The 139,146-nt window shown below is 45.3% G+C and overlaps 9 protein-coding genes, 2 long non-coding RNA genes and 1 other non-coding gene across 22 annotated transcripts in view; 8 read left to right on the top strand and 4 right to left on the bottom strand.

Annotated features, from left to right (window-relative positions):
- Positions 1-19,759: 19,759 nt before the first annotated feature.
- Sephs2 (selenophosphate synthetase 2) lies at positions 19,760-22,029 on the top strand. Its single transcript, XM_005343003.5, has one exon. It carries the CDS (start codon positions 19,940-19,942, stop codon positions 21,290-21,292), a length of 1,353 nt encoding a protein of 450 aa, XP_005343060.2. The 5' UTR covers positions 19,760-19,939; the 3' UTR covers positions 21,293-22,029.
- A 6,688-nt stretch (positions 22,030-28,717) lies between these two features.
- Positions 28,718-31,676, top strand: Dctpp1 (dCTP pyrophosphatase 1). The gene is made up of 3 exons (XM_005323854.5): positions 28,718-28,887; positions 29,518-29,628; positions 31,181-31,676. The coding sequence occupies exons 1-3, from the start codon at positions 28,784-28,786 to the stop codon at positions 31,479-31,481; spliced, it is 516 nt and encodes a 171-aa protein (XP_005323911.1). The 5' UTR covers positions 28,718-28,783; the 3' UTR covers positions 31,482-31,676.
- A 2,755-nt stretch (positions 31,677-34,431) lies between these two features.
- Znf771 (zinc finger protein 771) lies at positions 34,432-44,070 on the bottom strand. Of its 5 annotated transcripts, XM_078024054.1 has the most exons (4): positions 43,885-44,070; positions 43,383-43,532; positions 42,941-42,974; positions 34,432-35,531 (listed from the first exon to the last, which is right to left on the bottom strand). In XM_078024054.1, the coding sequence occupies exons 1-4, from the start codon at positions 44,053-44,055 to the stop codon at positions 34,462-34,464; spliced, it is 1,425 nt and encodes a 474-aa protein (XP_077880180.1). In that variant the 5' UTR covers positions 44,056-44,070; the 3' UTR covers positions 34,432-34,461. The 5 variants fall into 5 exon arrangements, with proteins under 5 accessions (XP_077880180.1, XP_013213439.1, XP_040133150.1 ...); XM_013357985.4 differs by lacking the exon at positions 42,941-42,974 and having other exon boundaries at positions 34,488-35,531; XM_040277216.2 differs by lacking the exons at positions 42,941-42,974; positions 43,383-43,532 and having other exon boundaries at positions 34,488-35,531.
- A 5,087-nt stretch (positions 44,071-49,157) lies between these two features.
- On the bottom strand, positions 49,158-53,428 carry Znf48 (zinc finger protein 48). The gene is made up of 3 exons (XM_013357980.4): positions 53,199-53,428; positions 52,915-53,008; positions 49,158-51,760 (listed from the first exon to the last, which is right to left on the bottom strand). The coding sequence occupies exons 2-3, from the start codon at positions 52,991-52,993 to the stop codon at positions 49,971-49,973; spliced, it is 1,869 nt and encodes a 622-aa protein (XP_013213434.1). The 5' UTR covers positions 52,994-53,008; positions 53,199-53,428; the 3' UTR covers positions 49,158-49,970.
- A 1,780-nt stretch (positions 53,429-55,208) lies between these two features.
- On the top strand, positions 55,209-58,187 carry LOC144367497 (uncharacterized). The gene is made up of 2 exons (XR_013426936.1): positions 55,209-57,317; positions 57,877-58,187. It is a non-coding gene; the product is annotated as an uncharacterized LOC144367497 (long non-coding RNA).
- A 1,845-nt stretch (positions 58,188-60,032) lies between these two features.
- On the top strand, positions 60,033-65,801 carry Septin1 (septin 1). 2 transcript variants are annotated; one of them, XM_021725510.3, is made up of 11 exons: positions 60,033-60,174; positions 62,244-62,334; positions 62,429-62,515; positions 62,720-62,843; positions 63,147-63,281; positions 63,377-63,494; positions 64,248-64,349; positions 64,459-64,558; positions 64,779-64,944; positions 65,201-65,291; positions 65,396-65,801. In XM_021725510.3, exons 1-11 carry the CDS (start codon positions 60,133-60,135, stop codon positions 65,480-65,482), a joined length of 1,143 nt encoding a protein of 380 aa, XP_021581185.1. In that variant the 5' UTR covers positions 60,033-60,132; the 3' UTR covers positions 65,483-65,801. The 2 variants fall into 2 exon arrangements, with proteins under 2 accessions (XP_021581185.1, XP_077880183.1); XM_078024057.1 differs by lacking the exon at positions 60,033-60,174 and adding an exon at positions 62,030-62,069.
- Positions 65,802-65,962: 161 nt separating this feature from the next.
- On the bottom strand, positions 65,963-71,703 carry Myl11 (myosin light chain 11). 3 transcript variants are annotated; one of them, XM_005323853.4, is made up of 8 exons: positions 71,565-71,703; positions 68,201-68,239; positions 67,300-67,392; positions 66,984-67,059; positions 66,683-66,787; positions 66,514-66,592; positions 66,252-66,300; positions 65,963-66,159 (listed from the first exon to the last, which is right to left on the bottom strand). In XM_005323853.4, the coding sequence occupies exons 2-8, from the start codon at positions 68,201-68,203 to the stop codon at positions 66,055-66,057; spliced, it is 510 nt and encodes a 169-aa protein (XP_005323910.1). In that variant the 5' UTR covers positions 68,204-68,239; positions 71,565-71,703; the 3' UTR covers positions 65,963-66,054. The 3 variants fall into 3 exon arrangements, with proteins under 3 accessions (XP_005323910.1, XP_040133154.1, XP_040133157.1); XM_040277220.2 differs by lacking the exon at positions 71,565-71,703 and adding an exon at positions 71,054-71,147; XM_040277223.2 differs by lacking the exon at positions 71,565-71,703 and adding an exon at positions 68,837-68,903.
- Positions 71,704-71,845: 142 nt separating this feature from the next.
- Positions 71,846-82,647, top strand: Tbc1d10b (TBC1 domain family member 10B). 2 transcript variants are annotated; one of them, XM_005323850.5, is made up of 9 exons: positions 71,849-73,015; positions 75,786-75,885; positions 76,194-76,301; positions 76,394-76,500; positions 79,834-79,948; positions 80,069-80,134; positions 80,343-80,532; positions 80,867-81,021; positions 81,107-82,647. In XM_005323850.5, the coding sequence occupies exons 1-9, from the start codon at positions 72,090-72,092 to the stop codon at positions 81,791-81,793; spliced, it is 2,454 nt and encodes an 817-aa protein (XP_005323907.2). In that variant the 5' UTR covers positions 71,849-72,089; the 3' UTR covers positions 81,794-82,647. The 2 variants fall into 2 exon arrangements, with proteins under 2 accessions (XP_021581184.2, XP_005323907.2); XM_021725509.3 differs by lacking the exons at positions 75,786-75,885; positions 76,194-76,301; positions 76,394-76,500 and having other exon boundaries at positions 71,846-73,015.
- LOC101959044 (uncharacterized) lies at positions 75,154-84,184 on the bottom strand. The gene is made up of 3 exons (XR_013426935.1): positions 83,844-84,184; positions 80,252-83,420; positions 75,154-75,282 (listed from the first exon to the last, which is right to left on the bottom strand). It is a non-coding gene; the product is annotated as an uncharacterized LOC101959044 (transcript).
- A 308-nt stretch (positions 84,185-84,492) lies between these two features.
- Cd2bp2 (CD2 cytoplasmic tail binding protein 2) lies at positions 84,493-89,173 on the top strand. 3 transcript variants are annotated; one of them, XM_005323849.4, is made up of 7 exons: positions 84,493-84,634; positions 85,187-85,290; positions 85,512-85,647; positions 85,790-85,947; positions 86,044-86,479; positions 86,562-86,668; positions 86,755-89,173. In XM_005323849.4, exons 2-7 carry the CDS (start codon positions 85,213-85,215, stop codon positions 86,863-86,865), a joined length of 1,026 nt encoding a protein of 341 aa, XP_005323906.1. In that variant the 5' UTR covers positions 84,493-84,634; positions 85,187-85,212; the 3' UTR covers positions 86,866-89,173. The 3 variants fall into 3 exon arrangements, with proteins under 3 accessions (XP_005323906.1, XP_040133152.1, XP_013213411.1); XM_040277218.2 differs by having other exon boundaries at positions 84,624-84,648; XM_013357957.4 differs by lacking the exon at positions 84,493-84,634 and adding an exon at positions 84,726-85,035.
- An 18,201-nt stretch (positions 89,174-107,374) lies between these two features.
- Positions 107,375-113,130, top strand: LOC144367065 (uncharacterized). Its single transcript, XR_013426271.1, has 2 exons — positions 107,375-107,521; positions 112,864-113,130. It is a non-coding gene; the product is annotated as an uncharacterized LOC144367065 (long non-coding RNA).
- Positions 113,131-137,099: 23,969 nt separating this feature from the next.
- Positions 137,100-139,146, top strand: part of Spn (sialophorin) — a 2,254-nt gene continuing 207 nt past the window's right edge. Inside the window, exon 1 of the mRNA XM_021725508.3 lies at positions 137,100-139,146. This exon is cut by the window's right edge and continues 207 nt beyond it. Within this exon, the coding sequence (XP_021581183.2) occupies positions 137,100-138,410 (1,311 nt within the window). The 3' untranslated portion in view covers positions 138,411-139,146.

Raw genomic sequence — 139,146 nt, forward strand, 5'->3', positions numbered from 1 at the left:
GTCTTGCTAAGTTGCTTAGGGCCTGGCTGAATTGCTTAGGCTGGCTTTAAACTTGCAATCCTCCTGCCTCAATCTCCCAAGCCACTGGTATTACAGGTGAGTGCCACCATGCCCAGTCACTAATCCCATTTATGAGGGTAGATCCCTCATGCCCTAGTCACCTTCCAAATTTCTCCTGTATGTGTTTGTGTGTGTGTGTGTGTGTGTGTGTGTGTGTGTGCATGTCCATGCACACTGGGGATTGGGCCTTATGCATGCTAAACATGTGTTTTTGCCTAGGCCTCACCTTTTACTACCATTACCTTGGTGTTTAAGTTCCAATGTATAAATTTTGGAGGATCATATAATTCAAACAACAGCAAATACCTCTTCTTTCTTTCTTTCTTTCTTTCTTTCTTTTTCTTTTTTTATTTTTTTTTCCTATTTGAGAACTTCACGGCTAAGGAAGTTATGAGATTCAAGTAAGCCTAAGGATTAAAGGAAGTCAGGATCTTAAATGTGTGACAATAAGTAATTCCCCTGAGGAACTGGGCTGCAAAGATCTCAGGCTGGGATCACGGGGGAAGTCCCGAGGCAGGATGTCTCTCTCTCACACCCACCCACACACAGAAATTCTCCTTAGTCACTGGCCTTGATGTCTCTTAACTCAGATTGTCAGTTCTCAGGAGTCTCTCAATTCCATTCCTTCTGAGTGAACTTCCGCCACGTCTCACCGGAAGTATTCGTTGTCACTGCAGCTCATCCCTTGCTCACTCTTCTCCCCAACGGGTACTGCCAGATTACCCTTGAGAAGAAACCTGAGCATGTCTCTCTCAAGAGACAGATTTCTCTTGAAATTTCAAGATTTCTCTTGAGCTGGACACCATGGTGCATGCCTGTCATCCCAGCTGCTCAGGAGGCTGAGGCAGGAAGATCACAAGTTCAAAGCCAGCCTCAGCAATGGCAAGGCACTAAGCAACTCAGTGAGATGCTGTCTCTAAATAAAATACAAAATAGAGCTGTGGAGATGTGGCTCAGTGGTCAAGGGCCCCTGAGTTCAATCCCTGGTTTCCAAAAACAGAAAAACAAAACAAAACAAAACAAAAAAACAGATTTCTCTTGAAATCCTCTGATGATTTCTCTTTTATGCACATAAGATCAAGTCCAAACTCCTTGGTGTGGCTTTCAGGGCCTTCAGTCATTATTTCTCTGAACTCTCCATGTAGCTCTACCACACATCTCATCAGTGTTCAAATAGGCCACGTGTCCTGGAGAACAGTCCAGTCCAGTCGGAGCATTGGCCATACTGTCCTCTTTCTGCAGAGCCCAGTAGGAGATTTTCTGTATGACATCATCTTGCCTGCTGCAAATGAATAGTCTGAAACTCACCTGCTGGCGTGGCTGCATGGTTGTGGATCACAGAACCCAGCTCAGTGTCTGAGGCAAAAGGAGCCACACATAGTCTGAACCTGACAAATGTTAGTTCTCTTCAGAATGGCTTCCTTGCTTTGCTTAATATGAGTGGTGACATATAGGATCATGAACATGGGCCCAATCATATGGTGTCACAGGGGGAATGAATGACAAGTGATATCCTTGACTGGGAAGTTTGAAGATTTAGAGAATCTGTGCATCTAGGATGGAGCCCGCATCCTGGCTGTTCAAATCCTCTGTGTCCTCTGAGTGAGGTAAAATGATCTTAATTTTGTCTCCATGTCCTGAAAATACTTAGAGGGGATTTTCTTCTGTCCCACTCAAGAGAGCACACAACACTTTATGTCCAGCTACTTCTCAACTTCACTTGTGATCCCTGATTCAAGCCACCATCATTTTTTTGCCTGGATTTTGTGATAGTCTCTTAAGAGGTTTCCCTGCTTCCAACCTTAACCCTGCTCCAACCAGCAGTCAGAGAGATTTTTTTTTTAAATATACAAGTCTAGTTGGGTGCAGTGGTGCACACCTGTAGTCCCAGAGGCTCAGAGGCTGAGACAGGAGGATCACAATTTCAAAGCCAACCTCAACAAAAATGAGGTTCTAAGCAACTCAGTGAGATCTTGTCTCTAAATGAAAAATACAAAATAGGACTGGCCATGTGTCTCAGTGTTTGAGTGCCACTGAGTTCAAACCCCAGTACTAAAAAAAAAAAAAAAAAAAAAAATCCAATTCAGCAAGTCTTAGATGAAGTCTTAGGATATTCTTTCCTAACAAGTTCTCAGGTGCTGCTGCTGCTGGGCCAAACTTTAAGAATGCTTGATCAGGTGGCACATGCCATAATCCCAGCAACTCGGGAGTCTGAGGCAGGAGTACTGCAAGTTCAAAGCCAGCCTCAACAACTGAGTGAGGCCCTAAGAAACTTAGTGAGACTTTGTCTCAAAAAAAAAAAAAATTTAAAAAGAGGGACCAGGTACAGCACACCTTTAATCCCAGGGGCTCAAGAGGCTGAGGCAGGAGGATTAAGAGTTCAAAACCAGCCTCAGCAATTTAGCAAGGCTCTAAGCAACTCAGTGAGACCCTGTCTCTAAATAAATTACAAAAGAGGACTGGGGATGTGGCTAAGTAGTTAAACTCCCCTGATACCCTGGTACCAAAAAGGGAGGGGCTGGGGATGTGACTCAGTGATAAAGCCCCTTGGATTCAATTCCTGGTGCCAAAAAAGGAAAAAAAAAAAAAAAAAGCCCAATCTAGACAATGAAGTTAATTATACCTGTGTTTAAATCCTAACCCTGAGCTGGACCTGTGTCACACACTTGTAGTCCCAGTTTACACCCAGAGTCTGAAGCAGGAGGACCCCTTGAGCCCAGGAGTTTGAGGCCAGCCGGAGCAACATAGCAAGACCTTCCTATAATCCCAGCAGCTCAGGAGGCTGAGGCAGGAGGATCATGAGATCAAATCCAGCCTCTGCAAAAAGCCAGCTACTAAGCAGCTCAGTGAGACCCTGTCTCTAAATAAAATACAAAATAGGGCTAGGGATGTGGCTCAGTGGTCAAGTGTCCCTGAGTTCAATCCATGGTATTCCCTCCCCCCCAAAAAAAAGCCATAGCAAGACCTTGTCTCAAAACAAAAACAAACAAAACCCCAAAAACCTCACTTTGCCACTTGGTAGCTGTGTGACAGTGAGTGATTAGTTGCAGAGCAGACTGAACAAATGTTAGCTGCAGGGTGAGCTGAACACTCCACCCCATCTGTCTGGTTCCTTATCGCTTGTTTGCCTCAAGGCTGAACACTCAACCCCACTCAAGGTTGAACACTGGACCCCCACCCATCTGATGCAAAGGAAACCCATATCTAGCCCCTGCCTGGTCTCCCTAAAGACAGAAGATGACACCCTTAGCAACTGCTGTATGATCCAATCACTGTACACCCAGAGACCCCATTAGATTTTGGTTATAAAAACTCTTCCCTCTCCGCCCCCGCTCTTTCTTCTCTTACTCTCTCTCTCTGTCCGTGTACTTTGCTCTCCTCTCTCTCTCTCTCTCTCTCTCTCTCTCTCTCTCTCTCTCTCTCTCTCTCTCTCTCTCTCTCCTCTCCTCTCCTCTCCCCACCCCCTTCCTTCCCTGTTAATCTGACACCGCAGCAATAAAGATCTCTTGGTCCCTCTCCAAGTGTCGGGGTCACTTCCCTTTCAGGTGAGTTCAATAAAGAGGCTGAGCCTCACTTTCTTTATCTGCAAAAAGGAACGATAACTGTCTCAAACTTCAGTTCAAAGGATTAAATGACATCATGAACTAGAAGCTCCTGACGGGACAGTGGGGCTCAGGGGACATTGTTCTTCACTGACTGTCTAGTTCCACGAACAAAACACTCAGGGCCACTCTAGGTGAACTGGCACTAAATAATCACACAGAGACAGAAAAATGTCTTTTTCTTTGGGTCCTGTGACAGCTCCTCTGACCTTAAGGATCTATGGAAAGAGAGAGGAGAATGTGCTGACCCCTTATATTGGGGAGAACCCATTTAAATGAGGCAAGGGGTAGGATTACAAAGGAACAGGTGAGTGTAGCTCAACTCCCTCCGGGTGCCACCTACTCCTAGGGCCACACCTTGTTATTTGATCGAGGGAAAAGCCCAGGTCACCACAGTGATCTTTCATATCCCTGTGGTGTATCAGGACTTCAAGGTGCGTGCATTTCGAGTGGCCCCCCACAACTGACCACCTTTGTACAGTCATTTAGATGGTCCTTGAGTCAAAAGGAAGATCCATGAAAGTTTAACAAATAGATTAGAATGGATACTGCCAGGTGATCACCACCCACTCAGAGTAGGGTCCTTCTGGAACTTTCCTTTTGGACTGAGGTTGTAGCTTGGTGGTATATTGCCTGCCTAGCATGTTACAAGACCCTGGATTTGATATCCCCATCACTGGGACAATAAATAAATAAATAAATAGGGATAAAGATCCCTTCAGCAGAGATTTCTGGGATTCAGGCCCAGCTACTGGGAACATTGCTGATGAGATTCAAATGTCTTTTAGGGATACTTAAGGGGGGGCTTGAGAGCTCATTAAGAGAGAATGTCAGGGCTGGGGTTGTGGCTCAGCGGTAGAGCGCTCTCCTCGCATGTGTGAGACCTCTGGGTTCGATCCTTAGCACCATATAAAAATAAACAAACAAAATAAAAATATGGTGTCCATGTATAACTAAAAAAATATCTATTTTTTTAAAAAAGAGGGGATGGTCATAGGGAGAGCAGCCTGGCACCCAGGAAATGCCTCCTATACCCATCCCCTCTCTCCAGCACCACCCTTCACCTTGATCCATGTCCTCATCGATTTTCCCCTGTTGTTACAACTCCCCTACAGTTGGAGCTCATCAGCTCCAACTCTTTTTATCTATTTCCACAATCCTTTTCCCAAAGCAAAGAACAATCATGTTAAGGCCTGGACTCTGGCACCTGACTAATCCCACCACTGCAAAGGCATCTCATGAATGACTCTGGGAAGTTCTCCAAACCATCTCATTCTCTCTTTCCTTCTCTGTAAAATGGGAATCTGAATGCCTTAACCCCTTCGGTATAAACATAGTGGGCACTTAATCATACCCATGTCCTTTGTCCTCCATGTAAGCACAGATCACATAGAGATCGCATATTCCTCCTACTCAAAGCCCTTCAATAGCTCCCCACTGCCTAGTTGTTTTAGTCTGTTTTACATGGCTATAACAGAATACCACAGACTGGGTAAATTAAAATCAACAGAGGTTTATTTAGCTCGTGGTTCTGCAGGCTGGGAAGTTCAAGATGGAAGAACTGTACCTGGTAAGGGTCTTCTTGCTGGTTTACAACGTGGTGGAAAGAATCACATAGTGAGAGAGGGTGAGAGGACTTGGGAAGAAAGGGGCTGAGTTTATTTTTAACCAGGAGCCAACTCTCTTGGTAACTAACTCACTCCCTCAATAAGGGCATTAATCCATTCATGAGGGTACAGGGCTCATGGCCTAATCACCTCTTTTAAGTCCCACCTCTTATTGGGCGCATACCTGTAATCCCAGAGGCTCAGGAGGCCAAGGCAGGAGGATGGCAAGCTCAAGGCCAGCCTCAGAAACCTAATGATGCCCTAAACCTCACTTAGAAAGACCCTGTCTCAAATTCAAAACTAAAAAGTGCTGGGGATGTGGCTCATTGTTAAAATACCCCTGGGCTCAATCCCTGGTACTAAAAACTAAATTTAAAAAAAGGTGAGAAGAGAACAGTGCAGACATGGAGAGAAATAGATGTTGAGATGTTCCAAAAACTTAACCAGGAGATCCATCAATGGGAAGAGTAATAACTTGTAGAGTAGCCTCCATTCCTAATGGTCTCTCCAGCCCCAGTCTGATACTGAACTTTTCTTAGGGCTCTTAGATCTTGAGTGAGCAAGGGGTGTGGCAGAAGGGAGTTTCTTGTTCTGCTTGGGGACCAGTGGGCCTCTGACTAGTGTATGGCAGAAAAGATCTGTTCAGAAAAGCAGGCAGGAACTTCCCATTGCCCCACACACCACCAGGTCTGATGGCCAAAGGCCAGGGACAAATTTGGGCTAAAGGTCTCTCCCCAGATGCACCCAAAAAGATGAGCTAGTACAGAAAGAACTTGACATCCTGGCCCAGGCTCCCTACCCACCACTTCCTCCTGGGCGTGGTGACACAGGCACATTGGTCAGGATGGATAGAGATAGAAGTATGTGGGTCACAACAGTGCTCCTTCCCCTTATTCCGCCTCCCCCCCCCCCCCCGCCAAGAGGTTAGAAGGAGGCTGTACCTCACGGGAGAGGAAGTCACAAAAGGCCAGGGGACATCATAGTGGTTGGGGCTTGGAGGCCACCATCCTATTCCAAGACCCTTGTGATCTCAGGTGGGCCTGAGCATTCCAAAGTTCTAGAAACTCACTCTGGATTTTCTGTGGGAGGGCTGAGCTGAGCACACTCCAGGTAGGGATTTTCTAAGGGTGGCATCTCTTGGGCATTGTGGGGTCTTATGGCCATTGTGTGCTCTCACTCTAGGGCTGTGTATCCAAGACTGTAGCGTGAGGCTGATCTTGTGGGTGGTTTTGGCCAAAAGAACATACAATTCAGGAACAGATCATGGGTAATACCCTTACTGTGATGTCTTCCCCCTCTCTGACGGTTGATGCCATCCTCCACATACAGCACAGACTTCTATAGGGATCACCAATCTGTGAGCTCAAATTGTATCATATTAACCTTCATGCTCCTTGTTATTGCCTTATTACCCCCGCACCTGCCAGTACAAGATCTCTAGTTCTTGCAAATCCCCTGTGCTATTGTGGAAAGTCTCCAGTGATATTTTACTTGTGCTTCATGTCCTGGTGAGTAATCTACCCAGGGGTTATACCTTGGCTGCGATTCTTTTCTTTCTTTCTTTCTTTTTCACACTAGGGGATTGAATCCAAGGGTGCTTTACCACTGAGCTACATCCCCGTCCTTTACATTTTTTTTATTTTGTGACAGGGTCTCACTAAGTTGCTGAATCTGGCCTTGAACTTGCCATCCTCCTGCCTCAGCCTCTAGAGCTGCTGAAATTATAGGCATGTGCCACCTCTCCTAGTTTGGCTTCAGTTCTAAGCCAAGACTTTAGAGAGAACCATGCTTCTTACTGTTGACCCTGAATCCTGGAAATGCCAGATTGTTGGGGGAGATCAGCTCTCTCTGCTTTGATTAATTACATCATAGTAAAGTTGTCCCAAATCTACTGCTTGAGTTTCTGCATGTACAGGCTAGTGATGCAGATCTTTTGGTTTTTATTGCTCTCTCTCTTTTTCCCTCCCTCCCTCCCTCTCTTGAACCCAAATTAATGTTGAGAGGCTGAGCCAGACACATATTTGGTTAATAACTATCATACCATAAGAAGGATCACTATTCCCCTCTGACAATTAAGACTTTGCTCCTAGGTCAAGGCTCATTGTAGTTTTGTTTTGTGTTGTTTTCCCTAGCCTCCAGCTTTACTTACTTTTGGTAGGACTGAAACAAGTGTACATCCTAAGTTTATGAAAGAATTTATTTTTCCTTTTAAATGTCCATGTAGGACTGTGCTTTTAGGCTGTACTCTCCTGCCAGATATTCAAGGCCATGTTGGTCAAAACTGACTTTGTTCCTATTTATTTTTAAGAGTCAACAGAGTTTCCTCAGAAATCACTCTTAGGGACCTGTGCAAAGCCTTCTGGTTTCTTTAGCTTTCCTATACCAGTGGTGCCACTTGCCAGAATGGGTCAGGGTCTGGTTGACCCCAGGACAAGCATCAGGGACATTTCTGTCTCCAATGATGACCCTCTTTGAAAAACGTGCACTGGTTGGCTTCCTGTTCTTCAGGGTCCTCTTAATCTCCCTGACCAACAGATAGGGTGACTCACCAGAGTTGAGGGCCCAGAGAGGGGTCCTGTCATTCTCTGGGTCCAAGCTCATTATAGTTTTTCTGCTTTCTCTCAAAAAGGTCTTCTGCAAGGTCACCTCTTTTGTTTTCCAAACATGCTCAGGCATCCTGGAACTTTCAAAATAACCCAAACTTAAATTTGGCCTGCTCTGCACACTGGAGTATGGGAAAACCCTGCCTATTTTATCTCATCACATCAAGGACAGTGAGCTGTCCACCACCACTCTCTCTCAATGGGAAAAAAAGAAATGCATTTTTCATCTTCCAACCATGCAGCTTGATCCTATCTAGAAAACAAAGGAAGTTGGGCATGGTAGCCCATGCCTGTTATCCCAGCAGCTTAGAGAGGCTAAGGCAGGATGATTGAGAGTTCAAAGCCAGCCTCAGCAACTTAGCCAGGCCCTAAGCAACATAGTGAGACTTTGTCTCTAAATAAAATATAAAAAGGGCTGGGGATATGGCTCAGTGGTTAAGCACCCTTGGCTTCAATTCCTGGTGCTTAAAAAAAAAATCAAGAAGAACCTAGCAGATTTGTTACTATTGTAACCATGGTCCACTTTATGCTTTGAATATAGCCCTTGCAGCTCTGCCACTGCAACTTATTTTAAAAATAGACATGTTTCTTTATCTTCCTCTCTCCCCCTCTCTAATCTCAGGGGAAACACGATTACCTTTCTTCTCCATCTCAGGCAGATTTATCTGTTCTTGAGCATACACCCAACCGTAGGAACGAAGTTATTAATTCAGACTTTGGGGATTGTACCAGAAGATCTCAGAAATGACTATCTCCCAAATTAGCAAGAGAATTCCCACTCCAACAAAGAACTCGTGGACTGTAGCCTTTGAGTCACCTCTTTAAAAGCCCTCTGTTCCTGTTGGTGGGCAGAATCACAGCCTCTAGGACAAGAGCCCCCATATTTCTCCTTTGCTAGTGAAATAATATACCTTCTTTTTCCTTTTTCTCAAAACCATGTTCTCATTATTGGATTGGCATTGGGGACAAGGACCAAGGTTTCACTGTCAAGAGGTGGAAAGCTGTGGAGAGGCACACAGCCTCTTTCCAATAGCCAAATGAATAGGAAGACCTCCTGCCTGTTCTCGCCACCTACTGGACTCTTTCTGCCACATCTCCTCCTGCTGAACATTCCCGAAGCTCCTTCAGGAGCTGTGACAGTTCCTTTCAAAGCCTTGTAGGACTTTCTATTACTTTAAAGGGTATTGGCCAAAGCTCATATTGTGGAACTCTATAGGAACCCATTTGTGCTGTCCAAAACCAAAAGAATAAATTTGTTTAAAGGACATTATGGAACCCTTAGAAGAATCCAAACACAATGTGACCTCCTAGGTGGCTGGAAGAGGGCACTGCATCTTCTCCATCCTTCTCTCTCTCTCCTCAGGCCATCTTTCTCCATCTCTTCAACAAAGGGGGAAGATGGTGGTCCTTCCTAACTTCATTCATACTTCATTGATAAGATCCTGGAGGCCAAGGCCTCAGCTTCCACCCTTAAGAGGGAAAATCTGACTGATTCAGATAGAGATAAATGTCCACTTTATGGGAATCTGCTATGGCCAAAAGAACAGGGTCCCATGATTATACAAATCCGGTGTCTGGACACTTCACCTGAGTGGAGAAGTTGTTCCTAAGTAGAAGTTAGAGGGCTAGGGGCTGAGGATGTGGCTCAAGCGGTAACGCACTCGCCTGGCATGTGCCGGGCGCTGGGTTCGATCCTCAGCACCACATAAAATAAAGATGTTGTGTCCACCGAAAACTGAAAAATAAATATTAAAAAAAAAATTCTCTCTCTCTCTCTTCTCTCTCTCTTAAAAAAAAAAAAGTTATAGGGCTAGCAGACACATCAAACTTGTCACCTGAGGTAAAACACAATGATACTCCATTTTCCAATCTTATTCTGAAATGTCTCAAAAAGGCAAAGTGGTCCCCAGCCTGTGGCACTATTAGGAGGTAGTGGAACTTTCAAGAGGTGTGGCCTAGTGGAAGGAAGTTAGGTCATCTGGGACATGTCCTTGAAGGGAATATTGGGACTGTAGCTCCTTACTATCTCTGCACTCTGGTGGTCATAAGGTAAACAGATCTCCTCTGCCATGTGCTCGTATCATGAAATACTGTGCTGCTACAGGCTCAAAGCAACAGGGCCAAGGCACCATGGAAAGAAAAACCTCTGAAATTCTGAGCCAAAACAAACCTCTTCTCCTTTTAAGTTGATTATCTCAGGTATTTTGTTACAGTGATGGAAAGCTGACTAATAACTCCATAACTTGACCCAAATTTTTCATTAGCCTTATGTCCACTTTCCTTCCTCAATGTCTCTGATCATTCTGTCTCCTTAATCTATAATGTGTATTTCCTAACACCACTTGCTAAAAAATCCCAAAGCCTCTAAAATATCATGACAACTTCACTGTGCAATATTTTTTAAAATTTTTTAGTTGTAGATGAACACAATACCTTTTAATTATTTTTTAATTTTTTTTTCAGTTGTAGATGGACACAAAATCTTTATTTTATTTATTTATTTTTATGTGGTGCTGAGGATTGAACCCAGTACCTCACATGGGCTAGGCAAGTGCTCCACCACTGAGCTACCACCCTATTCCCCACTGTGCAATCTTGTATATACTTTGGCCTAATAACATATTATCAGAGTTGAGCTGGGTGCAGTGGCAGACATCTGTAATGCCAGTGACTTGGGAGGCTAAGATAGAAGAATCACAAGTTTGAGACCAGCCTCAACAACTTAGTGGGATCCTTAGAAACTTAACAAGACCCTATTTCAAATAAAAAATAAAAAGGACTTGGGAATAAAGCTCAGTGACAAAGCACCTCTGGGTTCAACTCCCAGTACCAAAAAAAAAAAAAAAAAAAAATACAAAACAAAGACAGAATATCAAGTTGAAAGGATTTCCAAATATCACCTAATTCCACCCTCCTCTACTTCACACGAGTTCTTCCAAATACAAGTTCAACCAACCCCTGCTTATACACCTTCAGAGACAGGATGCTCACGAGTTTCCAAGCAGGTCTATTGCATCTCTTGCACCTCTGAAATCTCGACAGCCCCTGCAGAAATCTTGCCAAAGCTCATGTCACCCTTAGTCTTCTCTCTTCCTGGCTGAACATCCTCTGTTAATTTCTAGTAAGACCAATTCTCAAGTCCTCTGGCCACCCTAGGAGGAACAACTGTTTCATTTTCCCTCCTAAAATCTACTGCCTCAAAATTCATGCAACAAGAAGGCTCAAGAAACTATTTTGATACAGAAAGGAAGAAGAAAAAGGGCTGAAGATATAGTTCAGTTGGTAGAGTGCTTGCCTTGCATCTCTAATGCACAAGGCCCTGGGTTAATCCCCAGCACCACAAAAAAAAAAAAAAAAAAAAAAAGAAAGAAAGAAAGAAAGAAAAAGAAAATCAATCTAGAAAGAATAAGCTGATAGAGGCTGGGGATGTGGCTCAGTGGCAGAGCACTTGCCTAGCATGTGCAAGGTTCTGGATTTCATCCCCAGACTGGGGAAAAAAAAAATATTGGTTAAAGCAATGAAATATGTCTATTTTCTAGAATACTGTTCAATCTTGAACAAAATTTGTTAGACTTACATATAATAGCATAGAAAGATTGTCATGATAATGTAAGCAGGAAAAAACAAGTTGCCGTGGGTATTACATTGTCTACTAGGCAGGAAGTCTGTCTCAACCTCCTAGTCCCATATCTCTCTTCTCTCTCTCTCTCTCTCTCTCTCTCTCTCTCTCTTTTATTTTGATAAAACTTGCTAAGTTACTTAGGGCCTCACTGAGTTGCTGAAGCTGGCCTTGAACTTGCAATCCTCCTGCCTCAGCCTCCCTAGTCGCTGGGTTTACAGGTGTGTGCCACCATGCCCAGCCTTTATTGTACACATTAAAAGAGGAGGCTATTTACTGAACTCTAAATAAATGTTATTTGTAGATTCTAGAGATGTCTTGAGTTATCTCTAAAGTAGAAAAAATGAGGTTTGGGGAAACTTCTGTGTGAGATATATATATATAATTTTTATTCTTTTATTTAAATTTTTTAATTACATGTAATTTTTAAATAAAGAGCACATAGTAATTTTATAATAAAAAAAGAATGATAAAGAAATCACAGTTCCAAATATCAGAATGTTGCTCTCTCCTTACCCACATTCTTTCTTTTATTCATTCAACAAACACTAAGATGTTCTTTGCACCAGACCCCAGGCTGGGCCTTGTGTGAAGTATAGTTATAGCTATGAAGAGCTCACAGGCGTCAGAGGAAGCCTAGCATGGTAAATGCTAAAACAAAAGAAAGCTCAGAGCTTTGGGATCCCAGAGGAAGGACTTTCTGGAACTTTGAAGACCATAGTGTTTGTTGGGCACAGAAACAGTCATGGACTTTCAGGTGACAGAGCAGCTTATGTTGCCTTCTGTCCACTTCCTCTACCCCTACCAAACTCGCTCCAGCCATCCCAATCTCCGCTGCAGCCTGTTCTTCCTGTCTACTCTCACCCAGCAGCCTGAGTGACCTTTCAAAACCAGGAATCAACCATGCCACACCCCTGCTTAAAGCCTTTCTGTACCTTTCTCTTGCATAAAAAATTTAAAAATCCTTCCCATAACCCACCAGACTTCACATCCAATCTACCCAGAAATTCTGTTGGCTCTCCCTTCAAAATATATCCAGTCTGACCCCCTCTCATCATCTCCAGGGTGACCACCCTTGGACAAGCCCAGGACACTGCCCAGGACATCTGCAGGAGCGACCTCACTGTCTCTCTGCTTCCATGTCTCCACCCCACGACCCCACTCACAGCCAGAGGGCTCTTGGTCATTCTTCTAGTCTAAACCCTCCTATCTTATCCAGAGTCAAGACCAGAGGTATCCCCTGCCCTGCAGGTCTCTCTGACACCACCTCCTATCTTCTCTCTGGCTTCCTCATCACCTGCCACACAGGCCTACGTTGGTCCTCCCACATGTCAGGTCTGCTCCCACTGGGGCTTCACCATGGCTGTGTCTCACCCCAAATGCTCCTCCCCCAGATTATTTCACAACTCCTTCCTCACCTCCCTCAAATCCCTCCTCACTTCCCTCAAAGCCACCCTCTCCTTCTCAATATGTGTATCCTCTGTTCCCTGAGTGTCCATCTGCATTGCTTTGAGTTCTTTCATCCCTTTTCTCTTTCTTCTGTTCTCATGGAAGGAGATGACTGGCGAGAGCTTCTCGCATTAGCCCCAGAAACCAAACTGAAGCTTTCTGTTGCTTAAGTTGGTGGAAGATTGGTGAGGGTGTGAAGGCCACGGTCCTGGGTGTCAACCCTAAGTCCCCTTGAGGCATAGCCTGTTGCTGGAAGTCACATGGGCAAACACAGGGGAGGAGGGGATTGGAAACAGACTGTGTTGAGTCAGGCCCAGGTCAGGGACCAACAATGGGGACACTCATCTGGATGCTGGAGATCAGGTCAGGGGGGTTCAGGCTGGTGGGAAAAGCACCTTAGAAGTGTTTAACTCCGGAGTTTGACTGCAAATTAAAATCTCTAACAAGGGGGAATGAGGATGTAGCTCAGTGGTAGACATCTTGCCTGATATGCATGAGGCCCTAGGTTGTTTAATCCCAGAACCAGGAAAAAATAATCTGTAACAATCCCAGAGCAGTGGCGCACGCAAGTGGCTCAGGAGACTTCAAAGCCAACCTCAGCAATTTAGAGAGGCCCTGAGCAAATTAGCAAGATTCTGTCTATAAATAAAATATAAAAAGGGCTGGGGATGTGGCTCAGGGGCCAAGTGCCCCTGAGTTCAATCCCCAGCACTTAAAAAAAAAAAAAATTTGTAACAAAGTCAGACCAATTGTGTTATATTTCCAGTGTTTATCACAACACCTGGCACAGAGGAAATCTTCAGAAAAAAATTTTGAATGAATTCAGTAGGACTGTAGAGAACATGCTAGATTATTTTTGGCCATTATTTTATTTCTTATTATTTCTTACTACAAGTTGATCATCCTTTTTTTTTTTTATTGGAGTGGGTGTGTACCAGGGATTGAACTCAGAGGCACTCAACAATGAGCCACATGTCCAGCCCCATTTTGTATTTTATTAGACATAGGGTCTGACTAAATTGCTTGGTACCTCTCAGTTGCTGAGGCTGGCTTTGAACTCTCTATCCTCCTGCCTAAGTCTCCTGAGCTGCTGGGATTCCAGGGGAGCGCCACTGTGTAGGGTAGGTTGATCATCTTTAATATAAAAAAATCTAGGCTGGGTGCAGTGGTGCAGGCTTATTATCCTGGCAGCTCAGGAGGCTGAGGCAGGAGGATCACGAGTTCAAAATCAGCCTCAGCAACAGTGAGGCATAAGCAACTCAGTGAGACTCTGTCTCTAAATAAAATGCAAAATAAGGCTGTGCATGTGGCTCAGTGGTTGAGTGCCCCTGAGTTCAATCTCCGGTACAAAAAAATAAAATAAAATCCAAAATCTGAAACTTTTTGAGCATTGGCAATAACCACAAGTAGAACATTCCACCTTATGTATAAGGTATATCTTAAACATAAATGAATGCCCTGTTTAAACATGGGTCCCATTCCTAAGATATCTCATTATGCATATGCAAATATTCTAAAAATCCAGAAAAACCTGAAATCTGAAACAATTCTACTCCCAAGCATTTAGGTAAAAGATTCTCAAACTATAGAAATAAATGAGATAGCCAGGCATGGTGGTAGATACCTATAATCCCAGCAGCTCAAGGGGCTGAGACAGGAGGATGGCAAGTTCAAAGCCAGCCTCAGCAATTTAGCAAAGCCCTAAGCAGGTTCAAGAAACACTGTCTCAAAACAAAAAATAAAAAAGGGGCTGAAGCTGTGGCTCAGTGGTTAAATGTCCCTGGGATTTTTTGTACCAAGGATACAAAAAAGAAAGAAAGAAAGAAAGGAGGGGAGGGAGAAAGAAAAATACAAAGATACTATTTTTGCTACAAAAGAAGTGTGCATATAAATACAGAGCATACAGGGCGCCCCCTGGAGCTCAGTGTGAGGAGGTGCCTATGTCAACATACATGAAGGAAAATATCTAAAATACTATCCACTAATAATATGTCTCTCTGCCAAGTGGAATTTCAGGTTATTTTAACTTTCCCTTTTTTACTAAGATGTGTGTGTCTATAAAAACACCAGGATTATTTTATAGTAGGAAAAAAATTGTCATTAAAAGTGTACTGAGGGGCTGGGATTGTGCCTCAGCGGTAGAGTGCTTGCCTCGCACATCTGAGGCCCTGGGTTCAATCCTCAGCACCACATAAAAATAAATAAAATAAGGGCACTGTGTCCAACTACAACTTAAAAAAAAGAAAAAAAGAAATATCCTTAAAAAAAAAAAAGTGTACTGAGAAGCTGGGTGTGGTGGCATATGCCTGTAATCCCAGCACCTGGGGAGGATGAGGCAGGAGGATGGCAAATTCGAGTCCAGCCTCAGAAATTTAGCGAGGGCCTAAGCAACTTAGCAAGATCCTGTCTCACAATTGGAAAAAAAAAAAAAAGAGCTGGGCATAAAGGTGCATGCCTGTAGTCCCAGCAGCTTGGGAGGCTGAGGCAGAAGGAGTTCAAAGCCAGCCTCAGCAAGAGCAAATGCTAAGCAACTTAGTGAGACCCTGTCTCTAAATACAATAAAAAATAGGTCTGGGGATGGGGCTCAGTGGTCAAGTGCCCCTGAGTTCAATCCCTGGTACCACCAAAAAAAAAAAAAACTGGGGAGGAATGGGCTGGGAATGTGGCTTAGTGAAAGAACACTTGCCTAGCATGTGTAAAGCACCGGTTTTGATCCCCAGCACCATGACAAAAAATATATATATTTGGTTTGGACATGCAGCTCAGTGGTACAGCATATGTTTAGCATTTGCAGAGGTTGGATTCAATCCTCAGCACAAACAAAAATGAAAGCAAAAAAAGTACACTGAAGTTATATATATTTTGCCACAGTAAAAAAAATTAGTGTACTGAATCTTAAAATCTAAGTGTTATGACTCCATATTGTTATCATAATTAGTCATACGCTTTATTAGCTAGGAAGCTGGCTTTGAACTCAAATGCTTTTTTTTTTTTCTCAGTACTGGGACATTTTACCACTGAGCTACTTCCCTCTCCTTCTTTTCATTTTTTATTTTGAGAAAGAGTCTTGCTAAATTTGCAGAGGAGCTCCCTAAATTGCCAAGGCTGGTCACAAACTTGTGATCCTCCTGCCTCAGTTTCCTGAGCCGTTGGCATTACAGGTGTGTGCCACTGCACAGAGACCAAATGCTTTTTTTTGTGGGTGAAAAACAAATGCGGGGCTGAGTCTCAGATCATTTTATTCTTGAAAACTCCTTTGTCTTCCTGGACACCCTCACCCTCAGATTTAACTTTGCAATCTCTGACCCACATGCTTTACGCCAAATGAGAAACATAGTTCAAAGGAGCTCTCAGTGCAAAACAAACAAAAGAATAAAATGGATGCTTTCCAGTGCTCATGATGTACAGTCACAAACATCACTCTTGGGACATGCATAGGGATCACTTGCACAAGGACACATGAACTTGTTTTTCTGAATTCAGTAGATTTGTCAGTGGCCATGGCAGATCTGACACTTTCTTTGCACTGGTCTGTGTGAACACTGCTCCCATGTAGCAATGCCCTGTCCATCAGGGAACTAGATGGATGAGACCTTGCCTACGAAGACCCTGCTTGCTTGAGGGGTGTGATGTGGGGATTGTTAGAATTACTACCAAGGCCCTGAGCACGGGAGGTAGAGCAGGAGTCTGTAGGTCTGTCAGACTCGGGTTTGTAATCTCACTATGTTGCTTCTCACAATACTTTTATTTTATTTATTTATTTTGATGTGTTGCTGAGGATCCAACCCAGTGGCCTACTGGTGGTAGGCAAGTGCTCCACCACTGAGCTCCAACCCCAGCCCATGCTTCCCAGCTTTTAACCCTATCTGGGACTCTTCATTTTCAAGGGCCCTCAGTTCTCTTCTCTGTAAAATGGAACGAATAATGCCAATTTTCTGGGGCTGCTATGGAGGTGAAATGGAAAGATCAACCAATGCATAATGTTTAGCACCATGGCTTATCCAATGTGCTCAGCAAAGCACATAAAATGATAAAATGATTGATTTTTTCATGCGCATAAAATGCGTAAAATGATTGATTCATTCAGCAAATGTTATTTCACCATATAAAATGATAGGGAAAACAAAGCAGCTTCTGCTGTGTGGAGCTTCTAAACTAGTGGGGAAGACATAATCATGACATTGTCACCTGAGTAAATAATTACACATCACAATCGAGAGGGAAAAGTCCAAAAAACTGAGAGCAAACAACCAGCAGGACCTTAGTCATTTTTTAACTCAGGAAATTACACACATTATATAATGTGTTCCTTTTTCCCTTAGTCATATGAGCAATATTTCATCAGTACAATATGATGAACATATTTGTCAAGGTCATGTCTTTTTAAAATTTTTTTTAACTTATATTTTTCAGTTGTAATTTGGACACCATACCTTTATTTATTTATTTTCATGTGGTGCTGAGGATTGAAGCCAGTGCCTCATACATGCTAGGCAAGTGCTCTACCGCTGAGCCATAATCACAGCCCTGCAAAGGTCTTTTCACAGCTGAAGTTTTCATAAGGTTCTCATGCCAGGTCCTAAGCAGAGATTATGATCCTCATTTTACAGAATTGAAAACTAAGTGCAGAGAGAAATAACTTTTTCAAGGTTAACAGCCTGATTATCAAGCAATACAGACATGGAGTTGAGTTGAGGTTATAGCTTTCCTTAACATGCATGAGACCCTAGGTTCAATAGCATCACAACCCATAAAAGTGTCTGGACTGTGGAGTCCTAAATTTCAGTCCTAGTTTTTCCAACACTAAAAAAAAAGAAAAAAGAAAAGAAAAAGAAAAAGAAAATTTTAAAGGTCTTTTAGCAAAAAGACATTTATTTTTTTTTCACTACATCATTTTTTTTTTTAATTCTGAAATACAGCACACTTTCGGTATTCAAAAGTTAATTACAAGCTGGGTATGGTGATCCATATCTATAATCCCAATGATTTGGGAGGCTGAGGCAAGAGGATCACAAGTTTGAGGCCAGCCTGGATCATTTAGTAAAACCTTGTTTCAAATTTTTCAAAAAATAAAATGGGTTGGTGGTGCAGCTCAGTGGTATAGCAGTTGTAATAACCTCGAAAAAGAAAAAGAAAGAAAGAGATTATAGAAAGTATAAAAAGCATGGTTTTCATTTTTTTGGCACTGGAGATCAAACCCAGGGCCTCATACATCCTAGCACGCACCCATCACTGAGCCACATCTGTAGCCCTGTATAATTTAAAGATCACACATATGCCGGTGATGGCATATGCCTGTAATCTTAGTGGCTAGGAAAACTGAGACTGGAGGATCATGAGTTCAAAGCCAGTCTCAACAAAAAGAGAGGCACTAAGCAACTCAGTGAGACCCTGTCTGTAAATAAAATATAAAATAGGGCTGGGGATGTGGCTCAGTGGTTGACTGCCCCTGAGTTCAATCCTCTACACTCTCCCCCCACCAAAAAAAAAAAAAAAAAAAATGTACACACCACTAGCCCAGAAAACAGAATTTAATGTAGATCAGAAGCTTCCCACGTACTCTTTCCCAGAAATAACCCCCATGCTAAATTTTATATTAATTATCTTGCCTCTTAAAGGGTTTTTTATAACTTACATATCTATCTTTTATGTTATTGTTTTGACTAGTTTTGAACTTTATTTAAATGATACCTTATTTTATGTATTTTTCTGCAACTTGCTTTTTTATTCCCAACATTTTGTTTTTAAGGTTATTCATATTGATGCTGCTTATAGCTGTAAATATCTTCACAAATAAATAATATTCATTGTGTGACTATACCACAATTTATTTTATTTTTTCATAATTTATTTATTTTTAAATATTTATTTAGTTGTAGATGAACATACAGTATCTTTATTTATTTTTATGTCGTGCTGAGGATGGAACCCAGTGCCTCACATTTTCGAGGCAAGCACTTTACCACTGAGCTATAGCCCCAGCCCCTCATAATTTATTTAAATCATAGTTGATAAGCATCTAAACTGTTTCCAGCACGTTGATATTGCAAATGGCACAGTAATAAACAAGATAAACTTTCCCACACTGGTGAGTATTGTTAGATAAAATTCTAGACTTCGAACTGATGGATCAAAAGTATTTAGATACAGTTGTAATTTTAATAGACTTTGGCAAATTGCCCTTCATATATATACCACAGATTCTCACAAATATTAACTTAGAGAGATAAAGACGTTTTAGAAGGCCCAGGTGAGCTGTTCTATTGCAGAGATGAATCAACCTGACACCAAAAGTGATGACATTGTGACCCTAATAGCATCACAACCCATAAAGGTGTCTGAACTGTGAGTCCTAAATTTCATTAAAGTCCATATTAACATTTCATAATATCAATGTTGCAGCTTGCTCAATTACTGGCAGTAACTTAATTTCTAATTTCTCATTTTCCCCGCTTTTTCCCTTGAGCTATTTTGCTATCCTGGATCTTATACGCTGTCAAGTGACCCTAGGACTATTCTGACCTCCACGAGGTTTGTCGAGTCACCGATCTTCTTTAGCCTGCAAGAATTCTAGTCTTTGGTAAAATGATTTCAGGGACGCAGTGTTCCTCCAACCACTTACGAAAGATTTTTTTTTTTTTTTTTTAATACTAGGAGCGGAGCATACTAAAGCACGTGACGTTTCATAACCTCTCTGGGATCAGTTTGAAAGCGGGTGGCCAATTTGTAATGCACCTTTTGGAGTAAAGGAAGCACGCCTCTCAGAGGCAAGTTTTCATTGGATGGCGGGGCTGTCAATCACTAGACCTATAAATAAGAGAGGCCGGCCGCTTCTCACTCGGAAGCCGGGAAGGCAGCGTGTGCAGTGAGTTTTGCGGCGCGAGAGAAGCTCTTCCGGTAATATCTGACTGTTACTTAAAATTAAGCTTGAGTAGAAAATAAAAGGACCTTCTTCTCTTTCCCCCGCCCATCCTCCCCTCTCCCTGCTCGGTCGGCGCGATGGGGGAGACCGCGGTGGGAGCCTGCGGAGAAGCGATGGCGGCGTTGGTGACCGCGGAAGGCGCCTCGGGCCCGGCGGGCATGTCTCTCGGCCGGGGCTTCTCGAGCTACCGGCCCTTCGATCCCCAGACGTTGGGCTTCAGCCCGAGCTGGCGGCTGACCGGTTTCTCCGGCATGAAGGGCTGAGGCTGCAAGGTCCCCCAGGAGACGCTGCTCAAACTCCTGGCGGGACTGTCACGGCCGGACGTGCGGCCCCAGCCGGGCCCAGGCCTGGTTGGAGGCCAGGAAGAGGCGGCCCAGGAAGCTGGCCTGACCTCTGGGACAGGCCCCAGCCCAACTTTTCCATTCTTGAGTATTGGGATGGACTCCTGCGTCATCCCCCTGAGGCACGGAGGCCTATCACTGGTGCAGACCACGGACTTTTTCTACCCCTTGGTGGAAGATCCGTACATGATGGGGCGTATAGCTTGCGCAAATGTGCTGAGTGACCTCTACGCCATGGGCATTACTGAATGTGACAACATGTTAATGTTACTCAGTGTCAGCCAGAGTATGAATGAGGAGGAACGAGAAAAGGTAACACCACTCATGGTTAAAGGCTTTCGGGATGCTGCTGAGGAGGGAGGCACTGCAGTGACAGGTGGACAAACAGTGGTCAACCCTTGGATTATCATCGGGGGAGTTGCCACTGTGGTATGTCAACCAAATGAATTCATAATGCCTGACAATGCAGTTGTAGGGGATGTGCTCGTGTTAACCAAACCCTTAGGCACTCAAGTCGCCGCTAATGCTCACCAATGGCTGGATAATCCTGAAAGATGGAATAAGATAAAAATGGTGGTCTCCAGAGAAGAGGTAGAGCTGGCTTATCAGGAAGCTATGTTCAATATGGCTACCCTAAATAGAACTGCTGCCGGATTAATGCACACCTTTAATGCCCATGCAGCCACCGATATCACAGGCTTTGGCATTTTAGGACACTCTCAGAACCTCGCAAAACAACAAAGAAATGAGGTGTCCTTTGTCATTCATAATCTGCCGATCATTGCCAAGATGGCTGCCATCAGCAAGGCCAGTGGGCGATTTGGACTACTTCAAGGAACTTCGGCTGAAACCTCTGGGGGATTACTAATTTGTCTGCCAAGAGAACAGGCAGCTCGATTTTGCTCAGAAATAAAATCTTCCAAGTACGGAGAGGGTCACCAAGCATGGATCGTAGGCATCGTGGAAAAGGGAAACCGAACAGCCCGTATCATCGACAAGCCTCGAGTTATTGAGGTTCTACCTCGTGGGGCCACTGCTGCTGCTCTTGCTCCTGATAATTCCAACGCCTCCTCAGAGCCTAGCTCCTGAAATGGAATTGCAGAAGTTGTTAGGAACTTAAAGCCTTTATATAAATTCATGGAGGATTCTCAAGAGTGGATATTAACAAACTTCCAAAGAAGGCTGCCTGCATAGTGGTTCCAGCTGCTTTCTCGGTGATTTGAATCAGCTAATCAGTAGCTACCTTTATGTACATTCCAAGGCCAGAAATAACATTTTGGACTTTGGGGGGGACATGTGTTTATCTCTTGGGTGGAGGAAGAGCAGAAAAACCTTTCCAAAGCAAGATGAGGCTGTTCCAGTCTAAGGGATTTTTCTTTGCACTGGTTTAATTCATTTCTGCACAAGGAATGAGATACTAAAATTACATACTCAAAAAGTAAATTGCAAAATGAAAAAAAAATAGAAGCAATGAGTTTGGACCAAAACTGTTGATAAATCTAAATTGTTAAGAGAGATCTTATAATACAATGTCAAATTCTTTATTAGATTTTTATGAGGAACTGGCTCTTTCCTTCTCTGGACAAGAATTGAGCAGCTTGTCCAGTAACTGGGAAAGGAGAACCTGCAACCATCTGACTTGGTCTCTGTTAATGATGTCTTTCCTTCTAAATTCCACTAAGGATTGGGAAAGGTAGAGCAAGCCCTAGAGACCAGGATGTGGTGGTCATTAATATGTTAAATTTTGTGCTAAAAATTCCTTGTGATTTAATTAATAAAGAGTAATTTCTTATAGTTAAATAAATAAGAGTAACTTTGTTGGAAAACTCTTCTGGCTAAAGTTTGGTTCTTTGGGATTCTAATTTTTTACAGTCATAAAATGCCATTGCTAAAAAAAACAACAAACAAACAAAACAACCATTGCTACATTTAGTATCTGGCAAAGTGAGAGTGTTTTTCCTTATCCTAGATGAAGGAATTTAACACAAAAATTTGTCCCTGAGATGACAGGGAAAGATTCAATGGGTATAAACTCCACAAATTTAAGGGTAGGAGAGAAAATAGCAAAAGAAAGGTGTCAACAATTCTTGGAAGATGAAAAGGAAGAAGAAAGATTTAGCAGAAGAAGCTGCCAAAGTCGGGGAATACCAACAAGAAGCAAGGAGATATGATACATAGGACAGTGGGGGCAAGAGGTGGCAAAAAAAAAAAACCTTGAAAGTTTATATACAAAGCTGGGCACAGTGCTGCATGCCTACAATCCCAACTACTTGGGAGGCCAATACAGGAAATTCATAAGTTTGAGGCCAGCCTGGGAATTTAGGGAGACCCTGTTCAAAAAGAAAAATTTTAAAGCTGGGCTTGGTAGCCCACGCCTAAGTTGTAATCCTAATGACAGGGAGGCTAACACAGGAGGATCACAAATTCAAGGTCTGCCTCATCAATTTAGCGAGGTCTTAAGCAACTTACTGAGACCCTGTCTCAAAATTAAAAATAAAAGTCTGGGGATATAGCTCAATAATAGAGCACTTGTTTAGCATGCACAAGTCCTCAGTTTAATCCTCAGTACCATTTAAAAAAAAAAAAGTTTACACATGGGGAAATTATATTTTTATGCTCCTCAAATCCATCCATTTCACAGTAAGTGAGTTACCTCTCACTCCTGCAGGGAAAGGGTCAGTCAGGAACTTTAGGCACAGCAGAGGACAAGGAGTGTGACTGAAAACAGAAGAATAAAAACTTTAAAATGATACAATCCCAATCCCCTTTCCAAGCTTAGTTGTTAAACTGGTCAAGGGACTGGTAGTATAGCTCTGAAGTAGAGCATGTGCTTAGCATATAGGCAAGGCCCTGGATTCCATCTCTAGTATCAATAAACAAGCAACCCTAGCCAAGAAGCTTAAACCATTTCTTGTCTGGCACAGGTGAAATACTGGAGAATACTCCAGAGAAAATGAACGTGCCCAGAAAAACAGATGTAAACATTTAGGATGCTCCCTGTGAAAATCACTGTATTGTGACACCTCCTGGTTGAAAGGCTTCACTTGGTATTTTAAGCTTTTTAATGCCTCCTTAAATATGAGCAGTCAAGGATCACTAGACATTGAAGGCAAGCTTCCAACTTGAAAACAAGTAAACAGAATGAAACAGCTGGGTAAGGTGGCATACAACTATAACCCCAGCTACTTGGGAAGCTGAGGCAGGAGGAAAGCAAACTCAAGGACAGCCTGCACAATTTAGCAAGAACCTATCTCAAAAAGGGCTGGAGATGTAGGTCAGTAGCAGAGTGCTTCTCTAGCACCTACAAGTCTCTAGGTTCAATCTCTAGTAACCAAAACAAATAACAAAAATGCTTTAAGAGAACAACACACTTAGAATATAGAAAAACTAAATTTAAAAAAATTCAGGGCTGGGGTTGTGGCTCAGTGGCAGAGCACTTGCCTAGCATGTGTGAGGCACTGGGTTCGATTCTCAGCACTGCACATAAATAGATAAAATAAAAGTCCAGGGACTGGGGTTGTGGCTCAGTGGTAGCCTGCTTACCTTGCATGCATGGAGTGCTGGGTTAGATTATCAGCACCATGTAAATAAATGAAGTAATAAAATAAAGGTATTATGTCCATCTATAACTTAATTTTTTTAAAAAATCATAAAAGTCCATTGACAACTAAAAAAATTTTTTTTAAATTCAAGGCTGGGGTTGCAGCTTAGGGGCAGAGCGCTTGCCTAGCACATGTGAGGCACTGGGTTCGATCCTCAGCACCAAATAAAAATAAATAAAATAAAGGCATGATGTCCAACTGCAACTAAAAAAAAAAAAATTTAGCAAGAGTCAGAAAAATATAAAGTTAACTCTGGAAGCAGAATAAGAAGACAAAAAGATACACAAGAGAGGGGAAAATGTATGGAAATTAGAGGTGAGCTAGGAGGTTTAGCCTTGAAGAGGAGTTTCCGGAAGAGGTAAAAAAGAAAATGGAAGAAACCCTATGTGGTGGCCCACACCTGTAATCCTAGAGGCTCAGGAGGCTGAGATAGGAGAGTTCAAAGCTGGCCTCAGCAAAGGCGAGTCAAGGCACTAAGCAACTCAGACCCTGTCTCTAAATAAAATACTAAATAGGGCAGGGGATGTGGCTCAGTGGTCAAGTGCCTCATTCAATCCCTGATACAAAAAAAAAAAAAAAAAGGAAGAAATTAATTTATCAAAGAATAATACATGTTTCCTAAAACTTAAAAGCTTTAAGTCACCCATTTCTTGAATTCCCAGAGCAGTGAATTTTAGAACATATGCAAATTTCATTAAAGTACAAATGCCCTATTAACAATAATACTGTTTTTTCCTTTCTCTGTCTATGCTGTCTATGAAGAGATGTGCCTTTGTCAACTCTGACAAACTTTCATGTGTATCTCTGGAAAAAAAAAATAGCAAATGATTAAACAGTATATACTTTGCACCAGGCAGTATTATGTCCTTAATAGATTTTAACTCAATCTTCCAACAACCCCACTGTGCACATGAGAAAGCTGACACACAGGGAGATTAAGAAATCTGTCCAAGGCTGGGGATGTGGCTCAAGCGGTAGTGCGCTTGCCTGGCATGCGTGCAGCCCGGGTTCAATCCTCAGCACCACATACAAACAAAGATGTGGTGTCCGCCGAAAACTAAAAATAAATAAATAAATAAAAATTCTCTCCAAGGAAAAAAAAAATCTGTCCAGTATCAGACAGGCAATCTGACTTCAGAACCCATGCTTCTAAATCACCACAATAATACACAAAAGTTTGAGATATCAGACTTCTCAAAATTCAATTGGAAGCTAAAAGTAGTATCTTCACAATTTTGAGGGCAAATGATTTTGTAATGCAGAATTCTATGCCAAGCTACATTTTAAAAATTTTTTAGTCACTGATGAACCTTTATTTAATTTATTTATTTGTATGTGGTGCTGAGAATTGAACCCAGGGCCTCACACGTACCAGGCAAGCACTTTACCTCTGAGCCACCATCATAGCCCCTCAAAGCTACATTTTTTAAACAAGTAGAATAAAAATATTTTTAGTATATACAAAGTGTAAAACTGGTTTCATCCCATACGCTTTCAGGAAACAACTGGAAGGCTGTGACTAACCTCAATAGTAGAGTACCTGCCTAGTATACATGAGGCTCTGGGTTCTATCCCTGCACCTCCAAACAAAACCAACCAACCAACAAAAATCAAAAACAGCTGGAAAATATGCTCCAACAAAAAAAAGGGGGGGGGAGCAAACTGAGAAAGAGTAAAACATGGGAGCCAGGAAATGGAACCCAGCAGAGAAGTGAAGGCAAAGCTGAATGGCTGGCTTAGAGAGCAATCAGTCCACACTGGACCTAAAGATCTCTGGGAAAAGAGAAAAATGGAACTGATAGAACATTGGTACATTAAATTGTTGAAAATTTATTTTGAAATAATAATGGACAATGTAAAAAGAATTAGTGGTACATGCCTGGGTATGGTGGTGATGCATGCCTGTAATCCCAGCTACTTGGGAAACTGAGGTAGGAGAATCCCAAACTCCAAACTGGACTGGGCAACTTAATGAAACTCTTTCTCAAAATAAAAAATCAAATTGGCTGGGGATGTAGCTCAGTGGCAGAGCAGAAACCTTAGGTTTGATCTCTAGCACCAAGAACCAAAACAACCAAGGAAAAACTCCCCAAAAAGTCATCTCTGACCTCCCAGCCAACACCCAGCTACTCTCAATTTATCACCCTATTTGCTTCACAGCTCTTATCCTAATCTGTAATTATCTTGAGAATGTATTGATGTGCTTTAAAATTATCCCCTGCTATGTAAGCTCCAAGATGGCAGGGATGTTCAGTATTCCTAGCACCTACAACACTGTCTGATCCAGAGTTAATGATCAGAATATATTGAATGAATAAAAGAATGAATGAATGAGCAAATGAAGTAGACCTTTGGGACCTTAACACCCTTTCTTTTCCCACTTTTCTAGTTCTTGGTGTCTCATAGTGGTGGAAGCTGGCATCATCATCAATCCATTGACAAATCTGGCTAGGCACAGAGGCACACTAATCCCAGCAACTCAGGGTGCTCAGTAATTTAATGAGACCCTGCTTCAAAATAAAAAATGATAGGCTGAGGATATAGCTCAGTGGTAGAGCACTTGTCCAGCATGGGTGAGGCCCTGGGTTCAATCCCCAGAACCACCAAAAAGAAAGAAAACTGCTAGGAATGAACATGTCTTAAATCTCAATTAATTATATTCCTTCCCACCCAACTCCCAGGTCTTCTATGTCTTCATTTCAGCAAATACCCAAACTACCCATCTAGTTACTCAAGCCAGAGCTATCCAATACCTCTCTTTTTTTGTTGTCTGTTATATCCAATCTGTGTTGCCTAATCCAGTGGCTAATTCAGCACTCTCATTTTGCTCATCAGTTTAGCAGCACACAAATCAAATGCCCATTTATTTTGAAACACTTTCTCTGTATGTGTGTGAGAGTGTGTGTATGCTCTGCGTGTGTGTGTGTGTGTGTGTGTGTGTGTATGTGTGTATGCACATGGAGGAGGGCAAAAAGTAGGTTAACCAATAGTGCTTATCACCTCTTTCCTGAACCACACAATCTGCAGATGCCCCTAATCACTTTTCATAAGTGTTATTTTTTGGGGGGGTATGGACAATGTTGAAGATCAAACTCAGGATCTCATGCATGCTGTCACATCCTCTTCACAGTGTTTTTTTTGGAGGGGTGGGGTGGGGTGGGGGGAGGAGGGTAATAGGGATTTAACCCAGGGCACTGTATTTCTGAGCTATATCCCTAGCTCTGTTTTGTTTTATTTTGGGACAGGATCTCACTAAATTGACAAGAACTTGCACTCCTGTTGTCTCAGCCTCCTGAGTCATTGGGCTTACAGGGTTGCACCACTGCTACTGGCTTGCTTTATTTTTATCTAAAAATATTCTAAAACACTTTTTGTGGTATTGGGGATTGAACCCAGGACCTCATGCATGATAAGCAAGAGCTCTACATCCCCAGCTCTTTTAATTTTATTTTGAAACAGGGTTTCACTAAATTGCCCAGATTGACCTTGAATTTTTGATCCTGTTGCTTCAGCCTCCAGATCACAGGGATTACAGGTATGTACCACTCTCCCCAGATTTACAGTGTTTTAACTATGGTAACATTTAATTTTTACCTTAATATTTATCACAATTTCAAGTATTATAACATAGGTGCTAATAAAACTTGTGCCTAGTGGTGGAATTGCCGTACTTTTGGGACTTATTTTTGTTTATTTATTTTTTGGCACTGGAGATGCTAAGCATACACTCTATTGCAGAACTACATCCTCAGTTCCTCTGCCCCTTTGGAATATTAATTTCTAAAATCTGTCTTTTCTTCCACTTTCTTAGTCTTTCACTTCCAATAAACTGTATGCCTCATTGAACTCCTGGAGAACAGACAGTAGTTATTTATTTTCACATAATAGGTATGTGAAAATAAATAATTCTCTATAAAGCTTGGATTTGACAAAATTCAAGTTCCTGTGTTTCACAAAGATCTCTTTTCTCTGCGTGCAGTGGCGAACGCCTGTAATCTCAGCAACTGGCAGGAAGATCGCCAATTCGAGGCGGACTGACAATGTAGTCAGAGCCAGTCTCAAAGAATAAAAAGGGGTAGGGATGTAGCTCAAGGGTAGAGTGCTCTTGGGTTCAATCCCCAGTGCCGAGAGAGAGAAAACAAACAAACAAACAAACAAACAAAAAACCTCTTCCCTTGGTCATATATATAACAACTCAGCGGGTCTCAGCCAAAGTAACAATTCCATGATCACCTCATAAATTCCCCAGCAAGCGTGGTGGTTTTGTGTGTGGTATGGCTGCGATAGAGACACATGGGTCTGGAGAGGTGGCAGAGGCCAGTCTGTAATGGGTCACATATTTCAATGTCACGTAATCTACGTTGCGGGTAGGGAGGAGGACCGACTGGTTCCTTGAGACAGAAATGGGGGTTAACTCCTTCCAACCACAGCAATCAGCCGGGGCTGGGAGAAGTGGGACAAAAGACCTAGGTCGTGGTCCCGACTTTGTTCCATTCTTTCCCTTCGATCGCATCCAGATAGTGTGGAGGTTGGTCTAGAGGATCTTCAGAGTCCCTAAACCCTGACGAATTTAATGCAGGCGGAGGATACATTCACTTATGGAATTTCCCGCCAAACACACCCTCGGCCTCCTAACCTACCATTTTGCTTTGGCGCCCTCTGGCGCCCACAAAGGAGTAAAACGGCTACGCCCTCTCCTCCCGCTTCTCTGTCCTTTCCTCCGTGTCAAGTTGGTACCGCGGCCTTCTTAGGCGGAAGAATTCTTCGGAGTAAGGGACTACAGGATTAAAGCTCCTCAGATTGGTCCAGTCCTGATACGGGGCGGGCTGTAGCAAACTCCACACAGGTGATTGGTTTTTCCGCCGGCACTACTCGGTGAAGCAATTGAGCTCGCCCGTGATTGGTTAGGGGCCCTGGAGGCGGGCTCCAAGCGTGGCGCGGAGTTCTGTGCAGTGGCGTCTGTAGTGGGTTGTGCAGCATGTCTAGTGCCGGAGGTGATACCCAGAGGGACGCTGGGAGAAAGGATACTGCTGCTGCCGCCGGCTCATTCAGCTTCAGCCCGGAACCCACGCTGGAGGATATGTAAGCAATCCACGACCAGGTTCGGGTGGAAAGATTGACCCCTTCCTCTATGCCATGGGACGGGTCCTCCCACGTGGTAGGGAAAAATGACTAGCAGTAGTACTGGCTGACCCCTGGTGAGCCTCTAAACCTCTCAAGCAAAGTGGGCTCAGCAGTTCACAACTAAAGCGGGGAAATTGCCCCAGGAGTCTATACTGCCTCCGCCCTTCCGGAGTGGGTGTACCACCCAACAGGGGCAGATGAAGTGCGGAGAGGTAGGAAACATTAATTTTTGCTGGAGGAAATCAAGAAAAGCTTCTTAGGGAAAGTGTAAAATACGCAGGACTTAGATGTGCAAAGATAGGGATATTCCAAGTGGAGGAAATTTCAGAATTAGCAATGGAATAATAAAGTATTGTTAGGTACTGCTAGAGGTTAAAGTGTCTGCAGGGGCACGCTGAATTTCAGATGCGAAAACCAAGTCTCATAAAGAGGAAATTACTTATTTAAGACCATCCACGGATTTAGTTGCAGAGTCCTCTGACTCCAAGCCCCCTTTACGTATCACTGGGGTACCTGCCTGGGCCCTGCAGCTCCTCCCCCAACCACTAACCCTGGGAATTGGACTTCTACTCCTTTATCTTATTCCAGCCGGCGTCTCCATGCAGAGTTTGCTGCAGAGCGGGACTGGGACCAGTTCCACCAGCCTCGGAACCTCCTACTGGCCTTGGTTGGGGAAGTGGGAGAGCTGGCAGAACTCTTGTGAGTAGATGGGAAGCTTTCTGGAACAATCTGTTGTGGGGGATGGGAGAAACTGGATTCATGGATTCAGTTTCCCTCCTCACTGCTGGTCTTTGTGCCTGGTGCTGGGGTTGAGATGACTCCCAGGTACCAACCCTCTGGGAGCACCCAGTCTCCAGGGAAAGAAAGTGTGAAAATAGCAAGATAGACCCGGATAGTAAGGAGGAGTTGTGGTAATAGCCCTTTACCTTTGTCTCTGGGGCTGAAAACAAGGTTTTCTCTAGAACACATATGTATAGTATTCCAGACAGGAGTTTGCAATGGTAGTGAGGCCAGAAAAGGCAAGTTAAACTTGGAGAGAATCTCATCCTCCTCCAGTATCATCTTCCCAAGAAAGATAAGGGATTTTGTATCTATTTTGTTCTCGGGTGTGTCCATTTGCCTGGCACATCATAGCCATTTGGTAGTTATCCAGATGATGAGTGATAGAGCTGTGCAAAAGCAGGGCTGGAGATGAACCCAGAAAGGTAGGATTGGGGCTTGAGAGTGATGAAGTTTGGACAGAAGACCTGACCACATTTGAGTAGTAGAAAGATAACTGTACCTGCAGGATGAATTAAATCACTGAGAGAATGAGACAGGGAGACCATTAAAGAGGCTAATTAGTATCAACCAGTCAATTAAAATCAAGACATGAGCTGGGTGCAGTGGCACATGCCTGTAATCCCAGCAGTTTGGGAAGCTAAGGCAGGAGTTCAAAAGCCAGCCTCAGCAATATAGCAAGGCGTCCTACCTAAGCAACTTAGTAAGACCCTGGCTCAAAAGATAAAAAGGGGGCCTGGGGTTGTGGCTAAGCGGCAGAGCACTTGCCTCGCACATGTAAGGCACTGGGTTCCATCCATAAATAAAAATATCTTTATTTTGTTCATTTATTTTTATAAACAAGTTTTGTTTATAAAAATAAATGAACAAAATAAAGGTATTAGCCAGACGTGGTGGCGCACACCTGTAATCCCTGTGGCTTGGGAGGCTAAGGCAGGAGGATCGCAAGTTCAAAGCCACCTTCAGCAATGGTGAGGCACTAAGCAACTTAGTGAGACCCTGTCTCTAAATAATATAAAAAGTTGGGCTGGGGATGCGGCTCAGTGGTTGAGTGCCCCAGAGTTGAACCCCTGGTACCAAAAAAGAAAAAAGAAAATAAAGATATTGTGTCCATGTATAACTTTATATACATGTATGTGGGGGGGTGTGTAAGTAGGGCTGGTTCAATAGTTAAGGTTCAAAAACAGAATCAAGATATATGACCTTGAACAAAGCAGACAACCTTCACAGTGGAAGGAGACTGATGATGATGATAAATTAACTAATTTTAAAAGATCTAGAATTGTGACATCTTTTTTTTTTTTTTTTTTTTTTTTTGGTACCAGGGTTGAACCCAATTCTGGGTTATCCTTGGAGGAACTTTCTGGGAGATGGGAGTTCATTGCTGCAGGGACTGAAAGTGCTCCTTAGGGAGATAGAGCCCATTGTCCTCGCTAGAAGCTATATGTGATTGTCTTTGTTTTGCCCCCAGTCAGTGGAAGTCTGATGCAGAACCTGGCCCCAAAGCCTGGCCCCTAAGGGAACGGGCAGCCCTTCAAGAAGAGCTTAGTGATGTCCTCATCTATCTGGTGGCATTAGCAGCCCGTTGCCATGTGGATCTGCCCCAAGCAGTGCTCTCCAAAATGGATACCAACCGGCGACGTTACCCCGTTCATCTGTCACGTGGCTCAGCCCGCAAGTATACAGACTTGTCCCATGGGGCCATCTCTGAAGACCAGACTATGGGTCCTGCAGACCTTGCCCATGAGTCCTCAAGCCAGACCTCAACATAGAAACATGGGATCAGAACCTGCAACTCAGCATGGCATCTGAGAAGCAGAGGGTGGCCTGGCTACAGAACTTATTATAGTCCTTTCCTAACAAATCAGGGCTTAAGGGTCCCATTTCCCAGTTTTCAAGGCCCAAGAGCCTCCAGAAGATAGCCTTCTGGTGTTTTCTCCCCCAATAAAATGGTTTTAACTTCTCGATTCTTCTGAGGTGGCTAGGTAGGCTATCAGTAGCATTGCAGAAGGGCACCAGGAGTGTCTCTGAGCCCTGATACTTACAGTTCTCTATTTTACCTTCTATCTACAGGGCAGTGATCCAGTTGTTAGTAAATTCCTACAGGAATTTCATGCAAGTCTTCCCACTTCTGGACCTATAGAGGACATCAGAGGCTATATACAGTGTTGGTTAACAGTTATATTCAGGACCAGGTTCTCTGGGTTCAGATACTTAGGGGCTGGATGACAGTCATCATTTTACTTCATCTCTTGTAAAATGAAAATAATAGCCTAGTACACAGTTTAAATAACTGTTAGTTTGTAGTTCTATTTTGCCTTTTCAACTCAAAGCTTTCAGGGGTCCATCAGAGACACAAATCAGGGCCAGATCTCTGATGTAGAGCAGAAGGGAGCTGCTGCTTCTCATGGCCACCTTCATAAAATTGAAGACCACATATCAATTAGGTCAATTTCTTGTTCTTCCTCTCCAAGTAAATTACAGTGTTGAATTTGTACAGTTTATCTGTTGTGTAATCTTTGCACATCACTTTCCTATCTGAAATACCTATGGCCTGCATCTCACAGAGCAGGGTAATACAAAGAAAAGCACCTTTAACTACTTTTTGTGGCTAGGGTTATACTAAAGTGTACAGTACTTGCCTGGCATGTGCAAGGCCCTGGGTTCAACCCCCAGTATTGCCATTAAAGAAATTTTTTTTTTGAGATTTAACAATGGTCACTGACTTGCTATCCCTCTCATACTAAGGCCCCACTCTCCTGTCCTCTTATCCAGTGAATCCTTCCCAAGTAAAACAGAATCCATCAGATTGGAACTGCTTCAGCTCTAGGTCTCTGAGCCTACCCTTCCTGTCTCTATCCAATGATAAGAGAAATCTTATTAATAGTTTCCAATTTTATTCCCTCTTCTTTGGTTGGTGCCAGGGATTGAACTTGGGCACTCAACCACTGAGCCACATCCCCAGCCCTATTTTGTGTTTATTAGAGACAGTCTCACTGAGTTGCTTAGCACCACGTTTTTGGGGCTTTGAACTCACAGTTCTGCCTCGGCCTCCAGAGCCACTGGGATTACAGGAGTGCGCCACCGTGCCCAGCTTATTCCTTCTTTATTATCTCTTTCCCTTTTATGTAATCAACTTTTGGGAAGAGGGAGTACTGGAGGTTGAACCCAGGAGCTCTTCACCACTGAACTACATCTCCAGTCCTTTTTTTGAGACCGTATCACCAATTGCTTGGGATGGCCTTGAACTTGTGATCTTGTGGCTCAGCCTTCCAAGTTGCTGGGTTTATAAGCATGTGCCACAGTTCTCAGCTGTCTTTTTTTAAGAGATGGGTCACATTGTATTGCCCAGGTAGGTCTTAAACTCCTGGGTTCAAGTGTTCCTCCTGCCTCAGCTTTTTGAGCAGCTGAGACAATAGGTGCCTACCCTTTTACCCAGCTTTTTTTTTTTCATTAGCCTGCCCCAATAGTACATAGAGCATATTTGAATCTTCCCCTTTTGACAAAACTAAATCATCAAACCTTCAGCTACTTTTCCTGTAGCTTGTACAACAGACCTTCCAGATGAGTTATCTACACTCACCTGCACTACTTCATTCTCCCACAGACATCACACACAAGATGAATGCACTTGATATCACAGCAGCATCTAGCATCTGACCACTCCCTCCTTCATGAAACTTCACCTCTTCATCTCCCAGACAAAACTTCCTTTTGGGAGATGGACATGGTGTCAAGGCCACCTAATCTGGTGTCTTTATTTTCAATGACCTCCCTGACCCTTCCACATTTACTTCATACTTAACATGTCCTGACTGGGGTGTCACAAATGTCCCCACTCCAGTTTCTATCCTGCCCTTCATCCCAATGTCCCTTCTCAGGGACACAGCCATGTGGTCACACAGCTAATAGTCCCATCTCTCCTTTCCCTCATACCTAGGACCACCCTTTGTCCTGAATTATAGGTCTTTGTTTTGGATGTTTTTTGTTTGTTTGTTTGTTTTTTTATCAAACCCAGAGCTTCATGCATACTAGGCAAGTGCTCCACCACTGAGCTACCCCTGCAGCCCTGAACTTATGGCTTCTCAGGGATGTCAAGTTCATCCTTTCCTGATCTCTCCAAGCTTCTTTTCTGCCTTAGATCCTTTAACCTGGTTTCCCTCAGTCCATCTCCCACCAACCTCCTTGCTTTTTGTTCCTAACATTCTAACCCAGGGGATGTTTGCAAACTGTAATGAGTGTTGCATGCAGTTTTAGGGGCTCTCTCCATGTTCCCCAGTCCTAATTTTTTCTTGACCTTTAAGACCCAGCTTTAACATTTCCAACCACGAACCTCTAAACTGCATCAAACTTCAGTTGAAACCAAACCACAACTGTTGAACCAGCCTGGCAACTTGTCCCTGCTCTGCCATTTGCTCCCTATATCTGCAAAAATGGAGACAAAAGGATGTTTTAAGGGTGAAAGTGAGCTAACACAAAATACTAAAAATTTTAACGGCTATACTTTTTCTTCCCTCCCCATACGCCAAGGTCATGCCTTGCTTACCAAAGCTTTGCAGAACGCAATACTATTTGTCTGGAACTTGCTCTATGCATCTTTTCAGATCTGAGGTTATGAGAACATGACAACCAAAGGCCAAGTGTGGATGATTCCCACCCCAGCCCAATTCCAGGAAGCATCTTTAGCCTTACAGCCCCACTTAGTTCCACAACAACCAGGAATGGAAAACACTCCAATCTTCCACCTCTCCCCTACCCACTCCACTCACAGGCACGGGTGGAGTGAAGATATAATACTTTATTCACTAATACGGGCCAAGGGGATGTAGTGAGGGGGAGGTGGGCACCATTTCCAGGGACCCTGGTAGGGTACTTTCCTTGTCTCCCAGACCCGGCTGCCGAGGAGGAGCCATCCAGGTTAACACAGCCAGGCTGAAGTTCCAACGTGGCCCTCCCCACTCGGACGCTTCCAACCCCACGCTGGCTCAGCTGCCCTCGCACTCTGGGCAGCGCTCGGTGGCATTGGCGGCAGTGGCGCCTGCGGGTAGCTTGAAGTCCCGGCCACAGCCGGCACAGATAAACAGGCGGCGCCGCATGTGCGCGCGACGGTGGCGGATGAAATGCGAGCTGAGGCGGAAGCGGCGGCCGCACTCCGTGCACGGATAGGGCCTCTCGCCTGTGTGCGTGCGCGCATGCTCTGCCAGATTGGAGCGATGGCCGAAGCGCCGTCCGCACACTGCACAGCGGTGCGGCTTCTCGCCAGTGTGCACGCGCCGGTGCTTGGCCAGTGCTGAACTCTGCGCAAAGCGCGTGCCGCAGTCGGCGCATGCGTAAGGCCGCTCGCCCGTGTGCGTGCGTCGGTGGCGCGCCAGGCACGAACTTCCGCCAAAAGCTCGTCCGCAGTCCGGGCACGCGTACGGCTTCTCGCCCGTGTGCACGCGCAGATGCTGTGCATAGTTGGAACTCTGCGCGAAACGACGGCCGCAGTGTGCGCATGCGTACGGCTTCTCGCCAGTATGACGCCGTCGGTGCTGCCGCAGGTTCGAGGCGGCGGAGAAGCGCTTGTCGCATTCTGGGCATTCGTAAGGCCGCTCGCCTGTGTGAGTGCGGCCGTGTTTGGTCAGCGCTGACTTCTGTGAGAAACGCCGGCCGCACTCGGTGCACGCAAAGGGCCGCTCGCCCGTGTGCGTGCGAGCGTGCTTGGCCAGCGTGGAGCGGCGCGCAAAGGCGCGGCCGCAATCCGGGCACGCGTGGGGGCGCGCCGGGTCGGCAGATGGCGCTGGAACTGGCACTGGCACTGGCACTTGCACCTCGCTGGGAACCTGCAGGGAGAGGGGGTACAGATCAGCCCTGATGAGCAAGCCTCCAAGCCAGAGACCTGGTCTCCTCTCACTACCTCTTTCTCAGCCTCTGTTCCCCATCTGTGAAATAGAAAACGCAAAAGTGCCTTCCTCAGAGTATGGTTGTGTGCCTTAGATGAAATAGTATACATAACTCACATATCACAATGCCCAGTGGCATTCCAGTTATTTTTATTAACTTAGCCAATATTCCCTGGGCACGTGCAATGTGCTAGACTATTCTAAACACTGGGAATTCAGCATTAACTAAAAATAAGTCATTAAAAAAAAAATCTCTGCTTTCAGAAAGAATAAATAAGGACTGCCCATGTTGGAGAGATGTTGCAAATTTAAATAGAAATGTCAAGATACCTTACTGACTTACAGGCTGGGGTTGGATGTTTGCAATTCAGCCACCAAAAGAGCTAAGGGTGTAGTTCAGTGATAAAAGCGTCCCTGGGTTCAATCCCCAGAAGCAGGGCAGGGGTGACAACACCTTACTGATACTGTAACTTGAGAGGGAGAAAAATGGATGGAATTGTAATAGTGGAGGGGATCTCTTAATTAGGGCCCAAGGCCCAGTTAGCACTTTGGTTTTTAATATTTTAATGTGAGATGTGGAACCACTAGAACAGTGGTTAAAAGCAAGTAAGCGACCTGATCACACATTTTAAAAAGGTTCCCTCATGCTGCTGGGGTTGAGAACCCAGTGAAGGAGAGGAAGGAGGGAAGAGGGCAGAAGCAGGAGCCCAGTGAGGATACTACTGTCATCTGGCAAGAGAAGATTGTGTCTTAGATCCAGGAAACAACTGAAAAGTAGAGGTGGTGAGAAGTGATCTGCCTCTGGACATATTTATCAATTTGAGACAAAAGATTTAATTACAGATTAGATATGGAATATAAAGAAAGAGGAATCAAAACGACTTAAAGGTTTGGGGGCTTAGAGATTGCAAAGGTGGAGTGGCCATTACATGCTCACTGAGTGAGGAAGGTGGAAGGAGCAAATTGAGAGGTGAGATCTGTTTGGGGCTAAATGGAGAATTCTTGACACATCTGGAGCTCAGAGGCAAGGCCTGAGCTGGAGATATTAATAGAAAACTGTCAACCTACAGACTGTTTTTCAAGCGTTAAGACTGAAAGGCGTTCACCCAGAGAATGGGCAGAGACAAACAGAAGAGGAGCAACCAGATGCAGTTAGAGAAGGAGGCAAGGCAGCTGGGCCAGGACCAGGTCCAGGATCTTTAATAAACTTTTAAGAGCAAGCACCTATCTTTTTTTGCTTTTTTTTTTTTTTAAAGCTGTGAAGAAAAAGCAAAACAAAAACAAAAATGCTATTTTGAGCCCTAAGTGGAAAAAAAAAATTGAAAATGAGCCTGTTTCATGAAGTCTTAGAGGAAAGAATGCTTTGTAAGAGACAGGTGAAGGGAAAACATTTTGTACTAATAGAGTGAAGAGTAATATTGAGGGCACGTTGCTCCCTTCTTAGCAAAGAGAGTGCTCACCCCAGCAAAGCTGATGTTGAATATCTACTGTAGGCCAAACAATAAAGAACATTAATTCAGCAGGTGTGGCGGTACACCTCTGTATTTCCAAGTTACTCTGGAGTATGAGGCAGGATGACTGCAAGTTTAAGGCCAATCTGGCAACATAACAAAATAAAGGGCTGAGGATGTAGCTAAGTGTAGAACACTCCTGGGTTCAATCCCCAGTACCATAAAAAAAAAAAAAAACACTATCAAAAGAAATACCTGGTACATTTAAGAACAAGACAGTGTTAGCTTCTCCTGTAATCATGTAATCAATCTATCACTATTCCCATTTTAAATAATCTATATTGAGATACAGATTAAGACAGGGTAAAAGTGACAGTAAGAGAATAGTGGGGCCTTCTCTCTCTGAAGCTGCACAAGGGCAACTTCAAGGCCTTCCAAATCCTTTGTCAAAAGAGAACAGCTTTGCCAGGCAGTGGCACTTGCCTGTAATTCCAATAACTTGAGAGGCTGAGGCAAGAGGATTGCAAGTTTGAGGTCAGCCTCAGCAACTCAGCAAGACGCTGTCTCAAAATTTAAAAAAAAAAAAAAATTAAAACAAAAAAAGGTCTGATGATGCAGTTCAGTGGTAAAGTACCTCCAAGTTCAAACCCCAGTACCTCCACTTCCCAAAAAAAGAACATCTTTGAATTCAAGCTGAAAAACAGGATAACTTGGGAAATTTAGCAACAGCCATAGGAACTCTGGACAATATATTGTTATAATTGTTCTATTTTATTATTGTCGTTAATCTCTTATGGTGCTTAAACTTCATGTATGTATCTGAAAAAAACAGAATATTCAGTACTGTCCAAGGTTTCATGCATCCACGGTGGGATTGAGGGGTGTCTTCCCCAAGATAAGAGGGACTATTGTAATCAACATCATAATGTTAAGCTTTGACAACAGTACTGTATATACATTATTGTATTAAATCTTCCTGTCACCCCCTTAATCAAATGTGACTTAACAGAGAACACTGAGACACAGGGAAACTAAATTCACAGGCCAACAGTGGGCGGGACAGACTGAAGTGCTTACTCTCCACCAGGAGGCTGCTCTCTGCCCTGAATTCACACAGCCAAGACATGACAGAGGCTGGACTCCAAGTCCCTGGCTTTCCCCAAGAGAAATTCAAGGTTAAAATACAACTTGATACTTAAATCAAGAAACTCCCCACAGCAGGTCTGGCACAGTCTGGAGGCAAGGTCACATATTCCAATTTTGCTCTGGTTTTGATGTCTCTTGGGTTTATTTCAACGTGTCAGCCATGGTGGAGACTGCATTTTTCATTATAGCTACATTTTTTCTGGACCTTTTTTCCTTGGCAACCCACCCCTCTGTTTTTAAATTTTTTTGTACTCAAGATTGAACCAACCCCCCCAATTTTTAAAAATTTTTTGTACTCGAGATCAAACCCAGGCCTTGAGCATGACAGACAAGTACTCTTGACACCAAGCTAAAATCCCCAGCCCTTGGCACCTTTCTTTAAGGTGACTTTGGCCAGCCCAAGGACTTGCTATACTGGCTTCACCAAATTCTTCACACAAGCATCCTGGCTATATACAATCGAGGAGGGGAGGCTTTGAGCATCTGCCATCTGAAGATTTTTTTTTTTTTTTTTTTTGGCACTAGGGAGTGAATCCAGAGGCACTTAACCACTGAGCCACAACCTCAGTCCTTTTTAATTTTATTTAGAGACAGAGTCTCACTGAGTTACTTAGGGCCTCACTAAGTTGCTGAAGCTGGCTTTGAACTCACAATCCTCCTGCCTCAGGCTCCTGAGCCACTGGGATTACAAGTGTGCGCCACCACCACCACGCCCAGCTTGAAGAAGAATCTTTTGAAGCAGCTGAGTCTAACTCATTAAGAACCCGGGTAATGGGGCTGGGGATGTGGCTCAAGCGGTAGCGTGCTCGCCTGGCATGCGTGCAGCCCAGGTTCGATCCTCAGCACCACTTACAAAGATGTTGTGTCCGCCGAAAACTAAAAAATAAATATTAAAATTCTCTCTCTCTTTTTTAAAAAAAAAAAAAGAACCTGGGTAAGTCACTCTCTTTCCCTGCCTCACCATCCCAAGAAGGCTAGGTAGGCTGAGTAAGATCAAACCTTCCCACTGGGTCTGGGATTCCGGCTCAGTGGTAGAGTGCTTGCCTCAAATGTGTGAGGTACTGGGTTCAAGTCTCAGCACCATACATAAACAAAAAACAAAAGTCCATTGACAACTAAAATGAATGAATTAAAAAAAAAATTCCCAACTTGAGGCATGCACAGCATAAGACACAAGAGTATTCTAAGTGGTATGTGGGCAAATTTTTACCTTATTATACTCATTATGTGTTTTCTGTATAAACATTAGAAAAATAATATATCACATGAAACCCATAAGTTCATAAATATTATTGTTTAGATAAGGCAAATTTATTTCAAAAATATTGTGAATCTGTTTTTAAAAAGTATTACTAAATAACGTGAATACAACATGTATGTGATATACATGTGACTGGAACTTGGCAAATACCAGACTAGGCAATCATGAAAGGCCTATGCAGTTCTCAAATTCTACAACTATTGTATTAAAAATTAAAATAAATAATACTTGCCCTGTAATAAGAGGAACTATGGAGATACAATATAGTATAATGTAATAATGCAGGCATTTGAAATTAATTATTAGGACAATTCCATGCCTAATTTTTTTTTTTTTCCAGTGCTTGGGATTGAACCCAGAGCCTCCCTCACACATGCTAGGCAAGTGCTCTACCAGTCAGTCATATTTCAACCCCTTAAATATTTTTTTAATTTTTTTTAAGTTGTAGATGGACACAATACCTTTATTTTATTTATTTTTTATGTGATGCTGAGGATTGAACCACTCAGTGCTTCACACATACTAGGCAAGTACTCTACCACTGAGCCCTAACCCAAGTGCCCCTTAAGTATTTTTTAACCAAGGCAAATATCCCAGTTTCCTCCTTAGTCACTACTTTTCTAATTATTAATAATAACAATATCACTTATTGAATATTCACTATATGCTAGGAATTCTTACCCATGTTCTCATTTTTTTAAAGCACTTTATAAACTCTCTCTCTATATATATCTATGTAGTTTTTTTTGTTTTTTTTGTTTTTTTTTTTTTAACAGTAGTGGGGATGGAACTCAGGGCCTTGTGCATACCAGGCAAACCATCTACCACTGAGTTACACCCCCAGTACTCCATGTTCTCATTTTAAATTCTCACAATCACTACAAAAAAAAAAAAATTGTTTTAACAAGATCCCTAGGTGATTTGTATGCATGTTAAAAATTAAGTAATCTGCCAGGTGTTGTGGTACACACCTGTTAATCCCAGCTATTGGGAGGCAGAGGCAGAAAGATCAGAAGTGTGACCAAGGCCAGCCTGGGCAATGTAACATGACTCCATCTCAAAAAAAGGAAAAATAAATTAAGCAATTTGATATGGAAGAGAAAAGAGCTACTCGTGGAGAAAGGAGATAGAAAGATGAAGAGGGTTTTATAGGCTGAAATCATATGGGTAAGACCTCATAGGTGAGAAACGGTTATGTCAGTTTAAAGCTGCACATGGGATGAGTGTTGAAGAGTTAGAGAAGCCAGAATGACATGAGATCACATGGTGAGGAGCTTTGAATGCCAGCCTTAGAAACAGAGACTTCATCCTAGGGAAACAGAAAACCCTCCAGGGTTCAAGCCAGGGCAAGACAGCCATAGATGTGTAAAGAGGCCTGAAAAAATCTTTTCTACTCCTTAAAGACAGATTAGATTTAGATAGGCAGAACGAACACTCTTGGGCTGGGTTTGTGGCTTAGTGGTAGAGTGCTCGCTTAGCACGGGCAAGGCCCTGGGTTCAATCCTCAGCACCACATAAAAATAAAGATTAAAAAAAAAAGAATACATTAGTCCCTTTAAGGTCTGTTCTGGTCGGTGATTGGTCATGGGTCTGAGTGATAGCTAAGAGTCACAGCATTGGAAAGCTTTTTTTTTTTGATATTATGCATTGAACCCAGGAGTACTTTACAATTGAGCTACACCCCGGACCCTTTTATTTTATTCTGAGACAGGGTCTCACTAAATTGCTGAGGCTGGCCTTGAACTTACAATCCTCCTGCCTCAGCCGCCTAAATCACTGGGATTACAGGTATGCACCATTGCACCCAGCCTGGAAGGCAATTTTGAAATCACTAACATACAAAAACGAGACTCTGGGAGGTCACACAGCAAACCACTAAGCTATCTTGTGAGCAGAGTGCTAAATGTTCATGGGATATGTATACTCTGGCATTCAAAGATCTTATATAATTATCCCATTTTACAGATGAGAAAGCTGAAGCAAATTTAATAAATGGTAGACTTATTGATACCACTTACAATCTGGCCCAACATACCTTTGTGACTTTCACACCAAATCCTCCCTATACCCCTCAGCTCCAGCCAAAACTAGTTGAGGTTTCCAAATATCCCTTTCTCTCCTTCACTGCCACTACTACTTTAGAGCAAGTCACTAGCCTTACCTGGCCTGGTGTTCCCATAGCAGCCAATCATTCTTCTGAATAGAAATCCAGTCATGTCCCTTCCCTGATTTAAGGCTTCCAATGGCATCACTTAACCTAACACATAACCTGCAGGTGGCTACCCTGGCTTGTTTCAATGCCTTTTATGCTGTGGCCCCACCTACCTTTTTAGTCTCAACACCTCTGAAGTTTATCTTTTGTAGTTTCCTCTTCCTGGAGTGCTCTTCCTCCTCCTCCATTTGTTAAACACCCACTAAGCCTAAAGGTCCCCATCAAACATTATCTCTGTGAAGTCTTCCCCACTGCCTGGGTTGTCTGCCTTCAGTCCTCCATCTAGGCCTCCATGTTGGTTGCTCTGTTCATCCCCAGTCCTCAGGGTTCAGCCCAGAAAGACCTTTGATTAAAAATGAATTGGAAAATCTCCTAAAGGACAACTGAGCCCAAGGTACTGAACTTCAGGGAAGAGACCAATTAATAATAATAACTACTTAAATAATGTTTATTATGTGCCAGACAGTTTTAATTCTATACACATATTCATTCAATCCTCACAACTTCAAGAAGTAAATGCTATTATGGCTTCCCTTTTACAAATGAGGAAACTGAGGCATAAAAAAGTTACGAAACTTATCCAAGGTCACATGACTGGTAAAGTGATGGAGTTGGAAATCCACCTTAAGTTTAGGACTCTGTACTTACAGGCAAAAGGAGGAGATCAGGGATTCACAGGGCAAGAGAAAGCAGGCTGAGCTAGGATGATGGGCCTGAAAAGCCCAAGAAAATAGAACTAGATAGTTATTTAAACTGGAGACCCAGGGAGCCAGTCCCCCTCCCCTTAGGATCCACCATGCCCACTAGGGGGCAGCAGAACTTCCTTTCCCTGATAACTGGGCCCTGAGAGTGGCAGTACAGAAGGAGCCTTCCAGCTAGATTGAGTGATACTCAGACTTGGGGTAGCCAGAGTACTGTGCACCTCTGGAAAGTGAAAACATACCTGATGGCAGCTAGTGTCTTCAATGGGAAACTCAGTTCACTCTGTTGTTTTTAAAAACCTTCATATAGCCTCAGGATAAAACTTGGACTCCCTTTGTGGCCTGACAACCAACCTACTCTTATCCATGCTACAATTTGATGGAACTACCTGCCCTCATTGCTCAGAGTCCGGCTCCTTTCTCTGCTTCCCTAATAGAGCCAGTCCCTCTGCCTAGGGATAGTGACCCAATTTCAGCCCTCAGCCTCTTACTGGTCTCAGATAAGCCATCCCTTTTCTAAATTTGAGACCTTGGCAAGTTGCCAAACTGTCTCCCCTGTAAAACAGAATAAATACTACCTGTATCATCAAATGGAGGTGCTTGGAATTGTGTCTGGCAGAAAGTAAATTGAATAGTTAGCCATTGTTACTGTTGCCTAACCTGACTCCCCCTCCAACCCCAAGTCTGAATTAAGTTCCCACCTTGGGCTTCATCATCCCCTGTGCTTGCACCCATCATACAAGATTGTGACTACATGGTTACTTGTTGGTCTAACCTTGCCAGACACCAAGTTCTACGGGAATCCTACAGTAGAGTTTACTGTCCAGTACCCAGTATGGAGCCTGGCATACACAAGGAGCTAGATAGACATCTATATGATGGCAGATGGCCAACCCTGAGACTTTGGGTTTGAGAGTCAAGGGAGATTAGGGCAGGATCCCTGATTGCTGCCTGGGGAGGTTGAACCTGGACTAGATTTGGGGGCTGTGGCCCCAGGGTGTGTGTGTGTGTGACACGTACCTCCTTGTTGTCCATGGGGATCTTGAGTTTCACCACCTCATACTTCTCCTCACCCTCCTCCTCCTCACCCTTCACCAGCAGCACCATCTCCTCCTGCATCTCTTCCTCCTCCTCCTCCTCTGCCTGCTGTTCGCCAGGCATCTTGGTGTCCTGAGGCAGGGAGCTGGATCAGAGGCTCAGGACCCGCCCCCCCAACATGGCCCTGGCCCAGGCAAGGCGGTGCAGCCGTGGCTTCCCCCGCCCTGCCCTGGTCTCCGAGTATGGCCCTCTCCCATTCACCCCTGCCCAGCCCACGATCCAGCACTGTCCAGTGACCAACCCCGGAGACACCCACTCATCCCGGCATTCAAGGCCCAGAGCAGTTCGAATCTCCAAGCCCCCGCGAGTCGCCACCCTCCTCGCGCTGAGTCACTCCCCAGAGCCTGGGTCGGCGACCTGGAGCGCTAGGGCAAGGGCTGGAGGCGGGATTGGGCGGAGACCCTAGGGAGAGGTGCGCACTCACCAGCGGGAGGTTCGGCGCTCGCGCTGCCCCAGGCCTAGGCGCGGGGCGGTTGGGCACTCTGCGAGGCCGCGGCTCCGGGGGCGGGGCGGGGGCGGGGCCCCAGAAACAGTCGTTTATTGGTCCGAACTCAGAGCCCCGCCTCCAGGGGAGGAGCCCAGAGAACCTAGGCATCCGGCCCAAACCGCCAAGGGAGGGCGGCGAGCTGGGACCTGGATCCCTCCCTAGAATCCTAACTGTTAAGGACCCGGAGCCACCTAAGCCCAGCGTTCAGGGTCCTCGCCACCGCTACCTATCCTCAAGGCTAGTCTCCGGGCCTGGCTCGTTAGTTTTCTCTACGCCAAATGTGTCTGCACCGCCCGAAATAGGCCACGTGCGCTCCCACCCCGGCCTGGGCCTCTCGCTGGCACCCCGCCTGGAGGGCGGACCCTGTTGCCTCCTCACCTCTTCCCTCTTTCTTTCCTTTGCCCTTTTTTCCTTTCCCCACATCTCCTTTCCTTATCCCCTGGCCTACGGGATACCTTACTTCTTGAATACATACTACCCGAAGCAACAACCATGCAAGTTACCGCTGCCATTTATTGAGTTCTGTGACTACTATGCTCCAGTTATGCTAAGAAGTTTTACACGCTTGATTTCCTTTGATCTTCACAGTAAGGATCATGGCCCGTTTTACAGATGAGCTAAATGAAGTTCTGGGAGGTAAATTGCTTTGCCTAAGTTATACGGTAGGAGTGTCATAGCATTCCTGATAATTGGTAGCCCAGAGGGAAAATTAGAAGCTCTCAGGATATTTTTCTTTCTTTTTTTTTTTTCTTTGTGTGTGTGTGTGCGCTGAGGATTGAATCCACAGGCAAGTTACCACTGAGCTACATCCCCAGCCCTTTTGATTTTTTATTTTGACACAGGGTCGCACTAAGTTGTTTAGAGCCTCCCTAAAATTGCTGAGGCTGGTCTTGAATTCACGATTCTCCTATTTTAGCCTCTGAACAGCTGGGATTATAGGCCATGCTACCACACCTGGCAACTTTTAAAAATTAGTTTTGTGAGCGTGGTGGCCCAGGCCTATACCCCAGAGACTCTTGAGGCTGAGGCAGGAGTATCTCAAGTTCAAGGCCATCATGGGTAACTTAGTGAGACACTGTCTCAAAATATAAAAAGGGCTCTGGATGTAGCTCAGTGGTAGAAGATCTTTGGATTCAAACCCCAGTATCTATCTATCTCTATCTCTCTCTCTCTCTCTCTCACACACACACACACACACACACACACACAAAGTTAGTTTCAAAACAGAAGAGAGATCTTTTACAAATTTTAACTTACAACATTTAATATGTTGGGGATATGGGGGCTGAGATTGTGGCTCAGAGAGGGCTCGCCTACCATGCATGAGACACTGGGTTCTATCCTCAGCATCACATAAAATAATATACTGTGTCCACTTATAACCAAAAAAAAAAAAAGTGGGATAAGGGAGCGTAGCTCAGTGGTAGAGCATTTGCATAGCATGACTAGGTTCAATCCGCAGCAGTAAAAAAAGAAAAAGTTGGAATATTACATATAGAAATTTCCCACTTCTCTTGAACAAGCCAGCACGTACCTAATTCTCCCAATTTATGAATGGGGCATCTAAGATTCAGAATGGAAGAAAAGAAATAACATGCAGTAAGTATTTACAATGTTGTTTCTTTACAATAGTCCTATGGGGATCAATATCTCCATTTGACCAAGGAAAAACTCAGCCCTAAGTAATTTGCTCAAAGTCTCACATCTCGTAAGCAGCAGAGTCCAAGCTTGTTATTCTATTGCACTAAATTCTATCTTGGTAATGAAATTACACCAAGGAAATTCGTGGCAGATTCAGGACTCAACTGGATCATCCATCTGCAAAGCCTGGGGCATAATTTGGAGTTCTTCCACAGTACATGTACAATTTTAGTTCTTCCACAGAGCTGAGAGAAGAGGGAAAAATGTCCAAATATCACATGCGAGAGAAGAGGGAAAAATGTCCAAATATCACATGCGAGATTCCTCCAAAACTACTTTGTGTTTTTTTCCTTTTTTTTTTTTTTTTTTTGGTACTGGGGATTGAACCCAGAGGCACTTTACCACTGAACCACATCTCCAAGCCCTTTTATTTGTTTGTTTTCAGGCAGTGTCTCAATAAGTTGCTTAAGGCCTTGCTAAATTGCTGAGGCTGGCCTTGAACTTGCTATCACCCTGCCTCAGCCTCCCGAGTTGCTGGGTTTACAGGCCTATACCACCACGCCCAGCCTTGTGTTCATTTTCTATTCAAGTATTTAATGAGTTCTACTGTGTGCCTGAAACCATTCTAGGCATAGTGAATAAAACAAAGAAACTGGTTTATGTGGCATTTAAAAAGGTGTAAAAATTATAAACATGTGACGTGACAGGGAGTGTAGCTCAGTCATGCAGTACTCACCTAGCAGGTGTAAGGCTCTGGATTCCACCATGAAAAAAAAAAGTGAATAAGCAAATAAATATGATAATTTATGAAAAAATAAGGGCAAGATGATCCAATAGGGAGTGGCTATGGTTGGAGGGTTTCTTTAATGTGGCATCTCTGAAGAAATAATATGAACCTGGAATGATTAGAAAGGTTAACCATTTGAAAATCTGGAGGAATGTTTGAGACAGAACTGCAGAGGCCTTGAAGCATAAAATTGGCATGTTTAAGTCAGGTACTGAGTTATGCACCTATAGTCCCCATCCACTCAGGAAGCTAAGGCAGAAGGATTGATTGAACACAGGAGTTCAAGGCCAACATAGGCAACATAGCAAGACCTGTCTCAAAACAGAGAAAGGAGGAGCTGGGGCTATATCTCAGTTGGTAGAGTGCCTGCCTTGCATGCACAAGGCCCTAGGTTTAATCCCCAGCACCACCAAAAGAAAGAAAAGGAACTCTACATGCCTCAGAAATAGAAGATTTGTGTTACTGGATCTGAGTGTACTAGCAAGGGTAAATGTAGTAGACAAGATGCAGTAAGTAGGGATCAGATTATAGCTTCATCTCCAACAAAGGCAGAGAGAATCATTGAGGAGACTCAGCAAGTGAAAGGAGGCACCTACTGTGACTAACACAAGGAAAAGGGGCTCCATCCAATTGCTCTGCAAACATGTACAGTTATCTGTTTGCAATCACATGTGGTTTCTGCTCTTGAGAGTCTCATACTCAATAGAGTAGAAGATTGTGATAGGGCTGTAGCTGTAGCTCAGTGACAGAGTTCTTTTCTAGTGAGACCCTGGGTTCAATCCCCAGTAACTAAAACACACACACAGTCACATAGATTGTGCTAAAAATGCTTAGCATGTGCAAGGCCCTGAGTTTGATCTCCAGCACTGATTAAAAAATTGATATAATTATGAATCATCTGTGAACACACAAAAAGGACAGTAGGCAAAAGGACAATAGGTCTTTGGCAGAAGAGTAGTGGAATGAGTGAACAACTCCCTGAGAGGAACAGGCATTGGGTGCAGGCCTCTCTGAGATAAATGCCAAGGGGATAAATGTGAAGGGCCTTCAAAGAGGGAGTGCAACAGATGGCAAGGAGTTTGTGGGATTGTAAACTCTTATGAAGAGCAGATCATGTTTCAGGGATACCCTTCACAAAAGCATTTAGTGAAGTCTATAGATGCTAGGTCCTTCCTAGGACTAGGAGTAGAAAATTGAATTTGGAACTTGACTTCATTCTTTTATTATTATTTTTTTAATTGTCAATGGACCTTTATTTTATTTATATGTGGTGCTGAGGATCAAACCCAGGGTCTTACAAATGCCAGACACCTGCTCTACCACTGAGCCACAACCCCAGCCCTTGACTTCATCTTGAATCCCTGAGGATTTCGTGCGTTCTTTTTATTCTGCATAAAACAAATCATCTCCCATAGTTTTGTTTTTCTTATTATTTGATTTTTTTTTTCCTTTGAGAGATGGGGTTTTGCTTTGTTGCATAGGCTGACTTCAAACACCTTCAAACACGTAGGTAAAAGAGAACATCCTGTCTACAGGCACCGCCAACGCACCTAGCCTACCACTGAGCCACATCCCCCAACAAAGGAAACAAAATTTAAAAGGCATAGAGCTGAAACCACACAAATGTTAAGCCGTGAATGCCAATCAAGTGTTAAGCTTTACAGAGAGGGAATGGGAAGATAGGGCAAATGTTTTCCATGGCGGGGGCGGGGGATGTAACTTGGCCAGATGTAGTTTTACCAAGTTCACTGAAATTAGCTTGGAAGCCGAACTGATAGAGTAAAAAGACAGGGAAAACAGCAAGGATGATCTTCCAAAACCTCCGAAAAGACTCCATTCAGGCCAATGGATACCGGTGCACCTTTAGCCGGAAGTTGCTTAGAATCCCCGCCCTGGACGCAAAGTTCTGGGTATTCAGCGAGTGCACTTTGGCAGGGGTGGAAGGATCGGTAGGGCCCTTCTTATAGTAAGCTTTCACTGGTTTCTAGGGCAGCGTGTCGGGTGGCTAAAATCTCGCGTGAACTTCCATCCAGGACTATTCCCGCTCGACCATTAGCAGAGAACCGGACTGGAGAATTTGCAAAGCAATCAAATATTGCTTAGAAGGATGAAGGGGCGTAATGTTTTTAGTTCCCAGCCAATCAGGGGAGTTCCTCTATTTCCTTCCTCCCTATTGGCGTTCTCCTTGGAACAAGTCAGGAATCGGAGCCCTGCTCCTGAGGATGTGATGGGTGCTGGTAAATTCGGTTGTCCTTTGCAAGGGATTAGAAAGCAACCTGTTTAACCCTCCCTTTGGACTTTGCAACCAAATGATGTTTCTTGATACATAAAAGGGCCCCAGGGAAGCAGAGTTTCCCAGTGTCCCCATAGGTCGTGCATCTGTGTTGGGACTTTCTGGGCTACATGGGTCTGCAACACTTAGGCAAGCTAACAGCCACTTCTCACCTATTCCCCGTAGCTTGCCCTCCCTCCCTCCCTCAGCGTCGCACAATTTTCCTTTTAAATATCATATTCCAGGCTGGTGCCTATGGGCTGTTAGACCTTAGGCCTCTGGCATTTGTTGACGAATCTGAATCTGGTAGCCCTTTTAAAACCCACTGTGAAAGGCAGAAAGTGGCTGACCCTGCCAGGATAACCTATTTAATGGGACAAAGAGCACAAGGGACCTGCACAAGTTTACAAATCCTTTGAGGGCTTTGCCTGTGGTGTCACATTTATACTCTTTCAACCCTTGTCCTGCATGTACGTACACGTGTATACACAACCACACACCCCTACAGAGTCCAAGCCTCAGACAAGAAACAGTTTATTAGTAAGGAGACACATGAAAATGTGGCTGTCAGGCCTTGCAGCATCCCTAGCCTCTGGGGCTTCTCCTCTCTCTAGTCCTGCCCTTGCCCAATCAGCTGGTTTCTGCTGATGGCCACCAGAACCCAGATGTAGCATTCAGGCTGGATGCCATGAACATTCCTCCTGCTATTTCACCAGTGACCAGGTGTCAGGGTGGGTCCAGGTCCTCAAGGGACATAGATCTAGGTTCTATCCAAGAGTGCTCTTCCTGGCTAAGACCATGTCCAGTGACCCAAGGTTAGGAGTTGATCTACCTACCATACAGCAATACTGTCCCCATCATGATGATCAAGATGCCCTGCCTCATTTGACACCATAAATTCCAGATTTCCCTTTGCTGCACCTCATAGGGTCAAACAAACTGATTCAGGGTGTTGGTCTCCCACGGCAAGTTTGGGAGGAGTAGTTCTTATCAGTCAAGCAGCAGGAATTTGGAGTTCTTTAAAGAGTTTTCAGGCTAAGGCCAGTTTCTAAATTTCAAATTAGTATTTACTGAGTGCTTACTGCGTGCTAGGCAGTGTTCTAGAATTTGAGGGTGTAGCCCATACTGGCAAGGTCCTAACACCAAGCCAGGACAGTTTCCTGAGCATCAATGTTATGGTCTCCAATTTCTATCTATTCATTCCTTTCTCCCATTTCTTCCCCTTCGTTTCCCTCCCACCACCTCCCAGGCCCTTTCTACTCTGCTTCAGCAGCAGATAACCCTCCCTTTGGTTTCCTGGGCTTCCACCTTCCCTGGACCCTATCATTCTAGTCCCACTGGTGGTTCCTCTTTGAGAGGCCTTGCCCGACCATCCCCTATCCCAAAGGGCCTCAGAACCAGGTGCCCTCGCTGGTGCTTGATACGGGCAGAACTGTCACCAAAACCCTTGCCACACTCTGCACACTTGTATGGCTTCTCCCCAGTATGTGTGCGCCTATGTTTGACCAGATCTGAGCTCCGGGGGAATTCCTTCCCACAGAAGCCACACACGTGGGGCTGGCTGGGTCCAGAGGGCTGGGCCCGGACTCGAGGTCGAGGAGCCGTGGGTGCTGGGCCAGGTGGGTTATGTGGCCGTAGGAGAGTAGATGGTGGTGGTGGCCGGGCACGTTCACCACGGTGGGTTCGGAGGTGCTTGACTCTGGCCGAGCTGTCAGCAAAACCCTTGCCGCATTCAGGACAGAGGTAGGGTTTCTCCCCAGTGTGTACTCGATGGTGTTTCACCAGGTCAGAGCTTCGGCGGAAGCCCTTGCCACACTCGGGACATTTGTGAGGCTTGTCACCAGCCAGTGGTGGGGGTGGCTCCCCAGCCTGTGGGCCTCCAGGCTCAGACTCCAAGCCAGGCAGGCCAAAAGGCCCATCGCCAGGGTGTGAAGGGCTTCGAGGTGTCAGTGGGGGGCTGGTGCCAAGAGGAGGTGGAGGTGGGCTGGGGATCAAAGGGGCTACAGGGTAAGCAGGAAAGCTGAAGTCCTGGGGCTCCATGTGAGTGAGGCGGTGGCGAAGAAGTGTGGAACTGAGGCTGAAGGTGCGGTCACATTCTGGGCAGGCATGAGGTCTCTCGCCACTGTGTGTGCGGAGGTGCTTAACCCGGGCAGAGCTGTCAGCAAAGCCCTTGCCACATTCAGGGCACAAGTAGGGCTTCTCTCCTGTGTGCACCCGCAGGTGTTTCACCAGATCGGAGCCCCGGGCAAACTCCTTTCCGCACACATCACAGCCAAAGGGTTTGGGACCCAGGTGACTGCGTTGGTGGCTCAGGAGGCTGCAACTTAGAACAAACCGTTTGCCACAATCAGTGCAAATATATGGCTTGTCCTGGGCCTTGGGTCCCTGTGCAGTTGTTGTGGCTGCTCGAGATGGCTGCCGGCGGGGCACCACTGGCCGGGGGGCTTGCTCCCCGCGGTGTGTCCGCTGGTGCTTTATGCGGGCAGAACTGTCACCAAAGCCCTTGCCACAGATGGCACACTTGTAGGGCTTCTCACCAGTGTGCGTTCGCTGGTGTTTCACCAGATCAGAACTCTGCCGGAAACTCTTGCCACATTCACCACAGATAGTGGGGCGCTCACCAGCAGGTATCCGAGGCCGGGGAATCTTTGGGGGACCCTGGGCTGGTGGCCGGGCCCTATAGGGTTTCTCACCACTGTGAGTTCGCTGATGTTTAATGCGGGCTGAGCTATCTCCAAAGCCCTTGCCACAGACCCCGCACTTGTAAGGTTTCTCCCCTGTGTGAGTCCGCTGGTGTTTTACCAGATCTGACATCTGCCGGAAGCTCTTGCCACACTCACCGCACACCGCAGTTCGATCACTACTAGCCTGGCCCCAGCGTGGTTCTCCCAGGACCCGGGGGCCTCGATTCCGAGGCTGAGGCTTTCCTAGTCCCTCTCTCTGAACCCATAAGTCATCCCAGGTCTGGATACCTTCAGGTTTGAGAGAATCATTTCCTACTTCATGACCTGAGGCCAAATCTTCTTCTTCCTTGAACCCCAAGTCATCCTCCTCTGGTGGGGTGTGTTCAAACACATCTGACTGAGAAATCACCACATTCTCACTCCCTAGACCTAGGAAAAGAAAAAGGAATTGTAGCTCTCACCTTTTGACTTAGCCTCTTTGGTGTGTGGTGCGGGGAGGGGGGAGTGCTGGGAATGAAACCCAGGGCCTTCAGCAATCCTTCTACAGCACTGAGCTACACACCCCACCACCTCTCCAGGAAGACTTCCTTGACAATGGATCTCTTTCTCCTCTGAACTTTTGAAGCACTTATTGTCTGTGCCTTTCAATAACAATGGTAATGACTTCCTTTTACTATGTCCTAAATATATGTCAATATATTTAACTATATGCAAATATATATAACTAAGTAATACTGTATCCTTGCAAACAATCCTAGAAGGTAATACTATTATGTTACTATCCCCATTTTACAATCATGGAAATGCAGAGAATATAAGTGATTTGTTCTAAGTTAGAAAGTAGCCAAGCCAGTTTTTAACACAGATCTGTCTGAACCCAACCATGTTTTATTGCCTTTATATGGAAAACTTGGTATATGCTCTTTCTATTGTACTTTGTTATATTAGCCTATACTGTAATTTATTACTTCAGTCTTCCTGTGTCTTCTCACATACATCTCTCAAGATGCTTAGGGGTGGTGGGAGAGATAAAGTATCAGTAATTATAACTGTGGGTTCAGAACAATTATAGGGCTTCTACAATTGCTGTGCGATGTCACAGCAGAAGAAACAAGGAGACAGAGAATGGCATTCACAGCAAAGAGAAAATCATGGAGAGGAATGGAAGATAAAGCTAGAAACGGTTGTTGGGACTAGTTTGAGCATGCAAGATTTGGATTGAACGCTAGGCTAAGTATAAGGCTTTAATTAGTAGCCAGGGGGGAGCTAGGAAGGTTTTTGAGTAGAAAGACAGGATTAGAACTGGAATTGGATCAATTTGCCTGCAGAGTGCATCACTGGAGAGAAAAGGGCAGAGGTGAAGACCGTGGGGGAGGGGAGGAGTCCTTGAGAAGATGCCCATAAAGGCCTGGCACACAGTAGGTACTCAGAAACGTTGGCTCCTTCCTTTGGTTTTTGCTCCCCTCCCCCTCTCTCCTTGGAGACACAGCTTACGTCCAATTTTTCTCGGTGGGGCAGAGCCCAGCACTGGAGTCCCCACCCAGCTATTACCTGTCTGTGCAGCGCACGGCCGCGACTCTCACCTGTGCGGGCGCTTCTTAACCGCTCCCTCTCCTCTGGGCCACGGAGATCCGAACCCCAGGGTTCTACGGCGCGTTCCATCGCCAGTACGCCGCCCTGGGCAAGGGGACAGACACATAATCCTGTGGTCACCACAACCATGTGCGGTCCGCGGACCTTGCCGCTGCCCTCTGTCGGCCGGCGCGGGCACCCGACACCGGGCGCGGTTCCCGGTAACTCCCGCCGGCGCCACCGGCCACCCCTGCACCTGCTGCTCCTCCTCCCAGCACACAGCCGTCCCTCTCACCTCGTCAGCCGCCTCCAGCTCAGCCACCCGGTGCCCTCCCAAGTTCCTCTGCAGGGTGCGGGTACCCGAGCTACCGGCGGCTCCGAGATGCGGGATCCGCGCCAACACGGGAGGGGGCCCGGTCCCAGGCGTCCCGGGGGCGGCCGCCGGGGGCGGGGACGGGAAGCGGAAGCGCTGGGGCGTACAGAGCCGCTCTAGGATCTGGGAGGAGCTGCACGCCAGTTAGGGATGCCGGTGTTGGCGGGAGCTCTGTGGCCCGCGGGTGGCTGCGTGCAGCCTGGTGGGCTACTCTAAGCCGAAGATAGTGGCCCGAACTCGGTGGTATTAACCGTGTGCCTCCTGGGCTGCAGCTGGGTGATAAGGGCTGAAGACTCTTCCTAAATGTCGCTGTGTCTCTGGCCACCGGCGCAGACCTCGGGGGCTGGCGGGCAGCGCCAGCCACCCTAGCCTGGGAGAGACAAAGAAAGAGGAATCCGGAGACGGACCCAGGGAAAGGATTGGGGGAGAGACCAAGGCAGACAAAGGGCGGCGGAGACCCCAGACGGGGCGGGGCGGGGCCCTGAGACACGGGAAACAAAGCCCGGCTGGTCCGAGAGGCCGAGTACCGCGGTGGGGGCTGGGCTAGGGGAGACCGAGGCAGGAGCAGGGACTAGAGGGGAACGTCTGGTAAATGCTGCTAGGGAGAGGGGGCAGATGCAATCAGACCTGCAGCTCCCAAATAGACCCTGAACCAGATTCACACAGTCTTAATGTAAAAGCCCTGAATCAAAAAGGGCTCGGCTGATCAAAAATACAGGGGCAAAAGATTTGCCATCAGAAACAAGAGATGTAGAAAGATATAAGAGATAGCTATAAAGGCATTGAAGCAGTCTTAGGAGCCATAAGAAAAAGAAGCAAGCAGCGTGGAGGGAATCAGACCCAGAGTCAGAGAAACAAAGGACAGCAGTCAGTGAAAACAGGCAGAGACAAAGACAGAGACACAAAGAAAGAAGCTGCTAGAAAGACTGGGGACAGGCTGACAACCCTGCAAAAGCTAAGCCCAGAAAGAGGCTGAAGAAATAAATCCTTTTTCCATCCTGGTGGGGCCCTGGCTAGGGCTATGTTCTAGTTAGGGGACCCAGGACCCTGGAAACATGCTTCCAGGATCTGCTTTTGTGGGGAGAGAGACTGAAAGATGTCTTCAGCCCCTTTGCCAATGATGAGGAGGGATAACCACTTTTTTTTTTTTTTTTAAATTCTTCACAGGAGCCTTAGTGCTCAACTGGATGATTGGCATAAGCAGTTGACAAATTCCAGATCTGACCTTGGAGTACTATCAGTTTAAATAGGCAAGCACACAAATCTTTAAAAATAGAGTTTCTTAGCATGCAATCAGATTGGATCCCCAGGACAGGGGGGTGGGGGGGTGTTAGAGAACTGTAAGGGTGACAGTTATACCAACCTGTTCAAGATAGTGTAGGAGAGCTGGAAAAGTTCTAATACATGGGTCTTTGTCTGATAAACATGGAGGCTCTATATTGATCATAATCCCCAAAGACAACAACCACCCCCATATTTCTGATTGTTGAAGTCACAAAAGATCAAAATCCCTAAAGTCTAAAATCCTAAAAATCAGGGCTGGGGATGTAGCTTAGTGGTAAACTGTGTGCCTGGCATGCATGAAGCCCTGGGTTCCATCCCCATCAATGCAAAAATAAATAAATAAACAAAAATAAAAAAATCTGAAAATCACAATCCTAAAAGATTAAAATCCAAGGTATTGAAATCATGAAAGAAAGTGGAAATCGTGAAAACTGCAATGCCAATTTAAAAAAGAGCCAGACCTGGTGGCAGACACCTGTAATCCCAGCAGACTGGAGCAGCAGGATCGCAAATTCGAGGCTAGCCTGACAATTTTGTGAGATCCTGTTTCAAGATATACGTAAACACTTAGTTGATAGAGCAGTTACATCGAATGCACAAGGCCATGGGCTCAGTCCTCAGCACCAAAAAAAAAAAAAAAAAAAAAAAAAAAAAACCAGGATAAAGTGCCCCTGGGTTCAATCCCTAGGACTGCATTAAAAAAAAAAAAAAAAAAAAAAAAGCAGTAAAATACTGAATTCTGGGAAGGAATTAGTGTGTTGTTTTTTTTTTCCTAAGAGACCAAGTTTCAGTGTGTTATACAGGCTGGCCCCAAACTTGGCTCCAAGGAACTTATCTTCCTCATCATTCTACTGGGTAGGTAGAACTATAGACATTCACCATTGCACCCAGTTTTAGGTTATAAGCAGGATAGCTGCATCATGTTGAGCAGAAGAAACACCTAGAAACTTAGTAAAGCATTATTTTGGGTGTGTCTCTGAGGATGTTTCCAAAGATAAATGTGTGAACCCAAGTGGACTAAGTGGGGAAGATCTGCCCTCAAACATGGGCAGGCCTCATTCCATACATAGGCTGGAGGCCTAGAGAAACAAATACAGAAGGTAAGTGATCTCTCTCAGAGCTGGGATAGAGTTTTTTTCTTCTATCTAGACACTAGAAGTCCAGACTGGCTGACCTTTGGACCCTAGGACTTAACACCAGCACTTCAGGCATTCTTCAGGTGTTCAGCCTCAGAAGAGTTCAGGTGGTTAGCCTCCAATTGGGAGTCAGTGTCTCTGGTTCCAAGATGAAGCCTCTGGCCTTAGACTGAACCATGCCAATGGAATCCTAGGGTCTCTAGACAGCCTGTGGTGGGACTTCTCAGCCACCACAATCATGTGAGCCAATTCAATTTAAATCCCAAACCATAATGACAGATTTGGAATTAGGTGGGATCAAGCATTCTAAAAGTGAATTTCAAGATGTTACCAATAACGTTCATTTTTTCCATTCATACCAATGCAGAAAAGTCAGATGGGTAGATTGATAGGCCATGTAATATGGCAAAGAAGGAAAATTTGGTTTAAAAATCATTTGTCTATATTGGCATTCCTTCCAGCTGATGAAATTCCATGAGTTCTCTCTCTCTCTCTCTCTTTTTCTTTCCTTCCTTCCTTCCTTCCTTCCTTCCTTCCTTCCTTCCTTCCTTCCTTCCTTCCTTCCTTCCTTCCTTCCTTCCTTCCTTTCTTTCTTTCTTTCTTTCTTTCTTTCTTTCTTTCTTTCTTTCTTTCTTTCTCCAGGGATTGAACCAGGGGCACAATCACATCCCCAACCCTTTTACTTTGAGGTGGGATCTCACTGTGTTGCTTAGGACCTCACTAAGTTGCTGAGGCTGGCTTTGAAATTGTGATCCTCCTGCCTCAGCCTCAGAGCCACTAGGATTTCAAGTGTGTACCACCATGCCTAGCCCGAGGAGCTCCTAATGAATTAAAGTTGTATTTGCTTGAAGAAGCTAGTTAAGTTTTACACTGATGTGTTTGAAAATAATTATAAGAGCTAGGGGTACAGTTCAATGGTACAGTACTTGCTTGCCACACATGAGACCCTAGGTTTGATCCCTAATACCACAAAGACAAACACAAAATTATGTTTAAAGCAGGATAAGAAGTATGGGTGTTGCTGTTCACTCACCAGTATTGTTTCTGCCAAATTTGTGGTCTGCTATGAATACATTCAGAATGGATTTCTGCATACCCAAAACAACACAGAAGCAACACATGGGAAAATTTAGTAGATAATGACTGTGTTGGTGTCTATGAAATCATAGAATGATTTCAAAAAGATCAGTGCTACATAGAAAATGAATGTGAAGTAGCTGTGCGACGGGGTGCATGCCTGTAATCCCAGTGACTCAAGAGGCGAAAGCAGGAGGATCAAAAGTTGAAAGCCAGCCTCAGCAATTTAGCGAGGCACTAAGCAACTTAGCAAGATCCCGTCTCAAAATAAAAAATAAAAAGGGCTCAGTGCTCAGTGCTATGTGGCTCAGTGTTTAAGCAATCCTGTGTTCAATCCCTGGTATCCCCCAACCCCGCCACCCGAAAATAGCACAGAACATACATACAAAGTGGCAAAAACGGGTCTTCTATTTTTTTCTGGGTACTGGGCACTTTTCCAAGCTATATCCCCAGTCCTTTTTTATTTTGACACAGGGTCTTGCTAAGTTGATGAGGTTGGCCACAAACTTCCAATCCTTGTGCCTCAACCTCCTGAGTTAAACAGGTATGTGCCATCATGTGTGGCTTGCATGCTATTTAAAGGCTGTTCAGTAATTCTGGGAAGGGTTGGGGATGTGGCTCAAGCAGTAGCACGCTTGCCTGGCATGTGCGGGGCGCTGGGTTCCATCCTCAGAACCACATTAAAATAAAGATGGGTCCACCGAAAACTAAAAATTAATTTAAAAAATAATAATAATTCTGGGAAGATCAGAGTCTGAACCCAGGGCAGGAGTTGGAAGCTATGGAGAAAAGGAGACCAATTTTTTTGATGGAAATCAACTGGATATACTTGTGGAGGGTGAGGATGAGAGGAGTTCAGAGTGATGTAGGGTTTTTTTGTTTTGTTTTGTTTTGTGGTGCTGGGGGTGGAACTCAGGGCCTCCCAGATGCTAGGCAAATGTTATACCACTGAATATATTCCTAACCTCCCAGAGTTTTAACTAAGACATTGGGGCTGCTCAGTCTGATGAGAAATGGAGGAGGAGGGGCTGTGGTAGAGTGGGAAAGATATAATCATCTCTTCCCTTTATATCTAAATACTGTTTCTCTTCTGGCACTTTTAGCATGAATGCTGTGAGTCACACCTACTTGTGGCTGTCTCTCTCCCCAGAGGACTGAAATGCTGACTTAATTCACCCTGTCTGGATCCTTGGCAACTAATCCACAAGAGCAGTCACTGGATATTAGCTGGCAGAACTACTATATCGCTCAGCTCATGTAATAATAATAACTAGCATTTGCATGAGCTCATCTCATATGCCAAAGCACTATTCTAAGAGTTTTGTGTATTAATCCGTATTAACCCATGTGCCGTAGTATGTCTTTTCTTTTTTTTGCAGTACTTGGGATTAAATTTAGAGCACTTTACCACTGATCTACATTCCCAGCGGCTTTTTTTTTTTTTATAGAGTCTTGCTAATTTTTCAAGACCAGCCTTGAACTTGGGATTCTCTTGCCTCAGTCTCCCAAGTCACTGGGTTTACAAGCCTGTACCACCAACGTCCGGCTTGCTGTAATCTTGGTTATGTCCCAGGAGGGAAATTATTTGTTTATTTATTTAGATACTGGGGATCAAACCCAGGTGTTTTACCACTGAGATACATCCCCAGACCTTTTTAGGGGAGTACCGAGGATTGAACTCAGGGGTACCTAAACACTGAGGAACATCCCCAGCCCGTTTTGTATTTTTTTTAGAGACAGGGTGTCTCACTGAGTTTCTGAGGGCCTCCCTAAATTGCTGAGGCTGGCTTTGAACTCTTAATCCTCCTGCCTCATCCTCCTGAGCTGCAGGAATTACAGGAATGTACCACTGCACCCAGACAGACCTTTTTCTTTATTGGTACTAGAGATTGAATTTAGGAGTACTCAACCACTGAGCCACATCCCCAGCCAATTTTGTATTTTATTTAGAGACAGAGTTCCATTGAATTGCTTAGCACCTCACCATTGCTGAGGCTGGCTTTGAACTCTTGATTCTCCTGTCTCAGCTTCCTGAACCGCTGGGATTACAGGAGTGCACCATCAGCCTGGCTTCCAGCCAGATCTTTTTTTTTTTTCTTCTTTTTTTTAGTTATAGGGAGACACAATATCTTTATTTTTATTTTTATGTGGTGTTGAGGATCAAACCCAGTGCCTCAAGCATGGTAGGTGAGTGCTCTACCTCTGAGTCACAACCCAGCCCCCATCCAGACTTTTTAAATTTTATATTTTGAGACAGGGTCTTGCTAATTTGTGAGGGTAGCCTTGAACTTACAATCTTCCTGCCTCAGCCTCCCAAATGAGCTTCTGTGAATACAGACATGCACCACTGAGCCCAGCTTAAGGGAGAATTATTAATGGTACTGTTGTACAGATGAAGAAACTGAGTCACCAAGAAGTTAAAGTAAGACATCCAAGGTCACATAGCTAGTAAGGTCACACAATTCTAAATAACTGCATGTCTCTATAGTCATATGTACCTTGAAAAACCTACAAGGAAGTTCCTGTGAGAGAAAGACCCAGAGAGGCAATTTTTTTTTTTTTCTTTTTGGTGGTGCAAGAGATTGAACCTAGGACCTAGCAATGCTAGGCAAGCATTCTACCAGAGTACATCCCCAAACCGAGAAGCAACTTTTCTATGGTTACATAAGGGAAACAGTGTTAGAAATGAACTTTAAGTAAGGATAAAGTAAACACATGGCAGCTGGGGATGTGGTTCAGTGCTTGCCTAGCATGTGGAACTCTGAGTCTGAGCTTCAGGACCATTAAAAAAAGAGAGATAAAAAAATATATACATGAAGATCTGGGTGAATCTTTTTTTTTTTTTTTTTTTTTTGTACCAGGGATTGAACTCAGGGGCACTCAACCACTGAGCCACATCCCCAGCACTATTTTGTTTTTTACTTAGAGATAGGGTCTCACTGAGTTGCTTAGCACCTCACTTTTGCTTAGGCTGGCTTTGAACTAAAGATCCTGATCCTCCTACCTCAGCTTCCCAAGCTACTGGGATTACAGGCATGTGCCACCTCTCCCAACACCCCCAGCACCCACAGGCATTCTGATAGCAAAACTTAAATATGTGTAATTCATTTTACACAAGGAAACTGGAGTTCAGAGAAGTTAAGTAACTTGCCCAAGTTTGTACACCAAGTAAATATTAGGCATTGGGGTTTGGGGAGTTCTTTCTGACTTCCAGGTGAGGTGCCTTTTACGTGTCCTGCAGTCTCCCAGCCTTTGCCTCTGACGACCTTCGTTTATTCATTCTTTCAAGAATCCATGCATCTAGTATATCATTCATCAGTATCTTTAAAGACACTGGGGAATACAGAAACTGGGAAGACATGATCTCTGCCCTCAGAGAGCTCAGTTGGGAGCAGAGACAGGTAAGCACAGGTGGTTTTTTTTAAAAAAATTAAAAAAATAGTTGTAGATAGACAGTATGCCTTTATTTTATTTTATTTTTTAATGTGGTGCTAAGGATAGAACCCAGTGCCCCACACATGCTAGGCAAACACTCTGCCACTGAGCTACAGCCCTAGCTTTTACATGTGGGTTTTTAGGGGCCTCTGAAAGGTGCTGGGGAGTCTAAAGGAGGGAAAGGACTCTGTCTGGAGTATCTGGGGCAGATTTTGTACAGGAGGCAGAGCCCCTTGAAAGAGGAAAAGGTGTTTCCCTGGTACAGAAAATGTGGGCAGGGCCAGTATGTTTGGGCCACTGAGATGGAGTGATGAGGACTGGTGGCAGAAACTGTCTGCCAGGCCAGAGCTCCAATTTGATTCTGAGGTCACTGGGGAGTCTCTGAAGGGTTTGATCAATGGGTTCTTTGGCCAAAATTCTGAAGTAAGTTTTCTCTGACAGTGGTGTCCAAAGACCTGGAGTGTTTTTTAAAGTTTTTTTAAAAATATTTTTTAAGTTATTGATAGACCTTAATTTAATTTATTTATTTATATGTGGTGCTGAGAATCGAACCCAGTGCTTCACACATGCCAGGCAAGTGTGTACTGCTGAGCCCCAGCCCCAGTCCTTAAGAATGTTATTAAGGGGGCTGGGGTTGTAGCTCAGTGGTACAGCACTTGCCTAGCATGTGTGAGGCACTGGGTTTGATTCTCAGCACCACATATAAATAAATATATTAAATAAAAGGTACATCAACAACTAAGAAGAAAATCTATTAGGGGAATGAGGTAGAGCTCAATGTTTAGCACTGAATTTGATCCACAGCACCAAAAACATCAAAAAGTCCATGGGTTCTAGCTCAGTGGAAGAGTACTTGCCTAGTGTGTGAGGTCCTGGGTTCAATCTCCAGCTTTGCAGGAGGAGAAAAAGTCTAATACATGAGCCAAAAAATTGATGGCCCCTTACTTTCAATATTGTTTGTTTTATGGTGCTGGGGCCCCTTTGTAATTTTTCCTCCTTTTTCATTGGGTATTAAATATGGGAGTGCTTTACCACTGATCTATATTCACAGGAATTTTTATCTTAAATTTTACATATATGTGTGTATAATATATATATAATTTATTTATTTTGGTGGTCTTGGGGATCAAACACAGGGCTTCAAGCATGCTAGACAAGTGCTCTTCCCGAGCCCTTATTTTATATTTTAAAATATTTTTAGTTGTATCCCAGCACCACACACAAAAATATTTTCAGTTGTAGATGAACACAATCCCTTTATTTATTTATTTTTATGTGGTGCTGAGGATCAAACCCAGTGCCTCATACATGCCAGGCAATCGCTCTACCACTGAGCCACAACCATAGCCCTATTTTTTATTTTTGAGACAGGGTCTCACTAAGTTGCTGAGGGTCTTGCTAAATTGCAAGACTGGCCTTGAACTTGCTACCTACCCTTCTGCCTCAGTCTTTGAGTCGCTGGGATTACAGGTGTGCACCATTGTCTGATAGCCCCTTCTACTTCTAATCCCATTATGGGTTTTGGTCCATCAGAAACCCTAGGAACATTTTTGTTATCTTGATTCAAGACTTTGTCACACCTGCTAAAGAGAGCAGCCTGCTTCCTTCCTCCCTGCCCATACCTCACCTGGCACCCTGGTGACAAAGGGGCTTGGTATAAAGGCATGTAGAGAACGGAGGGGTTGAAGCTGCGGGTCTAGGTATTCCTGGATTTGGCTTTCCCCACCTCTCTGGTCTGGGCTGGTTTGAGCATCTCAGCTTCCTACAACTGCCCGCCCCCTTGTTTGCTGCATTCAACTTCCTGCCCTACCAGAGGAAGTGGGGAGTGATAGCAGGTGCAGAGACAGCTAGCGGAGCCATGGTGAGTCCTTGTGCCCAGGAAGCTAGGCATCCCCAGCCTAACCCCCTTCCCCCACATAGTCCCCAGACCCGGGTTGTCCCATAATAGGCTGACTTTTCCAAGTCTTTGGGTTCAGGTGATACTGAGGTCCTGCCTGCCACTCTCAGGAGTCTTATTCACCCCCACCCCCAACAGGACAAGGAGTATGTGGGTTTTGCTGCGCTCCCCAACCAGCTGCACCGCAAGTCCGTCAAGAAGGGGTTTGACTTCACACTCATGGTGGCAGGTCTGGAGGCTCTAGAGAGAGACTTGGGGTGGAGGTGTCTTCAGAAGACCCTGGCTGTCCCCTCATCTCATCAATTGGCCTGTCCTGTCCACAGGGGAGTCAGGTCTGGGGAAATCCACCCTTATCAACAGCCTGTTCCTCACCAACCTCTATGAGGATCGGCAAGTGCCAGAGGCTAGCGGTAAGATCCTGCTGCCATCTCCAGGCAGTGCCCTTGACCCCTTTCCCTAGGTTGCATTCTTCCTTCAAGTTCACTCAGTGCCCACTGCTTTTCTGAGACTGTTTCCTCCCTTGAAAAGGGGATGGGGCAACTGTAACACTGGGAAAGGAAATTAGTCTTGCTTTGAGCCCTATGCTATCCTCTGTCCTCTCCTTGCCCCCACAGCTCGCTTGACACAAACATTGACCATTGAGCGCAGGGGTGTGGAGATTGAAGAAGGGGGTGTCAAGGTGAAGCTGACCTTGGTGGACACACCTGGCTTTGGGGATTCTGTGGACTGCTCAGACTGGTGAGGAGGAGGGAAAGGGACAGGGGCTGAGCCTCTCAAAGCAGCAACTGTGTGGAGGCCCAGGGGACAGTTGCAGGGCTGGTCTGACCTGGTTCCCTGACTCAAAATGAGGCACCTGTTTCTGGAAGCCATCTGGCCCAAAGTATGCTTCTTAACTTCACACCAACACCCCCACCAGTTTCCCTTGATATATGGATGGAGCCAAAGGAACTACTTCTTATCCCCATAACCTCGGCAAGCCTTGTCTCCTTGCCTGTCCTGTGGCTTCTGATCTTTGACACATCTCCTCTCTCCATACCCCAGCTGGCTGCCTGTGGTGCGCTTCATTGAGGAGCAATTTGAGCAGTATCTCAGGGACGAGAGTGGTTTGAACCGGAAGAACATCCAGGATTCCCGGGTCCACTGCTGTCTCTACTTCATCTCACCCTTCGGCCGGGGGTCTGAAGGGGGATCCTAAGGGTTGGGGGTCTTGGGGAGGGTACGAGGGAGGCTTTGTCCCCTGGGACTGGGCCCTGATTAATTTTGGGGTGCAGGCTCCGGCCCCTAGATGTGGCCTTCCTTCGGGCTGTGCACGAGAAAGTCAACATCATTCCAGTCATCGGCAAAGCAGATGCCCTGATGCCCAAGGAAACCCAGGCCCTCAAGCAGAAGGTGTGCGTGGTGTCCTTGGCCCCAAGTGAAGCCAAAAGTCATGACCGATCTCAGCTTTGACTTCTTTGATCTTGGGGTAGTCTTTTTGGAACATTGTGGGAGAGTTTTCGGGAAAGGTGGGTAGCAAGCTGCCAAAAGTAGCCATGTCTTTAGAAGTTTAAAACAGTCTGAGGGGTGGAGATACAGCTCCGTTGGTAGAGTGCTTGCCTTGCATGCACCAGGCCCTGGGTTTAATCTCCAACACCACACACACACACAAGCCAGTCTGAAACAGGGCTTGGTGTCACACTGGAGGCTGAAGCAGGAAGATCTTGTCTCCAAAGCCAAAAGTACTACTTCTCATCCCCATAACTTGGCAAAGTGAAGTGCCCCTGGGTTCAATCCCTGGATGGTGACAGGCTGGATATACAGCCCCAGGGCTAGATACTCAGCAAAGGCTTAAGAGCAAGGGCATGGACATGATGACCCCTGACATCCCTCTGGCCTTGTGATGCTGATAATCTCCTATCCTAAGCTCTTCAGAGCCTTAAACTACTGTTTTTCTCAGGTCCTTCATGGTCTGTTTAGAATCCTGTTTATCATCACTGTGACTTGATTTTGTTTTTATGTTATCTTGTATGTCTGTCTCTCACCATCTCTGTCATTCCCGTCTTTCTGTCTCTCTGATTACCTGTATCTCACTGTCTCTGGCCAGGCAATGTCTGTCATTCATGGCCTGTGGATCTCACTCTCTCTGCATCTTTCTTCTCTGAGATACGGGACCAACTGAAGGAGGAGGAGATCAATATTTACCAGTTCCCAGAATGTGACTCTGATGAGGATGAAGACTTCAAGAGACAGGATGCTGAGATGAAGGTATGAGAGGAAGAGGAGGAAGGGGCAGAGCAGAGGTTAGGTGTGGAGTTGGAGGCTGAGGTTTTTGCCCACAAGCAGCCCACGGTGACTCCTGACCCCTGCCCTCTAGGGAAGCATCCCTTTCGCAGTCGTCGGTTCATGCGAGGTGGTGAGAGACGGTGGGACGCGACCAGTGAGGGGACGCCGCTACTCCTGGGGGACCGTGGAGGGTAAGGCCAAACACAAGTTCTGAGGCCAGCAGCAAGCAGAAGCTGCACCCAATATGTAAAGTTGGGGCGGGTTCTAAGTCCTGGGAATTCCTAAAAGTCAAAAGAGGGATACTTGGGCTGCAAACTAAGGATCCTTGGCTAGATCAGCAGCAGGACTCCCGGGTGACTGAGGGTGGGTTTGGACCGGAAACTCCCTGACGCTCACCGATCCGCCCCCCAGTGGAGAACCCACAGCACTGCGACTTCTTGAACCTGAGACGGATGTTGGTGCAGACACACCTGCAGGACTTGAAAGAGGTGACACACGATCTGCTCTACGAGGGCTACCGGGCCCGCTGCCTACAGAGCCTAGCCCGGCCTGGGGCTCGTGATCGAACCAGCCGCAGGTCAGAACCAGGACCAACGATTTTGATGCTTCCAAATCTCCACTCCTGGGGCAGCGTTCGAGACTGCACAGTTCCCACTCTTGACCCCGCCTTCCTATCCATGGCCCCTCCCCCCAGCTCTCTTTCTCCACCCACTTGGCCTACGACTCTAACCTCCCAGACTCGGCCCCGCCTCCTAGACTCAAATTCCTCCGGCCTTAACCTACAATTTCAGATCCCGCCCCTGATTCCTGTCTCCCTTCCCTCTACCCTCTAGTAAACTTTCCCGCCAGAGCGCCACAGAGATCCCGCTGCCCATGCTGCCTCTGGCCGAGACGGAGAAGTTGATCCGCGAGAAGGACGAAGAGGTGAGCAAGCACCTGGCTTCCCCTCCACCCAAAGCTCCAGATCCTCTTCAAGGTCCCTCCCTGGCGTCTCCGGGTTTCACTGCCAATAATCTTGCCCCACACAGCTGCGCCGCATGCAAGAGATGCTGGAGAAGATGCAGGCCCAGATGCAGCAGAGCCAGGCTCAGGGCGAGCAGTCGGACGCTCTCTGAGGCCTCCGCCCGGCCCGGCCTGACCTTACTTCGGCTCCGCCTTCTGTCCGTTTCTTGTCCAATCCCGGGGCCCTAGACTGCCCAGCCTCTAATTCCGGAGCCTCCGAGTGGCCCACACCCACTCTTGCACTTGCTTTGTGTAGGTTCTCGCGGCTAAAGGTTCAGCCCGTCCCGGAGTTTGTAGCTCCGCCCCCCACTTCGCCCTGGGCTCACTTCCAGGAGGGGCCTCCAGCCCAGCTCTTGCCAGCCTCTCCCCATCTTGGGGTGTCGCCCCCCTTCAAACTATGTCTCCAATAAAAACTTAGCTTCCCGGGCGCCACGCAAGTCTTCTCACTGGCAGGAACCGGACTAGGGGGTGGAGCCTTCCCCCGCGGACTCTGACCCATTCATTCATTTGTTGGACACTCCCTTCCTGCTGGGTAGTGTCTCCGCCCAGCCTCCTACCTGAGTCCCTCTCACATAAACACAAGGCGCCGCCCATAAGAAACAAAGACCAGTTGAAATTTATTGGGAATCGGGGTGTGGGACCGACTGGCTGGAAGCCTAGGCCGCTAGAAGCCTAAGAACATCCTCTACTCCTGGTCCTTGGCGTCACCGTGCGTGATGACGTAGCAGATGTTCTTGTAGTCTACGTTGCCGCCCACATCAGGGGGGAAGGCTGCCCACATATTCTTGATCTGCGGGAGAACGCACGCACGGGCATCTCGAACCGGTCCCAGTGCTCCCCCTCCCCCGTCCCGTAGCCTCTCCCAACCACTCCCCAACTCACTTCCTCTGGAGTGAAGCGGTCGCACTGGGTGGTAAGCAGTTCCTCCAGGCTGAAAGGTGACAGGAGGAGTTAAGATTGGGTCCCCGATTCCTGTCCACTCCCTCTCACTTTATCCTCGTTTTCACTGGTTTCCAGAACACTCTGGCCTCCCCGATTGCTTTTGTCCTTCCCCACTATTTGCTGTGAAATGTAATTCTATTGCCCAGTCCTATTTTTCCCTTACTGGCTTTCTGGATGGGAGCAACTGAAAGGGGCTACTTACAACTGCTTCTTGATGGTACCCTTTCCCTCAGGGTCCAGGACCTTGAAGGCTCCAGTGATCACATCCTCGGGATCGGCACCTGAGGGGTCAGGGGGAACATGAGCCTGGAGGGTCCCTAGAGGTCTGGGAAGGGGCAGCTGGGGCCGTGGACCCAGGACACCTCACTGACCTTTGAGCTTCTCCCCGAACATGGTCAGGAAGACAGTGAAGTTGATGGGCCCACTGGCTTCCTTCATCATGGCATCTAACTCCTCATTCTTCACATTGAGGCGGCCTGAAGGGGGTTCGGGGAAGCAGGGGTGGAAGTTGGGTCCTGGGGCAAGGGCTGTGCATTCCCATAAACTTAGACCATCCTGCCCATTTTTTACAACATAGATTGAAGCCCAAGATGGAGTTGATGGGGTTGGAACCCAAGGTCATTGAAAATTTACCCTCCCCCGACCACCATCTTGAGTATTTGTGGGACTCACCCATGGCTGCAAAAGTGTCCCGAAGATCCTCTTTGTCAATAATGCCATCTCGGTTCTGGTCAATTACAGTGAAGGCCTGTGGAGGGCAGGGTGGGGAGAGATGAGTTTCCCCATGGCCTGGCTTCAGCATCCCCACCCCAGACATATCAGATTCTGGCCTCCTGCCAGCTGTTCTCTCCCACCCCAAGCGGGGAGGGGAAGAAGGAATTCTAAACCTTTTCCCTCCCCCTAACAGGTGCACATTCCAGGGAGGGGGTTGTGGGTGATGGCAGGGGTGCCTTTGGTCAGCTTTCAGCTTCCAGCCTTCCCCACTCACCTCCTTGAACTCCTGGATCTGAGTCTGGTCAAACATGGAGAAGACATTGGAGCTCCCCTCTGCTGCTGCCCTTCTCTTGGCCTTCTTAGGTGCCTGAGGGGTGAAGTTTGGACAAGGAGGTCCATTGGCCAGTCCCTAGACCTCTCTGGCAGGCAATGGATTAGACCCAGTGTTCACTGTTATTGTTTTGTTTGGCTATTTGAGATGAAGTATGTTACCCAGTAAGCATGTATAACACAGGGGTATGTTACCCAGGCTGCTTTCAAACTCCTGTGCTCAAGGAATCTTGCCTCAGCCTACCAAGTAGCTGAGACTACAGGTTTATGTCACCATGCCCAGCTAGATTCAGAGATCCTTGAATCCCTTCTTCTAAAGTAACTTTTCCCTCCCTTGGGACTTCTTGGCTGAGGGACTTTTTTAGTTGTATCCCCTGAATTTCCATCTGCAGCTCCTGGGTCCCATACTTCCATCCTACCCAATAGGTAAAAGCTTTCTCACTTCAGACTACCCCCAGCCTGCATCCTTCAATTCCTGGTTTGCTGTTTGGGCCTGATCCACTCATTTTCTTTGTCTGAACCTCTACTTTCTCATTTATAAAATGGGAGTGAGAATCCTCATCTGGCTGGTCCCAGAACATTAGGAAGATGGAGTACAGGAGGTGATGGAACTGGCTTTGAAAGGGCCTGGAAACCTAAGAGTGGAATATCTGGGCAGATTATCATTGGTTGGATCCTTTAGGCCATCTATCTGTTTTTCAATAGTGATACCAAGGAAGTGAGGACTCTTTTTTTTTTTTTTTTTTTTTATCTTTTGTTGGATTGGAAAATTGCTACTGTTTTCCAAAGGGTGAGGCTGCCCTAAGTCTAATGGATCTGGCCAGGGGTTGGGGATTCTCACTTACCATGTCTTAGGTCTCCTGGGGGCAAGGCAGTGGCTCCAGCTGGAAAGAAGCAGAGAGTCAGCCTGGCGTAGTCCCTCTGGGGTTATATAGTCCTGCCCCAGGGAGCCCTTAGCATACCAGGGTAACCTTAGCCCTGCGGGTGCCCACCCCAGATACCAAAATAGCCCGGCTCAGAGACTCTCCTTTCTTGGAGGGCCAGCAGCAGCTGGAGCACACAGAGGGAGGAGGGAGTGGGTCTTGGGATGCAGGTCTCCTTAGGACCTAGGCAGGAAGGGATGATCTTTCTCCCAGAAGGGGCCTGGAATGTGCCAGAGTTCAGAGTGAGCCCAAGCTAAGGCTTAGTTCTGGGAGAGAAATGAGTACCCCTGTACCCCTCTGCCCTTGGATGGGGTAGACTCAAATCTAAACCCAGTAAACATGTATTGAGTATCTGCAATGTGCCAAATAGTGTGCTGGGCTTTGGGGGTATGCTTGTTGCTTCACCCCATATTGTGGGATTCATAGTCAAGTTTGTGTGGGTATGTGGGTGATGGCAGAGCTTAAAGTTGGGAGAGAGCCATCTGTGGAAACAGGAGTCTCAGGAAGCTCTCTCACAACCTTTTATGAAGAGGGGAGGCTGCGCATGCTGGCACACACCTGTAGTCCCAGCTACTCAGGAGGCTGAGGTAGAAAGATTGCTAGCTTGAGGCCAGCTTGGACTACTTAGCAAGTCCCTGTCTCAGAAGAAAAAAATATAAAAAAATTATAACTCAGTTGTATAGCACCCCCTGGCTTAATCCTTAGTACCAAATAAACAAATCAATCAATCAATAAAAGAAGAGGGGAAATTTTGTGAAAGATTCTCTGTGGTCTCAGGCTTTGTGTGTCAACCCCCTGGGCCTTGGTTTCCTCTCTATAAAATGGAAAGAAACATAATTCTTATCCCACAGATGTTGCATTAAAATTAACAACTAGGCTCTGCCTTGGTGGAATTTGTAGTCTAGCTATAGGAATAAATGCAAAGAATAACATATCATCTGGTAAGGAGCCCAGAAGTAGAGGGCATAGCACCCTGTCTTAAGAGTATAGGAATGGCTTACTAAAGGCCAGAGGAAGCAAGTCAGGTGAAAGTGGAAGGGTAGGCAGGCTAGACAAGAGACATGCCATGGGCAAAGGCCTGGACAGTGAAAGATCAGATGTTCAGGTTGCCACAGTTGTTATGAGGCTATACAGAGGATGCAAGGAGTTGGTGACCAGGCACTGGAGGACCTTCAATGCCAGGTAAGAATGGAGAGCCAGGAGAGCATGGAAAGATTTGAAGCAGAAGGATGTGGTCTAGTATGATTCTAGATCATTTTTCTGGGTACCTGTGTAGAGGCTGGTCCTCAGAGGAGGGGAGTCAAAGAAACCAAGAGGGAAGCTGCCTACCACTTTCATTTCCTCCTAGGCAACTGGAATGGCCAGTGGCTTCTTTCTTCATTCTAGGCAAGAACCTCCTTGGCTGACTGACCTTTCCCAGACCTCTAGGCCTCAGTGCCCAGTTCCCACCATGCAATGGATGGATGTCTGGGGAAATGGTGGTAGAGGAAGCCCCAGGTTTGGAAGGATACCCATTTCATACTCTTCCTCCTTCTTTAGGACCTGATGTCCTGAGGAAGGTGCCTCTGCCCTTCCCCCCTCCTCCAGCCCCATGCCAATGCCTCTAAGACATTTTCTTTTCTGGGCACTGGGGCCTACCACCTGTTGTCTCTAAGAAGGGAGAAGGAGCCACCCTAAACTTAGCAGCTGCCCTTGGCTTCCTGATCTGTTCCCTCCCCTGCTTCAGATGGCAGCTGACACACCTTATATGGTTACCATGGGGGTTCTGGCCAGGGAGGAGCCCACTTATTAGTAGATTCTGAGAGGTGAGGAATCCAAAAAGGGGATTGGTGGGGGTGGGGGGAGTACTCAGGAAGCTTAAGTCAAGCCTGGGAGGTTAAGAAGGAGATCAGAGGGCTGGGGATATAGCTCGGTTGGTAGAGTGCTTCCTTGCCTAGCATGCACAAAGCCCTGGGTTCAATCCCCAGCATCACAAAAAAAAAAAAAAAAAAAAAAGAGATCAGACACTGAAAGGGTGTTCACAGGTTCTGGGTCTGAGTTAGGAGTAAGGAGCCTCAGAAAACAAGAACTGGGAAATTGGGAGCTAGGTCTGACTGCAATTCAGGATATTAGATGCTGTATGGATATTGAGGCCATCTAACTCTGGGGCTCAGGAGAATGGTGGTCAGAGTGAGGTGGGTATTTAGAAGTTGGCAGGTTGGAGAACATAAGATTAGGTCTTCATGTTGTGGTCTAAGGGCAACTTAGAGAAGCTTATGAGATTGGGGTTCTTAGCAGAAAATGAAGAACACAGATGAGACAATGAGGGAAAGGGATTGGGTAGGACTGGAGTCCTGGATTCCTCAAAGAATGGGAACACATGGGGGAGATTATGATACTGGGGATTCATAGATTTGGGGGAGCACCCAGAGGGATGAGATCTGAGGAATTGGGACCTGGGGAGGAGCTCAGATAGATTGGAGCTGAAAAGAGGGAGTTAGGGCTTGGGATTCCTACAGGAAATGGAAGGTGTGGAGAGATGGGCCTCTTGAAAATTTGGGAACTCGAATAGTCGAATTAGGGATAGCGAGGTGGAGAGTACTGGATCAGGGCATTGGATCCATGGTGGGGTTCAGAGCCTCAGAGACCACCAGAGAGGAGAACTCAAGAGCTCAATGAATAATGGGGTCCCAGAAAGGACACAGGAAGGGCAGCGTGGCACTCTTATTTGTTAAGAGCCACACTCATACTCCCCCCCCCCCGCCGCCCCTTCTCTGCGCTGTCACCAACTGTTACCCCCCTCTGGCGCTTGTCTCCGGTTGTCACGGACTGTCACTAGGCTGGTACCGCCTGCTGGGAAACATCCCTGCCCCTTCAATGCTACCATTGGCTGATACAGCTATCTATCTTTCTTCACTGTTGGCAAAGTGGAAGAAAACAATTATTGGCTGACAAGGCTAATAAATCGCAAGCTTGGCCCGCCTTCCCTCAACTCTCATTCCTTTCTGACCATTTTGGGAGACCTAAAGAATTTCTCAGCTATTTCTATTGACTGTGGATGCTGTCTGTCACCGCCCAAATAGATGTCACTGTTAATTTGACCGCTTACTCCTCTTTTCATTGGCTCCCTTTTGATCATTCCTATTAGCCAGAACGCTGTCAGGCCCCTCTTCAAACCTCACAGCCCTGCCTCCTTCCCCGCCCTTCCGTGGTCGTTCACTCTTCACCCATGTTTATTGGCCAGGAGGTTCAGGTCCCGGCTTTTCTATTGGTTACTTCCTTGGTCCCGCCTATTTCCCTTACTCACCGTCTGATTGGTCTTATAGCCGTCTGCCTTCTCCGTTTCCTCTTTCCAGAATACCCACCCCCTCCCCGCCTCCAACTCCACCCACTCCTCCATCGATTGGCAGGAACCCAGATCCTTCTCTCCTATTATTCGTCCAAGTCCTCTGAGGAGGCGGGAGAAAAAAGGGGCGCGATGGGCCGACCCGCGCGCAGGCGTGGAAAGCAGAGACGCTAGCGGCTCCGCCGGCTCTGCATCGTGTGCGCAAGCGCGGCGTCGGCAGCTCGCCCCTAGCGGGAGGGAGGGGGCGGCGGCGAGAGCGCGCGAGGGGGTGAGAGGGCACGAGCAAGACCCTGGCGCTGGGCGCCCCCAGACCCCTGCCCCGCCTTCGCTCTCCCGGCTGCTTCCCGCGCGCCGCCCCGCCTCCGGCGCGCGCCGAGCCGCGCCCTTCGCCCTCTCCCCTTTCCCTACGGGCGGCTCCGGCGGCCTGAGGGGCGGCGCCTTCTGCGGCCTCCCCGGCGGGGGGGATGTGAGGGGCGGCCCGCGGCTATGGAGACGGGCCGGGCGCCCCTGGTGGCCCCGCCGCGCCGTCATGGTGCCCCCGCGGCCCCATCGCCACCGCCCCGGAGTTCCAGGGCCGGGCCCGTCGTGGTGGTGGCTTCGGGACCGCCAGTGACTACGGCCACTTCGGCCCCTGTCACCCTGGTGGCCCCCGGGGAGGCGCGGCCCGCCTGGGTCCCGGGGCCGGCCCCGATCTTGGCTCCAGAGGTCGCAGTTAGCTCGGTGGGGGTGCTTGCTTTGGAGGCCTCACCTGAAGCCCCGGAGACGCAGGTACCCCCCGACCCAGAGCTCCCCATGCCGGCTGCAGTAGCAGGAGCCGAGACGTCCATGGCTTTGGCCTCAGGTGCAGACTCTCCGAAGACGGAGGAGGCTGGAACCTCACCAGCTCCAGGACCAGGAACTTCCACTGGGACCCCCACCAGGACCCCTTCCAGAACGGCACCTGGGGCCCTGACCGCCAAACCTCCGCTTGCCCCTAAGCCAGGAACCACAGTGGCCTCAGGAGTGACTGCACGGGGTGCAGCAGGACAGGTGACAAGTGGACATGGAGGTGCAACAGCAACATCAGCATCAGCAGGACAGGCTCCTGAGGACCCCTCAGGGCCTGGTACAGGCCCTCCGGGGACGTGTGAAGCTCCGGTAGCGGTCGTGACAGTGACCCCAGCTCCAGAGCCTGCTGAAAACTCTCAAGATCTGGGCTCCACGTCCAGCCTGGGACCTGGCATCTCTGGGCCTCGAGGGCAGGCCCCGGACACCCTGAGCTACTTGGACTCTGTGAGCCTAATGTCTGGAACCTTGGAGTCCTTGGCAGATGATGTGAGCTCCATGGGCTCAGACTCGGAGATAAATGGGCTGGCCCTGCGCAAGACGGACAAGTATGGCTTCCTTGGGGGCAGCCAGTACTCGGGCAGCCTGTGAGTACTCAGTGGGCACCCTGCGGGACTACCTGGGGAAACAGGTTGGGGGAGGGGAAATGATACACCTTGGCCTGGCTCTGGCTGCCCAGCCTCTTCTGAGGATCCAGGGGGTGGTTAAAGGGAGCTGTGGCACCTAGAGCATCCTGGGATTTCTGTGACACTGGCATATTCGAGTTTTGGACCCAGGAGTCAGGACAGCTGAGTTTAAGCCTAGACCTTGCTTTGGTGCATTGTGTGTCCTTGAGCTAGTGGTGTCCCGGTTTCTGTGCCTCAGTTTCCTCCTCAGAAGGGTTGAATGAAATGATACCTAAACTCATCCCAGCTCCTTGATTTGAAACTCCAGCTACATGCTATATATTATGGAAAGTTACTTGGGCAGGGGGTTTTGGTATTGACCTTTGGTCACTTGTGGGCAGAGTCTGGAGGGATGCAGGCATTTTCTCCTTCTGCATAGTGAGGTGGGGAAGTCTGGATGGAGGGGAGACCTTGAAGGCAGGGCCCCTCTGGGAAACAGGACAGTCTGTCTTGTTTTCACTGAAGGAAAGGGGGTGGGGAAAGCCTCTTCCCCATTTCCTCATCTCCCCAGCCCGCCTTACTCTTTCCTAGTTCCTTCCAGGGGCCTGAGTCACTCCTGAAGTGGGGGTGTGATGGCTTCTGTCTTCTTCCTTCTCTCTCTGTATCCTGTCCCATTATTCCTGTGTCCCCTTAACCTGCTGGTCAGTTCACCTACAGTATTGCCTGAGCACACAGGTGCAAGGCCCTGTGCTGCATATTAAGGATAAAGTAATCCTTTCAAAGAGTTCATCTGGAGGTAGAGATGAAAACTTAAACAGTTGGTTTCAATATAATCAGGTTTAGCCCAGAGCTCATCATATGGTTTTGTAAACACCTGGGGAAGGTGCCTCTTACCTCGTTTGGGAATTCAGCTGAAAATGGTCTGAATCATGAAGAATGAATTGGATTTAGTCATGACTGTGGGTTGGGGGTGGGGGAAGGCTTTTGGGTATTGCAAACAGGATGTATAAGCTAACAAAAATCAGGAAACTTTTGATTAAGCACCAACATTCTTTGTCCAATGAGGGGAAGGTAACTGAAGTTTGACTTTGGTGCTTTTCAACACTTATGGGTGCATGTTTGTACTCAGCTTATAGAGGAAGAAACAAAGCAGTGAGTAAATTCTCTCCCTCAAATAATGTAGATCTGTGTGACCAATGGTTCTTTCCAGGCTGTCCTAAGGAATTTGGGTTGAATTAAATTTCAGAGAGTTCTTTTTGTGTGCTAGGCACTGTGCTAGTTGCTCTTTCTCTGCTTTGTAATTTTGTCTTTCCAAAGTCTCTTCTTTCATGCCAGAGAAAACTTTCTCTTGAGGGGCAAGGCTAGCTGTGGCACACATTATCTTGAAAGCTCTTCAAGTTTTTCATGGCTCCCTGTCATCTATAGGGTAAAGTTTAAGCTCTTCAGCCTACACATAGGCCCCTTATTGTCCAGGAACGCTAGCTTCTCTGTTCTGATTTCCCACCACTCCTCCTCAGGCACTTTGTGCTGTGGTACTGCTGAACTTCTTGTCATTTTTCAGGCTGTCCTATCTGCTAGCCTTCATTGCCTGCTCATTTCCATTCAATCATGATTTACTTCAGATGTCCTCTCCTACAGGAAGCCTTCCCTGATACCCACTGCTCCCACTGCAATTACATGCCTCTTGTGTGCATCTTTGTTATTGCATTTCCATATCTCCCCTTAAGGTGTGATGTTCTTGTGGGAAGAAAGGTATCCTCCTCTTCCCAGCTCTTAGTAGAGTTTGGAACTGCATACGATAGAGATTAATGAGAGATGTCCCTGTTTAGGAACTTCTGGAACAAAAGAAACTATAATGAGACCCTTTAACAGTGTACTTTATATAAATTTTCTCAATAGTCTCCTCATAACTTTGTAGCTGGTAGCATCCCTTTTTATAGCTGAGGAAGAGACTCAGGTTAAACAGGTTATCATTGCCAAGACTCCCCAGCTTCTAAGTTCTGAGCTTAGGCCTATCTGTTTTCTAAGACTGGAGCTCTTTCTCGTATCTTCTGGTACTGGCTGCTACAAGTAACTGTTTCAAGACAGATGGGCACTTTAGTAAGAAACTCTGACAATGGTGAGCAAACAAGGCAATGAGGACTTTATTTGGGAACCTGGGGAGATTTCAGAGAGGTGGTGGTAGAGGAAATCCCAGGTGGTCCAAGGGATCTCAAGAGTCTGAAAGAATGAAATTCAGGCAGTTGCTCCTAAGGAGACAAAGAAGTACATATCTTGTGTTTTTATTTGATAGATAATAATTGCTATTATTTAGATTCTTGCTGTGTGTTATTTCATATAACCTTTCAACAAACTCCTTCAGGTAGATACTGTTATTCTCTCTACCTTATAAATGAGGAAATTGAGGCTTATAAAAATTAAGTGACTTGCCCAAGGTCACACAATGAATAAGTGGTAAAGCTATGCAAAATGTGACTTAATTATTCTATACTTGTTCCTCAAATTTTGACCTGCCAAAAATGGGTAGGCTTTGAACATGACCTCTGTATAGAGGTCCTATAGGGAAGCAATCCCTATTAATATGACTAGGGCCTTGGATGGCCAAATGACCAAATATTCTGATTTTAGTAGCTCACAAGAAGTCCATTTTATCATTTGAGCTTAGTAAGGTGACCGGCTCAATTCTCCCAGTAGCTCAGGTTTTATACTATTGTTACTGACCCCTTCCATGCTCCCCTACCCCATCCTGCAGAGAGAGCTCCATTCCTGTGGATGTGGCTCGGCAGCGGGAGCTCAAATGGCTGGAGATGTTCAATAACTGGGATAAGTGGCTGTCACGGCGTTTCCAGAAGGTTTGAGAGGGTTGTGTGGTGGGCTGGGTAACATATAAGGGTTGGGGAGGGCATGTGTTCCTTGGAAGCTCAGGAAACTGATAATATGTGCCCTCTGGACCACATTGGGGATAGGTAGTACGTGGGCCCTGGGGGTAAGAAGAACTTTAAGTAGAAGGTCAGGCCTTAAGTAGAAGGTCAGGCCAGGTCCAGTGGAGTAAAATCTGACATTTGGAGGACTGTCTCAGGGAGTCTGAGGGACTGCTGGGGAAAGCTCGAAGGCTGTGCCAGCCTCTGAAGCTATCCCCCTGGCTGCCACTGTGCCTTAGGTCAAACTGCGCTGCCGGAAGGGGATCCCCTCCTCCCTCAGAGCCAAGGCCTGGCAATACCTGTCTAATAGCAAGGAACTCCTGGAGCAGAACCCGGGCAAATTTGAGGTGCGTGCAGCTCCAGGGTATGGGGACATGTGGCTATGCAAGGTGTGTCAGCTCCTCCAGATCCTGAGATAATCCCTGCTGTCCCACTACAGGAGCTGGAACGGGCCCCTGGGGACCCCAAGTGGCTGGATGTGATTGAGAAAGACCTGCACCGCCAGTTCCCTTTCCATGAGATGTTTGCTGCTCGAGGGGGGCATGGGTAAGGTGGCCTGACTATGTGGATCAGTCAACAAATATTCGTTGAAGGATCCAGGTAGATATAAGACTGGATTGAAAGCAGTTCTTGCCCTCCAGGACTTATAGAAGAGTCATCTTTAATGTTTTGGGTGTCAGGTCACGTTAAAGGAAGTCTCTCCTCCAGGAGGGAGACTCTAGTCTGATGTTGTTGTGTATTTGTGTGTGTGCACATCAAGGGCACATTGAAGAGGTTGCATTGAGCTTGGTTTTGAAGGATAGATGGGAAATGTGAGGTGGGGGTTTCCTGCTTGGGGGGTTGTGTCAGTTGTGTCTGGGCAGTGGGATTGGGTAGAACTGAGGCTGAAAAAGAAGTTTACGGCCAGATCATCAACAGCCAAGTTCTTAGTATTAGGCCAGAGCACTTGGAGTTTTGTTCTCTGGGCTAATCTTCCTCAAGATGATATGTATGCTGCTCCCTAGTAGTATGCAAGAGATGCAAGAGATTCTCAGATGAACTTTTTTTTTTTATCAATAAGTACATCTTTTTTTTTTTTTTTTTCCTCTTTGAGGTTAGAACCCAGGGGTGCTTAACCACTGAGCTGTATCCCCAGTCCTTTTTGAGACAGGGTCTCGTTAAATTGCTGAGGCAGGCCTTGAACTTGTGATCCTCCTGCCACAGCTTTCCGAGTTGCTGGGGTTACAGGCACGTGCCACCACACCTGGCTATAGGTCATCTTTTAACAATACCTATTGAGTTAAAACAAGCAAACAATACTTATTGTACTGTTCTAATCATAAATGATGGAGGTGAACAAAAAGGCAAAAACTCTGGTCCTCATGGGGTATGTTTGTTCTAGTGGGAATGGGCACTATATCAGAAAAAGAAGGAAAGTGTACTATATGTGAAGTGGTGGTATTAAAGAAGAATTTAAAGCAAGAAAGGAGAATAGAGAATGTGAGTGGAGATGGGGTTACAAAAGTGATCACATCTGACTTAAATGTTTTAAGAGGATCATTCTGGTTGCTGTGTTGAGAACAGACCATACAGAGACAAGGGCAAAACCAGACCATCCAGGAGTGATGATGATAGATAGGATGGTAGCAATGAAAGTAAAGAGGACAAGTAGTTGGATTCTGGATCTATTTTGAAGGTAGAATCAAAAGGATTTGTTAATGGTTAAATGTGATGTGTGAGAGAGGAGTTAAGGGTACTCACTTGGTTTTTGGCCTGAGAGACTCCAAGAATGAAGCTGCTATTGACTAGCATGGATGGGGAAAACTGGAGGAAACATAGGTTTGGGGGCATATTAGGAGCTCAGTTTTGGAATGTTAATTTTAAAATACTCATTGAACACCCAGATGGAGTTTTAAATTGGATCTATAATCTATACAAGTCTGGATTTCAGGGGAGAAGTTTATTTATTTATTGATACTGGGGTGCTTAACCAATGCCCTTTTTTATATTTAATTTAGAGACAGGGTCTTGTTGAGTTGCTTAGGGCCTTGCTAAATTGCTGAGGCTGGCTTTGAACTTGCAATCCTCCTGCCTCAGCTTCCCAAGCTGCTGGGATTACAGGTGTAGGCCACCATGCCCGGCCTCAGAGGAGAAGTTTAAACTGGAGATAAATTGGAAATTGAGAATATCACCTTATGGAGAGGGACTGGCTCTTACCCATGGGATTGGATGAGGTCACCAAGGCTGCAAGTGTAGATGCAAAAGGAAATGGTCCAAGAATTGAGCTCAGAAGCTACAGTGTTTTTGAAAATGGAAAGATGAGAAAGAAGCAGTAAAGGAGACTGGAACATGAAGCTAGAGAGGCAGGAAGAAAACTGGGAAAGTGTGATTCCTGGAAGCAAAGTGAAGAAGGGTTTCAAGGATCTGCTGTGAGAATGCTGCTGAGGGGTCAAGTAAGTCAAGCCTAAAAATTGACCTATCCAGGTCATTGATACTATATAGGTCATTAGTGACTTGATAGAAGCAGTTTTTCATGCAGCAGTGGGTAAAAGCCTGCAGAGAGGATTGGGGGTGGGAGGTGGGAACTGAAGACAGTCTGTCTTGCTGACTAGGTAAGGAAAAAAAAAGTGTGCTATTAGGAGGGACAGTGTGGTCAAGGGACAGTTTTTAAACAAGAAGAAGTAATAGCATGTTGGTATGTCAATGGGAATGGTTCAGTAGTGAGAGAAAAATTGATGATGCAGGAGAGATGGCAGTGTTGCTGGATTGATAGCTGTGTAGGCGAATGGGGGTGGGATCCAGAACCCAACTGGAAAGGCTGTGCTTGGCCAGGATCACAGACAATTTACCCATAGCAACAGGGGAGAAGGCAGGGACACAGAAGCAGGCAGGTGGGTGGGTATAGAGTGGGAGCTTGTGGAAGTTCTGTGTTTATTTTAATATGTATTAGGTAAAATAACCATATCAAACTTGTCATATCATGGTTGCTTTTGCAAAGTAGAGGAAAAATATTAAATAGTAGGAGTGCTATGCAGATAAGACAAATGTTATACATGAATGGATTTGGGACAAAGATATTATAGGCAGCGTTAGGTCTATGTGTGAGACTGGAGGTAGTGAGAGGATCTGGGAGGTTGTTACGTTTTTCTGGGCAAGAGATGGAGGCCTAGGCTGGAAGTGGCTGTGGAGGTGGAGGGAGAGAGAGAGAACAGACATGAATGGAATTCAGGATGTAGCATTGCTCGGACTTGGTGACTTAGCCATAGGGAATAAGGAAGACTCTTTTCTGATGTAGCAGTGAGGGGATGGAATTCCCAAATACAAAGGGGCATCTGTAAGGAAGTGGAGCAGGTATAGGATAGAGATATTTTTTGATGCAGAAACAAGAGAAAGTTCTGAGGCACACTTAGCTTCCAGGCCTGCACCAAGAACCAGGACCTACTGGGTGTGCAGAGGAGAGTTGATGACATCCAGTGTGATGGGATAAGGCAGGCCTTGCTTCAAGAGAGCTCCTGTTCTGGGGTGATAAAAAACATTCAGATAGCGCTAGAGGAAGGCTGATTCTGTGGATGTTGAACGCTTCCTGGAGAAAATGACCTTGAAAATTGGTTGGTGGCAGATGGAGAGAACACAGCCTGTTCTGGGGAATCAGTAGAGAACATGTAGGGTGTGCAGATGAGGGTGGAAGGCTGGTGCCTGGAATGTTGATTGTGGGCTGAAGCTTTGGTTTAAGCTTGTTAGGCAGGGCCTGGAAGGTGGATAGAGGAATGTGGTGGTAAAGCTCTAAGGTTCATCTGGAACTGGATGTAGGAGAGGTCTGGGCTGGGATTGTTGGGAGTAGGTTTGGTTTTGGACAGAGCTTCCAACTCCTGCAGCTGCCATCCTCTGCAATCCCCACAGGCAACAGGACCTGTACCGAATTCTGAAGGCCTACACCATCTACCGGCCTGATGAGGGCTACTGCCAGGCCCAGGCCCCAGTGGCTGCAGTGCTGCTCATGCACATGCCTGCTGAGGTCAGCACAGTGGTCCTGGTTGGGTGGTGGGAGGATCTTGGCCTATAGTGGTGATGGGGGAGCTGCCTACTCCATGCCTCTCAGGCCCCACTCCTCCCTCCTTATTTTTGCCCTTCTCAGCAAGCGTTTTGGTGCCTGGTGCAGATCTGTGACAAGTATCTTCCTGGTTACTACAGTGCAGGGCTGGTGAGTTTCTGGAGGCTGGGTGCATCAGGGCTGTCACTTTTCCTTAAGGCTGCAGGGAACTCCTTGCCCTTCCACACCCTGCCTGGCCCTTCTATCCCTTTCCTCTGGGCCTCTTACCACTGAGATGAGGATCCCCTGTCAGGGTTGATTCTACTTCAAGGGTGCCATAGCAGGCTGGACTTCTTCTCATGGCTCTTCCCACCTCTAGGAAGCCATTCAGCTGGATGGAGAAATTTTTTTTGCACTCTTGCGCCGGGCTTCCCCACTGGCACATCGGCACCTACGGCGACAGCGCATTGACCCTGTGCTCTACATGACGGAATGGTTCATGTGCATCTTTGCCCGCACCCTGCCTTGGGCTTCAGTGCTTCGCGTCTGGGACATGTTTTTCTGTGAAGGTACTTCCATGGCCATCCAAGCTTATGAGGGAACTGGGGTTTGCATGGTGGCTACCAGATGGTCCTGTTACATTTCTGGCAGACCACTGACAAAAGGAACTTGTTTCCCCAGCCTGGAACAACAGGCCTGGTCTTGGTTAAGTTACCAACCTAGAACCTGCTCTCCCTCCCAGGAATATAATACTCATTGCAACTCATTTCCCTTCTTGGAACCTCAATTTCCTCAGCTATAAGGTTGACAGTAGACAGAGATAGGGTCTGTAAGTCCCTCATAATTGAGACAGGCTGAGATCCCAGGCCTGGATCCCCCATGTTCTCCTCTCTGATCTTGCAGGTGTTAAGATCATCTTCCGGGTGGCCCTGGTCTTGCTGCGACACACACTAGGCTCAGTGGAGAAGCTTCGTTCTTGCCAAGGCATGTATGAAACCATGGAGCAACTGCGCAACCTGCCCCAACAGTGCATGCAAGAGGACTTCTTGGTACACGAGGTAGGAATTGAGCCTCAGCACACCCCTACCTGCTTGAGCACATTCCCATGATCTTCATTATGGTACCCATTTCCTCTTTGTTTAGGTAACTAACCTCCCAGTGACGGAAGCACTAATTGAGCGAGAAAATGCAGCCCAGCTGAAGAAGTGGAGGGAAACCCGGGGAGAGCTACAATATCGGCCTTCACGGAGACTACATGGCTCCCGGGCCATCCATGAAGAGCGAAGGCGGCAACAGCCACCTTTGGGCCCCTCCTCCAGCCTACTCAGTCTCCCTGGCCTCAAGAGCCGAGGCTCCCGGGCAGCTGGAGGGGCCCCCTCCCCACCTCCTCCTGCCCGCAGGGCCAGTGCTGGGCCTGCCCCAGGGCCAGTTGTCACTGCTGAGGGACTGCATCCATCCCTTCCCTCACCTACTGGCAACAGCACCCCTCTGGGTCCCAGCAAGGAAACCAGGCGGCAGGAGAAGGAGCGGCAGAAACAGGAGAAAGAGCGGGAGAAGGAGCGGCAGAGACAGGAGAAAGAGCGGGAGAAGCAGGAGAAGGAGCGGCAGAAGTGGGAAAAAGAGCAGGAGAAAGAACAGCAGAAGCAGGAGAAGGAGAGGCAGAAACAGGAGAAGGAGCAACAGAAACAGGAGAAGGAAAGGCAGAAGCAAGAGAAGAAGGGCCAAGGCCGGAAGATTTCAATGCGTCGAAAGGCAGATGGGCCCCCAGCACCCCAGGATGGTGGGGACAGGTCCTCAGCAGCTGAAGCCCGGCAGGATGCTTACTTCTGACCTCTGCCTGGGGCTGAACTGCATGGCCCCTCTCTTTTCCCCTCAGCCAAGAGAAGGACTGGCCTGGGGTGCTCCCCAAGCCCCTCAGCAGGTGTCCCTCTTTATGAGGAAAGTGGCTTGACTTCCCATCTCCTTGCCAGCTGCTGATACCTACACAGCCAGGACAGCCACAGTGCATGGAGCAGCTGTGACCAAGTCTGGAGACTCTTGCCTCCAGTTAGACCCAGCTGGGGTCTCTGTCACTCCTGCCAGTTCCCTCTGAGGTCCCCTCCCAGGTGCTGTCCTGATTGGCCTCCGGTCACCACAGGGTGATTCTTGGCAATAGCAGTTGGCAGTCTGCAGATTCTTACACTCCAGTGGCTCCCTTTACTCATGAGGTGGAGCTGGGTTCCTTTTCCCTTCTTTGACCCTGCCTGTCTTCCCCACTTCCTTTCTGGGGGCCAAGACTCTCCTCATTCTACTTCTGAACATCTCTGTGTTGTAATTATGTACAGAGGACCGGGTTGGCCCAGGATGGGGGGTGCTCGCTCTGTCTTTTGTCTTTCAGTTCTCCTGCACTCCAATTTATTTAAGGGGACATGCACTGAAATAGGAAATGTCCCCCACTTCCCCTCCCACGCTCATTCTGCTCTCCTCCCTTACCCACCTTGCTTTATATTCTCAGGCCTCTGCTTTGTCTCACCAGGATCCCCCCCTCCTTCATCTTGTTCCCTTCCAACCCTCAAGCTCTTGAGTAAGGGGTCTTCCCTTGAGCTCCAAGGGGTGGAATCCAATGTTTACATTCTCTTCTGTCTCATCTCCCATCCCATGCCACGCTTTGAGGAACCGGAAAAAGAACCTGCTGTTGTACCTGGGCCTGTGTCCCGCCTTGTTATTTGATGAAGGGGTTTGGGGGATAAGAATTAGGGAGGAAGGAGAGAGCCAGGACCTGGGTCTCTACTGAAGCAGTCTGCTGACCTTTGGTCCATCATTCAGTCACTGATCAACAAACACTGGTTAAGCTCCTGCTCCAGATTTGCTTGGGCTCTACTGCCTCCTTTGTCACTGGCTTGGGGCCCTCTATGCACTGCCTTCAGCATCCGTATCTCCTTCCCAAAGCGCTCGTGCAATTCCTGGAAGCAGGAGGGGGCACTGAGAGTAGCTACAAAGTCACGGTTCTTTAGGTGTGAGTTGGGTTTTTGGCCAGCTGCCTGGCACAACTCCTGATACTGGGCTTCCAACAGGGATAGCAGCCCATACAGTCGCCTCCAGCTCACCCCAGCCAGGGCACAGAGCCAAGCCTCCAGCTCTTCCTGGTTTTCTGCTGCTAGCTTGTAGGCCCGCCCACATGCACTCTGTATCCCTGGGGTGAGTATGGTAAAGGCATAGGGTTCAGTGGCCTTAAGGCATGGCTCCACTTGGCAGTTCTCCAACAGGATAAGGCCCAGTGGTGTGTGGTCTGCCTGGTGTTCCAGGTAGAAAAGGAGATTTCCCCGGAGGATAAACCAGCGGCGTTGGTAGCTGGTGTTTCGGGCTCCTTTCTTTAGCAAGATGCCCTCCTGGTCTGGTGCCTGTGTTCTGAACTCATGGAAGAAACTGAGCACAGATTTTCGGTGTAGTTTCATGGTGATCCAAAACGGAGAAAACCCTGGGGAGAGAGAAGTGGTCCACCTGGTTTGCCTGGAGGGAGCCTCATGCTGCTTTCTAGTTGCAGAAGGCTCTGCCTGGACAATCTAGGTCTAGGGAGATTGAGGCTCCGTTCTCAATAGCAACAGGTGTAGTCCTGACAAGATCCCTCCCACCTCTTCTTGGGGCCAGATTCCAATCACCTGGGCAGATGTGACCAGGCCTTGTTAGCTAAGGGGTGGGATGAGCTGCTTCCTGCAGCTGTAGTTACTGGGAACTGAACCCAAGAAACTCTATCACGGAGCTACATCCCTTTTTTTTTTTTTGAGACAAGGTCTCGCTAATTTGCCCAGGCTGGTCTTCAACTTGTAATCCTGCTTCAGCCTCCAGCGTCGCTGGAATTACAGGTTTGCTGTTAGCAACTGTTGTCCTTTTCTAGGCCTACCTGAGAGGAGAGCAACGGGGACTTCTGTCCAGGGATGGGGCACCGGTGCCAATGCCACCTCTCCTATGATGGCTCTTTCACCTAAGAAACCAGGAACTGGCCCAAGGAATAGGGGTGGGGCAAAAGACTTCCCCTGGGTCCTAGAGGGAGCTAGGTTCATAAAGTACCCCAAAGGTCATTAAAGCCCCGCAGGTGGGCTATTAGGTGAGCAGGGCTTCCGCTCGGACAAAAGTAAGGCCGCGGCTTTCAGACTATGAGAAGACTGACAGCTGGACGTTAGGAGTGGGAAACCAGAGTATAATGAAATGGTGAGGGGCGCAGAGTCCTGGGGGAAGGGCGACTCGAACTGTGCCTGCAAAAATTTAAACTGAAGCAGGAATTCACTGTCCCTGCTCGGACTCTTGTCCTACATCCAGACCCTAGGCGCCCCTGTAAGTAGAATGCGCTCAACATTCTCTCCAGAGCCTCTCCTGTTGTATGAGTGAGCCAAAGTCTCTTCCGGTCGTCCCTCGTGCCGGGTCACGGTTTAGGCGTTCTTATATCCACTGTTCTGGTCTTTACAGCCACGCGGATTACGTCACTTCTGGCGGGGAAGACAGCGAGGGTGTCTTCCCTCGCTCACCGCGCACTTCCGCCCGCTCTTGCAGTTAATCCACTGACTGGAGTGAAGCCACTTCCGGCCTCCTCTGGCGCCTTCCGCAGTCCTCTTCCGGGTGATAGAGGCCGATACCCCGGATGTATCCCTGGCCAAAGCATCTTTCCTTTTTTTCCTTTTTCTCCTGGATTCCCAGGTGAGCGCGAGCGGGTGAGAGTGCCTGAATCCCTATGGCTCTGCCGGCCGACTAGTTTTTGGTGGGGGAGTCGCCGCGTGGAATTAGGAGTTCAGCGAGAGGAGAAACGGGGCGACTAGGGCGCCAGGTCCTGGGCCCGCCCGGGCTCTGTGGACGCTGCGGGTGTGGGGACCGGGTGTCACCAGACAGTCGAGCCGGGTCGCGCTAGACTGATATGGGGATGATGACGTGGGGAGCCTGGCTCCTTTCATCCGGCATGGGGGGCCCCATAGGGTCCACAGGGGCATCCTTAGCGCTTCTGTCCTTCTGTTTCTGCCTCACTAACTCTTTCAGAAGCCAAACCAAATTTCAAGGGGATGTCCTGGCTGCCAGCTCCCTTTCAACTCTTGATTCTTGATTCTGTACGTGCTCCCCTCCCAAACGGGACTTGGCATATGCCATTGTTTTTTTTTTTTTTTTTTTGTTTGTTTGTTTGTTTTGCGCCGGGGGCCGACTCGCGCTGAGCTCCGCCCCCCCCCTTCCCTTACTTTCATATCCTTTCCTTTGGCTCAGCTGGAGAAAGGTTCTTCTGCCCAATCATGCCAAAGAGGAAAGTGACCTTCCAGGGCGTGGGCGATGAGGATGAGGAGGATGAAATCAGTGTTCCCAAGAAGAAGGTGAGGTGACCAGACTCTTGTGGGGAGGTATGAAGGGAAAAGAGGAACTAAAAGCCTGAAGAGAAAGAACTGGGGAGTGAGAAATGTCAAAAAAAAAAAAAAAGTTTTTCCACATTCTTGAGGAATAGGTTTGGAAAATATTCAGCTTGGAACCATAACCTGGAGTATATGGGTAATTAGCCAGTAATCTGCATTTCTAACTTGCTGATTCTTGCTTACAGCTAGTGGACCCTGTGGCTGGGGCAGGGGGTCCTGGGAGCCGCTTCAAAGGCAAACACTCCTTGGACAGTGATGAGGAAGACGATGATGAAGAGGGATCCAGCAAATATGACATTCTGGCCTCCGAGGATGTAGAAGGTGAGCTATATCCAAGAATTGATTGTGTTAAAAAAAAAAATTGACTCTGTTGGAGGGACAAGTAGGGGCTTTTGGAGTGTGGAGCAAAGGGCGCTCTTGTCTTTTACACACATAGCATAGAGCAATTGTATCTTTGGTCCAGGTCAGGAAGCAGCCACACTCCCCAGTGAAGGAGGTGTTCGGATCACACCTTTCAACCTGCAGGAAGAGATGGAGGAAGGCCATTTTGATGCTGATGGCAACTACTTCTTGAACCGGGATGCTCAGATCCGTGACAGCTGGCTGGACAACATTGACTGGGTGTGGCCTAGGGGCTGGCATGGCTGAGGCCTGGGGGTGGCAAGTCCTGGGCCTAAGCCCCCAGTGGCAGTTGGTGGGTAATAATTTCTATTACAGGTGAAAATCAGGGAGCGGCCACCTGATCAGCGCCAGGCCTCAGACTCAGAGGAGGAGGATGGCCTGGGACAAACACCAATGAGTGCCCAAGCCCTCCTGGAGGGACTTTTGGAGCTTCTCTTGCCAAGAGAGACAGTGGCTGGGGCACTCAGGCGTCTGGGGGCCCGAGGAGGAGGCAAAGGGGGCAGCAAGGGGCCTGGGAGGCCCAGTTCCCCCCAGCGCCTAGACCGGCTCTCTGGGTTGGCCGACCAGATGGTGGCCCGAGGCAACCTTGGTGTATACCAGGAAACAAGGGAGCGATTGGCTATGCGTCTAAAGGGGTTGGGGTGCCGGACTCAGGGACCCCATGACCCCATACCTACACCCTCCCTGGACATGTTTGCTGAGGAAGTAACAGAGGGAGAGCTCGAGACCCCGACCCCTACCCAGAAAGGAGGTGAGCTTGAAGGGCAGAGGAGGGGTATTGTGGGCAGGAGGCAGGGCACTTGAGGCCCAAATGGCTTTGCCTGTTATTTTAGAAGCAGAATCACCAGGAGATGGTCTAGTGGATGTGATGTGGGAATATAAGTGGGAGAACACAGGAGATGCCGAGCTATATGGGCCTTTTACTAGTGCCCAGATGCAGGTAAGCCCCTCCTACCTCCTTCTGCCTTGTCCCTCCCTTCCCTGACTCCTGTCGGCATTCTCCAGTTCTGTCCTCTCTTCCTGCAGACCTGGGTGAATGAAGGCTACTTCCCGGATGGTGTTTATTGTCGGAAGCTGGACCCCCCTGGTGGTCAGTTCTATAACTCCAAACGCATTGACTTTGACCTCTACACCTGAGCCTGCTGAGGGCCAATTTGGTGGTCCCTTCTTTCCTGGACTTGGTGGAGGTGGCCCAGCTGCCTCAAGCAGTGAGGATACTGAAGGCTGCTTTTCAGTTTCCCTTTCCCAATAAAAGTGTTGAGTGTGCATTAGGGCCTTGGCTGTGCTAATGGCCAAAAGCCAGGGGCCTTTTTCATAGCCTCTTTGGCCTTGCTTCAGTCCTTGAGTGTTTCCTTCCGTGAAGTTCCTCCTTGGAAGTTTCTGATATCTTAGACCACCTCACCTTTGTTTACCACCCTCAGTGGCAGAACTGGTACCTCTCAGGTGTCCTGTGGCCTACCCAGACTCTGCTCACCATGTAAGAATCTCTCACACTCTATTCTCCGGTCTTTTCTGGGGAGTCTTGTTTTGCTGTTTTTAGGTCTTTGACTTTCAGGACCTCAGATTCTCTGTCCTTACATCTCCCAGGTTATAGAGCCCCAGAACCAGAGATTTTAGGGCTGGAGGGTGGGAATATCTGGAAGACTTTGGAACCCTATTGAAGGTGAGCAGGAAGTCTTACACACTGTCTTCCCACTTAATCTTCTTAGATGTCAGACAGAAGTGGGATGGGTAGGTCAGGATCATCCAGAGTCCCACAGAGGTAAGCACCAATACCTTTCCTAATCTGATTCCTCTATCTTTTGTAGTAGTTCTCACTGCACTTGGGTGAAGTGTGAACTGTGTACTGTGTGACGCTTATAGGGCCTTTCAGGTCCACCTGGGCCAGTCATGCTTTATAAAGTCACAGAGAGGGGCAACAGCTTACTGGAAGTCATACAGTGAATAAGAAAGCTGGCCTAGACCCAATGGGCTTCTTTCCCAGACCTTTCTTGGCACAAAGCCTTTTTTGCTTGGCCTTTGAGACTCTACAGCTTACATTTCCTGGGCTCCCACATATGTCTTGCCCGGGACTAGTACTTAGAGAAAGTAGATAACTGGGCTGGTGGGAGGAGACAGGTATCACTCTACTGCCTGGATATAATGACCTCACCCCCACCAGTGCTGCCTTATACCTCACCTCACTTGAACCAACTTAGATTGATTTTCCATTTTTCCATCTTGGCTGCCCATTGGAATTTATTGGGGAGTTGTAAAACACTTCTCCTCCGAGATACTGATTGAGATGGCCTGTAGCCTAGGTGATTGGTCTTTTAGAAGTTTTCATTCAGCTGATAACCACCAGGCCTGTCTCCTTGACTGAGACATACTTGGAGAGAGGCCAGTTCCTCCACCCTGATGGGGCAGCAGAGCTGAGCATTGTGTGGCTCTGATGGAGTCTGTTAATTGCAAGGGATCTGAGCACCAGAGCACAAGATAAAAAGGAGCCCCAGGGTAGCAAGAACCTGGCTAAGAGTTAGAAAAGATAGGGGCCAGACTGGATGGGGATACTGGCTTGCCTCTGCCCATGAGGCTGGGGCACTGAACTCAGGGCCACATTACTAGGCACATGCTCTGCCACTGAGCCATACCCACAGCCCATTTAATATTCTCTCAAGCCCTCCAACTTGTACTATAAGGCCTCCTCCAGTGTCAGCTGAGATCAGAATTTCCTTGGCTCCAAGAAACCATTGGCAGTAGGATATTTTGAGTGTCAACAAGAAAGAAGATGCCAGTTACAGTTGTGTCATTGATTAAAAGGTAATTGATTTAAAAAATCTTCAGAAGTGAAAAGCAGGTCTCTTAAACTGTAAGAAACAGTATTCTCCTTTACAGGCCAATGGCTCCTAAGAGGTGCCTAGTCAGTATTTGATGAATATGTGGAGGCTAAGGGCAATTCTCTCTGGATGTCTGTAGGCACCTCAGACTCCAGCTATCCAAAATTGACGTCACCTTCCCCTTATAGCCTCCTGAATCCACCTCACTGATGTGAATTGGGCAGAATAATGGCCCCCAAAGTTAACTGTGTCCTTAACTCCAGAACGTGTCAATGTTACCTTACATGGCAAAGGGACTTGGACATGTGATAAAGTTAATTTGGAGAAGAGAGATTACCCTGAATTATTGAGGTGAGCCCAATGTAATCACAGTGGAATTTATGAGTAAAAGAGGGAAGTCATGAGGGTCAGCAAGAGAGAGGGGAGGACTTCATGCCACTGGCTGCAGAGATAGAAGAAAGGGCCATTTGTCAAGGGATGCAGATGTCATGGAGAAGCTGGGAAAAGCAGAAAACATTCTTTAGAACTTCCACCAAGAAATGCAGCTCCCTGACATGACATTAGCCCTGTGAAAACCACTCTGGACTTCTGACCTCTAGAAGTGTAAGAATAAATTGGTGTTGTTTTAAGCCTCTGAGTTTGTGGTCAGTTGATACAGCCCCAATAGGAAATGAATATGCACCCACCCAGCTGCATGCCTCTCCTGGGAAGCCATCTAATAGAGTTTTCCCTGTGGCCCCATACGACTCTGTTAGCATTTAGGATTGGGAAAGCTTCTTGCCATGTGGGCCTTGTAACCCAAGGTACACACTGAGCACCCCTTTGCTTTAAACAAAAATGTGTGAGTGTGTGTATGTGTGTAATTAATTAAGGTATATAGCTAGTTAATGGCTATAATTTTATTTATTTATTTTTACTTACTTTGGTACCTGGGATTGAACCCAGGGGTGCTTAACCACTGAGCCACATCCCCAGCCTTTTTAAAAAATATTTAATTTAGAGACAAGATTTTGCCGAGTTGCTTAGGATCTTGCTAAGTTGCTGAGGCTGGCTTTGAATTCTTGATCCTCCTGCCTCAGCCTCCTGAGATTACAGGTGTGTGTCACTGCATTCAATGTGACTATAATTTTATTTGAGTAAGTTTTGGGTTTTGTTTTTAAGAAGGGGCCCTCTTTGTTTCCCAGGCTGATCTTGAACTCTAGCTCAAAGGATCTTTTTACCTCAGCCTCCCGAGTAGCTGGGACTACAGGCACATGCCGTCATGCCTAGCTACCATTTTTTGTTAGGTGCATTTGGTTGTACATAATAATGGCATTTGTTGTTACATATTCATACATGCACACCCTATAACAATATAATTTGACCACTACCCCTTACATCCTCCTTCCCTCCAACCTCTTGGTCCCTCTCTGTAACTGACCTCCCTTTGATTTTTATAAAATGTTCCCTCACCTTTTCCTTTTTTTTTAGTTTCTGCATATGAGGGAGAACAATTTTCTTTTCTGTTCATACGTTAATGGTCATCTAGGCTGCTTCCATTGTTTGGCTATTGTGAATTGTGCTGCTATAAACCTGGGTATGCATGTATTACTGTAGTATGATGACTTTAATTCATCATAACAGATACCAAGATGTGGTATACTTGGGTCATACGGTGGTTCCACATCTAGTCTTTTGAGGAACCTCCTTACTGTCTTCTATAGTGGTTGTACTAATTAACTTACAATCTTACCAGCAGTGAAAAAGTGTTCCTTTTCCTCCACATCGTCTCCAGCTTTTATTTGTATTCTTTTTTTTTTTAAAGAGAGAGAGAATTTTTTTTTAATATTTATTTTTTAGTTCTTGGCAGACACAACATCTTTGTTTGTATGTGGTGCTGAGGATCGAACCCGGGCCGCACACGTGCCAGGCAAGCGTGCTACCATTTGAGCCACATCCCCAGCCCTAATTTGTATTCTTGATGACTGCCATTCTGACTGGTGTGAGATGAAATCTCAGTGTAGTTTTGACTTGCATTTCTGTAATTGCTTGTGATATTGAACATTTTTTCATATATTTGTTAGCCATTTGTATTTCTTCTTTTGAGAAGAAGTGTATTATGGTAATCTATTTTTTTTAAAAGAGAGAAAGAGAGAATTTTTTTAAATATATTTTTTTTATTTTTTAGTTTTTGGTGGACACAACATCTTTGTATGTGGTGCTGAGTATCGAACCCGGGCCACACGCATGCCAGGCAAGCGAGCTACCACTTGAGCCACATCCCCAGCCCCTATTATGGTAATCTAGAAGAAATCCTGGAACAGAAAACAACTAGGGAACTAGGGAAAATGTTTAATTCATTTGCCTATTGATTAATTGGATTATTTGATTTTGGTGTGAAGTTTTTTGTTTTTTCCTTAGTTTTATTTATTTATTTTTATTCTAATTAGTTATACATGACAGCAGAATGCCTTTTGCCATATTGGACACAAATGGAGCACAACTTCTCATTCCTCTGGCTGTACATGGTTCAGAGTCACTCCAGTAGTGTAATTGTACATTTATATAGGGTTATAATACCATCTCATTCTACTGTCCTTCCCATCCCTGCAGCTTAATTTTATTTATTTGTTTTTTATTGGTGCTGATAATCGAACCCAGTGCCTCAAATGTGCTAGGGGAGTGCTCTATCACTGAGCCACAACCCCAGCCAGGTGTAAACTTTTTTGAATTCTTTATATATTCTAGATATTAATCATCTGTCAGCAGAGTAGCTAGTAAAGATTTTCTCCCATTTTATGGTTCTCTCTTCACATTTCCTGTTTCCTTTACTGTGCAGCTTTTTAATTTGATGCCTTCCTATTTATTAAGCTTTTTATATTTTAGAATAGTTTCTCGATTTACAGAAAATTTACAACAGTAGTCCAGAGTTCACTCAGTTTTTCTTATTAACATCTTTTTATGAGCCACGCACATTGGCACACACCTGTAATCCCAGCGTCAGGAGGCTGAGATGGGATAATGGTGAATTCAAAGCCAACCTCAGTAATTTAGCAAGGCCCTTTCTCAAAATAAAATGTAAAATGGGCTGAAGATGTGGCTCAGTGGTTAAGCACCCCAGGGTTCAAACCCTGGTACCAGTAATAATAATAATAATAATAATTATTATTATTATTATTGTTTGCTTAAGACAAACCCAACATTATTTTGTGAGAGTTCTTGTTGGGGTTCAAGACCAGAGCCTCACACATGCTACAGAAACGATCTATTCCCAGCCCAGTATTACTGTTTTTGAGACAGGGTTTCACTAAGTGCACTGACTCAAAATTCATCTGCCTTGGCCTTCCTAGTAGCCAGATCTATAGGTATGCTGTCAAACCACGTTGAATTTATCCATTTAAAGCACACACTTCAGTGACTTTTTGTCTGTTCACAGGGTTTTGCAACCATCACCACAATCTAAATTTAGAACTTTATATTTTGTACCATAAAAGAAACCTGCCCCATCAGTAGTCCCTCCCCATTATTCCCCTCTTCACCCTCCAGCACCCTCCAACCACTATCTACTTCCTGTCTCTAGATTGGCTTATTCTGGGCATTGCAGATAAATGGACTCAGACAGTATGTGGTCTTTTGTGTCCAGTTAGCACAATGTTTTCAAAGCTTATCTGTGGTATTGCATGTAAAGTATTCCATCCTTTTTTATTGTTAAATAATTGTCCATGGTATGGCAAATTACTGTTAACTAAACTTCATACTTTATTTCACTAGTACTAGATTTTCTCTATTGTTTTCTGTTCTAGGATTCCTTCTAGATTACCACATTACATTTAATTGTTATGTCGCCTCAGCCTCCTCTAAGAAACATTTTCTTAGACTTGACTTGTTTTTGCTGACCTTGAGAGTTTTAAGGAGTACTAGTTAGGTATTTTGTAGATTATTGCTACAATTTCAGCTTGTCATATTTTCTCTTATTAGATCTGGGTTTTGAGAAGAGGGTCACAGGTGGTTTCCGTTGCTTTTCATTTAAAACTTTTAATGATGGGCTGGGGATGTGGCTCAAGCGGTAGCACGCTCGCCTGGTATGCGTGCGGCCCGAGTTCGATCCTCAGCACCACATACAAACAAAGATGTTGTGTCCGCCAAAAAAAACTAAAAAATATTAAAAAATTCTCTCTCTCTCACTCTATCTTTAAAAAAAAAAAAAAACTTTTAATGACTCCCTACTGCTCTGAAGCTGAGGTCTAAAAGCTATAAGCTGGGCTGAGGGTATAGCTGAGCTCTTGCCTAGCAAGTGTGAAAGAAACCCTGGGTTCAATTCCTAGTACTGAAAAGGAGAAAAGAAAAACGAAAAAGGCTGGAAGCTGACTGGGAAGCTCTTCCAGAACCTTGCCCAAGCCTGCCCTCCAGTCCCATCCGCCATTGCTTTCCTCTTCCTCTTCCACCACAGGCCAGCTCCATCCTAGTCCTGAATGGGTGGAAGATTTTAGTTCTCCAGGCCTGGCCAGAGATCTCTTTCTCTCTTCTGATTATTTGGGAAAGGACCAATTAACTACCTACAGTGGCTTAGTCCCCTTTTCTGGGATTCCTGCTCCCTACTTCCCAGCTTGATGATTGCATCTCCCGTTTCCCCTGTAATACAGATGTGTGACCCGACACCTAAAGTATCTTCTCCCTGTCTGGCTCCACAAGTAGTCTGGGACGAATTTAGTGCTGATGACTGAAAAAGGAAATGAACCAATTCTCCCCTGTTCCTATGTGTTGGGGAGTTTCCTCTTGAGCCAGACCAAAAAGGAGGGCCTCTGGGATTTTTTGTTTTATTGCCAGGTTCTTAATGCCTTCCACACATCCACCACCCCTTCCCAGTGGAGTGGCCAGATCTGTCTGACTCCAAAGTCAGAATTTTTGGTGAAGTGTCGGTTCATTTTTTTTTTTCCTGTTTTAAAATTGGAGGGTTGGGATGTAACTCAGTGGTAGAGTGCTTGTCTAGCATATGTGAAGTCCTAGGCTTGATCACCAGCAATGAAAAAAATGGTGGGGAGGGGCTGGGGTTGTGGCTCAGTGGTAAAGTGCTTGCCTAGCCCATGGAAAGCTCTGGGTTCGATCCTCAGCACCACATAAAATAAAGAAAGGTATTGTGTCCAACTACAACTAAAAAAAATATTTAAAAAAAAGTATGGGGGGAGTAATTTTCTTATTGAATTGTGAGAGACCCTTTATTCCATGTATGAGTCTGTTTTGTTCCCCTCCCCCCCAGGGTGGAGGACTGAACTCATGGCCTTGGGCTTACTGGGCAAGCACTCTTCCACTGAGCTAAACACCCACCTCTGGAGCCATTTGTTTTGCAGATATATTATTTCAGTCAAAGCTTTTCTTTCTTTCTTTCTTTTTTAAATCAGTCTTTCAAGCCTGGGACATAGCATGCATACCCAGTAATCCCAGCAACTAGGGAAGCTGAGGCAGGAGGATCACAAGTTTGTTTTTGGTACCGGGGTTTGAACCCAGGGGCACTTAACCACTGAGCCACATCCCCAGCCCTTTTTATATATTTTATTTAGAGAAAGGGTCTCACTGAGTTGCTAAGGGCCTCACTAAATTGCTAAGGCTGACTTTGAACCCATGATCCTCCTGCCTCAGCCTCCTGAATTGCTGACAGAGAAGAGGATCACAGGCGGTTTCCCTTGTGTTTCTCTTTTGCTAAGCAAAAGCAATAAACCTTTTTCTCAAACCCATGTCCTTATTACTGAATTGGCACTGGGGACAAGGACCAAGCTTTCCACAACAAATTTGGCAACCCAGATGGGATCCAAGAACAGCCCCCACTCCAGCTTGCTTGGGCAAGCCTGACTTTCCAAGGAACCCCACTTCCTTGCTGAGAGTATAAGGTGAACTTTTTGAGAGCTGATTGCCAAAAAGTCAGGAGATGGGTGAATGCGGTTCAGGTGGAATCAGAGGAGCTATTCCTGTGTGTAAAGAGAGGGACTGAGGGACTTCAGCAGCTGCTGAAGTCCCTTTTGCTTCAGGGAACTCCCGTTTTCTTTCCCTGAACTACCTGGATTGTTCCATCTGTTAGGTAGTAGCTAGCAATGAGCAGTGAAATGCAGGCAAGTTCTCAAGTGTTCTTTAAATTACTATAGGATCTTCTTCTTCTTCTTTTTTTTTTTTAAAGAGAGAGAGAGAGAGAGAGAGAATTCTTTCAATATTTATTTTTTAGTTCTCGGCGGACACAACATCTTTGTTGGTATGTGGTGCTGAGGATCGAACCCGGGCCGCACGCATGCCAGGCGAGTGCGCTACCTTTTGAGCCACATCCCCAGCCCTAGGATCTTCTTTAAAATACTTCTAAAATAAATAAGAAAGCAAAGTGTGGTAGTTAATTTGTAGAAAATAAACAGAAGCAGAAGGAGCTAATCAGGAAATATGTCAAGAGAAAAGGATTAATAGAACTAACTCTTGATAGGGTCCATTGATGTTGACATAAAGCTAGGAATTATGGCTATAAGTGTCTCCAATTGTCTGGAAGGGAAGACTCCTTTAGTAGCACAAGCACACTAAGGTAATTTCTGACCAGCTATTGACCCTAGTGTCTACGTTAACATGGAATTGACTTGTAGATGAAGCTCCTCTAAATAGGATGTCCACCATGACAGTTTCAGAGAGGACCAACTAAGATCAAAAACTCCACCACCCAGGCTGGGACTGTGGCTCAGCGGCAGAGCGCCTACTTAGCATGTGTGAGGTCCTGGGTTTGATCCTCAGCACCACATAAAAATAAATAAATAAAATAAAGATATTGGGTCCAACTAAAGAATAAATATTAAGAAACAAAAACAAAAAAAGCCCTCATCATCCAATGTGAAGGAAGATACAGAAGGTGGTCCTCAGTTCTCCTGGTAAACATCAAACAGTGATAAAATTGGAGACAGCATTGTATTCTTAATCGTTCTCTACTTGGAGATGGCCCATTCTCTCTCGAGAGTGATTTTGTTTAAGTCTCTCTCTTGGGGCTGGGGATGTGGCTCAAGCGGTAGCGCGCTCGCCTGGCATGCGTGCGGCCTGGGTTCGATCCTCAGCACCACATACCAACAAAGATGTTGTGTCTGCCGATAACTGAAAAATAATAAATATTAAAAAAAAAGTCTCTTCTTTTACTTTATTTTCACCTCACTTTCACTTTTAATAAAGTTCTCTTGCATGACTTTTGTTTTTTTGGGGGGTACCAGGGATTGATTGAACTTAGGGGGTACTTGACCACTGAGCCACATCCCCAGCCCTATTTTGTCTTTTATTTAGAGACAGGGTCTCACTGAGTTGCTTAGCCCCTTCCTTCTTCTGAGGCTGGCTTTGAACCCACTATCCTCCTGCCCCAGCCTCCACTGAGATTACAGGCACCCTGCCTCTTGCATGACTTTTGGTGTCTTGACTTTAAATCTTCTTTTGTCAGAACACAAGTACCAAGGTTTGGAGTTTTACCTCCCTGCTTTCCTGTGAAACATCTTGGTCTACTTTGAGAAAAAGGAAACTGAATGCAGTAAAGTCATGACACCTTGGCCATTTGCATGATCCCTGCCCTCTGTATGCCTTATCAGTCACCTGCCATCTACCACTGTGCATCTCTGGTCTTTTGCTCTGATGCTGAATGCCCTTAACTGTCCATACCCACCTGATAGACAACAAGAACTTTTGTTTACTTCCCCCAACTTCACCCCCTTTCAGCAGAAGCAGTTTGGAGATATTGTCACCCCTAGTACCCCCCCCCAAATATATATATATATAAAATTTGTCTTGTGCTGGGCCAGGTGGCGTATGCCTGTAATCCATATGGCTCAGGAGGGTGAGGCAGGAGGATCACAAGTTCAAAGCCAGCCTTAGCACTGTGAGGCTGCTAAGCAACTCAGTGAGACCCTGTCTCTAAATAAAATATAAGATAGGGCTCAGTGGTGGAGTGTCTCTGAGTTCAATTCCTTGTACAAAAAAAAAAGTTGTCTTGGGTCAGGCATGGTGGCACATGCCTGTATTCTCAGTGGTTCAGGAAACTAAGACAGGAGGACTGCAAGTTCAAAGCCAGCATCAGCAATTTATCAAGGCCCTAAGCAAATTACAGAGACCCTAACTAAAAATAAAAAAATAAAAAAGGGACTGAATGGTTAAATGTCCCTGGATTCAATCCATGGTGCCAAAAAAAAAAAAAGTTGTAGCTTAGCAGTAGAGCACTTGCCTACCTTATGCAAAGCCATGGATTTAATCTATAGTACTGAAAAAATGATCTTGGCATTTTCATGTAAATTTTAGAATCCACTTGTCAATATCTTAAAATTTTCTATTGAGATTTGATTGGATAATTTTGAACTTAATTAAAATTGATAATATTTCTTTCCTAAATGTTTGGTAGAATTTACCAGTTGAGATATTTGTACCTGGAGTTTTCTTTATAGAAATGATTTTTTTTTGTTCTTGTTTTGTTTTGTTTTTCTCCTATATTAGGGATTTAACACAGAGATATGCTACAATTGATCTATATCCCAAGCTCTTTTTATATTTTATTTTGAGAAAGGGTCTCACTAAATTACTGAGGTTGGCTTTGAACTTGTGATCCTCCTGTCCCAGCCTCCTGAGTTGCTGGGATTACAGGAATGTGCCACTACTATGCCCAGTTTCATAGGATTTTTTTTCCCTTGACTATTTCCATTTATTTTGTCCAAGTTTAGTAGAACTGAAAGGAATCCAATCGACTTTATCAAGGTCTTTCACAAAATAATGATGAGAAATCCTGAGAGTGCATCCTTTCTTTCTACTTCCAAATATTTAAAAGTGGGGTTTTTTTAATGTTTATTTTTCAGTTGTACACAATACCTTTATTTTGTTTATTTATTTTTATGTGGTGCTGAGGATAGAACCCAGGGCCTTGCATGTGCTAGGCGAGCGCTCTATTGCTCACAACCCCAGCCCAAAAGTGGGTTTATGTGAACAAATTTGGGAAGTTTTTTGCTATTATGTTGTCAACTTTTTTTTTTTTTTCTGGTCTTTTCTATCTTTCCTTCCCTATTGGGACTCCTATTATGTTTCCACCAATTTCTTCTTTTCCTCCTCCTCCCTCCTCTTTCAGCACCACTTCCTCCTCCTCCCCCTCCTCCTCCTCCTCCTCCTCCTCCTCCTCCTCCTCCTCCTCCTCCTTCTTCTCTCTCTCTCTCTCTTTCTCTCTCTCTCTCTCTCTCTCTCTCTCTCTCTCTCTCTCTCTCTCTCTCTCTTTTAATGTACTTGGAATTGAACTCAAGGTCACTCAACCAGTGAGCCACATCCCCAGCCCTATTTTATATTTTATTTAGACACAGAGTCTCACTGAATTGATTAGCACCTCTCTTTTGCTGAGGTAGGCTTTGAACTTGCGATCCTCCTTTCTCAGCTTCCTGAGCTGATGGGATCTCTTTCTTCTCCTTCTTTTGATACTGGGAATTGAATATAGAGGTGCTATATTACTATATTACATCCCAAGACCTTCTTTTTTTTTTTTTTTGAAACAGACTTGGTAAATTGTTAAGCCTCAAGCTTGCAAACTTTTGATCCTCCTGCCTCAGTCTCCTGAGTCACTGCGATTACAGGCAGACATCACCATGACTGGCATCTCTTCATTTTTCTTTGCCTTTTCTGTGTCTATTCTTCAGATTAGATCGTTTTCTATTTTCTATTGATTCATCTTTAAGTTCACTGATTTTTTTTCTTCTTTCACCTCAATTCTGTTGTTAGGCCCCTCTAGTGATTTTTTTTTACTGCAATTATTGTGCTTCCCAGCTTTGGGATCTCTCTCTGCCCAAGTCCCCCACCTCACCCCACCTTTTTTTTTTTTTTTTTTTAACCATTTAAAGCCATCTTTCAGTGTTCATTTATGTGGCATTGAGTACAATCATAATGTTGTTCACCCAGTAACACTATCATTTTCAGAATTTTTTTTTTATTATAACCAGAAACTCTACCTATTTTTTTCCTCCCTTCAGCTCATGGTAACCCCCATTTTTTCTGTGTCAATGAATTTTCCTATTCTAGATACCTCATATAACGGGAATCAAACAATATTGTCCTTTTTGTATTTGGCTTATTTCACTTAACATAATATTTTCTTTCTTTTTTTTTTTTTTTTTCTTTTTGGTATTGGGGATTGAACTCAGAGGTTGCTTAACCACTGAGCCACATCCCTAGTTCTTTTTCTTTTAAATTTTGATACCGGGGTCTTGCAAAGTTGTTCAGGCTGGTCTTGAATTTGATCTTCTTGCCTCGGCCTACTGAGTTCCTGAGACCATGCCTGGCGTAACATAATATATTTTCAAGGTCCACCCCATATAGTATGAATCTCAATTTCATTATTATGCCTCCTCCTCTTCCTCTTTCTTCTTTGTTCTTCTCTTTCTTTTCCTTCTCCTTCCCCATTTCCCTTCTTCCTCCTCCTTCTGTTTGAAGTTGGTCTAGGGATTCAACCCAGGACCTCATACATGTGAAGTATATCTCATCTACCACTGAGATATACCCCCGTCCCTCCTTTGACTCCCCCCTCCCCCAATACGGGGGATTAAACTCATAGCCTCTCATGCGAGACAAGTGTTTTCACACTGAGCTACATTCCCAGACTTTTGAGTCTTTAAACACAATTGATTTTAGTTCTGTGAACATATTTTAAATAATTGCTTGAAAGCCTTTGGTAAATGTGATACTTATGATTACCCCCCTTCCCCTCCAAGTTTGGACCACCCAAGGGGTGGTTGCTGTCTTTGTTCTTTTTTTTTTTTTTTTTTTTTTTTTTTTTTTTTTTAAGGTATAGATAGACACAACACAATGCCTTTATTTTTATGTGGTGCTGAGGATCGAACCCCCGGTCCTGCCTGTGCTAGGTGAGCGCTCTATCACTGAGACACAATCCCAGCCTCTTTGTTCTTCGTTTATTAAATCTGCCTTCCCATTGGTGATCATTAGAGTCTCTGCTCCTCTTTTTTTTTTTTTTTTGTAGGAATTGAACTCAGGGGTGCTCTGCCACTACATTCCCCAGTCCTTTGTTTGTTTGTTTTTAATTTTACTAAACTGCCAAGCTGGCCTCAAACTTGCAATTCTCCTCCTTCAGCTTCCCAGGGCACAGGATTACAGGCATGTGCTACTGTTTTAGGACTTAATTTTATTTTTAAAAATTATCTGTTTATTTATTTTGAGATGGGGCAGCCAGTTGCGGGTGGTGCATACCTGTAGTGATCCTATGCCGGGGTCCTGCCCCAGCAAGATTCAGGGAGTCCTGAAGGAAGAGTGGCGTCAGCAAGGAAAGTGGTTGTAACTTCAAGCAGTCTTCAGCAAGATCTGCTGCTCCCTGTGGAGCCTTTTATTCTTAAATACACTTTTTCAGATGGTTAACATGTGGCCTTGTGGCCTGATTTTCCTGATTTGCATATTTTCCTTGGGAGTTCCACAACCGCTAGCATGCATTCTACTTTTACATGGAACATAGATCATGCTTCTATTTTTGCTTTTCCTTTTGTTCTTTTATAAACCATGGTTAACCTTTTAAACTGCTAAAGAGTTTCTTTGTTCCTTGGTCGAGGTACACCAATTTTTGAACCTTTGTAACTTCTGACTAAAGGGCAGATTCTTCACGTCAGTCCATTTTCCATTTCCATTAACTACATGCCTTCCATTTTCATCATACATCCCAAAAATGGCAAGGGAGGGTCTGTCAGTGAGGGGAGTGTATTTTTTTTTTAATATTTACTTATTTATTTTTAGGTGTAGATGGACACAACACAATGCCTTTATTTTTATGTGATGCTGAGAATCGAACCTGGGTCCCGCTCGTGCTAGGTGACCACTCTACCACTGAGCCACAATCCCAGCCCTGGGGTGTGTATTCTTATTAGCTTCCCTGCCACCATAGTCTTCCTTTAAATAAATAAGCTATAAATGGTGGGCCTTGCGCTTTTCACACAATTCTTTTCCTGTAATTAGGTTTATGCACAGGTTGCGCCTATTTATTTATTTATTTATTTATTTATTAGTTATTGGCGGACACAACATCTTTCTTTGTATGTGGTGCTGAGGATCGAACCCGGGCCGCACGCATGCCAGGCGAGCGCGCTACCGCCTGAGCCACATCCCCAGCCCCAGATTGCGCTTTTGGATCAGGACAACTAGTAGAAAATGTCAATTGAGGAGCAAAAAGTTCTTGTAATCTAAGCTTTTCCCAGAAATCCTGGTCTGGGACTATGTATTTGTGTTTACTTATATTCTTGGTAATGTTTGTCTTAAAACAAATCTCAGGACATTTTTTGGTCATATTCTTAATCTCATTCTGGGAAATTTCCCGTACATTGTAACAACATATGTTTTTAGTTTGGATTGACATGCTTCCTGTTAACCACATTCGTATTCCCAGGATCAGAGCAGCCATAGCACCCCATGGTTTTGGTTTCCAGATGTGTCGGCATTGCTGCAACATCCCCCACGCTACCAATCCTACTGTCTTGGGAGGCTGAGGCAGGAGGATCATAAATTCAAGGCCAGCCTCAACAACTTAGAGAGAACCTTGGGAGCTTAGTGAGGCTGTCTCAAAATAAAAAATAGAAAGAAACTTAATAGAAACTTAATTTTTTAAGTTTCTATTTATAGGAACACCCCGTGTTGATGTAGCACAATTGTCATCCATTTACTGACACCCTGAGCTAGTGAAAATTCTGTCCTCTGCCAACAGATCTACATGTGGGTAGGAGAGCACAAAGTTCAGACTGTTTTTTTTTTGGTATGTGTGTGTGTTTTGTTTGTTTGGTATCAGGGATTGAACCTAAGGGCACTTTACCACTGAGCTACATCCCAGCCATTTTTATTTTTTAATTTTCAGACAGGGCCTCTCTAAGATGCTTAGGGCCTTGTTAAGTTGTTAAGGCTGGCCTTGAACTGGTGATTCTCCTGCCTCAGCCTTCTCCCCAGTTGCTGGGATTACAAGTGTGCACCACACACCTGATTAGTTCAGGCTAGTCTGAACTGACCTTCTGCTGGGCCCTTGAGGGTCTTTTCTGTGTAGGCAGTCTCAGGGTCGGTCAGCCCCATGTGGTAGCTGGGCTTTCTCTGCTCTCTGCTGCAAAAATACACAGACTTGCCCAGGAAGGTGTTTGCCTCAACCGCAAACACATCAAGTTGACTGAGCAAACCCACTGGCTCACCTCACTCTCGTCCCCGAGTTCATCATTTCCACTGACATCACTGGACACGGGTGTTATCCACATTTCCAGATCAAATGAGTCCCCCACCTTCAGCAGTGAATCTGCTGATCCTCAAGGTCAGCCCTGCACCTACTATGGCAGGAAAGGCAGAGAGGGAATGAGCCCAGGGGAGACACCCCAGACTCCCTCTGCTTCTATTTAGAGTTGAGTAGAGGTCAAGCATGTAGTCTTCTCAGATGGTTTTATGCCTTTGGTCCAATTCATAGCAATGAAACGGTTTTATCTATTTTGTCTAGCTTATTTTTTAATTTTTGGTAATGGGGATTAAACCCAGTGACATCCAACCACAGAGCCACATTTCTACCCCTTTTTATTTTGAGACAGAGTCTTGCTAAGTTGCTTAGGGCCTCACTAAGTTGCTGAGGCTGGCCTGTGTCACGAGCCTTCTGTGGGCTGTGTGTGGACTTTGTCACCTTGTAGCCTCCTGAGGCAGAAGTCTGCCACTGGGAACTCCCCGTGGCACCCCCACAGGGATTGACTGCCTGATGCAGGTGAACTTCCCCCTCAAGCTCTGCCTAAGATCCCACACAGCATCTGAGATGAGTGTGGCCTGCCAAGATGTCAATCAACCTGCTGACTGCAAGATATCACAAAGCAACACTCCGCCATTGAAACCTTACCCCTACCGTTGATGTACCCCCTTAAATAAACCACCAGAGCCATTTTGTCTTTGTCTAATTCAAGAACCCATGTGGACTAGATCTATTAGGGACTTTGCTTTTGTAAATATATTTCTGAGTGTTTGTGTTTTATTATTTGCTAACTATTTGAGATATTAAGATTTAGGGTGGGGCTGGGGCTGTAGCTCAAGCGGTAACACGCTCGCCTGGCATGCGTGGGGCGCTGGGTTCAATCCTCAGCACCATATAAAATAAAGATGTTGTGTCCACCGAAAACTGAAAAATAAATATTAAAAAAAATTCTCTCTCTCTCTCTCTCTCTCTCTCTCTTAAAAAAAAAAGATTTAGGGTGGCTTAATTATTTGAGATATTAAGATTTAAGGTGGCTATTTAGGGTGGCTTGGATTCCTCTGGGCAGAAGAATCTTCCAATGAGATGCTGGCCATCTTACCCCCAAAGGCCTAGAACTTACAATCCTCCTACCTCAGTCTCCCAAGTTGTGGGGTTTATAGGCGTGTGCCACTATACCTGGCTGTCCAGCTTTATTTATTTATTGCAGTGCTGGGGACCAAACCCAGTGCCTTGCACATACTAGGGAAGTGCTCTACTACTGAGCTACAATCCTAGTCTAACTTTCTATAACATGTGTTGCTTACTAACAGAGGTACATTCTGAGAAATGCATCATTAGGTGATTTCATTGTCATGTGAAGGTTATTGAGTGTATTTACACAAACCCAGATGGTGTAACCTGTTACATGCCTGCTGAGTGCTCCCAGGCTACAACCTTATTCAGCATGTTACTGTACTGAATACTTAACTCTGGAGGCAATTGTAACATAATGGTAAGTACTTGTGTATATAAATATATCTAAATATAGAAAAGGCACAGTAAAAATGGTAGGTGATAAGATTTTTTTTTTTTTTTTTGGCACTGGGGATTTACCTAGAGGCACGTTATCACTAAGCTACATACCCAGCCCTTTTAATTTTTTAATTTTAAGACAGGGTCTACCTAAGTTGCTTAGAGCTTCACTAAATTGCTGAGGCTGGCCTTGAATTTGTAATCCTCTTGCTTCAGCCTCCGGCATCGTTGGGATTACAGGCGTGCACCACCACACCTGGCTAGCGATATGAAGTTTTCAACTCTATTATAATCTTATGAGACCACTGTTGTGTATTCAGTTTGTTGTTGATTATGATTGTGAGGATGGCCTTAGGCCTGAGCCTAAGCAACTCCATTTTAAAAACTCCAGTTTGAAATCTGCAGTCTCACTAGGAACACCTAACGGAGCCCTCCAGTATGGCCTCAGACATAAACAAGTCACTTCCCCTCACCCTGATAAACAGAATGAAGCCTCTGGCAGGCTGTCCTCGCCTGATAAGAGGGAAAGGCAAGAAGATCAGGATGGAGACCAACAGATCAGATGTTTCTGACCCCACTCTGGGGTCAGAAACATTCCAACTAGGCCCCCCTTCCTAAAATTTTCATGACCTCTAAATGATGTCATGGAGAAATCTGGTGGTAGCTGATAAGGATTGAAAGTGGGGGTCAAAAGCCCCCAAATTTAGTATAAATAATAGAGCTGATGAACCAATTCAGCCAGCCGAAACAAGGATGCACTTGAGCTGGAGAGCCTGGACTGACATCCCATCATTTGTCATCGTTTCCTGATCCTCTGTGTGATCCTCACTGCTCTCAAACTCTACCGCCTCATCTGGACCCTGGTGAGAGCCTCAACTTCTCCCTATGACCCTCTCCTCAGCTGGTAGTCCACACCATGCCAGGAAAAGCCTGCCTTGGTTCCGGACCTGGTCACTGCGGTCTGAGTGAGTGTGCATCTGCTGGACTTGAAGCCTAAGGCTTGAGACTTTTGAACTTAGCATGCAGAGAGAATGTTTATCATTAGCCTGTCATGATTAAGTGTGTTTGCAGTGCTTAGAATTAATCTAGAATTGTTTGCTGTGAATTGATTATGTCTATTGTAGTGCCTAGCATTAAAGATTGTCATTTTCTTGATTAAGAACCTATAGGGTGGGCTGGGGATGTGGCTCAAGCGGTAGCATGCTCGCCTGGCATGCGTCCGGCCCAGGTTCAATCCTCTGCACCACATACAAACAAAGATGTTGTGTCCGCCGAAAACTAAAAAATAAATATTAAAAAAAAATTTTAAAAAAAAAGAACCTATAGGGTGAAATTGTATTGAGTGATTTGAGTGAATAAAGCTTTGAAAAGAGCAGAAGCGTGTGGACATTCTTTATTTCTCCCCCTCAAATTCATCTGTCGCAATTTTTTGCCCCTTGCGACAGTGATGCACATGACTGTAGTTGCTTTGGGGGACAGGATTTGTAGATCTCCTCACTCAATCATAAATGAAAGTTGTCACTTTTAAATATTGTGAGCTTTGTTCTGGGAAGCAGTTAGGTTACTTGGCTGAGGTGTTGGGAATTCTTCATGTCTTCATGTCAGTTTGATCCTTTCAGGGTTTGCTTTTAAACTTTGTTAGGCAGGATGAAATTTGTCCCTAGTCTAGGGTTTTTTTGACCCTTGTGTTAGCTTTCTGACAATATAGCTGAAATAATCAACTGAAAGAAAGAAAGGTTTATTTTGGCTCACCATTTCTGAGGTTTCAGTCCACGGTCTGAACACTTAGGGGCCTCTGGTGAGGCTGACATGGTAGAAGGGTGGGTTGGAATAAAGCAGCTCACTTCATTGCATCTGGGAAGCAGAGAGGTGGTGGTGGGGTGAGAACGTGTATTGAAGGGACCAGGGACATGATATGGCCTTCAAAGATACTCCCCTAATGACCTACTTATTCCAACTAGGCCCCCCTTCCTAAAATTTTCATGACCTCTCAATGATGCTATCGAATTATGAATCCAGGTAGTGCATGCCTATAAACCCAGTGACTTGGGAGTCTGAGGCAGGAGGATGGCAAGTTCCAGGGCAGCCTCAGCAACTTAGTGAGAACTTGTCTTGAAATAAAAAAGTAAAAAGTGTTGGGAATGTAGCTCAGTGGTAGAACACCCTTAGGTTTCTTTTGTTTTTGTTTTAGTTGTAGATAGAAACGACATTTTATTTTATTTATTCATTTTATGTGGTGCTGAGGATCTAATCCAGTGCCTCACACATGTGAGGCAAGTGCTCTACCACTGAGCCACAACCCCAGCCCCAAGCACCGTTAGGTTTAATCCCTAGTATCGCTACCACCACCAACAGAAGATTATGAATCCATCAATAAAGTAAACCACTGATGAGATTGGAGCACTCAGGATCCAATTGCTTCCTCAAAGCCTCACTTCAGAGGGTTGTCACATTAGAGACCAAGACTCCAACACATGGGGAGCCTTTGGGGGACAGTCCAGATCCAAAGTGTAGTGAACCCAGGTTCAGAGGCTCATCCCGTGGAAAAACCAGTGTCTGAGCAACTTGTCTTGGGAGGAAGAAAGTCTTTATTTGGTGGCCAAAGAATGGAGGAGAGAGGGTTTTGTTCACAAATCAGCTTCTCAACTCCAGGGAGTTGAGGCATAACAGAGGGACAGGCTAACAAAGGACATGAATATTCATATCTTTGGGGGAATAGGCAGAGATCTTCCAGGAAATCAGGAGCCCCCTCTTTTCACTCCTCTCATGGTCTGCTGTTAGGCAGGCATCTTCACCTTCAGAGGACTAGGCAGGTCTAGGTCAAGTCAACCCTCTATCCATAGCTTTGAACAGAGCATTTCTCAAAGGATCAACTGGTCTACATGCACCACTGAGTCGAATCTGACCCAAAGGCTAAGGCAACAGAGGAGACAGACACAACGTGAAGACAGAGCTGCCACGCATTTTCATCCTCTTGCAATCACCCATAGGGACATCTGTAGGCAGGAGCCAAGAGGCAGTGTTTTGTGCAGAAGTGGCCTTGGGTCCTGGAGGGTAACCTAGGCAACCATTATCATCATAACCCACACATCAGAGGTGTGATCTACAGTAAAGCTCGTGGGAGACTAATAACGCGTTACCCAGCTGTGTGACCTCCAAAATCAGTGCTTTTTAAGTCAATTACGAGCAAGGGAAGCTAGAGGGTTTACTTAGGTTTTGTTTGGTAACAAAACCATAATAAGTACCTAGCTCAGATGACATCCTGGAGGTGTGTGCAGTTCTCTCTCTCTCATTAATCATTACTCTGCTCTGTGAATTCAGCCGCCTCTGATTTCTGTCTTTTCATCTCGGTTGTTCCCTCTCCCAGTGCTACAGCAGCCTAGGAATGCTCTCTAGGCACTCAGCTGGGTAGTTGAGTTCACTCCATTTCCTCTTCTCTCAGGGCTCACTGCCCTGAGGAGGTGGGTGTCTAGTGTCTGAAAGGCCTAGACTTGGTATGGCTTTTTTTTTGTTTAACTAAGTAGCTATATCTGGCCCCTTTAACTATATTCTGAAGTTATAAGAACATAACATATATTATATTGGAATAATATAATATTGGAATTAATATTAAATTTATATTGGAGTTTAATATTGGAATCCCCAGTTAGGTTTTGTTTGTTTGTTTGTTTGGTACTGAGGATTGAACCTAGGGGCACTTTACCACTGAAGTATATCCCCAGACTTTTTTCTTTTCATTTGAGACAGTCTTGCTGAATTGCCCACACTGGCCTCCAACTTAGGATCCTCCTGCCTCAGCCTCCTGAGTTGCCGGGATTACTGGTGTGTGCCACCTTGCTCAGGTTTTTTTTTTTTTTTTTTTCTGTTGTTGTTGTTTGTTTTTTGTGGTGCTGGGGATCAAACCCAGGGCCTTGTGCATGCAAGGCAAGCACTCCACCAACTGATCTATATCCCCAGTCCCTAGTTAGGTTTTTTTGATTATACCATGCTGTGTCGGAACGTAGCCCAATTTAGAAGGGGTTTGGAGGAGCTTCTGGTTTTCACAGATGTTCCTGAAGTTCTCCAGAGAGGTCAGCAGGGGGCTCCATTCTCTGTGTTCATTAGTACTTGCGCAGTGTGGACTAGAGACAGGTTTTGGGGACAAGGAAAGTCGAGAGAGCCTAGCATTCAATGTCAATCATGGGCTCCCTGAGATCCTCCAGCCCCCAGCTAATCTGGGATCCCCATGGAGGAGGGACATTTGACATCATCCTGGAGCCCATTGGAGGTTTGTATTCTGGGGAATGCGTCTTGATCTGATTTGTATGAAGCTGCCTTGGTGACTATAATAACGTTTATTAAGCACTAGTAATGTGCACTTAGACACTAGGCTAAGTGTATGTTTTTTGTATGTTTTTGTCCTCATGATAAGGGGGACAGTACTTTTATTCAGTGTCCCCTTCTTCTCTCTGGAGTGTGGGGCCTTCCGGGGATTTCCTGAGGGAGTGACTAGGGTAGGGAGCACCTGAAGCATTGCTTGGGCCAGCAAATATTCACTGAGAGGTACAGAACTATTTAGCATTTTAACAGCTGGAACCGCTGTACTAGTGTGTACCAGGTGAACCTGACTCCTGTGTGGATGTCACCAAGACGCTGGACTTTGTAGGTTCTAGCATGGTGAGAGCTTGGCAGATTTGCCATCCTTCCCTAACAAGGTCCTGCAAGCCTGTACTTCCTTCTTCCATGACTACCCAGTGCCCTGTGCTTCAGTCACACTGAACTCCTTCTAGAAGCTTCCTTCTCACAGACTCTTTGTTTTCTCCAGGGCTTCACTACAGTTCTTCCCTCTTCTCTCTGCCTGGGTGACCTCCACTACTCATGTTTTTCAAGAGCAGGCATAGGCATCTTTCCTTTAGGACCCCAGATCTTGACCCCAGATTTGTATAGGGGCTCTATTACCTGGCACCAGAGGACCATCTGCTTCCTCTTTGTGACCTATTGAGCTGCACGAGGGCTTGGAACCACGTGGAGGATATATATCCACAGCACTGAGTATCAAGCCTGGTACATAGTAGATGCTTAGTAAATATTTGTTATAAAGGGCTTAGAGGGGCTGGGGTTGTAGCTCAGTGGTTGAGCACTTGCCTCACATGCGAGAAGCCCTGGGTTCTATCCTGAGCACCACATAAAAATAAAATAAAAGTATTGTGTCCATGAACAACTAAAAAAAAAAAGAACATTAAAAAGTGGGCAGGGCACTTAGAAAGGGATTCCAGGGTGGTAGATGGCTTTGAGAGGGTGCCCTGCAACAGAGGCCAGGCCTGCTTGGAATTGCACATCTCAACTGATAGATATCAGCCCAAGGAACCATGACAAATTGAGAATTGAAGTAGAAGAGGCCTCAACACACTTCTGTCTGTTCCAAATACTAGGAGCACTGAATCCAGCCTGTTTTCCACTTTTTCTTCCTTATCCCAGTCTCCAGCCCCAACACTACTGAGGCAGAAGGATCCCCAGTTCAAAGCCAGCTTCAGAAAAAGTGAGGAGCTAGACAACTCAGTGAGATCCTGTCTGGGAAGAAAATACAGAATAGGGCTGGGGATGTGGCTCAGTGGTCGAGTGCTCCTGCCTGAGTTTAATCCCCAGAAATTCCCTCCTTCCATCCTTCCTCCCATCCTTCCTTTCTTTCCTCCTGGGAATAGAACCCAGAGCTTCACACACACTAGACAAATGCTCTATCACTGAGCTACACCTTCAGTTCTTTATATTTATTTTGAGACAAGAGCTTGCCCAATTACGGAGGCTGGCCTTGAAATTGCAATCCTCCTACCTCAGTCTCTGAGTGGCTGGGATTACAGGTATGTGTCACTGTGCCCAGCTAGAAGAGTTGGTTTTGAACTTTTTTTTTTTTTTTTTTTTTTAGCAGTAAATACCTTTAAAAAGTCATTTTTATTTTTAATGTTTCTATTCAAATGACATGGTTTAAAATTGAGATAGGAACATTTCCAGTTCCCCCGCTCAAGACTCACTTCTGTGTTTTGTATTTTTGTTTTGTTAAATGGTGCACGGATTGAACCTAGGGCCTCACACTTGCTAGGCAAGTGCTAGGACACCAAGCCACACCCTCAGCCCTCCATGTCTCACTTCTGTAGAGAACTTCTCTAAACTTTTTTTTTTTTTTTAGCTGTTTCTACTGGCATTTGATTTTTGATTGCATGTTTCTAATAACATACCATTTTAAAAAATTCATCAATTTTAGACATTATGTCTTTTTGTGTGGGTGGTGCTGGAGAGCAAACTCAGGGTCTTGCCAGCCTCTGCAACTTGGTGAGGCCCAATCTCTCAAAATAAAAAATAAAAAGGGCTGGGGATGAAGCTCAGTGGTTAAGCACCCCTGAGTTCAATTCCTGGTACTAACCAAACCAAAAACCAAACCAAACCAAAACCAGGGTCTTGTGCATGCAAAGCACACTCTCTACCACTGAACTATGTACCCCCAGTCATGTCTCTCTCTCTCTTTCTTTCCTCCCTCCTCCTCCTTCTCCTCCTCCTCCTCCTCCTCCTCCTCCTCCTCTTCTTCTTCTTTTCTTGTGTTGGGGATTAAACACTCAGGGGGTGCTTTAAAGCTGAGCTACATCCCCAGCCTTTTTAATTTTTTATTTTGAGTCAGGATCTTGCTAAGTTGCTGAGACTGACCTTGAACTTGTGATCCTCCTGCCTCTGCCTCCCAAGTCTCCAGGATTACAGGTGTGCACCACCATACCCAGCATTCCCCAGCAATGCCTTTTCTTTCTTTTTTTTTTTTAGGGGGGGATTCTGGGGATTAAACTCAGGCAGGGGCAGTCAACCACTGAGCCACATCTCGAGCCCTATTCTGTATTTTCTTTTGAGACAGGATCTCACTGAGTTGCCTAGCACCTCACTTCTGCTGAAACTGGCTTTGAACTGGGGATCCTTCTGCCTTAGCCTCCTAAACTGCTGGAATTACGGGTATTCGACATCGTGCCTGGCTCCAGCTGTGACTTTTTTATAACAACTTCCTTGTCTATAATTTCCATGCCATACAATTTACATATTTAAGATGTACAATTTGATGATTTTTACAAAATTGTACAATCATGACCATGATCTATTTTAGACCATTTTTTTTAAAAAATATTTTTTAGTTGTTGATGGACCTTTATTTATTTATTTGTTTGTTTATATGTGGTGCTGAGAATCGAACCCAGTGCTCCATGCATGCTAGGCAAGCATGCCACCACTGATCCCAGGCCAATTTTAGACCATTTTTATTATGTCAAAACCAAATTCTCCTGCCCGGCTCCGTGGTGCATGCCTGTAATCCCAGCCACTCAGAAGGCTGAGACAGGAGGATCACCAGTTCAAAGACAGCCTCAGCAACAGCAAGGTGCTTAGCAACTCAGTGAGACCCTGTCTCTAAAGAAATTACAAAATAGGGCTGGGGATGTGGCTCAGTGGTCGAGTGCTCCTGAGTTCAATCCTTGGTCCCCTCTCCCCCGCCCAAAAAAAAAATACCCAAACCAACCAACCAAACAAACAACAAAGAAAAACCCAGACTCTCTCATATCATTTCTTCCCTAACTCTCTAGTCCCTGGCAACAACCAATATCTATTTCTATGGATTTGCTCTTTCCAGACATTTCCTCTAAATGTAATCATACAATATGTGCTCCTTTGTGATTTGTTCCTTTAACTTAGCAAAATAACTGTGGAACTTTATCCATGCTATAGCATGTATCAGTGAACTAATTAATACCCACTGCACAGATGCATATTTTGTTTATTCTCTTGCCTGCAACCTGCGCAGATGAGCCTAATTGGGTTTAAACAGGCTGGCTGCAACATTAAGCTAAGAAGAAGGGGAAGAAAAATCACACAACACACAGACGTAATTTTTTTTTTTTTTTAAATCGAGGGCAGGACAGATCTTTGACCTTAAGCGTCAGCTTCCTCCCTGGAAAGAGAGAAAGTGAGCCTGTGCTTCCTTTATTTTATAGTGGGAACATCAGAGAGGGATAAGGTTTCAAGGGTGAAGTCTTGCTTCATAATGTCTCTAGTCAGCAGATTGATTGACATCTTGGCAAGTCACACCCATCTCAGGTGCTGTGTGGGATCTCAGGCAGAGCTAGAGGGGAAGGCTCACCTGCATCAGGGAGTTCGCAGTGCCAGGCCTGTCCTCTCAATTGGCTACTGTACACAATAGTTCGCACACACAGCCCATGGTCGGCTCGCAACATACCCATTCATCAGCTGACGGACACTTGAAGCTATTTCTTCTTGTTGGCAATTATAAATAATGCCACATGAATACTTGGGTACAAATTTTTGCTCCTCTGAAAGTTTTCAATCTTTATTTGTTCACTTGCAGTGCTAGGGAATGAACCCAGGACCTTGTATTTGATAGAAAAGCACTCTGACACAGAACTACTTCTCCAGGCCTTCGGTTCTCTAGAATATGGACCTTGGAGTTGAATTTCTGGGTCATATGGAAACTCGGTGTTTAGCATTTGAGGAATTGCCAGTCTGTTTTCTAAAGTTGTTATACCATTTCACATTTCCATCAGCATGATGTAAGCATTGGGCATTATGTCTTGAGTACCTGTTAGAGTACTTGAGAATTGGTGGTGGTTTAAATTAGACTCCCAAATAAGTCAACCAGACAGAAGTGCTTTGGTTCTGATGGACATGGGACATGTACAGTCAGTCCTAGCAGGAAACGGAATCCAATTCAGATGGTTCCAGAGCGGTGCTGTCCAATAGAAACTTCTAGGGTGATGGACATTTCTATATCTGTGCCATTCAAAATGGCAGCCACTAGCCCCTTTGGACAGGGAACACAGTTAAAACGTGGCTAGTGCAACCAAGGAACTGCATTTTAAATTGCATTTAATATTAATTAACTTAAGTATAAATATTCACATGTGTCTAGGGGTTTAATGTTGGTAAGTGCCGTTCTTAGAGCATTCATATAGGGACTCCTTGTAGAAATATGATCATGGATAAGAGAACCAACAAGAAACTCTGTAGCACAAGGGGCTGGCGACTATGGGGAGCTGTTACTACCTCTAGGACTGAAGTGGTAAGGGGAGGAAATTGTGTTCCTGAGGAGAGATCTCATGATTTTGTAGACATGGTCAGGGAATGAGGTCCCTGGCAATGGGAAAGAATGTCCCAACTCTCCTTTCTTCCCTGATCTCCAGCCAGTCCTCTCTTCTGTGAACCCAAGTAGAAGCCAGAGGGTGAGGGGAGCCTCCAGGGCAGATAATAGATCTGGGGAGCAAAGGGGTGGGTGACAACTAGCCCAGATGACAAACTCACAGTGCAACATTGTCTGAGATCACGACTTAGGTTCAACCCATCAAACGGAACAGATCCATGGGGCAGGGGTGGGGGACAGCTCTGGAGCTCATATTGTTTTAGAGGGATATTTGCTGAGTTCTTAAAGGCTGAAATAGGAGAAGAGAAAAATTAAACTCTCTAACAGGCCTTGTCACAAGCTGAGCAATTTCACTGACATTTTATAATAGTCCCAGAGAGGGCAGCACCGTTACCTTCAACTTAGAGCTGGGACAAGGACAAGCAATGACACCTATCTTGACATTTTTCCAGACTGGAGGAAAGCCTGCCAAGGTGTAATGCCAAGCACTCCATCAACGTGCAGGAGCCCCGGCTGATCCAAAATCGTGTCTCTACTGCCTGAGATCAACGTGACTGGGTCCTCCAACTCTCCGTATCCATGACAACGACTAGAATCTATCATGCATCAAGAATCTTGAGGGCTGGGGTTGTGGCTCAGTGGTAGAGCACTTGCCTAGCATGTGTGAGGCCCTGGGTCAATTCTCAGCGCCACATAAAAATAAATAAAATAAAGATCCATTGACAACTAAAGAATATTTTTTTTAAAAAAGAATCTTGAAGGGCTGGGGATGTGGTTCAAGCGGTAGCGCGCTTGCCTGGCATGCGTGCGGCCCGGGTTCGATCCTCAGCACCACATACCAACAAAGATGTTGTGTCCGCCGAGAACTAAAAAATAAATATTAAAAATTCTCTCTCTCTCTCTCTCTCTCCTCTCTCACTCTCTCTTTAAAAAAAAACTGCTATGCTAAAAAGTTCTTAAACTGAGTGACATTCAGCTATTAAAAAAATTCTCCTATACTCATTTAAAAAAAAAAAAGAATCTTGAACAGGGAGGGGACATGGGGGTAGGAAACATGGTGGGATGAGATGGTCATCATTGCCTAGGGACATATATGACTGCATGAATGGTGTGATCCTACTTTGGATGCAACCGGAAAAGTGAAAAAATTCTGCTCCATTTGTGCACAGTGAATCGAAGAGCATTCTGCTGTCATGTATAACTGATTAGAATAAATAAAAAAATTGATTAATTAAAAAAAACCCAGAATCTTGGACTGAGGCTGGGGGGTGCAACTTAGTGATAGAGCACTTGCTTAGCATGTATGAGGCCCTGGGTTCCATCCCCATCACTACAAAAATAAAAAAAATAAATAGAAAGAATCTTGGACTACTGATTGTGGGATGCCACCCATTAAGCTACTTGAGTGGTCTTTTACTTGGTACTGAGCCATAGGTGAGTTAGGTCTCCCCTTGGGAATGATTCCGGCATTCCCGTGTGTAGACTGCACAAGGTGTGAGATCTCTGTCCCAGCTCTACTAGTGGGACAGCTGCTCAGGAGTTGGGCATAACCCACTGGGAACTGGACAACCCACCTCCTACCTTATTTGGCAAAAGGTTTTGCCATGGAAAACCCTTCGATGCTTCCCCCATATAAAAAAAGCAAACACGGGCTCTCGCTCTCTCTTTCCAGCATTGAAACTTAACCCCTAAGGGTCTAAAATCACTTCCTGTGTTTGGCAGCCAACTTGTTACACGCAGAGGAAACCCGTATTCCACCACCTGTGCAGAACTGATCCCCAACTCTTCTCAAAAACCCAGCCAAGACACTACCTTGAGTTTCTGGACTTTATGAACACTATTAAGTTCTTCTAAATATTCTTAATTATAACCTATGGGTCCCATTAGACCAAAGAAGCCTACAGAGATTACTTAAATAGAGTACAAAAATGGTCTGAACTAGGACTTAGTTTTGAATTCCGATTCTACTCCTTATCAGCTGTGAGGCCTTGGGCAAGACACTTAACTTCTCTGAGCTGCTGTTGCCCTCTCTGTAAATAGAATAGTACCCATCACCCACATCAGCTTTGATCCTCTTCTCTTGACTCAATCTCAGGGTGAGTTCACCTGACTAAGAATCATGGCTTTAAATACCTCCCAAATGTTTGTGTCCCCCAAATTTTGACCTTCATTCTAGACTTCTTTTATTAAATTATTCTAAATTACTGGGAACCTCCCCTTGGGTGTCTAACAGGCATATCAAACTTAACGTGTCCCCAAATGAATCTTTTTATCTTCCTCCACAAACCTCTCTTCCCTCGGTTTTCCCATATCAGAGAAGAACAATTCTGTTCTGCAGCTGGTGGTCTGGCCAAAAACCATGGTGGTGTTCTCTGTCCTCTCTCTCACCCCCCGCCCCATGTCTAACCTGTTAAGATACCCTGTGGGTTCTACTTTCAAAAGATATTCAGCATCTGACCTCTTCCCTCCACATCTCCCATCAGCCAAGTCCAGACCTGATCGTCCTTCACCTGGATGGTGGCAGTAGCTTCTTTACTGATCTCTCTCTTTTGCCCCTTGATCCCATATTCTGTCCTCACTGGAAAGATCCTTCACCAAGTCAAATTCTTTCTGGGTGTGATGTGCACACCTGAAATCCCAGCCACTTGTGAGGCTGAGGCAGGAGGATTGCAAGTTCAAAGCCAGCCTCGGCAACTTTGTGAGGTTCTAATAAGCAATTTAGGGAGAACTTGTCTCAAAATAAAAAATTTAAAAAGGGCTCAAACAGTAATCAGAGGCTAAGGATATAGTTCAGCTGGTAGAGTGCTTACCTCACATGCACAAGGCCCTGGATTCAATCCCCAGCATCACACACACACACACACACACACACACACACACACACACACACACCAAAAAAAAAAAAAAAGAAAAGAAAAAGAAAAAGAAAAAAAGAAAAAATTCTTTGACTGCCCCTTATTAACTCAGAGTAAAAATCTTTATGATGACCTAAAGTCACTTGGATCTACCTGACATCTGATTTCTTCTATGCCTGACATGAAGTTGGTATTCAGCAAATATTTGTGGCATAAATGAACACATTAATGTTTTGAGGTAGATTCCCTATTCCCTCTTTAAAAGTGAGGAAAACTGAAACCCAGGTACGCACCTCGGGGGCTCCCTGTTAATGAGTGGGGACGGCCTCCCATACAGTCTGTCGGACGCACCACGCATGTCCTTACTCTGGGCTGATGCTCCTCGGCCCTCATCACAGTGACATCAGCGGGCACGAGGTATGTCCTCACATGAAAATGAAATACCAGAAACACAGTGGCCTCCTCTGAGAAACTTCTGTTTCTTCTTCTTTTTTTTTTTTAACTATGAGAACTCATAGAAATTTCCCCTTTTGGAGTTAGTCCTAGGAAGCGCCCAGCTAAATGTGGAGCCTGTCATTCTATCGGCCCTTCCTTAGGCCTCTCTCATCCTCTTTCATTCAGGTTAATTTCATCACCAGCTGCTTCCTGTTCCTTAGATGTAAGTTATGAATGACATTTTTGGGGTTTGGATGTCCATGGGTTCCTTGGGCAGGCATCTGCTGGGCTTTTCAGCGGGAGGATGCTTGATTTCAGCAGATTGAGGTTGTCTTGTGATATTTCTGTGATTAGTCTCCTCTTCCCCTTTTCAGTTCTCTCTTCCTGGCAATCTTATGGGTTGGATTTTGGGTCTCTGTGGTGAGAACTACTCAGTGTTCACCAAATTCCAAATCTCTTTTCTCTCTTTGAGGACATGGCTGAACTACATTTCCCAGCATCCCTTGCAGGGAGCTGTGGTCAGGTAATTGTTTTCCCCAATACCATGTGATGGAAACCATCTATGTGACTTCCAGGCTTAGGCCTTAAGAGATCGGGCCACCTCTGTACTTACTTTTCCCTTATATCCAAACATGTGCATGACAGCAAGACCCTAGTAGATGGCAGAGCAGTGACTATGAAGGAACCAGGGTCCCTGAATAATGTGACAAACAGAGCTACCTTGCTAGCCACCATACTCAACCTGGGCATGTTCCATTAAAGAGAAGTAATCAGGGGCTAAGGATATAGTTCAGCTGGTAGAGTGCTTACCTCACATGCACAAGGCTCTGGGTTCAATCCCCAGCACCACACACACACACACACACACAAAAAAAAAAAAAAAAAAAAAGTAATCAGCTGGCTCTGTGACACAGCAATCCCAATAGCTTATAAGGCTGAGGCAGGAGGATTTCGAGTTCAAGGCCAGCCACAGCAACTTATTGAGACCCTCTCACAAAATAAAAACTTTTAAAAGGGCTTGGTTGGTTTACTTTGGTGCTTTCCTTTCATGTTGCAGGGTTTCTTTGCTGGGGATGTAGCTCAGTGGTAAAGTGGCTTTGGGTTTTTAGAAATAACCAGGTGCTGCAAGACATCAAACATGCTTGAAAGTGGGTGGGCAAGGCAAACCGTTACTTTCTTGAGAAGGGCTAGCTACCTGGCAAGTGCATCAGGGCAGGCAGTCTGGTGCATAGGCAGTCTCTAACCTCTGCAGTGGGCATAACAATCTCTGTAATTGGCTAATTTTAGAATAGGGCTGTCAAAAGAGAAGGGCTACAATTAAAATGACTACAATTGTATCCAATTAAGGCTGAATATTATATTTTGAAAATGGACCATCAGACTTTCTATTTCTCACAGGTTCAATCCCTGGCACCCCAACCCCCAGTACACAGAACAAAGTAATCTACAGACCACCACTTCAGTGCGTCATGTTACAGTAGCCTGTGTTCACCTGAAGTAACACAGTTTCATGTATTGTCTGTTATATTTTGTCCCTCACCCCCACTTTTGGGGACCTCTCTTTTCCGGAATAGTTCCTTGACATATTTGTGCCAATACTTTTGGTAATTGAGTATTATTGTTTTAATTTCTAAGAATTCAGCCTGGGGCTCTATTTCTTTGTAAAAAAAACCCCTGTTTTGGGAAGCTGGGGTTATAGTGGTAGCACACTCACGTTGCATGTGTGAGGCACTGGGTTCGATCCTCAGCACCACATAAAAATAAATAAACAAAATAAAGATATTGTAGGGCTGGGGATGTGGCTCAAGCGGTAGCGTGCTCGCCTGGCATGTGTGTGGCCCTGGTTTGATCCTCAGCATCACATACAAACAAGATGTTGTGTCCGCCAAGAACTAAAAAATAAATATTAAAATTCTCTCTCTCTCTCTTTTTTTTTGAATTTTTTAATATTTATTTTTTAGTTCTCGGCGGACACAACATCTTTGTTTGTATGTGGTGCTGAGGATCGAACACAGGCCGCACGCATGCCAGGCGAGCGCGCTACCTCTTGAGCCACCTCCCCAGCCCGGTCTCTCTCTCTCTCTTTAAAAAAATAAAGATATTGTATCCATCTACACCTAAAAAAAATTAAGAAAAAAAAAAAAAAGAAACACTGTTTTTATTTTAAGGAAGCAGTATCTTCTCAAATTTCTCTAGGAATATCAAATTTTTCTTTTCTTTATATAATTTATTTCCTCTAGGATTATTTTTAAAATTTTTTTGCATACTTATAAAACTTTTGGCTACTAAGAGCTAAAAACCCAACTTCTAGGAAGCCCACAGAAGGGGACCAATGGGAATCAAGGCCCATTGATCAGCTTTTGTGATGCCTCGATTATTTTGTGCTCTCTGTCCCCTTGCTCAGCCACCCACAATGTTGTCATCATCCTGGGGCACGGTTCTCTGGGTTGTAGGATGTGTCCTTAATCATTATGTCTGCTGGGAAAAGAGGTCACTGTTACTAGTTGTAGCTCTTTCTTTCTTTCTTTCTTCTTTCTTTTTTCATACTTCCAAGTAAACCAATAAAAGGCTAATTGGAGAACTGGGGTGTAGCTCAGTTGTGGAACACTTGCTTAGAATGCATGAGGTCCTGGGTTCCATTCCTAGTATCAACCAGTACCAAAAAATAAAAATTAAAAAAAAAAAGACTAAATGAAGTTTGAACCTGTACATTTTCCTTTTTTGCTTTTATTTTTTTTTTTAAAAGAAAAACTGATTGACATCAGATTTTTCACTGGCAAAATTATGTATCGAGATTCTAGAAGAAAGTAAGCCAATGCCTTCTAGATTCTAAGGGAAATGGTTATTTAGCTTAGAATTCTATCTTAAGTGTGAGAATGAAATAAAGACACATTTAGGCACGTGATTACTTGAAAAGTGTACCTACTTCTTAGGAAGACCACTTTCTTAGGAAGTGACTTGAGGATGTGCTCCAGAAAAATGAATGGGGTAAGCCCTGAAATAGGAAGTTGTGGGGTACAGGAGACAGAAGATCCATCCAGGAGAGAAAGAACTGCTGATCTCAAGATGAAACTGTGCAGCAACAGGGAGGGGTGGGGAGGGGTGGGCCACTCTGGAGCTCGGAATTAGGAAAAGTGATCAGAAAGTAAGAAAAATGAAAAGGTGTATCCCAAAGGATCAGTAGGAACCATAGCAAAGTTCTGACTGTGTATTGAGCAATATTCATATAATTCTTAGAAAGAAAGAAAAAAGGTTTTCTGCTACCAAGCCGTAGTGTTGAGGCTCATTCCACAAACAAATCAATGTTGAACAGAGAAATGTTGGGAGAAAAAAAAAAAGGCTTTATTTAGTGGCCAAGGAATGGAGATGAGACGCGGGGGCTGTAACTCAGTGGTAGAGCACTTACCTGGCATGTGTGAGGCACTGGGTTTGATTCTTAGCACCCCTTAAAATAAATAAAATAAAGGCGTTCTGTCCATCTACAACTACACACACACACACACACACACTCACACACAAATAAATAAATAGAAATAATAGAGAATCAAGAGCTTTGCTTGCAAATCAGCTTTTTGACTCCATGAGGTTGAGGGATGACATGTCAGGAAAGGGGTAATAAGGGAGAGGGACAAGCTAACAAAGGAGAGAACTATTCATCTCTTTTCTGGGAGTGGGCGGAGATCTTTTGGTCATGGTGGCAAGTAGGCATCTTTGACCTTGAAGATTGGACAGTGATAGGTAACAGACAAACGTAAGCAGTGGGAACATGAGGTTAAGAAGATAATTCTATAAACTTGGCCCACTCCGCTGACCCCACATGCTTTCTTTTAAAAAGCAACTTACCTGCAGCCCTGCCTGACTTAAGCCAATAGGATGTGTTGCATTTTTCATGAGACAACCTGTTATGTGCAGGAGAAATGCCAGCCCCAAAGGCTCCACCCTGCCAGTAAGAACATGAATTACCAGAGGGACAACTTTGTGAATTTTACACAGAACAGTTTCCAAAATTCAGGGAGATATAATAATTAGAAGCAAGCTCCTTAACCATAAAATCTGTAAGAGCAGGTTTCAATCAGAACTGGCCAGCATGGGCCAAAGTGCCCAGAGTTGCCTTGAATCCTTAGTGTGTCTCCCCACCATGGGGTAAGACCATGTGCTGTGGGGGCTTGGAAGTCTGATGCAATTCTGCTATCAATCAAAATTCAAGAAGTAGAGCTGGGTGAGACTGCCTGGACACTTCCCTGAGATCCCCAGTAAAACTGGATGGCAGGAGGAGTGCATCCTCCTCCTCTCTGAGAGGACCCACTCTCTCCCTTGAGTGTCCCTTCTAATAAACTCATGCCTGCTACTCTGAGTGACCATGTCTGAAATCTTTCTGGTATACTCATAAGAAGCAGTCACCAAAGACCACCGTGGTGGCCTCAGCTCTGCAGTGGGTCCTCGCTCTGTCATAGGAAGACTAGGCAGGTCTAGGTCAAGTTAACCCTCTATTATAGCTTTGGACAGAGCATTTATCAAATGATCAACATGTCTACACAGCTGAGTTGAATCTGACCCAGAGATTCAGGGAATAAGGAGGTATACACAACATGAAGACAGAGATGCCAAGTATAGTCATTCCACTGTCACCCAAAGGACATCTGTAGGCCCAAGTGAAGTCAGGGTATTCAGCAAAAGTGGCCTTGGGTGCTTGAGGAGTAACCTAGACAACCATTATCATAACCCACATATCAGAGGTGTGATCTACAGTAAAGCTAGGGGGAGACTCATAGGTATTGCCCAGCTGTGTGATTGCCAAAATTAGTGATTTTTTAAGATAATTAAGAGCAAGTGAAGGGGCTGGGGCTGTCGCTCAGTGGTAGAGTGCTGGGTGTCCTAGCCAGAGCATTTAGGCTAGGGAAAGAAATAAAGGGCCTCCAATTTGAAAAAGAGGAAGTAAAATTGTCCCTGTTTTGCAGATGACATGACATACATAGAAAAACCTAAGGACTCTGCCAAAAAATTATGAGAATCCATAAATGAATTCAGTAAAGTGTCAAGATACAAAATCAACATCAAAAATCAAAAATCAGCTAGGTGCGGTAGCGCAGGCCTATAACCCCTGAGATTTGGGAATCTGAGGCAGAAGAATTGTAAGTTCAAAGCCAGCTTCAGCAAAAGCGAGGCACTAAGCGAATCAGTGAGACCCTGTCTCTAAATAAAATGCAAAAAAGGGCTGGGGATGGGGCTCAGTGGTTGAGTGTCCCTGAGTTCAATCCCTGGTACCCCCCACCCTCAACACACACACACACACAAATAAACTTAAAATGGATTGAAGATTTAAATACAAGATCTGAGGGCTGGGGATGTGGCTCAAGTGGTAATGCGCTCGCCTAGCATGCGTGAGGCACTGGGTTCGATTCTCAGCACCATGTAAAAATAAAATAAAGATATTATGTCCACCTAAAACTAAAAAATTAAAAATAAATAAAATAAGACCTGAAACTATAAAACTAATAAAAGAAAATATAAGGGGAAGTCTTCGGGATATTTCTCTGGTTTAAAAAATCTTGGATAAGACTTCAAAAACTGGCTAGGGTTGTGGCTCAGTGGTATAGTGTTTGCCTCGCCATGTGTGAGGCACTGGGTTCATTCAATTCTCAGTACTGCATATAAATAAAATAAAGGTCAATTGACAACTAAAAAAAAATTTAAAAAATACTTCAAGAACAAAGGCAATGAAAGCAAAAATAGACAATGGGATTATATCAATCTAAAATCTTCTGAATGGTAAAGGAAACAATAAACAGAGTGCAAAAACAGCTGATGGAATGGGAGAAAGTATTTACAAACTGTACATCTGGCAAGGAATTGATATCCAGAATATATAAGGAACTCAATTTAACAGCAAAAAAAAAAGCAATCCGATTTGAAAAATGGGCAAGACCAGGTGCGGTGGTGCACACCTATAATCCCAGCAGCTCAGGAGGCTAAAACAGGAGAAGCACAGGTTCAAAGCCAGCCTGAGCAATCGAGACCCTAAGCAACTTAGTGAGACTCTGTCTCAATAAATAAATAAATAAATAAATAAATAAATAAATAAATAAATAAAATAACAAGGGCTGGGAATGTGACTCATTGCTTAAGTGCCCCTGGGTACAATCTTTAGTACTAAAACATACAATAAAGTGATAATAAAAAGTGGACAAATGATATAAATGGACATTACCCAAAAGACATATACATATATTTCAGTTAAAATGATTATTATCAAAAAGACAAAAAGAATATTAAAAAATACTGGAGAGGATGAGAAAGTGAATTCTCATACACTGTTGGTGGGAGTGTAAATTAGTACAGCCATTAAGGAAAACAGTATGGTGGTTCCTCAAGAAGCTATAATTACAAATACCATTGGATCTGACAATCAGGCCAGTGGGTATAAAGCCAAAGGAAAGGAAATGATTATGTTCAAGTGATAGTTATACTTTTATTGCAGCATTATTCACAATAGGCAAGAACAGAATCAACCTGAGTGTTTGTCATTGGATGAACAAAGACAATTTAATATGTATACACACACACACACACATAAATACACATACCCACAATGGATTATATTCAGTCAGAAAAAAGAATGAAATTCTGTCATTTGCAGCAATATGGAAAAGCCTGGAGAGTATCAAGTGGGTTTTTTCTTTGTTTATTTGTGGTTCTGGGGATTGACTCCAAGGGTGCTTAACCGCTGAGCCACATCCCCAGCCCTTTTTTATATTTTACTTTATAAAGAGGTGAAGGTGGGCATCCTCATCTTGTTCCGGATCCTAGAGGAGAAGCTTTCAACCTTTCCCTGCTTAGTATGTTGTCAGTATGTAGTTAATATGTTTGTCATGTCTGCCCTTTATTATGTTGAGATATGTTCCTTTGATATCTAATTCATTGAGGTTTTTTTTTAAATCAGGAATGGTGTTACATTTCATGAAAAGTTCTATCTGTATCTATTGAGATAGTTGTATAGTTATTTTTAATAATGTTATTGCATTTTTATTCCTTTATTTTATTTATTTATTTATTTTTAATATGATGCTGAGAATCAAATCCAGTGCCTCACACATGCCAGGCAAGTGCCCCACCACTGAGCCACAACCCCCACCTGGCCGTATAGGTTTTGTCCTTCATTCTGGATGTGATGCTTCGTGTGTTAATATGCTCATGCTGAAACATCCTTGTATCCCTGGGATAAATCCCATTTGATCATGGTGTATAATCCTTCTGATATGCTGTTGTATTCAGCTTGTTAGTATTTTGTTGAAAAGTTTTATATCTGTGTTATCAGGGATACTGCCCTAGTTTTCTATTTTTGTTGTGTCTTTGTTTTGGTATCAGGGTAATGATGACTGCACAGCATGAGTTTGGAAGTATCCTCTCTCTCTCTCTCTCTCTTTCTCTCTCTCTCTCTCTCTCTCTCTCTCTCTCTATATATATATATATATATATATATATATATATATATATATATGTTGGATACAATACCTTTATTTTATTTATTTGTTTTTATATGGTGCTGAGGATCAAACCCAGTGCCTTGCACATACCGCTGAGCCACAACCCCAGTCCTCCCACTCTTTTTTTTTTTTCTTGTACCAGGGTTGAACCCAGGGGTACTTAACCACTGAACCACATCCTCAACACACACCCCCCCTTCTTAAAATATCTTTATTTTACTTATTTATTTTTATGTGGTGCTAAGGATCAAATCCAAGGCCTGGAATGTGCTAGAGGAGTACTCTGTATCACTGAGCTCCAGCCCCAGCCCAGCCCCTCCCTCCCCTACTTTTTTTTTTTTTTAATTTTTATAATTAGTTATTGATGGATCTTTATTTATTTATCTATCTATCTATCTACCTATCTATCTATCTATCTATATGTGGTGCTGAGAATCAAACCCAGTGCCTCACACATGCTAGGCAAGTGCTCTACCACTGAGTCACAGCCACAGCCCTTCCTCCACCTTTTAATATTGTAGTTAGAGGCTGGGTCTCACTAAATTGCAGGGTCTCACTAAATTGCTGAGGCTGGCTTTGAACTCACAATCGTCCTGCCTCAGCTTCCCAAGCCACTGGGTTTACAGGCGGTGTCACTGTGCCAGCCCCTCTTCTTCAATTGTTTGGAACAGTTTGAGAAGAATTGGCCTTAGTTCTTCAAAAGTTTGGTGCAATTCAACAGGGAAGCCATCTGATCCTGGACTTTTCTTTGTTGGAAGACTTTTTATTATCAGTTTAATCCTGTTACCATTATTGTTCTGTTCAGATTTTCTATTTCTTCATGGTTTCTTCATAGGTCATCTGCATCCAGAAATTTATCCATTTCTTTTAGGTTTTTCAATTTGTTGGCATGTAGTTTTTCATAATAGTCTCCCCTTTGTATTTCTTTCTACCAGCTGTAATGTCTCCTTTTTCATAATTGTTTTTATTTATTTGGGGTTTCTTTCTTTCTTTTTCTTAATCTAGCTACATTTTTTTTTAAAAAATCTTATTTATCTTTTCAAAAAACAATTTTTGTTTTACTCATCTTTTGTAATTTTTTTAGTCTCAATTTTGTTTATTTCTGCTTTGTTACTTCTTTCCTTCTAATTTTAAGTTTGGCTTGTTTTTGCTTTTCCAGTTCCTTGAATTCTAAGTCTCATTTAATTTTAATTAATTTTAATTAAAATAGCCTCATGGGGCCAGCTGTGCACCTCTAGAAGAGGTGAACAAGAAAATCCACTATTATCTCCACTTCACATTTGAAAGGTGAATGTCCAGATAACAGAAGTTGGGCAGAAGAGAAGAGGAGGGAAGCCACTATCTTTGTGTCATAAAGGGACTGACATTCTTTATTTTCTTAATATTTATTTTTTAGTTTTAGGTGGACACAATATCTATATTATTTTTATGTGGTGCTGATAGGCGAGCGCTCTATCACTTGAGTCACAACCCCAGCCCTCCCCCTCTTTACAGCCAACATTTACAGGTCACATAGAGACACTGGTTCCACACACTATGTCCTAACTTTTTAATGACGCCACTGACAGTGCCAGGCAGGGATTATTATCCTTATCCCTTCTTACATAGAGCAAACTGAGACACTGAAAGGTTTCATTTGTGGCGCAGGATAATAATCAGTCTGGTACCCAGCAAGACTGGTCCCCAAGTTTTCTCCCTGAGCAACTGTGCTCCTCTGGGTCCGTTAACCCATACCAAAACTGACCATAGAGAGGAATTATTTAAAATTACAAAAGCAGTCTAGGGGTGTGGCTCCATGTTTAGTGCTTCACTAGGAGGTGCAAAGCCCTGGGTTTGATCTCTAGCACTGCAAAAAAATGTGGATACAGTTACAAAAATAAGACAGTGGCTCATGCCTGTAATCCCAGAGTCTCAGGAGGCTGAGGTAGGAGGATTATGAGTTCAAAGCCAGCCTCAGCAATGGTGAGGCTCTAAGCAACTCAGTGAGACCCTGTCTCTAAATAAAATACAAAATAGGGCTGGGGATGTGGCTCAGTGCCCCTGAGTTCAATCCCTGGCACCCCACCCCCCAAAAGTAACTTTAGTGGCAGTAATGAAGGGACTGAAAATAGGAACTTTACTGACCTTGGGAGGTGGGTTGAATCAAAATGAGAGAAAGTTACAAGTATTTAAAATGAGCTGGGCATCGTAGCGCATGCCGGTAGTCTCAGTGGCTCAGGAGGCCGAGGCAGGAGGATTGCAAGTTCAAAAACCAGCCTCAGCCACTTAGGGAGGCCCTAAGCAACTTAGTGAGATATTTGTTTCAAAATACAGAAAAAATATATAAAAATGGCTGGCTTCAGTGGTATAGTGCCTCTGTGTTCAATCCCCGGTACAAAAAAAAAAAAAAATAGTACTAAAATATTTCTTTTCTAAGACCATGATTTGGGAGGGAAATGATTATTTACATTTATGACAAACCTTATTATGAGCCTTACTTTGGTAAAAATCAAGAAATCATGCTTTTCAATGAAGAAATTAGTACATAAACATTGCTTCATGACTAGCCAGAAATTCCCCAGAGGACAGGGACTGCCTGACTTTCCCGTACTGTTCCTGAGAGGATTGGAGGTGGGAAGAAAGTGTCCCAGGCCAGAAACAATCCCAAATCCCATGGCCCTGGAGGATGGGAATGGGAATTAAAGTGTCAAAAGGAAACACAGCCAGACATTAGGTGAAACTTGGAAACAGATTTTACTCAATAACTACTGACAGGAGTGGAAAGAACTGAACTCCACTCTAATTTTTTTTAAAAAAAAACATTTACTTTTTAGTTGTAGGTGCACACAATAGCTTTATTTATCCTTGTGTGTGCTGAGGATTGAACTCAGTGCCTCACGCGTATTAGGCAAGTGCTCTACCTCTGAGTCCTTAACCACTGAGCTACATCCGCAGCCCTTTTTTACATTTTATTTAGAGACAGGGTCTCGCTCAGTTGCTGAGGCTGGCTCTGACCTCACAATCCCCCTGTCTCAGCCTCCCGAGATGGTGTAAATTTGCATATAACATACCCACATCTTCCCTCATACTTTAAACCATCTCTGGATGACTTATAATTTATAACACAAAACAAATACTATTTACATAGTTGTTAAACCAGGCCCAGTGTAGTGGCACCCCCTCCTCCACAAAAAATCTTAACTAGGCTTCTTCAGAAATCTTCACCATGGCTGATTTTAGGACTGCCAGCAAAAGAGTATCTACAAAAGAGTTCAATGTGGATAAACTTCCTATTTTCGTGTTGCCCTATTTTACTTGGCTGCTAGCCTGGAAGAACACCCCCCTATTAGTTTTTCACAAACATTTATCCAGTATAGTAGCTTGTAGAAACGCATAAACAAGGCCTCTGGCCTTGAGCTAGGCTTCACAGAGATGTCTACATTTCTAAGATAAGAGAAGTTACCAACTGGGCTCCATGGTAAAGCTGGCAGGGGGAGGAAAGAAAGGGGAGAAGAAGCTCTCCCCTTCTCAGGTGTTGTCCTTGAAGGGTTAACTTGCCCAAAACAGTAGGAAAAAAAAAAGCTGATTTTATGTGAACTTCTGCACACTGTGAACTTCTGAGCCCCTCCCCTTACATGCTGGTTATAAAACTCTGAAACTACTTGAACTCGGGGTTCAGAGGATTAATTGATTACAGTAAAAGCTGTGCCCTTTGAACCTGGCTGCAGCCAAATAAAACTGTTTCCTGCTATCTTCATTGCCTTGTCCTGTCTGTCCCTACAACACTAGCAGTGCATGCCTGAAATCCCAGAGACTCAGGAAGCTGAGGAAGGAGGATATCCAAGTTCAAGGCCAGCCTCAGCAATTTAGCAAGACCATGTCTAGAAATAAAAAGAATAAAAGGGCTGGGGGTGTTCCCCAGTGTTAAGCACCCCTAGGTTCAATTTCTGGTACCAAAAACAATAACAACAACAAAAACTGTATTGTTTATGGAAAAATGATAATAAAGCCTGTTTAGTAGAGACGTAATTTTTTTTCCAGAATATTTTTGATCCACAGTTGATTAATGCCACTGATGTGGGACCTGCTGATAAAGAGGCCGACTATATTTATAGTACAGTTGTAAGAATTTTGTCACAAATGCTCTAAGAAGGTGACAGGGGCCTACCTTCAGGTGTGTTAGCAAGGTACGTGTCAGCACTGAGCTTTCTCAGGCAGGTTTATTAATGAAGGTAAGGGGTCATCCTGAGTATGGGACCTTGTCATGATAGAAGCCTTGCGAGAGTTTGGTTATGTCTCCTAAGTGCAGGGGCTTAGTGGAAGTTGTCAACTCCTGAGAGACTTTTGTAATTCTCTCTCTCTTTATCTCTCTTTTTCCCCCCAGTTCTGAGAATTGACCCCAGGGGTCCCTCTATCACTTAGATCCATCTCAGCCTTTTTTATATTTTATTTTGAGACAGGTCTTACTAAATTTCTCAGGCTAGTCTCAAACTTTCAATCCTCCTGCCTTAGCCTCCCAAGTTGCTGGGATTCCAGGTGTGAGCCGTGGTGCTGGGTCACAATGCCCCCTCTTGCAAACATCAGCTAGTTCTTGTTAGACTATTACTGAGGGCCCCACACATTGTCTAATACTCCAAGAACTTTGAAAAATAATATTCATTGGCCCTATTTTATAGATAGAGAAACAGGCAGACAGATTAAATGTGCGACCTAAGGCCTCACAGATGATGTAACTCGGAGTCAAGCTCAGAGTCCCACTTCTCTTCCGTGGCTTCTCTATCCCTGGGTTTCAGCCAGCTCCTGTCTGCCTTGGGATCTGGCTAGCAAAGGGCCCCTCAGAAGCCTGCAGAGTGCGGGGCGCAGTGGTGCTCACCTGTAATCCCAGCGCTCAGGAGGCTGAGACTGGAGGATCTTGAGTTCAAAGCCGGCCTCAGCAACCTCGAGGCACTAAGCAACTTAGTGAGACCCTGTTTCTAAATAAAATGCAAAAAAAAAAAAAAAAAAAAGGCTGGGGTTGTGGCTTGGTGGTCAAGTCCCCTTGAGTTCAATTCCTGGTACCCACTACCTGCCCCTGCCCCCCCCCCCAAAAAAAAAACCACCCCTGCTGGGCAACTAGGAGTCTGCAGAGGGCAGGGTCATTATCTCAGTAGAAGAACGATAACCACTGATGGCCTCTGTTGACCTCCTGCAGACTGGTGGCCAGTTGGGGCCACCTAGCACCCTACAGCCTCCATCCCAGCCTCAACCCCTCCGTGACCTCCTTGCCTTCACCCAAATCGTTTTCAGCCTCCTGTCCTCTTTTTTCTCTCAGTCTGAGAAGTCTTCAGTTAATAAACACGATGGAGCACCTTCTGTTTACCAAGCACTTTCTCTGGTGGCGAAGGAGTGAGCAGACACACGTTGCCCCAGGGCATGGGGCTTCCGTTTCAGGGAGGGGAGAAAGACAGAAACTTCTAGGGTAGCTGGTGCCAGTATCCATGGGAGACACATCTCTGAGTCAAGCCAATGTGTATTGACAGAGAATATCTGGCAGGCTGCCCTCCTGCCAGGTACAGCGGCCTGCTGGAAAAAAACTTCTCAACTATATAGTCAAGTACAATGGAGTCGTTAAAAAATAACCCGTCTGGTCCTGTGATGGTTACTTGACGTCTTTGCTGTGGTTTCTCTAATTGGGGACTCTTTTGGGGTGGGCCTCAAGGGAAGGTCATGCCTGGGTGAGCGGGTGCTGATTTTCAAAATGGAGTTACTTTGGCCTAAGGACCTAACAGAAATGAAATTTAAAAGTAAGTAATAGGTATATTCGAAGGTGAGAGGGACTATGGGCAGAAAGAGGAATGAGATGGGGTTGCAGGCCAGAGGAAGGGGTGTGATTTGTACGTAGGACGGCCAGGCAAAGCCATCCTGAGAAGGTAATATTTGAGAAAAGAAAACCAGACTGAGAGAAGAGCTTTCTGGGCATCTGTGATTCTCCATGAACAAATGGATGGAGGGTTGGGTGGCAGAAGCAGAGGCAATGTGGGCAGAGAAGGAGGGCGAGATGGATCAGCTGTGGCCCACTTCTGTTTTTACCCTGAGTGAAGTGGGAACTGTATCCAAGGAAGAATGAAATAAGATGTTCAATTCCGTTTCCTCTGGCTGCTCCGTGGCAAGCTGAAGGAGAAGGAGTCACACACAGAGGGGACCAGACTGGAGTTAATGCCGCACAGATCTACAGGAGGGATGATAACAGCTTGGAGCCAAGGAGGCCCAGGTATGATGGCACCTGCCTGTCATCCCAGCAGCTCCGCAGGCTGAGGCAGGAGGATCCCAAGTTCAAAGCCAGCCTCAGCAACTTAGTGAGGCCCTGTCTCAAAATAAAAAATAAAAAGGGCTCAGTGATTAAGTACCCCTGGGTTCAATCCCGGGTACCCAAAACAGACAAACAAACAAAATTAAAAGGGCCAGGGGTGTAGCTCAGTGGCAGAGCATCCTGGGTTCAATTCCCAATACCATAAAACAAAACAAAAATCAGTAAAAAGGGCAAGAGTGGTCTGGTGGTCAGATTCTAGTTTTTCTTCTTCTTTTTCTTGTACTAGAGACTGAACATGGGAGAGCCCTACCACTGAGAGTTACATCCCCAGGCCTTTATTTCTATTTTTTAATTGATTTTATTTTTTAAAAATACACAACAGCAGAATGCATTGCAATTCTTATTACACATATCTACCACCATTTTTCATATCTCTGTATTTAAAGTAGGTTGACAACCAATTGGTGTCTTCATACATGTACTTTGGATAACGATGTCCATCACATTCCACCATCGTTGCTAATGCCCTGACCCCTCCCTTTCCCTCCAGCCCCTTTGCCCTATCTAGAATTCATCTTTTCCTCCCATGTTCCCCTCCCTACCCTGCTATGAGTCAACCTCCTTATATTAGAGAAAACATTCTCCCAGACCTTTTTAAATTTTGAGGCAGGGTCTCAAAAATTCTCCAAGCTGAACTGAAATTTTCGGTCTTCCTGCCTTAGCCTACCACCAAGCCAGGAATATAGATGTGTGCCACCATGCCCAGTTTATATTTCTTAATATGTTGTCTGTTTTGGAAAAATGCGAATTTACAGAACAGTTGCAAGAATAATGGGTCACACCCATCGACCCTTCATGTGGCTTTACTACCTGTGAACACTTGACCACATATGCTATATTTTTATATCTTGCATTATCACTATTTTACTTATTCAGTTTGCCATACCAGGAATTAGACGCAGGGCCTCCCACACCCCAGACAAACACTCTACCATTGAGCTACATCCCTAGCTCTTGTTTTAAATTTTATTTTGAGACCAGGTCTTGCTAAATTGCCCAGGTTGGCCTTGACTTTGCAATCCTCCTGTCCCCTGAGTAGCTGGGATTATAGGCAACTATACCTGGCTTCCTATATTATTATTTTTACTGCTATTATTTTTTGTGTGGAACCATTGAAGAGGAAGTCAGCCAGAACTGGGACTGTTCCCTCCTACATACTTCCAACATGTATTTCCTAAGAATAGAGATATTCTCTTTCACAACCATAATTGACTGATCAAATCCAGGAAGGCTAATATTAATTCAACACTGTTACCTACAATCTACATTCAAATTTTTCTAATTATCCTGACAGTGTCTCTAACGACACCCTCTCCTCTCTCTTTCTTTCTTCCTTTCTTTCATATGGTAGATTGAACCAGGAGCTCTCTACCACTAAGCTACATCTCCAGCTTATTATTTTTTATTTTTATTTTTTTTAAAGACAGCGTCTCCTCACTAAGTTGCCGAGGTTGGCCTTGAATTTACAACCCTCCCATCTCAGCCTCCCAAGTGGCTGGGATTACAACCCTGCACCTCTGTGCCCGACTTGCTTGGTATTTTGTGGTTAAATTCAGGTTGTGCTTTTTTTTTTTTTTGTTGGAGATGTTGTGTTCTTTTCACTGAATCATATCAGGCCTGTAAGGTTGATTTGTATCCTCTTACTGGTAACTTTATTTAAGACAGATCTCTTGGGCTGGGATGTGACTTAGTTATAGCTCTTGGGTAGCTTGTGGGATGCTGTGGCCTTTATTCCTGACACTGGGGGGGAAAAAAGTTGTCGGTTGGATTTCTCTACTCTAAAGTTATTATTTTCCCTTTGAAATTTAAATAAATAAATATTTATATTTATATAATTATTATATATTATATATATATAAAATCTGTGGGGAGATACTTTAAGACTGTATAAATATTCTACACACACACACACACACACACAGCTCCAATTTTATCTAGTGATTTTAATATCCATTTTACCTGAACCAATTATTATTATGGTGGTTGTAATTGGTCAGTTTTTAACTCTATAATCCTTTTAACTTTTTTTTTTCCCCAGAGTTGGGGATTGAATCCAGGGATGCTCTACCACTGAGTTTCACCCCCAGCCCTTAAAAAAACAAAACAAAACAAAAAAAAACTTTTAATTGTAAACAGACACAATACCTTTATTTTATTTATTTTTATGTGGTGCTGAGGATCAAATCTGGTGTCTCACATATGCTAGGCAAGTGCTGTACCATGGAGCTACAACTCCAGCCCATATTCAGCCCTTTTAATTTTTTTCTTCTTTGATGCACTTATTTCTTGCTAAGCTGCTTAGGCCCTCGATAAGTTGCTGAGGCTGGCCACAAATTTTTGCCATCCTCCTGCCTCAGCCTTCGAAGTTTCTGGGATTACAGAAGTGTGTCACCATGCCTGCCTTGCCATTCTTTCTTTCTTTTCTTATTTTTCAAATATTGTTTTAGATGTTGATGGACCTTTATTTATTTATTTTTCATTTATTTATATGTGGTGCTGAGAATCGAACCCAGGGCCTCACACTTGCTAGGCAAGTGCTCTACCACTGAGCCACAACCCCAGCCCCCATTGTTTCTTTTGATGCTCAAAGTATCCCTGCTTTGGCTTTGTAACTCCTTCAAGCTGGTTCCTTGTCCTTTGGACATGTCTTTATTATTCTTTGAGCACTTATTTGAGACAAGAAGATTTTCCTGGCTTGTCTCATGCTTTGCCTACTCCAGCCCTGGAATCAGGCATTTTTGGAGGAGCCCTGGTTCCTACAGGGACAGTGTATTTGGAAGCCAAGACCTGGTTGTCAGATGCTGGGTCCATTTTGAAGGTGGAAATGACTGCATTTATAGATAGGTTGGATGGATGTGTGTATAAGAGAAGGAGATGGGTCCCTATTTCCTTTAGCTTTTTTTTTTTTTTTTTTTTTTTTGGTGGGAAGTACCAGGGTTTGAACTCAGGGGCACTTGACCACTGAGCCACATCCCCAACCCTTTTTGTGTTTTATGAAGAGACAGGGTCTCATCGACCTGCTTAGCACTTTGCTTTTGCTGAGGCTGGCTTTGAACTGGCTATTCTCCTGTCTCAACCTCCGGACCCACTGGGAATACAGGTGTGCATCACTGCACTTGGCCTCTGGCTTCCTTTTAGTTTTTTAAAGATCCAGCTTAAATATATTGCTTCTCTGAAATCTTCCTAGACACACCTTAAGACTGTATCTAGCCCCTATTTTCTTTTTCTTTTACCTAGCCTCCATTGGATTATTCATACATAAGCAACATCAGATGAAGATCCTTACCCTTGGTCTTTGGCCTTTAAATAGCCTGGCTCTGAATCTCATCTCCAGCACTTGCTGGTTGAAGGAGTTGCAAATCTCTTAATCATTTTGTTTTTCAGACTTGTTTCTCAGTTTCTTCACCTGTAAAATGGGGTTAACGGCGTGGATGTCACAGGGTGATTTCAGGAGTAAATGCTATGTGCATAGACCATGCAGGGCTCTGAGCCCAGCTCACCTAAGCTCCTCCGGCAGCTAGTCAACCTCTCAGTGCCTCTGCTTCGAGGAACAATTGGAATCAGGCAGGGAGAATCTTTGGCACTGTACCTGGCAAATGACAAGTGCCAGTCCCCACTGCTGCCAGCAGTTTTCTCAGTTTCACTCTTCTCTGGTACCTTGAGGTCACCCCTAGTTCCTGTTTTTAATCTCTCCCTCTCCTTAGGGGCTCTTATTTTTGGCCATGTCAAACATGATTTTTGCCTCAGTGGGTTTTATTTTAAAGGATGAGAGTCTTTGTGCAGTCTTACATCATTTTTTAAAAAAATCTTTTTCTACAGTTAAAATATTCTTCACCTCTAATTACTTTGCAGCCATTTATTTATTTATGAATTTTTTTTTTTTGAGACAAGTTTGCTGAGGCTGGCCTCGAACTTGTGATTCTCTTTCCTCAACTTCCTGAACTGCTGGTATTGCAGGCATGTGCCACCACACCTAGTTTTGCAGCTAAGTATTCTTGACTTTTGGAGGGTCGGGGGGGGGCAGGTAACAGGGATTAAACTCAAGGGCACTCAACCACTGAGCCACACCCCCAGACCTATTTTGTATTTTATTTAGAGACAGGGTCTCACTGAGTTGCTTAGTGCCTCGATGTTACTGAGGCTGGCTTTGAATTCGCAATCCTCCTGTCTCAGCCTCCTGAGCTGCTGGGATTACAGGCGTGAATCACTGTGCCCGGCCTATTCTTGCTTTTCTATTTGCAATAGCAAAAGGTCAAAACAATGTAAATGTCTAACAGTGGGAAAGTTTCTTCTGCTTTCCTCCCTTCTTCCCTCTCTGCCTTTCCCAATGTCTTTCTTCTTCCCCAATCTTTGTTTTAATACATGATCATCCCACAAAAATAAACAAAAACATTTATTGCAGATTTTTTTCTTCTACCAGCAATTGATTTCAGTGGTGGTAAACCACTGAGTCACATCCTAAGTGGTTCACTGAGGGTCTCACTGACTTGCTTAGGGCCTTGCTAAGTTGCTGAGGCTGACCTCCGCCTCCCAAGGTGCTGGGATTATAGGGAGTGTGTCACCACGACCAGCTGTAGTATTGTTAATAATGATGAAATACTGAAAACAATCTAAATGTTCATCAATAAGGAATACTTAAATTGAGGTGCTTTCTATGAAATGTAATGCATTTGGAAGCAAGAATCCCAGTGACTTGGGAGGATGAGGCAGGAGGGTCTCAAATTCAAGAAAACCCTGTCTCAAAAGAAACAAGGAAAAGGACTGTGGTTGTAGTAAAATGGTACTTGGGTTCAATCCCTGGAACTGCAAACATAAATAGAGAGATTGGTATTTTTTGAAATAATGCATATGGCTGGGATTATAGCTTAGTGGTAGAGAACTTGCCTAGCTTGTATGAGGCCCTGGGTCCCATCCCTAGTGTGGGGAGCCAGTCTGAATGATTCGCATTCTCCTTCTCTGAGCCAGAGAGGCTTTGACTGTCACTACATCTCGGAGTGCCCTGGACATTGACTGGTTCTGGAAGTTTGAGGACGCATCTTCAGACACAGGCCTGTTGCCCCATGGATTGAGCTACGCTCACCTGTTCCTTTGTGATATTACCCCTTTGCCCTGTTTTGGATAGAATGTTCCATGGAAACACTTTGTGTGTCCCTTTCTCTTGCTCTGCCTTTGGGTGTGGCCTTCCAAGATGTCAGTCAACCCGCTGACAGCAGACATCTGGAAGGTAGAGTCAGCCCCTGAAACTTGACCCCTTGCCTCATTTGAATGGCTTCTCCCCAATAAAAGTGTTCAGCACATGCTCTCTCTCTCTCTCTCTCTCTCTCTCTGTCTCTCTCTCTCAGAACCCTTAATGTCAGAGGACCCATCACAGGACTCCAAAGGAAAAGGTATCTCTGTCTCTTATGTGGTTATTTTGTGCAGCCCAGTTCCCCTGGAGTGACCGTGAATGTCTTAGTCACAAGGAACTCGACACCCTAGCACTGTAAGAAATTAAACAAACAAACAAAAAAAAGTATGTATGGGAGATATATAAATTGCCAAAATATTTTTCAATAACAAAAACAAAAACAAAAGTTCAGAACAGTATATAACAAAATACACAAATATATGCTTGTATAAACACACTGTAAGAAATATTTATCTGGGGGTGGGTGTGAACCTTTTCATTTTCATTTGATACTCTGCTGACTGGTGGGAGAAGCCATCAGCCACAGCACAGCCCCTGAGCATCCCTGCACATTCTTATTGGTATACCAAAGATGCAAGGCCCTGATCATTCCATACCCAAGTCGTTTTCAGCATTGTATTGTGGTGGGCAACTCAGGGATGAAACTGTGTCTCCCTTCAAGACATGCAGTAGGTTGGCTCTAAAAGAGGCAATACCCTGTCTCAAGGTCAGGGTTCCTTGGCTGCCATGTCGGCCTACTGTGTACACAGTGGAAATGTGGACCCTTCTGAACTGGGGAAATAGCTCAGTTGGTAGAGTGCTTGCCTAGCATGCACAAAGCCCTGGATTCAATCCCCCCGCCCCCCTCCCCCCCCACACACAAAATGGACCCTTCTGTGTCACCTCCCCCCGGGGACTCCCGGCATTGATATAAACCTAATGCTCATTTTTCTTGCTATTCTGTGAGTAATGAATTCCTAAGTCTCTGACCCAAGAGTCTCATGTCTCTGGGTCAGATTAACTCATCAGCTTGGAACTAGGGTATACTCCCTGACTTTGCTGGGACCTGTTCTAATTTATTATGCACAAGTGTTGCTTTTACAATATCAAAATCAGTTTTTAAAGGCAAAACCCCAAAACGACACATACCAAAAAGTTTAAGCTTCTCAATTAGAGGAAAGTCAGGAAACAAATGTCCAAAGGAAAAAAAAAAAATTACACAGTTCTTTACTTGGGGCTGGTGGTATAGCTCAGTGGTAAAGCCCCTGCACAGTACCTTCGAGGCCTTGGATTTCATCCCCAGCACCTTGGGTGGGCTGGAGGAGAGAATCCCTGCTCTCACCCAGCCAAGTACAATTGGGCTAACCCCTCAGTAGATATATTTCCAGACCATTTTCCATATAGATCCCCACATCTTTACTAGTAGCATACAAAAATAAGATCATGGTGTAGGAAATGTTTAGTAAGGGCCTTGGTTTAGTTAAGCATGTCCTAATGGGGGCTGTTGTGGTGACCCTTAATTCCTTCTGGTGTGGTCAAGAACTTATCAGCCTGCAAAGGATTTCAGGGCCCCCAGTCAGAGTCTGGGGCTTCCCCTGACCCTGCTACTTCCTGGGAGCTCTTGGGGACAGGAAATGCACCACCCTGGGTCCTGACCTAACAGCTTGGGGGACCACAGATGTAAAGGAAACCACCCTCCCCTCCCATCTCCCCCTCTGCACCCTCTAGATGCACCTTCTTATGCCAGCTCTCACCCTTTGCCATTCTGTACCCCAATTAAGACCCAAATTCCCATTCCGGAAAACCCACACCCTCTCCTCCCTCTGCTGAGCCCCCAAGTCCTCCAGTACTAAGGTGGTGATGGGAGCAGGAGTGGGTGGGGCAGGATGCAGGGGTGGGGTGGGTGGAGCCAGAGCCCACTTCCTTTCCCCTTGGGGCCCAGTCTGCCCCAGTCCTGCCTGAACCTTAGGAGGAGTTGGAGTGGCTGGCGCCAGCCCTGCACCTTATCAAATTGAACTGGTAAGAGTGTGTGACCTGGGGTAGGCAGAGGCCTCAGAAGACCTGGCAGTGTGCATATGGCTTAAAAAAGATCCTGACAGGTGGTGGGAAGAGAGAATCTGGAGCCACTGGGCTACATAGAATAAGGAGAGACCCAGAGGGCATGGTCACTGCCGGAGTCTCAGTTGCCAAGGCTTGGGGTGTGGGGTGCATATGGTGGGGGTGATAGGGGAGCCGCCAGCACATTCCCTTGTTATTTTTGATAATAGTAAAAGCGAGGGTGGAAAAGTCGTTAAACCACAAGTTGGGCTGGCAGTTGGCAGGGAAGTGGGCAGGGGGGAGGGCTTGGCTAGGTCCTTCCCCTAGCCCCTGAGTGTTTTGTTTCTCCAACTTCCCCACCCGCAGGTCTCAACTCCTGTGCATGCCTGTCACTCTGGAAATGGCGCTGCTTCTCCTTCTCTTTGGGGGCTTCTGGGTCCAGGTGGTGAGCCAAGAGTCTCTGGTGAACATGACGCGTGCCACAGGACGATCCTCTGCTTCTCCAGTCGCAGGTACCTTTGAAGTCGCAGGTACCCAGAGCTTCAAATCAAATATCTCCGCCATGCCAATAACAAGTGACCCTAAGGAGGCCCATAGCGCTGGAAGCCTGGTCTCAAACCCACCCTCCTCAACTACCTTTACAACCAGTGACGTGACCCACCCTCAGACTTTCACTGACGCCAGCACTGGGCCCCCTGTACCTGAGCCAACACCATCCCAGGAAGTGTCCACTGAGAAGTCATCAGTACTCCCCCAAACCTCTAATGCAACTAGTGACCCTTCGGTCACTGACGCAGTGAAGTCTTCGGGAAACCCCACTGTGACACGTGAAAACATGACATTTGACTCTCTGGACACCTCCAATGTGACTAATAAGCTCCCTGTCGTCATGACAACTAGTTCTCTGGAGACCTCCAAGGAAACCAGCGGACCCCCTGTCACCATAGCAACTAGCTCTCTGGAACCTTCCAATGAGACCAGTGGACCCCCTGTCACCATGACAAGCAGCTCTCTGGAACCCTCCAATGAGACCAGTGGACTCCCTGTCACCATGGCAACTATCTCTCTGGAACCTTCCAATGAAACCAAGGGACACTCTGTCACCATGACAACCAGCTCTCTGGGGACCTCCACTGTGACCAAAGGACCCCCAGTGACTAGCATAAAAACCTCTGCATCTACTACCTCCCAGTCCTCTATAAGCATAAGCACAAGCTCCCCACAAAAATCAGGGTCGAATAGCATGCTGCTGGTACCTGTGCTTGTGGCCCTGCTGGTGGCCATAGTCTTCCTGGCCCTGCTCCTGCTGTGGCGCCGGCGACAGAAGAGGCGAACCGGGGTCCTGATGCTGAACACAGGTGGAAAGCGCAATGGAGTGGTGGATGCCTGGGCTGGGCCAGCCAGGGTCCCTGATGAGGAGGCCACAACCACTCCAGGGGGAGGGGCTGGGGGCAACAAAGACTCTAGGGTCCTTGAGACGGAGGCGTCTGGCCAGCGGCCCTTGCTCACCACTTTCTTCAGCAGACGGAAGTCTCGCCAGGGCTCCTTGGTGCTGGAGGAACTAAAGTCTGGGTCAGGTTCCAACACAAAGGGGGAAGAGGAGCCACTGGTGGGCAGTGAGGATGAGGCGGTGGAAGCCCCCACTTCCAATGGGCCAGAAGTGGGGGATGGGGCTGCACGATCAAGTTTGTAAATAATGCAATTCTGAGGGTCCCTGCCATCTGCCATCCCCTCCTCCCTTAGCATCGCTTCCAACCCCTTCCTCACCCAGCACACTCACTCAGCACCCTCTGGGTTCTTGCCCAGCGTCTTGACTCAGAATTGCACCTACCTTCTCAACCCTGAGCCTCCCGCCAGCATTGTTACCCAGTGCCACATCTGTCACCTGGGCTGGGGCGCACCTGCAGAATAGAATGTTTGTGAACGGAAAGACTCAGCCTTCTCATTGACCTCCGCTTCCCCATTACTTTCTGTTCTTGGAACCAGCTGCTGAGTCTCCATGATGCCAACCTTCACTTGATTTCTCAAAGGATCTTTCTTGAGGACATTGGACAAGGAAATGACAATCCCCCAAATTCCTTAGGATTAAACTTTGTAGATGACCCAAGTCCCTCAAGTAGGACAGTCCTGCTGGGCCAGCCCAGGACCTGCATTCACTCTGGGACTGGGCAGGGCTATCCAGCTGTGTCCTCTGTGACATTTCCCAGAGCACTGGACTCTGGGCTGGCCCATAGCCCAAGCCATGACCCTGTCCCCGACTTATGGACTGAAGCGGCCAGTGACTTCATTATTTCGTCTTCCATGGACAAAGGTGAAAAGACTTTCTGGCCTCGAATAGTTCTCAGAGACCCCACACCTGCCGGGGTCCACTCAAGGTGCCATTTGTGCCAGAGGTGAGGATTCCACGGTGTTTACGGAGGGTGGCAGTA

This window comes from Ictidomys tridecemlineatus, chromosome 10 (assembly GCF_052094955.1).
Source record: "Ictidomys tridecemlineatus isolate mIctTri1 chromosome 10, mIctTri1.hap1, whole genome shotgun sequence".
Classification (NCBI taxonomy): domain Eukaryota; kingdom Metazoa; phylum Chordata; class Mammalia; order Rodentia; family Sciuridae; genus Ictidomys; species Ictidomys tridecemlineatus.

Coding starts and splice junctions, on each gene's coding strand:
- Dctpp1 (XM_005323854.5), top strand. CDS start 28,784: ATGTCTAGTGCCGGAGGTGATACCCAGAGGGACGCTGGGAGAAAGGAT. Junction 28,888..29,517: donor GAACCCACGCTGGAGGATAT/GTAAGCAATCCA, acceptor ATCTTATTCCAG/CCGGCGTCTCCATGCAGAGT. Junction 29,629..31,180: donor GGAGAGCTGGCAGAACTCTT/GTGAGTAGATGG, acceptor TTTTGCCCCCAG/TCAGTGGAAGTCTGATGCAG.
- Znf771 (XM_078024054.1), bottom strand. CDS start 44,055: ATGCCTAGGTTCTCTGGGCTCCTCCCCTGGAGGCGGGGCTCTGAGTTC. Junction 43,533..43,884: donor GAGCGCCGAACCTCCCGCTG/GTGAGTGCGCAC, acceptor TCCCTGCCTCAG/GACACCAAGATGCCTGGCGA. Junction 42,975..43,382: donor TCCCCATGGACAACAAGGAG/GTACGTGTCACA, acceptor ACTTTCTGCCAG/ACACAATTCCAAGCACCTCC.
- Znf48 (XM_013357980.4), bottom strand. CDS start 52,993: ATGGAACGCGCCGTAGAACCCTGGGGTTCGGATCTCCGTGGCCCAGAG. Junction 51,761..52,914: donor GTTAAGAAGCGCCCGCACAG/GTGAGAGTCGCG, acceptor TTCTTTTCCTAG/GTCTAGGGAGTGAGAATGTG.
- Septin1 (XM_021725510.3), top strand. CDS start 60,133: ATGATCTCTGCCCTCAGAGAGCTCAGTTGGGAGCAGAGACAG. Junction 60,175..62,243: donor TCAGTTGGGAGCAGAGACAG/GTAAGCACAGGT, acceptor CACCCCCAACAG/GACAAGGAGTATGTGGGTTT. Junction 62,335..62,428: donor CTTCACACTCATGGTGGCAG/GTCTGGAGGCTC, acceptor TCCTGTCCACAG/GGGAGTCAGGTCTGGGGAAA.
- Myl11 (XM_005323853.4), bottom strand. Junction 66,301..66,513: donor GGTACCATCAAGAAGCAGTT/GTAAGTAGCCCC, acceptor GTCACCTTTCAG/CCTGGAGGAACTGCTTACCA. Junction 66,160..66,251: donor ACCGCTTCACTCCAGAGGAA/GTGAGTTGGGGA, acceptor GTTCTCCCGCAG/ATCAAGAATATGTGGGCAGC.
- Tbc1d10b (XM_005323850.5), top strand. CDS start 72,090: ATGGAGACGGGCCGGGCGCCCCTGGTGGCCCCGCCGCGCCGTCATGGT. Junction 76,302..76,393: donor AGAACCCGGGCAAATTTGAG/GTGCGTGCAGCT, acceptor GTCCCACTACAG/GAGCTGGAACGGGCCCCTGG. Junction 79,949..80,068: donor TCATGCACATGCCTGCTGAG/GTCAGCACAGTG, acceptor TGCCCTTCTCAG/CAAGCGTTTTGGTGCCTGGT.
- Cd2bp2 (XM_005323849.4), top strand. CDS start 85,213: ATGCCAAAGAGGAAAGTGACCTTCCAGGGCGTGGGCGATGAGGATGAG. Junction 85,648..85,789: donor GGCCTCCGAGGATGTAGAAG/GTGAGCTATATC, acceptor TCTTTGGTCCAG/GTCAGGAAGCAGCCACACTC. Junction 85,948..86,043: donor GGCTGGACAACATTGACTGG/GTGTGGCCTAGG, acceptor TTTCTATTACAG/GTGAAAATCAGGGAGCGGCC.